Source organism: Heterocephalus glaber, unplaced genomic scaffold (genome assembly GCF_053883595.1).
Source record: "Heterocephalus glaber isolate CG9 unplaced genomic scaffold, H.glaber_assembly_v1.0 deba00000613, whole genome shotgun sequence".
Lineage (NCBI taxonomy): Eukaryota > Metazoa > Chordata > Mammalia > Rodentia > Bathyergidae > Heterocephalus > Heterocephalus glaber.
In genome coordinates, this window is record NW_028258152.1 from 1,430,627 (window position 1) to 1,546,931 (window position 116,305).

Consider the following 116,305-nt stretch of genomic DNA (forward strand, 5'->3'; position numbering starts at 1 on the left):
GAAGTTAGGTCACTGGGGATGCGTCCTTGAAGGAGACACTGGGACTGGGCCCCTTTCTCTCTCTCTCTCTTTTAGCTTTGGGGCTGCGAGGAGCTAAACAGTCTTCCTCTGCCATATGCTTCTGCTGCTATGATGCACTGGGCCACCACAGGCCCACAGCAATAGGGCCAAGTGACCATGGACTGACACCACTGAACCAGGAGCCAAAACTTTCCCTCTCTTAAAGTTGATTTTATCAGGTATTTTGTTGCAATGATGGAAAGTTGACTATACAGGGTTTTAAACCTTGAATTAGTAACATAGAGCCAAGGATGGGAGACTGTGTTTCAGGCAGCAACAATGACAGCAGCAGAGTCTGGTGTGGACTGAATCCTCATGGGCAGGCTCTGCAGCATGATCTGGATTGAATACCAGCCTCAAGGGTATTGTCAGATTTACTACTTCTCCAGTGCCTACGTGAACTACCCTGTGTCTTTCAGTACACTGTTTCTACTTGAATCAGTCAGACGTTGGCATCTCTTATATCTCAGAACTAGCAGAGTCCCTCATGTCTCAGAGTAGGGAAACGTTCCAGGTAAAGGAAGCTACCTCCCTAAAAGAAAATACCCTCCTGTAGTCCCAGAACTCTAGGGGGCTGTGAGACCCAGTCTGAAAATAAAAAATAAGGGATGTAGCTCAGTATGAAGGCCCTGAGTTCAATCCCCAGTACTTAAATTTTAAAAAGTAAAGTCAGGAGCTTCAGAGCTTCCTGTTATTCATAGACACCAGAGATCTCCTTAGAGTCAGCCCTTCCTATGAGGTTCCTCATTCACGGATTCAACCAAGCATGGACTGAAAATATTTGAAAAAAACCGCACATGCACTGAACATATGTAGACATTTTTTTCTTGTTGCTAGTCCCTAAACAATATAGTCTAACAATGATCTATGTAATATTTGCATTGTATCAGATAATGTATGCACTTAGAAATGATTTAAATCCACAAGAGGATGTATGTAGCTCATAGGCAAACCATATATGCCAGTTTATAGAAGGGATTTGAGCCCCTTGGGTTTGGGAGCAAACATCCAGGTACAGAGGGAAGACTGTATTTTTAAGAAGTGGCACAAGCCTTTTGACTTGGCACTTTTTGATCTAGAACTTTGTCTCCAGAAACACTCCCCCAGATTTGAGGCTGTTGGGCTTGAGCTACATGAGAGGCGGTGGCATCATTTTCTGAGGTGTGACAGGGGGGTACCTGTTAGGTGGAGGGGGAGAGAATCAAGGGTGAGAATTAGGGAATGGGAAGCTTGTGCTGCCCGTGAAATGTCCAGTGCAGGTGCCAAGCCAGTATTTGGGTGGCTTAGGGGTCTGGAGATCAGGGATTAGGACGTCATCAGCAAGTGGGTGGCGGATAAAGCCATGGGTGTAAACTCTTAAGGAAAAAAATTAGAAGTGTTTGTTGGGATAGGAGAAAAATCATATTTGTTGTACAGTGGACCTTTGACTTTCGAGCTCAATTTGTTCTCAAGGGCTGGTTGTAACTCAAGTTGGTCCATTGAAGGCTCAGGCTCTGTACACAGCCTTCAAAGCCTCTCTCCTGTGTACAGGCAGATCTCACTGTCCTCAGAGAGACACAGGCCCAGGATTTCTCAGTTAATCCCACACAGGAAAGGATGTTACAATGTTCCTTCTAGAACTCTTTAAGGTTACATCTGTATCTGAGACCATCTGGAAGCACAGGCAGCTGGCATTTGGGTTGTCACTCAAGACTTTGTTAAGTTAAAACTAAAATTTCGGTTGCAACCCAAGTTGTTCAGATGTCAGGCCAGTCATAACTTGAGGGTCCACTGTATTATGGATGGAAAGAAGAAGGATTTTTAAAAAGCAGTGTGCCGATGTGGGTTACCCCACAGGAGGAGGATAGGTTGGGAACATGGAGGTCATCGGCGGCCTTGACAGAATTCGTTTCAGGGGAGCCATGGAGCCATGGAGCCAGATGGGGTGGGGATGGGACGAAAACCAAGGCAGAGAATTAGACGATCAAAGACTTGGTGGAGAAGCAGAGGTAGCAGTGTGTTCTAGACCGCTTCTTGGAAACAGTGTGCAACAAAGCAGAACAGAGCGGGAGGAAGTGTCGAAGGGACAGGAATCACAGAAAGACTTTCCTTTAAATGGCGGAAGATTCCAGCACCTATCTGCACGTCGGAAACAGTGATCAGTAGGGAAGGGAATGGCGGTGCCGGGAAAGGAGACATTACTAGAAGAAGGAAATCCTTCACTCAGCAGGTACCTGTGCCTGCTCTGTGGCCAGTAGTGCTCGGGTGTGAACCTCAGAGCACCCAAAGGCCCTGACAGGTTGTGCTCCCATGAGCCCCCATTCTGAGTCAGGTGGGGGCCTCTTCTGTTCTCTTCTCTCCTTTCCTTCCTTCCTGTTCTCCTTCTCCCTCTCCGTATTCTTCTTCCTCTTCCTCCATCCCCATGTTTCTTTTCTTTTTGGTACCGGGGATCCAACTCGGGACCTTGCGTTTGCACGGCAGGCGCCGGAACCACTGAGCTAAATCCCCAGCCCTTCCGTGTTTCTTTCTGTCTCTCTGTCTCTGTCTCTCTGTCTCTCTGTCTTCCTTTTTTTTTTGTACGGGGGATCGAACTGAGGACCTTGTGCTTGCGCGGCAGGCGCCAGAACCACTGAGCTAAATCCCCAGCTCCTTCTCTTCCTTTTGATAAGGTCGCACTATGTAGCCCAGCCTGGCCTTAAACTCACAATCTCCCTGCCTCAGCCTCCTGAGAGCTGGGATTATAGTTGTGTGTCACCACATCTAGATCTAGAGGGCTGGCTTTTGATAGGGGCAGGATGCTTGTACTGCAGCAAGACAAGCGTAGATGTGGGGACATCTGTTGGTTTGGAGATGAGAACTGAAGTCCCCTCTGATCATGTCTACTTTCTCAGCCTGTGTGAGGCAGGTCATAAGCTAACTTTACAAAAGATGGCAAGAGAGACAGAGAGAAAAGTATGAGACCACTGCCAGAGGAACACAAACTCAATTGGAAATGGGTAGGGTAGCTAAGTAGTCTCCGGAGGAGGTTTGAGGCCATGAGTTTAAAGCAGAACAGTCAGCCCAACCACCTAACTTTTCCCTTCTCCCTGTCAGCTAGCTCAAGGGCAACCAGGGAGAAAGAAGGTTAATACTTTAATATAATATAATCAGCCAAGATGCGGATTAGCGATATGTCTTAGTTACTTTTCTCATTGCTGAGACAAATACCTGACACCCAAAGTTAAAGGGGAAAGGTTTACTTAGCTCAGTTTGTAGAGGTTTCTGTCCATAATCGGCTGTCTGCACAGCAGAGTGGCACAGGGCAGAGGGGCATCGCAGAGGAGAACAGTTCATGGCAGACAGAAGGTAGCAAAGCAACAGGGGGACCTTAACAGCGTCTCTCTGCACCTTTTTCTTATCCAGGCTACTTAGGGTGGGCAGCACTCACTCCCTTAATCCTAGTGTCCTTGAGCCTAGCATTGCACCATGAATCCATCCCAGCACCACACACTCTAGACCCAGCCACCTGTGAGAAAGCCCCACCCACGACTGCACGAGGCTTTGGGGGACATCGAGACACAGCCACGACACCAGATGAGTATGACTCAGAGTGGAGAGAGAGACAGGGGCCGAGGGGGCCTGCCGGGAGACGCTGCCTAACACAGCTCTACATCTCGTCAATGTCCTCATGACAGACAAGAGCAGAAGCTGTTGACTCAACAGGAAGGCACTCGAGGGGACTGGAGTTACTCAGCCCCAAGCCAAGCAACACCTGGAGGTACCAGGAGCTGGGAGCGGCAAGAAAGGACCCTGGCCCAGAGCTTGCAGAGGGGCTCTGGCCATCCACACCTTGAATTTGGACTTCTGGCCTATAGATCCATGAGAGAATAGACCTCTGTCATTTTAAGCCACCTATTTGAAGTGATTTACTATGGTAGCCCAAAGAAAGCAATACAAGGACTTAGAAGCTATGACACTGGCTGGCTCCTTCACATGGGTGACGGAGTCACTGAGATCTTGAGAAGAGTGAGCGAGATCCAGAGTTTGTCATGAGTAGGGGGAATGACCAGGAGTCAGGAAAGAATAACGAGGAAAGTTTGGACTGGCAGGAAGAAGCAACATGGTAGAGATTCAAGCATGCAGTGGGTTTTAAGGAGGAAAGAGGAGCTGGCAGGGGAGCTCAGTGGTAGCACACATGTTTAGCGTGTGGATCCCCAGCACCAAAATAACAGCAAAAGAACCAGGGGTGGCTGGGAAACGATGGTAAGGGAGGGTCCCAAGGCAAGCTGTGTGTGTCAACACAGACGTGACGGGAATACAGGGACTAGGGGCAGACAATGCTGGGGACATGGGAGATACTGCAGAGCTGGGCTGGCTGTGGACGGGCAGAGAGAGCAGGACAGGGAAGGCAGTGTGGGGCTAACGGCCAGGGCTTTGTCCTCTCCTGGGACTTGCTAGCCGGTCTGGGAGGCTGCACAGAGCCCTCCAGGCCAGAGAGGGCCCTGGCAAGCTGGGTCCAGCACACAGCTGGACAGCTTGCTGCCTCGGGGGTAGCTCGCCCTGACACCAGGCACACCTGAGTGCAGCTGGCTTCATTGCTCCTGGCAGAGATTTCCTCAGGGCAGAGCTAAGGCACTAGAGCTTGTCTGTCTAGATAAATGTCCAGATTCTATCTCGGGATTTATGGTAATGCACGCTGAACAATGAGGGTCTGTTACATAAATCACGGCACAGTTGCACTGCGGCATGTTACGCAGCCGTTACAAATGATTTGTGGTTGAAGAGTATGAGGAATTGCCCCCTCATGCTGCTACAGTAAGTGCCATGGCTGGGTTCTAAATGGTTGAAACTTATCTCTTGCAGTTTTGGAGACTGGAGGTCCAAGATCAAGGTGCCAGCAGATTCGATGTCTGGTGAGGTGCACAGGCAGCTGTGTTCCTGCTGCGTCCTCGAATGGCAGGAGAGGAGAAGACCACTTCCGGTGTCTTGAGCAAGGCCACCAACCCTAGTCGTGAGGACGTGATCCTTCTCATAGCATCTCCTTGGGGTTCGGTTTCGACACGGGTGCAGGGGCCACATAGACATTCCCATGAGGGCAGACAGCTGAGTGCCAGAAACAGACAGTCTCATCCTAATCAGCAAAACAGGCAAAAACTTCCGCTGTGTAGTACAGGAAGTTTCCATTTTCTTCCTGCTTTAGTTTTCTGAAAAGGACAATCAATGACGAGAACCTTCACTTTTTTTATCTGAAGGAAAAAAGAAGAAAGCTAGTCCTACCATGTTTCCCAAACGCCTTTCCTCCTCCTCTCTGGGAGGATGCGTAGGGAAATTTCCCTGAGTGCCCTTTCCTCCCTAGCCTGCACCTCCACAGCCTGCCCTTGGTCCTCTGCTATCCCTGGGACGCTGACTTGAAGGAGCCGGCGTTGGTCAGTGCAGCCTGGGCCTGTGGAGATGTGCTCCTCTGTCCACTTGAGTGGCCTGGCACGGGCCTGTCCCTGCCGTCCCCTCCTCCCCTGGCCGTGGCCTCAGAGGCCCCACCCAGCCCTGGCTCTGCCCTTGAATCCCCCAGGCCAGACTCCTCAGCTCCCTAGGTTGCCAGCTCTGCCTCTGGCCCTGCTGCTCCATCCAGCCCCATGGGACCCCAGCCACTCCAGCCCCCTGGGGGCTGGTTGGTTCTTTGGGGTGTGGAGGAGGGTGTGGCATCTATGTCTCCAGAGATTTGTGTTTGGTTCAAGCTGGGCCACCTGTTGACATTTTCTAAAAAATCCTAATTCAGTTTCAAGCTATTGACAAATATGATTTGCAAGCCACTCTGCCTTTTAAAAAGACTTGGCAGGCTGGTTGAGTGGGTCAGGACAGGGCCCAGATGTCAGGCTCCAGAAAGGACCATTGGACTGAGCAAGAGGCCACAGCTGAGAGACCTGTCCAACCCACGATTCAGCCCAAGCTTCTCCCACAGGCCTTGCTGTGATCCCCGCGTGGATGCCCCAGCACCCCCCGGCCAGGCTCACTCTCCTGCCTGTAAAACGAGTGTGGTGCCCTCCTGTCTCACAAGTGCTGCAGGGTGGCATCATCACTCTCAAATGTCACCAGATGGTAGTGGCTGGCAACGGAAACCCTTCTGGCACCTCTAGTTTCTGATAATCCAGGTCCCTCTCAGCGATCCCAGCTTCCCATCCTCAACTCATGAATCATCCACTTCATAATCTGCCCTAGAATTTTGCTAGAAACTTATATCGAACTCAGTAACCATGGCAGTAATCCTCTTCCCCCTTTCAAAAGCTGACATAAAGCACCATGCCTGATACAGAATTGATAGAGGAATTGTATCCAGATTACATACAGAACACTTATCAATCCATTTGAAAAGAAACCAATGGACAAACTGGAAAAGGACATGAATAAGCAATTTGTGGAAGAAGAAACCCAAAAAGCTGATAAAAATATGAAAGGATGCTCAATCTCATTTGTTATGAGGATTTGCAAATTAAAAATGTGGCAAAAAATCATCTCACACTGCCCAGATTAGAAAATATGAATGTGTGGCAGTTCCACGTGCTGAGGAGCTGTGGAGAAAGACAGCTGCACACATGCACTGGAGATAGAGTTGGGACCCTCCAAAGAGCAGCCGAGACAGCTCAGAGAAGCCGGAGACATGCAAACCCCCTCTCCGCAAGATGCACATCTGCAGGTGTGCAGGGGAGATACTGTTCACAGCAGCACTGTCAAGACGGAAGGTACAAACCACCTGAAGGCTAGGGAATAGATTAGAAATAACACCGTATTTATGCAATGGAATACTATGAGGGGCTGAGGCAGAAGGATCATTTGAGTCCAGGGGGTTCAAGTCCAGCCTGGGCAACATAGTAAGACCTTGTCGTTACCCCCTGCCCCCCTGCGCCGAAGAAAAAAAACCCATATGTATATGAAAGTTTTAGAGTTGAACTTCAAGTCTCTCTAACTCAGCAAGTGATATTAGGAAGATAGAAAAGAGAGAGGGTGGGGGAGGAGGTCACAAAAGGGACGGTAATGGGACCCCAAGCCCAGGACACAGCAGAAGGCAGCAGCCTGGGGCTGCAGCCTCAGAGCAGGATAAGCAGGGGCCCTCAGAAGTCCCCAGGCCTCTCTCCCACCGCAGGCCATTCCCATTCCCATCCCCCTAAGAAGCTACTTTTGACCTCAACTATTTTTTCCTTTTTGAACTGCAGATCTTGAAATGTGCCGTTCTGAAGGCAGCAATGTCAAACCCAGATATCCAAATATCTCCCGATCCCCCTGGGACAGTCCTGCTGGAGGCCATGCTGGAGTTCGTTATGTCCTTATTGGTGCTGGGGATGGAGCCCACCGGCCGGGCCCCCAGCACGCGGGACCCAGCACCCTGTGAAACCACCCCACGCTTTACCCAGTCATCAGGCCTGGCCGCCAACACTCTCCTCCCCTGCCCTGGATTAGAGTGGAGCCCACTCGTGAGCAGGTGGCATCTTTACTCGGCTCTCCTGTCCTGATGAGGACCCTGACTCCTTGCCGGGAGGAAGGTGACTTCTGTGGTCTGAGTGCTTTTTAAAGGAGCTGCAGCCCCAGTTGTGGGGTCTCTGCTCTCCTGCAGGTTCGGGTGCACAAATGAGCTGGTGGGCGGGTGAGGTGCAGTGGACTGCAGGGCAGAAGTACCCTCTGACCCCCACTTCCCGACCGACCACAGAGGGGACGCATGTGTGTTTCACGTGTTGGTCCTGAGAAAGTCAGCAGCACAGGCCACTACCAAAAATTAAGGAGAAAACGTGTTCTCTCGGTTTTTCTTTAAATCTACCAGAATATGAATGGGAGTACTTAAAGGAGACCTACATGGCAATGCCAGTTTAATGCCACCCATTCTCCTGATGGAATGAATTTGACAAACGCCAGTGTCTGCAAGCCTGCAAGGCCCAGACCCAGCTCCAGAAGCCACTGGCCAACAAAAAAGGACACTGAAGAGCTATGTGCTCCCCTCCGTCCTCCCTCCCTCCCCTACCCCTGGGCTGGAGATTGAACACACACACCAAGCAAGTGCTCTGCCACTGAGCTACGCTCCCAGCCCTCAAAGAACTTTTTAAAAAATTTTTTGGTTTTGTTTTTTGGTACCGGGATCAAACTTGGGACCTTGCGCTTGCAAGGCAGGCAGCGGAACCACTGAGCTAAATCCCCGGCCCTAAGAGAAGTCCAGCAGTTTTTTGGGTTTTTTTTTGGTACTGGGGATTGAACTCGGGTCCTTGCACTTGCACAGCAGGCAGCAAAACCACTGAGCTAAATCCCCGGCCCACTTTTTTTTAATTTTTAAGAGACAAGGTCTTCTATGTTACCCTGGGCTCAAGTGATCTTCCTGCCTCAGCCTCCCAAGTAGCTAGGACTATAGGCATGTGCCTCCACTCCGTGCATCTCCCAACTTACCCCTCTTGCAGGCAGGTTGGCATGGATGATGTGCTGTGGGAACAGTGGCATGTGTGACTTTGGGACAAAGCGAATGTTCCTTCTGCTAAGCGCTGCCCATCAGCCAGGTCCCGGGTGACTCTACTGGGCATGTTGCTGTGGGGCATGAATGAGAACAGAGAGTGCTTTGAAGGGCCACTGGGATTTGGGGGGTCACCTTGGAACCGTTTGATCTTGGGTGAATAATTTAACCTTGGTATAACCTAGCCTGCTCTAAATGATGCAGAAAACGCTTTATGAATGTACACACTTGTATATAACACACATATACTTCCCAAGTTTAAAAAACAACCTTGTACATCTTTTGAGCCCTGTCATGACTTTCTCACAATACTATGGATATTCGGTATGAATGGATCTGGTTCTCTTGGTGGAGAATGCCAACCAGGTAGCTCAGTGGTAGAGCCTTGCTTAGCATGTCTGAGGTCCTTGGTTTGAGCCCCAGCACTGCAAAAGAAAGAAAGAAAGAAAGAAAAGTATCAGTGCAGACTGATGTAAAAATGTGGGGTGGCAACAGGCTAACATGAAGGGAAAGCACAAGAAAGGACAGACAACTCGAGAGGCTGCCTGAATATTTGGGGAGCACCTGTTTGCATGTGTTTCAGCACTCTGCTGATTTGGCCGGCTTCACAGTGAGTCCTAGAGTCGGGAAGCGGGCTTTGTAGAGGAGCTCGGGGACTGAGTGGAGAAGCCTGCAGACCCTGGGTCTGACCTTTCTTCACCATCTTGTCTGTCAATGTTACCAGAGGTAGCGTCACCCCACACTTCCACAGTAACTCCTCTGTGCCTGACCCAGGCTTGGGCAGCTTCCTGTACACTGTACAGTACTAACCCATCCGATGCTCCCCGAGCCTTCTGGCTGCCCCCTGTAGTAAATGATACCCCAAATCCCTTACAGTGAAGATGTGAGTAAGTGAAGGATCTAGAGGCGGGGAGATTACCCCGAACTATCCAGGTGCCCTGAAATGCTGTCACAGGGGTCCTTGTGAGTGAGAAGCAGAGGAGAGGCAGCTGCACAGGGCAGGATTCTCCCCTGACACTTCTGGAGAGATGAGGCCCTCACAGCGCTTCTGTCTTAGTGTAGTGGTGCTGATTCCAGACTTCAGGGGTCCAGATTTGTGAGAGAACGCATTTTTGTTGTTTCAGGCCACTGGTTTGTGGTAATTTGTTATACGGGGTGTATGTCTATTACAGCAGCCACAGGAGTTGCTCTATCCCTAGTCCACAGACACGGAAACTGAGATGCAGAGTGATGTGACTACGAACGTCTCAGGATCAAAAAGGAGCTTGCTCCCTGTCCCGGCAGCGTGTGGCGAGGGGCAGGCCTTTGTCCTCTGCCAATACAGGCTCAGCTTCCTCTGCAAGGCTGCAAGACAGGGCAGTGGAAGAGGTCTATGGTGGAACTGCTCACAGCATGGCGGCCAGGGCCAGAGAGGGAAGTGGGGGCAGGGGAGGGAGAGGAACCCTTCCGGGTCACACCCCAGGGAGCTGCCTCTTCCCAGGCCCACTTCCTCTCAGCGGGTTGGCTGTAAACCTCGTAACCCTATCACACTTCGAAAGGCCAACCTAGGAGTAATGAGGCTTTTGGGGGACATCTAGCTAGAAACCAAAACCCTCTGCTTCTGCTCCCCCAAAAGACTCGTGCTCATCTCTTTATGCACAACACATTTAGGCCATCTCTAAGCGTTGTCGAAGTCCTGACAATTCCAGCACTGCTGAAAAGTGCAAGTCTCCCTGAGACTCAAGGCAAGCTCTTAGCCATGAGCCCCTGCAGAAAGTTAGACACTTCTGACCCACAGTCCACAGGCTAAGCATTCCCATTCCAGAAAAAGAGGAACAAGGAGGGAGAAACCAATGGGACCAAAGCCAGACTGAAACCCAGCAGGGAAAACCCTGAATTCTGTATCTCCCTGTCTAGTACCCGGGCAAGCTGTGGCCAGCTGTGAACTCCGAAGACTCGGGCAGCCCCACCTCTCTGGCACTGCTGATGGTCACTGCTCTCAGGGCCTCTCTGAGGCCTGCTCTGCTCCCTCCTTGCAGCTTTCCTCTGATGATCCATCTTCCTGGTTTCCCCAACTTTCTGGGGTCTCCACTGCACCTTCAGCTTCACACTCACAGCTTCTCAGGGGCACAATGCCTGGCCTCCCACACCTTCTCAAACCTGGGTGGAAGCCTCCCTCCCTCAGCAATGCTTGCATTCAGCATGCCTGCAAAACTAGCACTATGTGGCTGACTCCGAAGGGCGGACAGGGTCTTGCTCTTTCCTGCCATGCCCTTAAGCCATTTTTCGAAGTGTCTTGTTCTATAGTATTTGGTTTCATTTTAATGTTAATCTTTTTAGCAACCACAAACTCTTTTCTGCTCCATTCTTTAGGCTCCAACAAAAGTTTACTCTCTGACCAAACTCAAAACTTTTAAAACATTCAGCTGTGCTGTTTGCTCTTGATTTTCAGTATAAAGCTGGCCAAAAGCTTTCAACAGTACCTATGCCACAGCCTGAATGCTGGACTGCCTTGTAATTGCCTCTGCCAGATTAGTCTGCCTCCCTCAATCTCAAACTCCTATACCCTCAGTGCATGGGGAAAATGTAGGCCAATTTTCCACCAGAGCATAACACACATGGCCTGAGGGGCCAACTGCCAGTCCAGTCCTCGCTTCTAATTGAAACCTCCTAAGCCTGGTATTTACAGTCTGCATTTCTATCAGCATTCTGATCTTCTAAGCTCTGACTAGTATCTTGCATCTAATTTGGCTTACAGCATTCTAGGGTTGTTTCTCCAGCTGGTACCTCCAAACCTTTCCAAACTCTGCCTGTGAGTCACTTCCAAAGGCTTCTGAACCACATGGTCAGGTAGTGTCACAGCAACAACCCCACTCTTGGTACCAAAATCTGTCTTAGTCACTTTTCCCATTGGTAAGACACAATACCTGACACCAGCAACTCAAAGGAAGAAAGGCTTATTTTGGCTTACAGTTTGTAGAGGTTTCAGTCCACAGTCGACTGGCTCCAAAGCAGGGCAGGATGGCAGAGGTGAATAGTGGAAGAATATTGAGGAGAGCTGGTCACAGCTCTCATGGTGTCCAGGAAGCAAAGAGGGAAGGGCCAAGCTGGGGAGGGAGATAACACCTCCAGACCACCCCACCAGTGACAGACCACATCCCAGTGAGCTGCCTCTTCCAACCAGACCCCACTTCCTAACACCAAGTCAGCTAAAGCCCCCACAGTCCAATTGTTACTGGCTTTAGTCCCTGAAGCAATTCTTTCCAGTTCTTGGTGTCCTAAACGAAGAATTGGACAAGACACATGGAAGAGGTAGTGAGAATTTGCATTTATTGAAAATGGAAAAGAAATACACTCCATAGAAACAGAGCACCCAGAGAAAGGTTCAACGCAGCATGAGGTTAATGGCCAGGCTCTTTCATATTTCCTGCTTCTAGCTTTGCTTCTCCCCCATGAAAACAAAGCATTTTGGAGGTTGTCCTATCAGAAACTCACTTGTACCCCCTTTGGCACACCCACGAGCAAGTAGCTAGGCATGAAGGCTGAGAGGCCCCTGGGTGTCTGGAGCCTCGCTCCATTGGGCTTGCCTCACCCACCTTCAACCAGTGAGACAGTGAGGACCCCTCAGTACACCCACCAGTGAGTAGCTTAGCACACAGGCACCTGAAAACCCACCCATTCCACACACACACACACACACACACACACACACACACACACACACACCACCTCTGGCCTGGCTGTGCCGCTACTTGGTTCCACACTGCAGAGGCACAAGGGGGCATAAAGGCCATTCTCCTGAGCTGCAGAAGTGAACAACAGATAGAGGCTACTTGATGAAAACTGAAGCCCACTGGAAAAGTGAAGAGAATCTGCAATAAAGGCACACCAGACCACCATACCTGGTAAGTTGGAGGGATCATCACCTCCCATTTGAAGGAACATGGACTATCTTCAGGGGAAAGGCAGCTGGAACCTGCAGTAGAGCCTTGCAGAGTTCAACCCTGCAGGAGGACAGGGAGCTGAACTTGGGACTTGCGGTCAGAAATCTGCCTGAATTTCACAGGTCTGTGGCTGGCTTGCTGAGACTTATTGACTTATAACTGCACACTGCTTGGGCCGGGGATTTAGCTCAGTGGTTCTGCCTCCTGCCTCGCAAGCGTAAGGACCCGAGTTCGATCTCCGGTACCAAAAAAAAAAAAATAATAACTGCATACTGCTGCCCATGTTGTCTATTGTGACAGCAGAGACATACCCTGAAGGAGGCCCTTCATTTTTATCTTTTATTTGTTATTTTCAAAATTATTATTTTTTGCTCTTATTTTTAATTTTTTCCTACTCTTTTCAAATTTTTATTTTTCTCTTTTTTCTTTCTTTTCTATTTTCTCTCTCTCTCTCTCTCTCTCTCTCTCTCTCTCTCTCTCTCTCCCACACTGTTCTTCATCTCCCTTTGTGTTCCTTTTCTGGTCCTAATTCATAGTTCTTCTTTATTTTTCTTTCTCTCTACTGTGTCTTTTGGCCTCACTGCTAACCTTCTCCTATCCTTCTACCTACCTATCCCTCCCTCCCCAACTCCTCCTAACTCCCCATCCCAAAGGGCAAAGTTGGTACACTGAAGGGTTTATTCGCTATAAACATATGTTGGGTTGGTCCTCAATTTTGACTTAATTCACACAGTTACAGGTGATAGATTAATAACTAGCACAAACTGCCATTTTCTAAGATGTACTTGATGCTGTGGCGTTGCTGATTGTATCACTTGGGCTAAGGTGTTGTGATTGATCTAATCAGTTGTCCTTCCTGGTATAATGAAAATGAGATAGCCTCATAGCCATTAGAGACTCAAAACCTAAAGACCAGATATATCTGAAAGACACCTCTGAGAAGCAATCATTCCATAAGGGTTCCAACTACAAGCAACAAAGATGAATACAATAAGCATCTTGGGATTATCAATCCAGGAATTAAACCAAGGACAGTACCAAAAACAAAAATGAGAAGACATTTAAGCAAGGCACAAACTCAGACAAAAGGCAAAAGGCAAATTCTGGGGGAAACGAGGTGGAAAAGTCTGATAATCAACCACCTGGACACCCTGAACTGATAGCACAGAAAGTAACAAAACAGACGAATGAGGCTCTAGAAAAATTCAAAGCAGAAATAATCTCCCAGATAACTACAGAGATGGTGAGCAGAGTGAAAGACATGATTAGAGGCCCTAGAACAGAAACAGATTTTAAAAAAAAAGATGAGCTCAGAAACATGCTAGAAGCCGTGAATGCCCAGCATAAGAAAGAAATGGAAACCATGATCGCCCAGTATAAGAAAGAAATGGAATCCATGAAACAGATTCAAACAAATATCCAGGAGATTAAAAACTCCATTGAAAGTATGCACAGCAGATTAAGGGAATGTGAAGATAGAATATCAGATATAGTACACAGGATTGCAGTTAATGACCATGAAAAAAGAAATTTCTTAAAAATAGTAAGGGACCACGAGAAATCAATCCAGCAGCTGCTAGATGATGCAAAGAAGAATAACATAAGACCGATAAGAATCCACAAAAAACCAGGAGAAAGTACAATTGACATAAAAAAAACTGTTCACAGAGGTGATAGTAGAAAACGTCCCAGACAGAGGCAGAGAATTGGACATACAGATAAGGGAGGCATATAGAACTCCAACTAGCCATGATCAAAAAAAATCTACACCTAGACATATAATAATAGTCAATATCCCAGAAACCCAACAGAAGAACAAAATCCCATAAGCAGTTAGAGAAAAGAAGCAAATCACCTACAAAGGAAAGCCCGTCAGAATCACAGCAGACTTCTCAACACAAACTCTCAAGTCAACAAGAGCCTGGAGTGAAGTATTTCAAGCCCTAAAAGAAAATAACTTCCAACCTAGACTGTTGTATCCTGCAAAATTGTCTTTCAAAATTGATGGGGAAATTAGATATTTCCATGACAAAGAACACCTATGAAATTTCATGAACACCAAACCATCACTCCAAATAATTCTAAACAATATCCTAGAAAAAGACAATGAAGGTCACAACTCCAGGAGGCCCAACAGAGTGAACCCACAAGGCAAGGCAAGAAACGAAAGGGGAAGGGGGAAAAATAAAAAAAAAAAAAGACCCAACATCAGTAAAACATCATGACAAGGATGAGTCAATATCTCTCAATTATAACAATCAATGTTAATGGCCTCAATTCACCAATCAAAAGAAATAGACTGGCAGAATGGATTAAGAAGCAAAATCCAACAATATGGTATATTCAAGAAACACACCTAACTCAAAAAGAAAGTCATAGACTGAAAGTAAAAGGATAGAAAACAGTTCTCCACGCCACAGGAACCCAGAAAAAAGCAGGGATAGCAACCTTATATGCAGACAAAGTAGATTTCAAACTAAAACTAATTAAGAGAGACAAAGATGGTCACTACATCCTTGTGAAGGGAAAAATCCAAGAGGAAGAGATGACAATCCTAAATATATATGCACCAAATACGAATGCCCCCAACTATACAAAACAAATATTAATGGACATGAAAAACCAAATAAGCACTAATACAATTGTAGTTGGGGAACACAATACCCCACTATCACAGATAGATCATCTATACAAAAAAATTAACAATGAAATTCTAGAACTGAACCAAGCTATTGAACAAATGGACTTAATAGATGTTTAGAGAGTGTTCTACCCCCACAAAGTTATAATATACATTCTTTTTGGCTACACATGGGTCATTCTCCAAAATAGACCACATGCTGGCTCATAGGAGATATCTATGTAAATGTAAAAGAACAGAGGTTACCTCCTGTATATTATCAGACCATAGTGCAATAACATTGGAGATCAATAACATAAGAAACCACAAAACCCCCACAAACATATGGAAATTGAATAACACCCTTCTGATCAACCAATGGGTCACAGAGCAAATTAAAGAAGAAATTAGACAGTTTCTACTAGTAAATGATAATGCCAGTACAACATACAGGAATCTATGGGACACAATGAAAGCAGTTCTATGAGGGGAAATTCATAGCAGTGAACACCCATATTAGGCAAACAGAGAGAACTCAAATAAACAACCTAATCCAGAACCTCAAGTTCCTAGAAAAAGAAGAGTATAACAAACCCAAGGCTCATACAAGAGAGGAAATTATAAAGATCTGAGAAGAAATCAATGCAATGGAGACTAAGAGAATGATACAAAAATCAATGAATCAAAGAGTTGGTTTTTCAAAAGAATAAATAAAATCAATAAACCTTTAGCCAACCTTATCAAAAAAAAGGAAAGGCAAGGCTCAAATCTATGTGATTAAGAATGAAAAAGGTGAAGTCACAACAGACCCAGCAGAAATCCAGAGGATAATCAATACCTATTTAGAGAATCTGTACTCTAATAAAATGAAAAAAACAGAAGAAATGGACAGATTCCGAGATACATATGAACTGCCCAAGTTAAATGAAGAAGATACAGAAATTCTAAACACCCCAATTACAATGAGTGAAATTGAAAATGTAATAAAAAATTTACCAACAAAGAAAAGCCCAGGTCCTGATGGCTTCACTGCTGAATTCTACAAGACATTTCAAGAAAAACTATCACCATTACTCTTTAAACTCATCAAGGAAATTGAAATGGAAGCAATACTTACAAATTCATTCCTGGAAGCAAGTGTTACTTTGATTCCAAAACCAGGAAAAGACCCAACCCAAAAAGAGAACTACAGGCCAATCTCCCTAATGAACACAGGTGCAAAAATCCTCAACAAGATACTGGCAAATAGAATACAGAGGGTCATCAAGAAGATCACATACCCTGACCAAGTCTGATTTATCCCAGGGATGGAAGGATGGTTCAACATACATAAATCAATAAATGTAATACACTTTATCAACAGAGTCAAGGACAAAAACCATAGGATCATCTCAATAGATGCAGAAAAGGCATTTGACAAAATCCAACACCCATTCATGAAAAAAATGCTACAGAAAATTGGAATAGAAGGTCTTTATGTCAACTTGATTAAGGCTATCTATGAAAAACCAATAGCCAACATCATACTAAATGGTCAAAAACTGCAAACTTTCATGCTAAAATCAGAAAGAAGACAAGGATGCCCACTATCATCACTCCTGATTAATATTGTTCTCAAAACATTAGGCACACCAATTAGAAAAGAGAAAGAAATAACAGGAATAAAAATAGGAAAGGAAGAAGTTAAACTATCATTATTTGCTGATGATATGATACTTTCCATAGAAGACCCAAAAAACCTCACCAAAAGACTTCTAGACTTAATTGACAGATTCAGTAGAGTAGCTGGATACAAGGTCAACACTTAAAAAACAATAGCCTTCTTATACACAAATAACAGACTCACTGAGAGAGGAATTAGGGAAACAATTCCTTCTACAATAGGATCCAAAAAAATGAAATATCTAGGAATCAATCTAACAAAGGAAGCAAAAGACCTCTACACTGAAAACTACAGAACTCTGAAAAAAGAGATCGAAGAGGATATAAGAAAATGGAAAGACATACCTTGTTCCTGGGTAGGAAGAACCAATATAGTGAAAATGGCCATACTTCCAAAACTACCATATAGATAGATTTAATGCAATGCCAATTGAAATTCCAACAATATACTTCACAGAACTAGAGAAAACAATCCAAAAATTCATTTGGAACCAGAAGAGACCTAGAATAGCAAAAGCAATTTGAGGCAACAGAGACACGGCAGGGGTTATCACAATCCCCAACTTGAAACTATACTACAAAGCTACTGTGATAAAAACAGCATGGTACTGGCAAAGAAACAGACCTGAGGACCAGTAGAATAGATTAGAAGATGCAGAAACATCTCCAGACATACTCAGCCACCTCATCTTTGAAAAAGGAGCCAACCACCCTCATTAGAGGAAAAGATAGCCTATTTAACAAATGGTGTTGGAAAAACTGGATTTCAACCTGCCAAAGATTAAAACTAGACCCATATCTATTACTGTGCACTAAACTAAGATCGAAGTGGATTAAAGATCTAAATATTAAGACAGGAACCCTAATCTTGGTGGAAGATAAGTTAGGTAGAACTCTTGAAGACACTAACAAAGGAAAAGACTTTATGAACAAAACCTCAGTAGTACAGGAATCTGGGATCTCATCTTATTAAAAAGCTTCTGCACTGCAAAAGAAACCACCAACAGAGCTAAGAGACAATCTACAATCTGGGAAAAAAATTTTAGCAGCTGTACCTCAGACAAAGGACTACTATCTAGAATATATAAAGAATTGAAAAAAATCAGATCCCCCCCCAAATTCAAAGATTCAATTCAAAAATGGGCATCTGAAATGAACAGACATTTCTTAGACAAACAAGTAAAAGCAGCAAACAAACATGTGAAAAAATGTTTAACATCACTGGTCATTCAAGAGATGCAGATGAAAATAACACTGAGATTCCACCTCAGCCCAGAAAGAATGGCTGCTATCAAGAAATCAACAAATAACAAATACTGGCGGGGGTGTGGAGAGAAAGGAACCCTGCTCCACTGTTGGTGGGAGTGCAGACTGGTGCAACCACTGTGGAAATCAGTATGGAGATACCTCAAAGAACTAGTGCTAGAGGTCCCATTTGACCCAGCTATTCCCCTGCTAGGTATCTTCCCAAAAGAATTAAAAGAATCATACCTCAGCGATATATGTGCACCCATGTTTATAGTGGCACAGTTTGTAATAGCTAAGGCCCAATTACCCATCAACTGAAAACTGGATAAAGAAGATGTGGTTGTTTTTTTTTTAAAAAATGGAGTACTACTCAGCCATGAAGAATGAAAAACTAGAGACATTTATAGCTAAATGGATGCATATTGAGGCCATCCTCTTAAGTGAAATCAATAGGACACACTTGTGTAAATACTGAATAGTTTCTCTAGTGTGAGAAATTGACAGTGTAAACAAGGATTAAAACAAATAATTGTTAATTTGAAATAGGAAGAAAAGGTCCAAAGGGTGGTGGGAGGGGAAGGGGAAAGGAAAGAAGGGAAAGGAAAAATTATGAGAAAAGAAAAAAATGGAAACAAAGTCTTTGTAAATAGGGAAGGGTGGAGGGGGTGAAGGATGCACAGGTAATGGGGAAAAAATAAGAACCAAGATACATCATGTTCAGGTACAAACACCCAATGATAAATGTAAACATATTGTATACCTAAAATGCACCAATAAAAGAAGCAAAAAAAAAAGAGACTCACTTGGCCTGATGTCAGATTTAAGCTCCTGTTAAAGGTCTGTTTGGTCTCATACCAGACGTAAAGGAAGAACAGAAGATAGCCCTTTCTGATTAGTCCCGGAGTCCCACACACAGGGTCCGGGAGCTTGCTCAGTCATCCTGGATTCCGGGTTCTGTACCTGGGTTTTGGGCCTTCATGACGGACAGGCAATGCCCACTTGCTCAACCCGGTTTTGTCGAGCCGTAATCTTCTACTTCACAATCACCTTCCAAAAGCCCCACCTTTGAGCACAGGAGCCTTGGACTGGGACAGCCAGATATAAACCGTAAGTGTCTTGGATTAATTCCTTATCACAGAGGCCTCCAATATCAGCTTTCCCCAATTGCTTCTCAGCGAGCCCCTGGTGTATTGCACTGCCCAGGATAAAGGTCGTATTTTCTAACCTCCCTTGTAGCTCACTGGGCCATGAGACTAAGTTCTGGCTGATGGGTTGCAGGTAGAGATGTAGGCCGAGAATTTTAAGAGGCAGCTTTACAGGGTATGGCATGTTCTTCTCTGTGCCCTCTCTCCTGCTGGCTAAAATCCAGACATAATGGCTGGAGCCCAACCAGCCATCTGGAAACCATGAGTAGAAGCCCTCTGTGGAGGATGGTGAAACAGCCTCTGTCCCCAAGGACCCTATGAGGCATCCCCTGCCTCCCTCTGATCTTTGGGTGTTAGCCTAAACTCCTGCACCCCTCTGTCCTCAACTGTAATCACCCCCATTTGTATCTAAGTCATCACAGTGACTTTGCTTGATTGTTTGAGATTCTTTGCCTCCAAACCCATCCATGTGAGCCAGCCTTGTTCTCCCCACTTAGAGTTAGAGAAAGCAAAGAGAACATGTCCTTAGGGGAGAGTGTTCTGTTTTTTTTTTTGGTACCGGGGATTGAACTCGGCTCCTTGCGCTTAGCACAGCAGGTGGTGAAAGCACTGAGCCAAATCCCCAGCCCTTGTGAAGGTTATGTTAAGATAACTTCAAAGCCACAGTACTATGCCTCTGTTGCCAATTTATTAAGCTGCCTGAAAGGTCTCATTAAAGAGATGTATTCAGGTCACACACAGTGGCTGGTCTGCGCTGTTAGTCATATGTGTGTGCTTGTGCATGCACTTGTGTCATGATGTCTTCTATTCCCAACTGCACAGTGAGTCAGCTGCAGCCAGGGACCAGCTCTGAAACCAACCGCGTCTAACACTTTAGTCAAGCTGGGGACAGGAGCTGCCCTTACAAAAATGCCCACTGTGACTGTGCTCGCGAGACCCCAGCATGTTGGCCCCCAGGTGTTTAGAGGCAGCAGACCAAATTTCAAGCCTCATTTTATTTCTCTGCTTTGTTTTCCTTTTAGTTTATTCAAAGAGGTTTCTAATAATCTTTAGAATTTCTCCTTAAAGATAGCTTTCATGGCTTTTATTTTCCTTGTGTTGAGAATTGAATGCAAGTAAGCTTTGACTTGCAAATTCTTCCTCAGCAGCAGAACGCTTCAAGCAGAGAATCCTATGTCCCTGTCTTTCTCTGTAGGACTCTTTGAGGAAAATAACTACATTCTTTAAAAATGCAAAACTTGCCATTTCAAAGCACTAGTGTTGCAATTCCTTTTATTGTGATTATCCCATACAATTGTTGTTGGAATTGCTTTAAAATAACAATTCACTTGCACAGTTAGACAGACTTCAGCGAAGGTATGTTTTATTTATATGCTACCTTACAGTATTTCCTTCAGTGATTTGACATATTTTATATTTGCTGCAAAGAAACTCATTCCATTAAGCTATTCCATTGACAGGTTTTTAAACAAATGCACTATTAGAATGCTTGGTTATATGCATTAATCTTACTACTTGTAAGTGGAGTAGAAATCAAGTCTGTGTTTCCAAAATAAATCTTTGGAGTTTCGGTGGTCAGCAGGTGCTCACCCAGTGGCACTGTCTTTACACACGAGGGCAGCTCTCCTTCATGGATGGTGAGTTGCTCCCTAACAGCCCTCTTGAGATGCCCCACAGGAAATGGCCAGCAGCCACAGCCCTCATGGCAGACCATTTTCTATCCGTGGAGGCTACCAGCCCTGGGTAAAGATCCTTGGAGTGCGTTACACAGCCAGGCAATGATAAACCAGGGAGCTTGTTACCATGGTTTGTGGAACACGTTCATGGGAAAAATTTAACAAGAAATGGTCTAGTTAAAGACCCTCCATTTCCTGGGGTCCCTTCTGCCTTATGCAAGGCAGTATCTGTGCTGGCACCCGCACTGAGGACACAGGCTTAGGAGGTACCCTGGACCTGAGCCTGAGGTGAGCCGTCAGGACTTCGACAACGCTTAGAGATGGCCTAAATGTGTTGTGCATAAAGAGATGAGCACGAGTCTTTTGGGGGAGCAGAAGCAGAGGGTTTTGGTTTCTAGCTAGATGTCCCCCAAAAGCCTCATTACTCCTAGGTTGGCCTTTCGAAGTGTGATAGGGTTACGAGGTTTACAGCCAACCCGCTGAGAGGAAGTGGGCCTGGGAAGAGGCAGCTCCCTGGGGTGTGACCCGGAAGGGTTCCTCTCCCTCCCCTGCCCCCACTTCCCTCTCTGCCCCTGGCCGCCATGCTGTGAGCAGTTCCACCATAGACCTCTTCCACTGCCCTGTCTTGCAGCAGCCTGGGCTGGCTCCCCGGGTGGTACACGAGCTGCCTGTTACAAATACACTTTCTATTCCAGCATGTTCTCATGGCAGTTAGTATTAGAGAACAAGTCCTTGAAAGATGCTGTCATATTGCTCTAATATCAACCCAAAATTTGTGTACAGAGTAGACAGTACAGATCCTGTGTTCTGAAAACAATAGATACTCATCGAAAAAGAGGTTTTTTCCTCTACCTATGTAATTTAACAGAGCACAAACAGAAATAAAACCAGTTACTTCAGGCGGACTCTAAAGTTGTTCCTGATGTTCCTGAACACCACCTCTCCTTAACATCTGTAGTAGTTACCTTCCCATCACTGGGTCAAAATAGCTGACACTCAAAACTTAAATTAAATTTGGCTCATGGTTCAGGGGATTTAGGCTGGTTCCAAGAAGCTCTCATTCCATGGCACCCAGGGATCAGAGCGCAAGGGAGGAGGCGGGAGGGAGATATACTCTCCAAAGTTTACCCCCAGTGGCTCACTTCTTCCAATCAAGCCCCACTCCCTAACAGCACATTTAAGTGTAAACTCATGAGTACCGTGCCCCCATGATCCAAACACCTTTTAAAAGTTCCACCTTTGAACACATGAGGCTTTTGGGGACAGTCTACATTTAAACTACAACAGTATCTCTTTATACACCACGATGGCTCTCCTCATCTTTTATTGCCACCGGCTAGGGTCAGGTCGTTGTCATCAATTAGTTTACTGTAAGACATTGTCTACTCCTGTTTCTTAGCCACCATATTCCTGCCACCATGACTGGTCTACAAAATGGTGATGGCCAGGTCGCTTGCTTATGGAAATTCCTTGATGCTGTCTTGCTCCTTTCAGAATAAAGTTGAAGCCCTTTCTTAGCTTGCACATCTCCCCTGCTCTGGGACCTGCCTACTTCTCCAAGCCTCCTCTCCAGGCATCCTCCACACGTGTTGCCCAGATTCCCAGAATCAGCCCGTCTTATTACTTTTCTCGTTACTGAGACAAAACACCCAACACTCACATGTTAAAGGAGGAAAGGTTTATTTCAGCTCAGTTTTCAGAGATTTCAGTCCAAAGTTGGCTGGTTCCAAGGCAGGGTGATATGGCAGAAGGGTGTCATAGAGGAGAAACAGTCTATGGCAGGGCGGGCAGGAAGCAGCACGCAGTAGGCAGCAAGCTTTCCTTTCCCTTTTATCCCATCTAGGCTACAGCCTTCTAGGTGGTGCTACCCATACCAATACTTCCATTATACACTCCCAGATCTATGATAAACTAATTTCATTATAATTCACTCTTAATCCTAGTAGCATACACCCTAATCTAGCATCACACACCTATGATCCAGCCACTTCCCTAAAGCCCACCTATGTTAGCATGAGGCTTTGGGGGGGACTTCACTGAAGAACAAACTGCGGCTGGGGAATGGGGTAAGGAGAGGAATGTTCTAGAAAGGCACACTTGTCTATTTCCCTACCCTTTTCCATGAAAATTTCTAGTAACCACAATCATATCCGATATTGGGTGAAAGCCACCACAAGAATGGGAAGAAGAGTAGAGTAGGGAGGAAAATAAACATTTTTTTTTTGAGTCTCACTATGTATTTCAGGCTGGCCTTGAACTCACTATGTAGCCTAGGCTGGCCTCAAACTTGAGGCAATCCTCCTGCCTCAGCCTCCCAAGCAATAGGATTACAGGCCTGCACCACCATGCCAGGGGTCTTTTTTCAAAACAAATTTTGGCCTTACTGAATTATTTTTTAATTTTTCAGTATCAGTGATTTTTATGTATGTTTTAGATTTTACTTTTTTTTTTAGCTTCTTGAGGTAGAAGTCTAGTTTAGATCTTTGCTTCCATATCTTTTTGTTCTTTTCTTTTTTAAAAATTTTTTTATTTTTGTGAGAGTGAGATAGGAGAAATAAAACTCCCAACATGCTAACTGTCCTGCTAGCTGTCCCAACCTACTAGCTATGCCCCGAAATGGAAAAATGAATTCCAAAGGACAAAGAAGTTTAAGAGTAATGTCTTAGTTACTTTTCTCATTGGTAAGACAAAATACCCAACTCCCAAACTTAAAAGGGGAAAGACTTATTTAGCTATAGTTTGTAGAGGCTTCAGTCTATAATTGACTGGCTCCAAGGCAGGGTGGCACATGGCAGAGTGGCAACAGTTCATGGCAGACAAAGGTGGCAAGGCAACCTGGAAAATAACATTTTTAATAGAACCACTGGAAACACAAGTCTCACAAATGAGCTCATGGAGAATCTCTTCAAGTTGACGGAAGTACAGTTGAATATATAAATAATCTTAATTTTTTTTTTTGGTACTGGGGATCGAACTGAGGACCTTGTGCATTCAAGGCAGGCTCACTGCTACTGAGCTAATCCCCAGCCCTAGTCTCAATATTTTTATACTTCCTGTACATATGTGCAAACCATAGCTGTGGATGTTTCTCTCCACATTTTTCCCTGAGACCCATTCTCTGCCCTGCCCTGTGTCCTGTGAGACTGACATCTATGGGCACATGGCTGAAGCTCCTTATCTGCTGGGTGTATTTGGGTCAGACTCATGGAAGGCATCACTGGAAAATCTGAGAAGAGGAGGAGAAAATGGCAGTACTCATTCTCTGTTTCCCTCTTTGTCTCTCTGGCTTCTGATGAGGTTCACAGTCCCTATTATTAACAGAATGGCCAGTTACAAACAGGAGGAAGGTGTTCACACTTACTTGAAGAATATGGTCTTGGCTGGGCTTGGTGGCACACATCTGAAATCCCAGCACTCGGAGGCTGAGGCAGGATGATTACCAGGAGTTGAATGCCAGCCTTTCTCAAAGAGATGGGGGAGGGTGCTACACGGTTCATTAAGTGGTCTTTCTAAATATCATTGTTACAGAAATGGAGAAAGACAGAGAAATGCCTGGTGTTGTGGTTCCTGTAAGTAGATGGTGCAAATGGAACTTTCTCCACCCACAGCAGCTCTGTGTCGGGTTCCTTCCTCGTCCTTCACCTAACAAATCTGTATAGTTCCCATGTCACTCGAGGAGGCACAATGAACTGGAATCATGATGGCTTCCACGGGCCATCTCCATTCTTCTACCCAGTAGCCAAGGCCAAATGTTCCAGCCAAGGGCCAGAGGGCTGTCAATCCTTCTTTGACGCCGGTCAGGACTGCACTCAGAGCTTCTGGATCTGAAGGAAAAGGCCGTCCATTCCAGGAAAGTTACCAATACAGATCAATAGCTCTAGGCTGCAGAATGCCCCAGCGGCGAAGCTCTACACAGGGGTCAGATAGTGCCAAGCACTCCGCTCTGGTTGCCTAATTTAATCTTCTTTAAAAAAATCCTTGAGGGGGCCGGGGATTTAGCTCAGGGGTTTCGCCTCCTGCTGCACAAGCTCAAGGACCCGAGTTCGATCCCCGGTACAAAAAAAAAAAAAAAATCCTTGAGGTAGTGAGCATTAAGTCCCTCGTTTGATAGATAAGAAAACTGATTACTGAGAAGTTGCGAAATACGCCCAAGGTTACGTGAGCTCCTGATTGCCAAGGCAGGGTTCAGACCCACAGACGCCAGACTGTCCCACTGTGAGAAGTCAGACAGGCCTGTCTTCTTCAATCCCAAACCTCCTCCACTCAAAATCAAGGGGCCAGATGAAATCATTTCCAAATTCGCCGCGGAACGCTGAGTTACCTCTACTTACCAGCAGATGGCGCGCGGGCAGCTGTGCACTCAGGCGGCCCGGGCTCTGGGGCGCAGACCTGCCCCCCTCACCCCTGCCTGGCTGTGGCGTGGGAATGAAATGGGAACTTGTTCCCAGTAGCAATTGGTGCAAAGCCGCACAGCTTCCACGTGGCAGGGCCCAGAGTTTAACCGGTTGCTCTGACCGCTATGGGCACGCTATTTCCGCCAGGCGGCTGTCGTTGCTACTTGCTTGATGGGAGCCCCGCAGCTCCTTCCCTGCAGGCGGCTCAGTAGGCGCGCGCCATAGCGGGGCGGGGGAGCTCCCCAGGAAAAGGCAGAACACCCAGGCCCACCGTGGCTCCCCACGCACAGCCCGCATTTGTGCGCGGGAAAACAAAATAAACTGAACTGGCCTTGCCAAGATGGCTGCGACAGAAGCACAGCCAGGGGCGGCTCCGCAGCTCTCTGCAAGATTAAAAAAATAGACGTCATCTTCGGGGAGAGTGGGCAGCAGGTCGGGATGGTCGGTGCACCCTCGGGCCCTGAAGATTGGAGCCAAGAGAAGGCACCGTGCGTCTGCTCCTCCTTGGGGTGCATAAGGGACACTCCGGTGCCATCCATGGCCTCGCCTCCCGTGCTCTGAGACAAGACCGAGAGTGGACATGGAGCGCCGAGGCCTGTGGTCTCGGGAAGCAAAGGGAGGGTGCAGAGGACTCTCTGGGCTTGGTGCTCTGCCAAGCATTACCGGTGCACGCGGTAACTAACAAAACGCAGCGACCTCCAGACAGCAAACGCCTCCCAGGAAAGCAGGTGGGCTGCAAGGAGGTGAACAGAATTATCTCCTGAAGGTGCAAGGCTGCTGAATTCCAAAGTCACCCTTACTCTACTCCTACCACATTATGGGCTCATCCTCCTCTCCAGGGCCTGGAAATGTCTGGGAGGAGCTCTGGTCCTCGGGAGCAGAGTGACGGATAACTTCAGTCTTTGGGAAAAGTCCTAGCAATGTTTGCCAGAGAGAGGAAAATGGTGCAGTTCCCCATGCCCACTTACAACTGATTTCAGTCTCTGAAATATTTTTTTCTTAAACAATGAAAATTAAATGATTTATCTAGAAGGCCAGTGTGGTTTTAAAGATGGGTCTCCAAGAGCAAAAAGTTTATCCACAACCCTCTTTCCCCCAGCCAGGTCACCCAAACACTCTGGGAGGTAAAAATCAGCTTTGAATCCAGCGTCAACGTGCTTCTGGGAGCAATTAGCTCAGGTTTGCATACGTGTTGGGAGCTGACAGGACTTCCATGTTGCATCCCATTGTGTGAAGAAATCTACTTCTATGAGCTCTAGGTCGATGGCCGTGGCTCTCCACGTTTATGAGCTTGGAGTCTTGTCAGGCTGAAGAAATAAAGTCATACGTGTGTCTCCGTGGGTCCCACCATCTTCCCTGGGACTCACAGTTCTTCTCAGGAAACATCAGCCCTCACGAGCAAGAGAACAAAGCCAGCCAGTGTATGAGCTAGAGGGGAACCAGGGCCCCATCTGGTGGCCATTTACTACACTTGATCTTAGCCAAAAGGCCGAGAAGCGACGGTGGCCATTTACTATAAATCCCGTGTGGGCCACAAAGCATGCGCACAAAGGAGCCTGGCCCTTTGATGGGTAGGGAAAGCTTCCCGACTTCCATAGCATGGCAGGCTTCTTTTTTATTGTTGTCCCTATGTAAAGTACTCGACCCCAAGTTTGCTTTGTTTTTTCAGTGCTGGGAATGGAAGCCAGGGCTCCGTGCGCTCCGCTCAGCCCCATCCCATGTTTAAAGCCCGCATTCTAACCACAAAGCCCAGAGAGGGGGCTGCCCTCTGAGGCCTTTCACAGCATCATGAGGAAAATGAGTCCCTTGGGTGATCATGCCTCACTCTCTGGTTTGTGAGGGTTCTTGAAAGGCAAACATATCCAAGAAATCCTGATTTTTCCTCCCCTGTGGATGATCTGCAGTAAAATAGAAAGGGTCTAAAGAGCCTACTAGGTTTCGCTTCTCATTTACAACTCGCTTCGCTGACTGAGGGCCATTTTTCCAGACTTGCCCTTCCCCAAGTCCACCTCGGGCTTTGGGTTCTCTGACCACGAACTGGCCTTTGTCCTCTTTGGCAGATGGCAGTGACTAAAGGGACCTCGACTTGGCGCTGTTTGGATCAATATCTGCAGAGCAAGGCCGTCCCTGAGCAAACCTCCCAAGCAAGTGGGCGCAAACCTGCCAGGCCAGCTGCGGGGTCCTGCCCTGTGCCCACTTCACCCCCTAGCCCAGGAGAGGCCCATCTCGAGCAAAGCATGGCATTTGTCTCTCAATTTGGGGAAGTCCTGCTTGCTAAGATAAAGTGCTGCCACTTTGACAGGGCTCTGTGAAACCTGCATGAGCTGAAGGATAGAATTTCCAGCAGTGTTGCTTAGAGGGGGGACAAGTTGGGACAGGTGGCCAGGGGAGCTTCCCTGGCATCTCCATCTGGACAGTCCCTGCTTCGCACATGAGGAGGCCGGCCCCACGGAAAGGATCACCAGAGCCCTGAGCTCTGCACCCCACAGGCGAACACCCATCTTCCTCCCTGAGGCAGAGCCCCTGTGCCCGTGAGCCCCCGCCTCCTACCTCCTTCTCCCACTGTGGCTGGTAGACCTGTGTTCTGACTTGCCTGTTCTGAAATAAATAGCCGGGCACTTCTCAGAAACGGGTACTTCACGTTAATGAACAGGAAGAAGAGGAAACAGGAAGCATCTCAGAAGCGTTTACCTCCTGGGTCTGGAGTAACGAGTTAGGGGTGACCAGGCCGTTATGCGGGGAGGGAGTGGGGTGCTGCAGGGCAGCAAAAGGGTTGCTGAGCCCAGGTGGGCTTGTTTCTCCTTGTTGGGGACTGGAAGAGGAAGGAAGGAGGGTGACTCCTTATTGCTCATGCGTGGACACTATAGGTAGCACCATCAGGGCCACCAATGCACCCCATCTGAAAAGGTCAAAGGGTGGGCCAACTGCTTGGTTCACTGCTTCAAGAGGCCAAAGGAACCCGGCTCGAGTGAACGAGAGAGAAAGAAAATAATAATAGTCAGGGTTCCACAGTGTCACTGTGCTCTTTGTAACTAGAATATCCCCGAAAGACCAAGAGTGGCATCCTCATGGGCCTTTGCTGCTCGAGCCCCGTGCTAGGTTTGGGATCCCGAATGTCCCCAGAGGCCCATTGTGGAAGGCTTGGAACCCAGCAAGTGGCGTTACTGGGAAGTAGTGGAGCCTGTGGAAGGTGGAAGGTAGGGCCTACTGGGAGGAAGGCAGGACGTTGGGTGTGTCCTTGCAGGTGATGCCGGGACTCCAGCTCCTTCCTGTCTCTCAGTGCTTCCTGGTCACCAGGAAGCGAACAGCCCTCCTCCACCACGTGCTCCTGCCTGTGCCACCACAGACCCAAAAGTGGCAACGCCAAGTGACTATGAACTGAAACCTCTGAAACCATGAGCTTTTCCAGCTTAGAAGCTGATAAGTTCAGACATTTTGTCATAGTGACACAAACCTGACCAACACCATTCCCTCCTGGAATACAGAAGCCACAGCCACAGACTGCTCAAAATGGGGCTGAGGGGATCAGAAGAAGAAAACTCCTGCACCCTGAGCCACAGCATGACCTGGAGGTGGCTCCAGACCCCTCTCACTGTCAGTGGGTAATGGCCCTGAGATCTCAGGGGAAAGAAACCCCAGGTTTCTGATCTCCTGATTTCTCCTATTTCAAGAACACCCCATTAGCCATAGTTGTGGGAGGAAAAGATTTGACAGAAAAATTATTAAGTGTTAGTACCAAGGCACTACCTTGAGAGCCGAGATACAGCAATGAGAAGCCAGGAGAACCAGAGCATGATGGGTTAACTGTGTCACAAAAAATGTATGTTGGCTTCTCACTGGCTTAGCACCTTAGAGTGCAGCTTTGTTTGGATGCAGAATGATCACAGAGGTAATCAAGCTGGAATGATGCCATTAGGTAGGCCCTAATCAGGCAGACTGAAGTAAAGAGGGGAAGTGGACACGGAGACCGAGAAACCCAGGCGAACATGAAGACGAGCCTCTTTAAGCCAAGGCAAGAGGCCTGGAAGATCCAACCCCCAGAGGGAATGAGTCCTGTAGACTTGCATTTCCCTTTGGGACTTCCAGCCTCCAGAACTGGGAGACAGCAGCTCCTGCTGTTTAAGGTGCTCAGCCGGTGGCTATTTTGTTACGTGAACCCTAGCAGACTGGTACACAGGGGCTGTTGTGTCTTTGTGTAGGTGAGCTGGGTAGTTAGAAGTTTTCCCAGACACATTCTGGGATCCCCTCTGGCCTGACACTCTCTGACTTTCTGGCCTGGCCTATGGTCCCATCAGGATAAGGGGGACACTGGGCCCCTCAGAACCTTAAAAATTCGATGGGTGAGGACTCTGCTTTGCACAACACATCACAGATCACCACGTTCCAAGGACACTATTTTGGAGAGCAGCTGGGGCCAGAGACAGGCTGGGAATTTCCGCCAAGTTCTGATATGTGTAAAATAGGGTATAGCTAGAATTTGAATCACAATTTGAACATAAATCAGTAAATAGGTCAGAGAGCACTTCTGTCTTTCCCAGAAGCCTTGATCTTCCTCCAGCCCTGCCTGCCTTCAAGTTCAGGCCATGTTGCTCCTGTGTGTTATTACGGGATGGCAGTAATAAGGGGCCCATGCCTTTGAACCCACCTTCTTAACCACATTCTCTCTTCCCGCCTCTCTCCCACAGCCTCCACCATCAGTTTTGCTGGGTTTTGCATGGGAACGGACATGTGCCGGGTGTACCCCGAGTGTGTTTGGATTGCAGGTGTGGGCTTGTCGCTTGAGGAGGTGCAGGAGGGGTGTGTCAAGGGTAGAAGCCAGGGTTGGCTCGTGGGAGCAAGCTGGGAACGTCTCAGAGGGTCTGAGCATTCTTGAGGTGTCTTCTCCTCTCAGTACTCGTGTCTTTTCCTTTGCAAGACATGTAGGAAGCAGGCAGCCTCTGTGGAAGTCAGGCTGGAGACTCCACAGGTCCATTAAATTGCTTGCAGTGATATTTGGGCCCAGAGGTTGGCGGGACCCTTCCAGGAAAGGGCCTCACTACCTTGTCCCAAGCCTCCTTCTCCTCCAGGGTCCCCCCGTTGCGTGACTCTGCTCACTGCACAGCAAGGACCTCAGAAAAGAGACCCTGTGCACAGACAAGGCCACTCTGAGACTGGCCCGATGTGACTTTTGGTCTTGGTGTGTGAGCCAGGAAGGACCCCACCTGCCGGGGAAGGGCGGGGAAGGGGCAGGGGCCAGGGCAGGCTAGGCTCCCTCCGTGCTGAGTGACTAACCTGAGGGTGATGTAATGAGTACTCTGCAGACTCCCAGCTGCTGTAATTCCGTGTGAATAATTCTGATAGTGGCCTTTACTCAGCAAGGGCAGGATCCAGATAAGCAGATTGCTAGGGCCTTCTTGTCAGCTTGTGTTAGCAGCGCGTCGATTGCCGTCTGACATGATGTAACACAGCTCTGTGTCCCCATCGGGCCTGCTGGGCCGGGAGAAATGATGAAGCAAGAACCAGTCTGGACGGGAGAGGCAGCATGAGGGTCCCAAGGCGGCCCCTCCCCTCCTCCCTGTGGGGGCACCAGGCACCCGCCATTACTGCAGGCCAGGAGCGAGGTCAGGCAGACAAGGCCTCAGTCCCAGGGGCAGTGTCCACGCTTTCCTTTCTTGCGAGGAAAGAGGCTGTGTGCCGGGGAGAAAGGAGGTCATGACGAGACGGCACGCTTGGTTTATTTGCACATCGCAGAGCCCAAATTCTGACCCTGTCAAGCGCCCTGAGTCCATAGAGAACGAAGTTTTATGTTACCTTCCTGCTGTCTCTCTCCCTTCTCTGCTAGGAGCACTTCCAAGTGGTCTGCGGGGAGCCTTGGGGAGCCAGTCCTCCCTGTGGTCCCAGCCCCTGGGTTTGGGGGACCTCACTCACGCTTCTGGCTCCTCGCCCAGGCCCGGCTGACCCGAGTGCTGCCCACCCAGGCAGAGCCACTGTTTGGGGCCCGGGTCAGCCAGGGGCACTCCTGGGAGTTTTTCACAGTCTCTGGGAAAGAATGGCTTTATTTCTGCCGGAGTTGCTAAACTAGTAGGATCAATTTCGAATGGCCAGCGAGCACCTCCATCAACTTAAGAGGCTGACCAGGAATAAAGGGACAGGAAACAGGGGAAGCAGAGCTGAGGATGGAGAGAGGGACACACACGTGCACACACGCACAGAGCCAGGAAAGGAGAGCGGGGGGGGGGGGACAGAGACAGAGGGAGATGCTGACGGACTTCTAGCATCCACTCAAGTGTCTAGATTCTGCTCTGATTCCTTATTTTTCAGTCACATCTTCTCAAATGACAGTGGCGACCAACATAGGAGGCCTGCTAGCCACGGGGGCCGGCACACAGCACCCGCTGAGGTCTGTCCAACGCACTGCTGTGCTCCGCTTTTAGGGCCTGTCACCTGTCACCGAGGGACAGTGGCTCCGTATCTGTGCTGCCAGTGTCCTCACGAGGCCGCTCTTCATTTCTCTCTACCTCTCTTTCTCCCCCCCATACTCTATTTTCTTCCTCTTCTTCTCTCCTTCCTCTCTCTTAACTTCACCTTTCAAAAGATGTTTTACATCTTGTTTTCGTCAGAAAGCAAGCAAGTGCTCAGAAAATGATGGGGTGCAAGGACCAGGAGCAGAGGAAGGGGCTCCTACTGGCTGATTGTGGGGTAACTGGAGCATCAAACAAGGGGGAGTGAATTACAGGCCATTAAAAACAGAAATCTATTGGTCCATACCAGTAATAAATAGACACCTGAATGAACAAAGCAGCAAGCAAGCAAACAGAGAGAGAAGAAAGGGCTTTTACTGAGAGCGGGCTGTTGAGCACCAAAAACAAATGTGTAGGAAATCACTGTTGAAAATGAAAGTTTTTACTGGCCATGGTGGCTTGCACCTGTCAGCCCACCATTCTGGGAGGCTGACACAAGAGGCTCACGAGTTCCAGCCCGGCCAGGATAACTTAATAACTTAGTGACTTAACGATACCGTCTCCACATAAAAATAAAAAGGGCTCAGGATGTAAGTCAGTGTGAAGACTCTAGGTTGAACCCCCAGTACCAAAAGAAGTTTATTTTTCATGTTGAAAGATCATTTTAAAGTCATCACAGTTACGATTTGACAGCAATTACATGGAATCTGTCAATCATTTTATTGTATTTATTTTTAATCATCTTAGAAAGTATGGACATTTTAACAATATTATTTCTTCTAAAGCATGAACAGAGGATGTCTTTCCATTGTGTCTTGTTTAACTTCTTTCAGCAATGTTTTATAGTTTTTAGTCTACATGCATTTTATCTTCTTGGTTAAATCTATTTGTAAGTGTATTTTTAAAAATTCTATTATAAATATGTTTTTCTTTTTTCTTTCTTTTTTGTTTTTTCTTTTTTTTGGTGCCAGGGATCGAACTCAGGACCTTCCGCTTGCAAGGCAGGCGGAGGAACCACTGAGCTGAATCCCTAGCCCTAAATGCGTTTTTCTTAATTTTCTTTTGGGAATGTTCATTGTGTAGAAATGCAACTGATTTTTATGAGCTGATTTTGTCTCCAGCAACTTTACTTGATTCATTTCCTAGTCATACCAGTTTTTTGAGTGTGCATTGGGAATCTTTATGAATGTTTTATTTTTTAAAAAGGAACTTCATTCTTTATTTTATTTCATTTCAGTACTAAGGATTGAACCCAGAACCTTGTACATGTTGGACAAGCTACTCTACCACTGAGCTACACTCTCAGCCCTTTAAAAAAATTTTTTAAAAAAAATTTTGAGACAGGGTCTTGCCAAGTAGCCCAGACTGGCCTTGAGCTTGGAACTCTGCTGCCTCACTATCTTAGTAGCTGGGAATTACAGGTGTGTATCAAGAGGGAATTTTATTCTTTATGAATATTGGTGTTATAGGAGTAGAGAAGAATTGTGGAAACATTTCAGAATGAAGGAACACTGAATGCTCCACCTCACCCTAGCCCGAGTCCTACATGGGAGGGGAAAGTGTTATAAAGAAGAGTGTTTTGGAGACCTTTAGCTACACTGGAGGACAGATCGGAGAGTAGGTGAAAGGATGATGTCACTGTTTAATTTTAATGAAACAGAGCTCTGATGTGGTTATGCAAGGGAATAGCATCATTCCTAGGAAATCTACATTAAAGTAGGGGTAAGGGTTTTGGTATTTAGATGCTTCTCAATTTAGATGGGGTTACTTATAAACCCACCATATATTATAAACCCACCATAAATTGAAAATTAAGTCAAAATGCAACCACTACACCTAACCTACTGGTGCCCAACACCACGAGAGGGGATCGTAAGGTATGTCACTGGCCTAGGAAAGATCAAAATTCCAAATTTCTACTGACTGCATATACTGCTCTTGCACCATCAAAAGTCAAAAAATGGCAAGTTGAACCATCATAAAAGGGGGACTGTCTATACAAACTTAACCTCACATAGCTCAGAAAAGAGAGGAGAGCAAGAGAGAGACAACGAGAGAGACAGAGGGAGATGGAAAGAGGGAGACAATGAAACAAATAATAAAACAGGGCAAAAAGGAACCAGGCAAGGATCAAGGCACATGCCTGTAGTCCCAGCACTTCGGAGGCTGAGGCAGGAGTATTGCAAATTAAAGGCCAGCCTAGGCTGCTGCATAGTAAGACCTTATCTCAAAAAAAAAAAAAAAAAAAAAAGTGGTGTAAAATGTAGGTCTGGTAAAGTGTGTGGGTGGTGAGCTCTGCATTCTTCTTTTTCTCCTCTGCAGGTCGCTGATGGGTTCAGGGGCAGGGCTGCTTCACTGGCCTGGTGACAATGGCTCCCACCAGCCACACGCTCTGCTGGCTGACCCCGCCTGCCCCACCAGGCCCTGCTGGAACTATAAGGGCAGCACATGAGACTTCTTTCCACATGGATTGGTAGTTTCATCAAGAGGAATTTAATCCTTCCAAATCAGGAGGGTTACATTGGACAAGCCGTTAGAACTGTTAATTAAAATGTTGTGTCCCATTGCTATTATTCACTGTTTATAAGAAATCTCCCAGAGCCCAGTATGTGCCCCTGCGCCTTGTTAACCCAGGTGAAATCCAAGTCCTGGATGTCACCCCCATTCCTGCCTTGGCCTGAGGTTCCCTCCAAAGGTGGGGACAGAGGCTTAAGAAGAGAGGCATTGTAAAGAAGAGAGGCACTATAAAAACACACCCCAAATTAAGAGGAGATCGAATATTTTGGACTGAATATTTCTGAAGCTCTACCATGTGCAAGGTAACTTTAGCAGAGAAGAATGAGATACACTCATGGTCCTCCAGCTGCCTACCATCTAAAGTGAGGAGGAAAGAAAACAGACAGTGTTTTGATAATCTTATCTTAGTTCTCTGCCTGAGAAATACTGTCAGGTAGTGGACACTGATTCCCCACTGGCAGGACGACAAGGACTAAATGTTCAGAAAAGAAAGGATCCCTTTGGGCAGGGCAAACAAGACTCCACTGAAGGAAGAGGTAAGGCTGGGACTGAATCACGGGTAAGACTATAGTTTGGATGTGAAATGTCCCCCAAAGGCCTATGTGTTGAAGGCTTGGTCCCCAGCCTGAGGCACTACTTTGGGAAATGGTGGAACCTTTAGGAAGTGGGTGCCGCTGGAAGGAAGGTAGGTCACTGACAGTGTGCCCTTGAAGGGATGTGGGGACCTGCCCCTTCCTGTCTGCCATTGTGCTTCCCAGCCATCATGAGATGATGAGGTCTCTTCTGCCATGTGTTCCCACCATAAGGTGCTACCACATGCCCAAATGACTGTGGACTAAGCCCCCTGAAACCATGAAGCAAAATAAATTTCCTCTTTTATAAGTCATTCTTTTTGGAATTTTGCCATAGAATGGACAGCTGACTAACACAGATAGGATTTATGGATAGGGGAAGAGAGGTTTCCAAAAATAGAGAACCTCATCAACATGGGGGACTTACCCTCAGGCCTGTTTGAAGTACAGTCAGTGGACTAGTGTGTCCAGAGTTGAGGGTTTAGAAGAATTAGAAGTACATTTCTATGAGTACATTGGCAATGAGTAGTCCAGACCTCTGCATATCTGTAGCTTTGGGCTTTGTGAGTGACGGAAGATCAGACCCGCCCCCCTCCAACTGGTTCTGGGGATTGAACCCAGGGCCTCATGTACCCCAAGCCCATGTTCTACCACTAAGCTACACTCCCAACTCCTGTGGTCCATTATTGAGTACCTATTATCTTAAGGTACTTCTAATTCTTAGAACAAAAAACAAGGGCCGAGGATTTAGCTCAGTGGTTCTGTCACCTGCCTCGCAAGCTCAAGGATCTGAGTTCAATCTCTGGTACCAAAACAAAAAACAAAAAAACAAAAACGAATCCTATGAGGCAGATAAAATCACCTCCACAATGCTAAGAAGAACAACATTTCCCAGGAAGGGAAGTCACTTGCCTAGGGCCAGGCAGGTATAAAGGGGCAAAGCCGGGGGTCACAAGGAGACCTGTAGGGTGTCAGGCAGAGGACACTGAAGGACAGTGTTTCCCCTCCCTGTGCTCGTAGAAGAAGATGAGCCATATGTCTCAGCTGGGGAGTGGCCATAGACACGGAAAGCAAAAGAAAAATGTGAGGAAAACTTGAAGGGAAAACAGACAAGACCAGTGGGCAACTAAATTTGGGAGGTGACTGGAAAAGAAGAATGAAGTAAGGCTTCACTTTGGTCTTTAAGCAAGATGTTACTGTTACTACTGTGGAGAGACAATAAAATGATCTCCACGGTGTCCCTTCACGTTCAATAGCAGTCCAGTCCAGTGTGAAATGTTGTACATATACATGAATATGTGTATTATGGGAAGGAATTTGGTAAATGCCATAAAAACAATGCACACGGAGCCAGAGAAGATTAGGAGGAGAGAAAAACCTGAGTAGTAATAAAGGGAAGCGTTCACTAAAGAGAAAATACTGGATATGGACTTTAAAAAAAGGAACACAGGCCAGGGATTTAGCTCAGTGGTTCTGGTGCCTGCCTCGCAAGCACAAGGTCCCAAGTTCGATACCTGGTACCAAAAAAAAAAAAAAAAAGGGAACACAGTTCAGTGGCAGGAGGAAGGTGAGGAGGCCCGTCTAGTCCAGGCCTCTCTGCCTTGACACTACTGACATTTTGGCTGGGTCATTCTTGGCCTGGGGGGCTGTCCTGTGCATTCTAAAAGGTTCAGCTGCATCGCTGGCTTCTACCAGCTAGATAGTGCTCCCAGCTGTGACAGACAAAATGGCCCAGACATTGCTAAATTTTCCCTGGAGGGCAGCCCGGGTTGAGAAGCCCTGTTCCCATCTGACAGACGATGTGAAAAAGGGAGTGTGTTTGGAGAATAAAGAGGCATCTGTACCCGCCTGTCTGAAAACGTGTTTCTTGGAACACTGGCATCTTGTGAGATAGCTGATGGACCCTTAAGCAAGATTCATGGTCAAACAGCACTGAGAAATACCACATACTTTCCCTCTCAATGGAAGGTTCACAATGCATGTAAGAAGGGTAAAGGCTTTGAGAGATTATACAAAAGAGCTTTTTGACTTTGGTTCAGTTTTAATTATCACAGAATATTTTTTAAATTGAGAAACAGTACTCACTTCCTACAGGGCACGACTGTGTTGCACAACACAGCGTGGAAAAGGATGGTGTACATGACAGAGTCAGCGGGTGTGTGAAGGGTTTAACGCTGGAAAAGCACAGAGACGTTCCAGAAACAGGTTCAAAGGGCTTGAAACTAAGCTAACAAGTCTGAATTTAATTTAATCAATAATAGGGAGGTAACTATCAGGTGTATAATTAAAACTCTGCTTCAGTTATTCATTCAACATACATTAAGCAATGTTAGCCTAATGGCAACAAGCCAAATAGATTAGAAGATGCAGAAACCGGAATAGAACATGTTGTTATTGCAAAATGGATGACTTCAGAGGGTAGGGATACGTACATGAAAAAAATACTACAGAGATTAACAGAACATCAGGTCTGATTTATTGAAGGGCAGAACAAGAAAAGCAGTCAATGGTGACTATAAATTTTTAGGCTAAAGTTATTCTTGGTAACTTTATTTATTTATTTATTTTAAAAATTCTTTTATTGGTATGTTTTAGGTATACAACACATTTACATTTCTCACTGGGAACTTGCACCTTTACATGATGCATCTTGGTTCATATTTTTTCCCCATTCCTAGCCCTCCCTTCACCCCCTCCACCCTTTCCTATTTACAAAGACTTTTTTCCATTTTTCTATTACTTTCTCATATTAATTGAAAATCCATTGCCTGTGTTCTCGCTGTTATTAACCAGATGCAGAAAGAAAACATCAGGAAATTCTACAAAGGCAAGAAGTACAAGCCAGCCCATGAAGACGTGAGCCATGAGCTGCCGGCTCAACAAGCACAAGGAGAAGCTGAAGACCAAGAAGCAGCAGCGGAAGGAGCAGCTGTACCCTTTGTGCAAGTTCGCGGTCAAGGCCTAAGCTGTGAAGCAGCGACAATAAAACGTGCACTCTGACAAAAAAAAAAAATTCTTGGTAACTTTAACAGAGAGAGAACAGTCAGGAAAAGCAGGAGATTTGTGGAGAAATTAACCAGTTCGGACACGCTGAGGTGGAGATACTGGTAGGACATCCAAGGGGTAGCTGGAATGATGAGTCAAGAATAAAGTGGAACTGTAAATAAATTTGGGGGTGTTATGTTTCTTAAGATAATGTCATAAGCTGTGAATGTGAAATGCCAAGGGGGAAGAGTTGGAGGAAAGGAAAGAAGGCAGCTCAGAGCAGAGCCCTGGAGAGCATCCACACAGAGACAGTGGAAGAAGAAAGACGACGTGGGAAGGTGGAGGTAGCATCATTACCGAAGTAGAAGATCCAAGTTAAAGTAATGTCACAGAATCCACTGAGGGAGAGAAGGTCAAGGAGGAGGGGTCATGTGTTACCAGAGAGGCCGACAAAGATGAACTCTGGGAAAAAGCTGCTGGATTTAGGGTGCAGGTCAAAGGAGGCTTTTGATGGGCACAGAAACTGAACTGCAAGGAATGAATGGGTGGTGAGGAAGTCGAGACAATAAATACAGATTTTTAGAAAGATGACCATCACCGCTTCGAAGACAGTAGCAAGAGAAAGCAACAGGATTGAAGGAAGAATTGTTTGTTCATACGATTTTGGATGAAGAGATTTGAACACATTTACTGACAAAAGATAAGAAAACCAAATACTAAGAAAGTTAGGAAAGAGGAGTGAGGTTTAATAGGTCAAGACTTGGGAGAACTCAAGTTAGGAAAGATCAAGGATAGAGATTCTTTTTTCTTTTTTTTTGGTACCGGGGATTGAACTCAGAACCTTGTGCTTTCGAGGCAGCCACAGTGCCACTGAGCTAAATCCCCAGCCCAAGGATAGAGACTCTTTAATGAAAGAGAAAGGATATGTCTTCCTCTGAGTCAGGAGTAAAGGAGGAGAAGATAGAAAAGGAAATAAAGTCTCCAGGTAGAGGCTTCCGCAAATTCAGACCCTTATAAACTCAGAGATGTAGGTCACCAGCAAGGGATGCAGGAATGGAGGTAAAGATTTGAGAGTTAGGGAAATAGAAACTGTAAAGAATGCAGAAGAGGGTTGGGTATGACCTTCTTTGGGAGTATTTAGAATAAAAAAACGTGAATCTGAGGAGAAAGGGCAATTAGAATTACTCAGGAACTGTCAACCAGATACTGGGTAAGTAATGGCATCGTTGAAACAGTGTTCTACTGAGGTGAGAAGTAAGCAGAGCCCTAACAGACAAAAGCAGTTCAAAAGTTGCAGATGAATCCCCACCGGAAGGCATTAGAAAGGCAGACTATAAGGAACCCAGCATCTTCCCAATTTTCTCCCTCAAGACATTTGCCCATCATAAATAGCATCAACAGAAAGTCAGAACAGCTGAACAGGGCTTTCAGCAGTCTGCTGGGAATGGAGAGACAGAAGCTAGACCTTGAGGCTGTATCAGAAAAGAAAAGAAGAGAATTCAACCCAACAGCCTGGTCAGCTTTTCCTTTGAAGGCACTTGTGAATCTTAAACAACACAGGCTTTAAGGTGGAGAAACTAAGCAGAAGGAGCCTGGTAAGGGACTGAAAATATCATCAGAACCACTGTCTGCCTCACTGCATGTGGAAGAGGGGAACCAGAGGTCAGGGCCTGCTAAGGAAGAGTGGCTGAGGTGAACGAGGACGGCTGAGAGACCTTGTTAATAATAAAACCCAGCTTCAGACTGAGTTAAGGTGCTCTTAACTCCTGGTAAGGAAGCTAAAGAGGTCATCCCTGGAAAAAGATAATATCATATACAAAGCCTGACATTCAGCCAAACATTAAGAGTCATGTCAAGCGAACTCAGCAAAGCTGGCTGGGTGTGGTGGTGCAGGCCTGTAATCCCAGCACTCAGGAGGCTGAGGCAGGAGGATCACTGCACATGTGAGGCCAGCCTGGGCTCCATAGTGTGTTCAAGACCAGCGTAAACTACATGGCAAGAGATCCTGTCTCAAAAAAAAAAGGAAAAAAAGTCCATAAAAATGGATACAAAGGTGGTCTGAACATAAGTGTTACCAGACATGGACTACAGTCAATACGATCAATAAAATAGATCACAAAATGGAGAATTTTATGAGAACTGGAATCCTTCAGAAAATAACCAAGGCTACTGTAGCTTTCCACAAGAGCTCACTGTGTTTCCCAGGCGTAGCGTGCACTTTTATCTTTCCTCTCATCCTCTCTTTCTATTTATAAGGCTCAAGCTCGCTCTGTAGAGCCGGTTTCTTTCCCACTTGCCACTTCTACTTTTTTGAATAAACTTGGGCTCTGTTTTTTGCTCGTTTCACTCTATTCTTTGTTCGAGACAAGAAGAACCTGGAGTCCATCTCTAGAAGGAGAGTCAAGCAACCCTGAACCCGCTAATGTGTAGTTGGCAAGCCATGTTTTAGAAGGAAGCTACCTGATAACAGTCTCACCTTGTCACTAAATTGCCCAGGTTGGGCTTGCATTTGCCATCCTCCTGCCTCAGCCTCCCAGAGTGCTGGGGTTCGGGGTAGGAGCCACCAGGCCCCTCCCTTTGAGTTGTGATAAGATCAGCTCCCAAGGCTGCATCCTAGGGGCCTTATAAGAGGGTGAGAACCAGGAGCCGGCCAGTCAGAGGTGTTCACTGCACCACTGGTCCCTTGCCATGTGACACCCGTTGGAGCCTCTGAAGGTTCTTACAGGAGGAAAGACATTGAGTGGGGACCTTAGGCCTCCAAAACTATTTCAACACTAAACTTTGGCTCACAGTTTTAGAGTTTCCCGTTCATGATCAATTAGCCCTTTCACTTTGGGCCTCTCGTGAGGCGGCACAACATGGTGGAAATCAATGGTGGTGTAAAACTGCTTAGCCCTTGGCGAGAAGCAGATCCTGGGGTCCCACAATTCCCTTTAAGGACACAGCCGCAGTGACCTGAAGGCCTCCCACTAGGCCCCTGTCTTACGAGGTCTCCAGAGCACCATGGGCTGGGAAACAACCCCTGAACACAGGGGCCTCTTGGAAACACTTGTTCAAACAACAACAGTGCTTATGAAGATGGCTACAGGGACGCCAAGCTGTGTAGTTTTATTGGGTCATTATTATACATGCAGGCTGTTGACTGAAACATTGTTATGTAGTGCATGACTGTATTTGAAGATCATAGTTGAGAAGTATTCAAAACTGACAAATTCATCAATCTAAAACTTGAAACTCGCAAATTCCAACCAGGGTAAATTCAAAGACCACACCTAGGCCACTATAGTAAAGCTGCTAAAAGCAAAATACAAAGAAAAAAATTTTAAAGCAACATATTAACCTTAAAGAAGCTACGAAAAGATGCGAAAATATCCTTCAAATTTTAAGGGAAAACAAAAACATTTTTAGATACATGGAAAAATGAAAGAATATATTAAAAGAAGTATTGGAGGAAGTGTTTGAGACAGGAAATGATATCAGACGGAGACACAGTAATCTAGGAAAGACTGGAAATTAATGAAAAGGGTCAATGTATGGGTGAAATTAAATGAATTATCAAGAAAAAATGTTTCTTGTTCCACTAGATGCTCCCACCAGGACATTCTGCCTCACCACATGCCTAAAAGCTGTGGAGCCAAGCAACCATGTACTGAAACCTCTGAAATCATGAGCCAAACTAACCTTTCCTCCTTTGGGTTGATTTTCTCAGATATTTTGCCAATGGAAAGCCAACACATCCAATATCACATTATTAAGCAATATGCGGCCAATGAATCTGTGGGACAAATATGTAATCTCAGTGGATTCGTAACATGTTTTAACTGAATGATAATGAAAATATTACATAGCAAAACATGTGGAATTCAGTTACAACCATGTATAGAGGAAAATGTATAGCCTTAACATGAATAGATTAGAAAAGAGGACTGAAAGTTATGATCCATCTAACTCAAAAATTAGGAAAAATATCTCAAACCGAAAGAAAGCACAAGGAAAGAAATAATAAAGAGAAGAGTGGCAGAGGAAAATTGGCAGTGATGGGCTGCAAAATCTGGAATTCAAACACTGGAAAATAACTTGGTGAAGAAAAAGAGAGAAGTAGAGAACTGCGAACTGCTGAGAACTGGGAAGGAACTGATAAGAAAACTAGAGGTTCAGAGATGTTGGAGAGACAGTCCATGATGCAGAGACAAAAGCAAAACAACCTAGGCTCGCTCCCCAACTCGTGACTTGGAGAGAAGGGAACTGGGCCCCCCACAAACAAGGTAAGTGCCCAGAGCGGGGAGCCCCAGGGAGAAAAGGCAGAAAAGCCCTTGGCTGTTGTGAACTGCAAGAGCAGTGCCAGGGTTGGATGCAAGGGGACTCCTCCACACACAAGCAATAGCTGGGGAGGAACTGCAGGGCAAGTGCTCAGCATATCACCAGAGTGCTGAATCAGGCACCATTCTGGGAAGCGGTTGATTACTTAAATCTGAGAATCAGAACAACTGAAAAACAACTTCACTTCAGAGTTCCTGGCATTACCACCAGCCCCTCTCCCTGCCCAGGACTGGGTGAGAGGCAGCCACAGGAGATAGTTTGGACAGGGAGTGGGCTAGAAAGAGATCCCCTGAGAAGTTTAAACTCTCAGTGGGAATGACACAGTCCCTGCACCCCATGGTGAGAATCCAGGTGTGGCTGAGTTGTCATTAGAAACAGCTGGGTTTGAAAGAGCTGGCATTAAATATGTAAACCCTTGCCTTGCTGCCTACAGATCAGATCTGAGGTCTGATTGCCTTCCCCAGCTACCAGTGTGAGCATGGACATATCCAAGCAGGGACACTGGCACAGCCAGGGCTAACCAGGGGTGCCTCTGGAATAGTGGGTTCACCTCGCAACCTACAGCCCATAAGGTTAGACAAAGAAAACCACGTCATGCTGGATTCCAAAACTGCAGATCCTGGAAGGACACCACTCATTCAAAAATACAGAGATGTTTTCTTCTGTTTTTGGAAAGAAGCAGAGAAATTATGTAAGAATTGGAAGTTAAATAATATTCTTTTGAGTAATCAATGAATCAAAGAAGAAATTAGTCTCTTTAATCAAACAATAATATCAATACCACATACCAGAACACATGAGACACAAGGAAAGCAGTCCTAAGAAGGAAATTTATAGCTCTGAATTTATATTTATCATTTATATTCTATATTTATCAGAATAACAGAGAACATCTAAATAAATAACCTAATTATGCACCTAATTAGGAAAGTCTGAGAGAAAAAAAACAGTCCTATTCAAAGCAGGTGCAAGGAAAGACATTGTAAAGATCAAAGCAGAAATTAATGAACCTGAGAATAAAACAAAACAAAACAAACAAAAAACAAAGAATCAATGAATCAAAGAGCCGGTTCTTTGAAAGAATAAACAAAAGAGACAAACCCTTAGCCAATCTTACAAAGAAAAGGAAAAAAAGAAAAAAAAGACCCAAATCAATGCGGTTAGAAATGAAACAGGCAGGACCAGGGGGAGTTAGCTCAGTGGTGCTGCCGCCTGCCTCACAAGGGCAAGGTTCTGAGTTCAATCCCCAGTACCAAAAAAAAAAAAAAAAGAAATGAAAAAGGCAAAATCATAAAGGACTCTGCCTAAATCCAGATTATTAGTAACTACTTTGAAAACCTGCACTCTAATAAAATGAATTCAGAAGAAATGGATAGATTCCTATACACATATGAACTAGCAAAATTGAAGCAAGAAGATATAAAAATCTGAAATAATCCATCATCTGGCAATGAGATGAAGAAATAATGAAAAATAATAACTACCAACTAAGAAAAGCCCAGGTCCCAGTGGATTGACTGCAGAATTCTATAAGAATTTTAGATAAGAACTAATGCTAATATTCTTCAAACTCTTGAATGAAATAAAAAGAGGATTACTTCCAAAGTCATTCCTGGAAGCTAGCATTACCCTGATTCCAAAATAGAAAAAGACCCAATCAAAAAACTAGAACTACAGGTCAATCTCTTTAATGAACAGAGATGCAAAAATCCTCAATAAGATACTGGCAAATAGAATGCAACAAATTATTAGATAAATCATACAGGGGGCTTTGGGGGGGGAATGGGTTAAATTAAATTTATTTTAAAAAATTAAAAATAAATAAATAGGGCCGGGGATTTAGCTCAGTGGTTTTGCCGCCTGCTGTGCAAGCGCAAGGACCCGAGTTCGATCCCCAGTACCAATCAATCAATCAATCAATCATACATCATGACCGAGTAGGATTAATCCTAGGGATTCAGGGAAGGCTCTATATATGCAAATTAATAAATGTAGTATATCACATAAACAGAAGCAAGGACAAAAATCACACATTCATCTCAATGGATGCAGAAAAAGCCTTTGACAAAACCTAACATCCATTCATGATAGATCCCTGAAGAAAATAGGTATAGAAGAAAGAAAATTGGTATAGAAGGACTTTATCTCAATTTCATAAAAGCTATTTTGTAACAGACCAATGGTCAACATCATATTAAATGGGGAAAAGCTGAAATCTTTCCCTCTAAAATCGAGAACACTACTGTCCAATATAGGTCTCAAAACATTAGCCAGAGCAATCAGACAAGAGAAAGAAATAAAGGGGATATGGATAGGAGAGGAAAAAGTCAGAATATCATTATTTACAGATGACATGATCCTCTACTTACCAGACCCAAAAAATTCCAGCAAAGGACACCAAGAATTAATAACCAAATTCATGAGTGCAGCAGGATACAGTCAACATTCAAAAAATTAACAGTATTTCTGTACACCAATAATAATAAACTCATCAAGAGAGAAATTAGAGAAGCAATACCTTTCATAATAACATTAAGAAACATTAAATACTTAGAATTAACATAACTAAGGAAGTGAAAGACCTCTATAACAAAGACTACAGTAACCTGAAAAAGGAGGCCGAAGACAATATCAAGAAACAGAAAGATGTCCTCTGTTCCTAGACAGGCAGAGCCAATATAATCAAAATGGCCACACTTCCAAAACTGATACACAGATCTCACACAATCCCAATCAAAATACCAATAGCATACCTCACAGAACTAGAAAAAATAATTCCAAAATTCACATGGAACAGGAAGAGATCTAGAATAGCAAAAGCAACCCTGGGTAATAAGAGCAGGGCAGGAAGCATCACAATCCTGGACTTCAATTTATACTACAAAGCTATAGTGATAAAAACAGCATGGTTCTGGGGAAAAAAAGGCATGTAGATCAATATAACAGAATAGAGGATGCAGAAACAACTTCAGGCACATCCAGTCACTTGATCTTTGACTAATGGGACAAATCTTTCACTGGAGGAAGATAGACTCTTTGACAAATGGTGCTGCGAAAACAGGCGATGTGCATATGGAAGATTGAATCTAGACCCATATCTCTCAACGTGCATTGAACTAAAATCAAAATGGATCAGAGATCTAAATGTTAAAACAAAAACAATCTGCTGGAAGATAAAATAGGTAAAACTCTTGAAGGCAAGATATAAGCAAAGACTTCTGAACAGAACCCCAAGAAGTAAGAAGAATCAACAAATGGGATCATATCAAATTAAAATGCTTGTGCATAGCAAAGGAAACAACCAACAGAATGAAGAGACAACCTATAGAATGAAAAAATTTTTTTTGCCAGCTACTCCTTAGACAAAGGACTAATATCTAGAATATATAAAGAACTAAAAAAATTAGACCTCCCATAACAAAAGCCCCAATCAAAAAATGGGCAACTGAAAAAAAAAATGGGCAACTGAAATGAACAGACACTTCTCAAAAGAAGAAATACAAATGGCCAATAAATACATGAAAAAAAGTTCAATATCTCTGGTCACTAGAGAAATGCAAATTAAAACAACATTGAGATTACATCTTACTCCAGAAAGAATGGCTATCATCAGAAAATCAGGTAACAATAATGCTGGTGAGGCTGTGCAGAAAAAAAGGAGCCCTTCTACATTTTTGGTGGAAATGTAAACTAGTACAACCATTTAGAAATCAATATGGAGATTCCTCAAAAACTAAAATGGATAAAGAAAATGTAGTATTTATATACAATGGAGTATGACTCTGCTATAAAGAAGAATAAAGTTAGGGCCAGGGATTTCGCTCAGTGGTTCCAGCACCTGCCTTGCAAGTGCAAGGTCCTGAGTTTGATCCCTGGTACCAAAAAAAAAAAGGATTAAGTTGAGTCATTTGGAGGAAAATGGATACCCCTGGAGACCACAATATAAACTGAAATACGCCAGACACACAACCCTAAATATCACATGGTTCCTTTACATGAGGAATCCAAAATATAAGTAAAGAGAAAAACAAAAGACAGATAATAGGAAATAGCAAGATAAATCTTTTGCATATGGGAAAAGGGACCAAGAGGTAAAGGAAGTGAGAGGGGGGAAAGGAAAGGGGCAGAAAAAGAAGAAGTGAATCGAAATGTGTGGTGTACATGTGCCAACTCCCACAAGAAGTGTGATCATTGTGGACTAATACACATGCACCAATTTTTTAAAAAGCTATGTTGAATAAGAAAGCCAGAAAAAATTGCAAAACAGAGTATAAACATAGGAATCGAAAATGAACTAGAAAAACATCTGCAAAGGCAAGACTGATGAAGAGGAGAAGGAGGAGCAGAAGAAGGAAGAGAAGGAAGTAAAGGAGGAGGAGGAGGAGGAACTATATAAGAAATCAAAGTAAGGACCTCACTGCAGATTTTGTGATGTTATAGGCATTAAAACATAGTAAGGAGATACTACATTACAAACATCTTTTTGTCATTATAACTTTTAAGATATGGATGAAATAATTTCTAGAAAAACATGACTTAAAACCAATAAAAGAAATACAAAGTATGAATGGTCTGTTTTCTATTAAAACAGACTGAATTTGTTTAATAGACTTGGTCTGGCATGCATGAGGCCCTGGGTTGAGTCCCAGTGCTGGGAAAACAAACAAACAAACACCTGAATCTGTTATAAACCTTCTGGAAAGGAGTTTCTGACCTATGCAATTTCATGACCACCAGCTTTTCTAGACATAAAAAAAGAGGGCGTACTTCTTAACTTGTTTCATGAAGCAATATAATCTTGATGATAAAATCTGACAAGAAGGTAAAAGAAAATAATATTATAAGATAATTTCTCTTATGACTACAGTTACAAAAGTCCTTAACAAAACATTAGGATGTTAATTCAGTGATGTGTAAGACATGAATATTACAGTTAAATTAATTTCTTATCCCAGAAATTCAAGGTTTGCTGAATAAGAAAACATCAATAGGAACAAATCTCTGCATTAATAGAATAAAAGAAAAATATAATCATTTCTAGATATAGAAAAAGCATTTGATGAAATGTATTACAAATTGATGATAAATAGGAATTTCCTTAATCAAATTTTAAGACAACTTATAGTCAGCATAGTATTTAATCATCCAACATTGCCATCCTTCCTCCAATATTGAAAATGAGACAAGGATGCCCCCATTACCAATTTTATTCAACATTATACCACAGGTAGAGAATAAAATGTGTAAGTATTGAGAAAGAAGAAAACAAAACTGCCATATTTTTTTCAAGCATCAAATAGAATTGGCTGGGGTATAGGTCTGTGGTAGAGCACATACTTAGTATGTTTGAGGTCCTGGGTTCAATCTCAAATACTAAAAGAAGACGAAGAAAGAAGAAAGAAAGGAAGAAAGAAAGAAAGAAAGAAAGAAAGAAGAAATCAAATAGAACCTACAGATAAATAATTAATATATAAATTCAGCCAATTTGCTGGCTATAAGATCATAAATTAAAATCAATTATATTTTTAAATATTCACAACAAGTAATTAGAAAATTAAATCTAAAAGTTGATGCCATTTATAGTAACATTTTAAAATCAAATATTTTAGTAATAAATCTAACAAAACATGCAAGATCTCTATACAGAAACTATAAATATTATATAGAAGCATTAAAAATCAATAAATCTAAGAATATAACACAACTGTGGACTAGAACACATATTTTTAAAATTATTATCTATTGGTACATTTCTGACACACATAATGATCACATTCCTCACAGGGAATTTGTACCTGGACATGATATATCTTAATTCTTTTTTCCCATCCCCCTCCTCCTTCAACCCTTTTTACCCTCCCTATGTACAAAACTTTGTTTCCTTGTTTTACTTCCATTCTTCTTTTATCCTTTTTCCCTTCCTTCCCTTCCCTTGCCCTCTCCCTTGTTCCCTTCCTATTTGAACATTTTCTTCCTATTTCCCAATATCTATCCTCCATTTTGCTCCTTATTTACCCTTTGGGTTTCTCACACAAGAGAAACAATGCTATGTTTATACTGGAGAGGAGCACAGAATATTTTTTATTTATTTTTTATTTTTTTATGTTTTGGTACCAGAGATCGAACTCGGGTCCTTGCGTTTGCCAGGCAGGAGGTGGAACCACTGAGATAAATCCCCCGACCCACAGAATATTTTTAAAATATCAACTTCCTCCCAAACTGATATATAGTATTGTAACAATAATAATTTTCACTCAAATGGATGAGCCTGAGGACATTACACTAAGCAAAACCATGTAATCCTCAAAAATATCCTGGCAGGTTTGTTTAGTTTATTTTACTATGTTTACATGTGGAAATGGATGAGCTGAAGCTGAATTTAAATTATATATGGAAATACAAAGTGCCAAAAGTAGACGGAACAAGCTCTTTTTTTCAAGAGTAGGAAAAATGTATTGAAAGAAAGCTTCTGTCTAAGAAAGACAGAAGGGGGACTGGAAAGTGGGTTGCCCCAAGACAGAACCATCTTGAACAGAAAGGCTGAATAACTCGCACAGTTAATCACAAGTTATTATAATGCTGGGTGATAGGTCCGTGTGGTATTGGTCCAAGGAGAGATGACCAGATCTATGTACCAGAAGAGAGGACAGACACTAGACTAACACTTGATTGACAACCAAGAGGATACGGTAGTGTGAGAGACAGGATCATCTACCTACTGAGTTGTTTTGGGCCAGTGGATATATACAAGGAGAAAAAAATCTCATCTCATCTCCTCAAAATCATTTTTTAAAAATCCAGCTTCATTGTAGATCTAAAATGTGAAAAGTAAAACAATTACACTTTGAAATGACAACATGGGAAAATATACGCAAAGGCTTCTTAATCAGGACATGGAAAACATTTATAAATTACAATACATTAAAAATGAAGAATTTCTGGTTCATGAAAAGATACCATTTTAAAAGAGTGAAAAAGCCAAGCCACCGATTGAAGGAAGAGATATGTAATGTATATTTCCAACAAAGGACTCATTCGGAATGAAGAAAGAAATCCTTAGCTTACTGAGAAATGAAGCAGGAAAAAAAAATCCCTGAAAAATCCTTCACACATACATCGCCAGATAATATCCAAATGGCCATGACCTCATTATTCATAAGGAAAATAAAAATATTCAACCACAATTAAATACTGCTTTTTAAACAACCAGAAAGGCTAACAGTAAAACAATTGTTGGTGAGGGTGTGCAGCTAGACACCTCATACACAGCTGTGGAGTACACAAATTGGCACAGCTTCAGAAAATCTTTGACAATACAGTAATACCTTGGTTCACAAATGTTTCTGTTTTCAAACAGTTTGGTTCATGAACAGAAGTGTTTTGGCAAAATTTTGCTACCATTTATGAACTCCACATCTGGTGATGAACACGACTGTGGCCATTTTCCCTGCAGGAACATGAACTCAGCTGTCTTCCCCATTCTGACATGGGGTGGTGGCTTCCTCTAGTCAAGATCATGGTTACACAGTTGCTGTGAAGCTTTTGTGTGTGTGTGTGTGTGTGTGTGTGTGTGTGTGTGTGTGTGTTTGGTTTTTTTTGGTACCGGGCATCAAATGAGGGACCTTGCACTTACAAGGCAGGCGCTGGAAGCACTGAGCTAAATCCCTGGCCCTTTTGTGTGCTTTTTAATACATATAATACTGTACAATATTATTCAGTCCAGCACGGCTCCAAAGAAAGTGCAGAGTGAGCATGGTGATGAAAAGAAAGTGCAGAACCGTGATGAAGGTGACAAGAAAGTGCACAGCAAGAATGGTCAGAAGGTTTTGAAGAAAATAACCATTGAAGTGAAGAAGGAAACTGCAGAAAAGCATGAGTGTGGTATTCGTGTGACTGATCTGGCCTCGGAGTAAGATGGCTAAGTTGACAATCTCCACTATTTAGAAGAACAAGGATGCCATCAAAGGAGCTGATGTGGGGAAAGGAGTAACGATGTTAACCAAGCAGAGGACACAAGCGCTGGAAGAGGTAGAAAAACTTTTGTTAGAGTGGCTGAGTGAGAAACAGCTGGCAGGTGATAGTGTTAGTGAAACTATGATTTGTGAAAAAGCCAGAAAATTGCACAGTGATTGACTGTAAGAAGACCCTCTCCAAGTGCAACAAGCGATGAATTTAGAGCCAGTAGAGGCTGGTTTGATAAATTCCACAAGAAAAGTGGCCTCCACAGTGTGATAAACAAATGGTGAGCCTTCCGGTTCTGAGAAGGCTGCTGCAGAAGCCTACAAGAAAGAATTTGCAGAATTCATGAAGGCAGAAGGATACATCGCTCAACAAGTATTCAACTGAGAGGAAACAGGGCTCTTCTGGAAGAGGAGGTGGAACAGAAGCTATATCATTCAGGAGGAAAAGGCATCGTGGGAGCACAAGCCCATGAAGGACAGATTGAGCCTTGTGCTGAGTGCGAATGCAAGTGCTGATCTGAAGATTAAGCCACTCCTGGTGTCCCATTCCCAGATCCCCCGGCACTCAACAAGAATGCGAACAAGACCAGACAGCCTGTAGTGTGCAGGGCCACCATGAAAGTTTGGATTACAGGCAACTGTGCATGGAATGGCTGCACGAGGTGTTCGCACGCACTGTTAAGAAATATCTCCCTGACAACCAACTGCCTGAAAGGAGCCTTGTTCCGACAGACAGAGCCCGGCACACCTCCAGCCTTGGTGGACGATGAGCGCACTGGGTCAAGTTCCTCTCCCCAAGGCGACACCTCTTCTGCAGCCCCTGGACCAGCAAGTGATCTGTACCTTCAAGAAGCTGCCCACAAAGGCGCTCTTCACCAAGGGTTTTCTTGTCACTGAAGAAACGCCCTGGGCTCTGAAAGAGTTCTGGAAGAGACATTTCAGTGTCCTCCACTGCATCAGCCTCACTGACAAAGCCTGGGAAGAGGTCACCTACCAGACCCTAAACTCACCTGGAGAAAACTGCACGGAGTGTGTCACTGAGCGTGACTGTGAAGGCTCTGAGGCACAGGCAGTGGAGGAGGTTGTGTCATGAGCGGGAGTCTGGGCCTGGAGACCGATGGTGCAGACCGAGGAGCTTGTTGAGGACCAGAAGGAGGAGCTGATGATGGAAGAATTCGCTGAACTTGAGCGAGCAGCGGAAGGCGCTTGTTGAGGAGCATCCACTGAGGCGAGGAAGACAGGCACGGGTTAGCAATGATGTGATCAGACCCACGATGGAAAGTGGAACGAGGGCCAGGGTTTCTTTGAGAAGCACCATGTTGAAATGACTAATGAACGGAGTATTGACTCTGATGAATGATAACGTGGTCTCTCATTTCCAGAGGGTTACGCAGCATGGGAAAAAACAAGTGGCATTGGACAGCTTTTCATCAACATGGACCCTGCAGCTAAGAGACGAGGAAGAGAGGAACCCCCAGAGGAGATCTCCCCATGGCCTCACAGAGGGGACTCTCCCTCCAAATAACCTCCTCCCACCCACCTCCCTGTCCTGCACGCCAGAAGTCACCTCATGCAAGGTGAAGGTTCCCTTCTTCATACTGCACTGTACTGAACTTTGTTTCCTATTTTTGTGGTTTAAAAAATTCACATGGTTGAGGCCAGATTAACCTTATTCATAGTTAACCTTATGGGGAAACTTGATTTGGTTCACAAAACAATTCAGTTCATGATCAGAATTGTGGAACGAATTAAGTTTGTGAACTGAAGCACCACTTCTACTAAAGCTGAACTATATACATAACTGTGACTCACCAATTCCACTAAGTATTCAAAAGAAAGGTATACATGTATACTTAAAGGCACATTAAAGACATTCATAGATGTATTATTCACAATCAAAAGCTAACATACCCCAAATATCCCTCAACATTTATAATTTCTAAATAAATTAAAACAAATTTGCCTGCTTAAATATTATAAAGCACTGAAAATTAATGAAATATTGCTCATTAAGTGCAATGATCCAGTCACAAAACAACAAAGGAAACAAATACTGTATGATTACATTTTCATGAGATACCTAGAATAATCAAATTCAGAGCCAGAAAGTAGACGGTGGTTGCCAGGGACTGGGAAAGGGGGAAGAAGGAATTGTTTAAGGAGCAGCTAGTTTAAGTTTTGCAAAATGAAGCGTCCTGGAGATTCTGGAGATTGGTCACGTAACAGTGCGAATGTATCCAACACTATTGAAGTGTATAATTAAAAATGGAGGGCTGGAGATTTAGCTCAGTGGCACCGGGCCTGTCTCACAAGCACAAGGTCCTGAGTTCAATCCCTGGTACCAGAAAAAAAAAAAGGGTAAGGTGGTAAAGGTTATGCTATGTGTATTTTACCACACTTAAAAGTGAAAATAAATAAATAAAGGCAAGAGGGATGTTGGGACTGACATCGGTGTAGGAGCTTTGGCGAGGGGCTGGCAACTGGGAGGGGCAGGTATGGGCTTGGGGGGCTGCTGTATTTCCCAACCTGGAGTTGGAACATAAGTGCTCTCATTCCGGAATTGATCGAGCCATCTGCTTTGACGTCTATGCTCTTCTATCTGCTTCCACCAAATCAACAACAAAAATTACTTCAAAATAGGTCAAAGGAGAATGTGTAAGAATAGGAAGGGATTGTTTTGGCAATGAGTGGGAACTAAGAATGGGCTTATTGGCACAGATACAGAAAAATGAAATCATTGGAAGGGTAAGAAACAGATCCATGTAATCAATGAGAATTTAATACGTGATCAAAGAGGCAGTTAAAAATCAAAGGTGGAAAAGCTGAATCACTCGGAAATGATACTGACAGGACAGGTGCCTAACTGTGCCTTCCCTGGCTGCTAGGGGCGTGGCTCCCCTCTGGGCCCCCAGCAGGACAGAGGAGCAGGACATCAATGCACAGGGGCCTATTGTTTCTGGTTCTGGGGGAACTCTGGCCATGGCTGGTGCTTTGCATTTCTGTAGGCCATTCACCAGGAATCTCAGGGCTTAGAGACAGTAATCCTCATTGCAAATTCTACAGGCCCAGGGGAGGAAGGGAGGGCCTTGGTTGGTCTGGGTTGCAGAAGAGATGTAATTCTGTGCCAGGGATAGACACAGGGCTTGCATTAGTCAGGCTTTTGTGATTATGCAGTGAAGGGTGTGGGTGTGGGTGTGGGTGTGTGTGAGATGTATCTATATACACAGGATAGAATGTAGATATATGTGCTTATATACACACACATACTCCATGTTATGGAGACAAATCTGCTTTTCACCAAGTCCACCAATTTAAATGTCAGTATCATCCAAAAAATACAACCACAGAAACATCTAGATTAAGCTTTCACCAAACATGTGGGCACTGTGGCCCAGCCAGATGACATATAAAGTTAATCACACATACGTGGTGTTCTACCATGTGAAGTCTGCAATGTGCAGTCCTACCCACAGTCTCTCTGCCACCACATTCCCAAGCCCTACAGACGCAGCAGTTAGGCGATGCTTAGTTGAAAGAAGGTGACAAGCAAGAGAAGAAAGGACACGTTCAGGGTCTGAGCCCTACTGGACACTGCTTCCAGGAATCACACTGTTCCAATCTGGGGAGGGTTGAATATACCACTTATATGAGAACTTGAATAACTGGAAATTTTGACTTTCATTCAAGTGTTTCCTGCCAGCACAGACATCTCAAGGGACCCGATATTCTTTATAAGGGACAAAGTATGATAAAGTTATTAACTTTAAATGGTTACAGTTTTGGGATCTGGAGGTGCTAAGGGCAGTGGCCTCAAAGCCTCAAAACCAGGTACCAGGCTCCCTAGCGATGCCCCACTTCCCTGCCTTCACTCAGAGAGCCGCCCTGACCGGAAGCGGCCGGGTCACGGGGCTCCCCCATGCCGACTCCCCCGCCTTGCAGGGTACCTCTAGCTAATCTGGAAATCTGATGATAAGCCAAGGGGAACGGTTATGTAACTCTGAAAGTTTAAACTTGGGAAAGCACATGCACGCATGCCAACAAGGACTCCGTTCCAAGGAGAAAGCCACAGCACTGGATCCCACGTCCCTATTTTGTTGCCCCTTAAAGCAATGAGATGCATTAATCATCACATCTACCTGCCTTCCTGGCTGTCCAAATGCCCATGCCATCCAACCAATTAAGAAGTGCTTAAAAATAAACAGGTGCTTGCCGTCTCCTGGACCTTTCCGATGTCCACCTCTGGGTGCAAACAGAGGTGGGAACTCGCTCGTCCTTGCGCTCTGTCCTGCTGACCAGTGCTGTGGGCCCAGCTGAGGGAGCGGTGGCCGCCGCGTCTGCGAGGGTCACGGGCCCTGGTCCCTGGCAGAGCAGCAGGAACACCACCTTCCCAAGGCTGGATGGGGCCTGAAGGCAGCTGCAGCAGTGTTACTGACAGGCAGAGGCAGCCCCAGGGTCCCAGGGACAGGGCCCAGCCTCAGAGCAAGAGCAGGTGGGCCCGGAGAGGCAGGAAGGCGTCTGCCAGCGGGGAGGAAAGGAGGCTGTGCCTCAGGCTAATCCCTGTGAGAACCGCTCAGGAGCGAGCCAGGGCAGGAGTCCAGGAGCCAGGGCCGGTGCTGCCCCCAGGAGAGCTAATGCCCCTGCCTGCCCAGTGAGACAGGTCATGGGCGGGTCGGGAGATAGCCAGGAACTAGGGTGGGGTGAGCACTGCTGATGCCACGTCCAGCAGCCTGGGGTTCTGTTTATCAGACTTTGAGAGGAATATGCTGATTAGTGCATTTTGCTTTGACAGAATAAGAAAAATAAAGATGACATAGTAAGATTTCCCAAAGGCTAAATGTACAATTGTCCCCGTTTATCCTCTGGGGGACAGTCCACGATGCCCAGCAGATGCCTGAAACCTCGGACAGGACTGAACCATATCTATGCTGTTTTTCCCAATATGCCCATACCTGTGATAGGCTTAATTTATAAATTAAGCACAGTAAGAGATTAACAGCAAATATAATAGAACAATTATGACAATATACCGTAATAAAAGTTAAGTGAATGTGGTCTGTCTCTCATCTTCCTTTCTTTCAAAACGTCTTGTAGTACTTTAACCTTTTGACTTAAAGGAAGCACTTTACTTCTTCTCTTTGGCATACCCAAATTGCCAGCACAACCCTGTGCTTTGGGGCCACTATTAAGAAAATAAGTGTTAGGGCCTGGGATTTAGCTCAGTGCTGCCGCTGCCTGCCTCAAAAGTGCAAGGTCCTGAGTTCGATTCCCTGTACCAAAAAGAAAAGAAAAGAAGCATTGCTGGGAATTTAGCTCAGTGGTGCCATGCCTGCCTTGGAAGCTCAAGGTCCTGAGTTCAATCCCTGGTACAAAAAAAAAAAATGAACAAAAATAAGCATTGGTTGAACACAGGCATTGAGACACTGTCACAGTTGAGCTGGTAACTGAAAGGACTACTAAGGGGCTACAAGGTGGGTAGCATATACAACAAGGATACTCTGGACAGGGGGATTGCTCACCTCTGAGGTGGGACAGAGCAGGAGAGAATGAGAATTCATAGTGCTACTCACAGCAGTGCATAATTTAAAACTTGTCTACTTCAAGAATTTTCTACTCAGCATTTTTGGACCACAGGTAACTGAAAGCACAGAAAGTGAAACTGTGGATGAGATGGGGGCTACTGTATTCAGTCCAAAGATTGCTCCTATTCTAAATCAGGTTAGCCTAATGTTTTGATTTGCTCTTTTGAGAGTAAGTTATCTTTGTCACCATTGTTGCTGTTTTTAATGTCCTTATAAGCCAACTTATCCATTTTTTCCCCTTCAATTTTATGGGCTCATGAACACCCAAACTTCAAAGAAGAAAAGCATCCCAGGGGAGTTGGGGATTTAACTCAGTGGTAGAGTGCTTGCCCAGTATGCTCAGGACCCTATGTTTGATTCATAACACACACAAAAGGCATCCCAAGGAATGTTTCTTCTATGGTTAATTTACCTATATCTTATTTCACACCGTAACTCCTAATATTCATTTCATTCAATCATTCAACAGATTCTTAAGTATCTACTATGTGTTGATTAAAGATTTTATAAAGGTGTAATGTTTACTTATAAGGGATAAAAGATTTTGAATATTTCAGAAATGAATGACATAAAAACTTTGAAAAGGTTTCATATGTCATATGCAGTATCATAAAAAATACAGTGAATGTTTAACAAATTTTTAAAAATTTATTACAGTCAAAGATATTTCCATTAATCTCCCTCAAAATATTCACTCTTACTTCAAGTATAATTATCCTATCATTCTTGCCATTTTCTGAAGCAGTTCTGGAAGTCTTCTTTCATGAGTATCTTTAGTTGTGCTGTCCTGGCTGCCTCAATGTCCTGAATAAACTCAAGATGTTTATCTTTCATGAACATTTTGATTTGGGGGAAGAGCAAGAAGTGGTATGGTGCCAGATCTGGTGAATAAGGTGGATGAGGACACACTGTAATATTTTTATGAGTCTGCCTTCCTGTTGGATGGCCCTCAGCAGCATTTGCCATATTTTTGATCACCTCCTAAAGCCATTTGTGAAAGAACATGTATTTCAATCACATTTGTATTCATCTTTAACATATCTAGTCTGTGATAAGCTTAACCATGGCTTAGCCACTGGCATTATTTCATCAAGAAGCTTTCTCCTTGTTTATGATACACAAGCTGTTTTTTTTTTCCTCTTAGCAACATTAACAGGTCATGAATCCAAATCACCCTGGAAGTAGTGCTCTTGCCCTTTTAGTTACCATCTGGATTTGTCATTGGATTTCAGGGCTCATTTGCCATTGCAACAACCCAGCCCTCCTGACTCATACAGTGACTTCCTAGTGTTAGTCAGCATTCAGTCACTATAGCAAATACCTGAGATAATCGCCTTAGAGAGGAGGTTTATTTTGGGTCACAGTTTGGGAGCTCTCAGTCCGTGATCAGTTGGCCCTGTTGCTCTGGGCCTCCAGTGGTGCAATATGTACTAGCCAGAGTGAATGCCCTGCAAAATCGCTCATCTCAAGGCCAAGGAGCAAACAGAGAGAAATAGAAAGGGGCCAAGTTCCATCATCCCTTTCAAGGCCATGCCCCCAGTGACCTGCAGACCTCCCACTGGCCCCACCTCAAGGCCCCACCACCTCCCAATTGCACCAAGCAAGACCAAGCCTTTAACGTGTGGGCGTTTAAAATCCAAACTTTAGTGCTAGTTCGAACCAGTTTCCCTCTGAGTGCTGAGCAGGGCTGACCTGACCTGAAACCCACATGAAGTAGGTTACTGTTTCTGAAGTATAATCTGACATTTTCTCAAGTCCAAGGAATCTTTCTCTTTGTTATTTAAGTTTCTACCTAAAGTGATTTGAGATTTTGGGGTTTTGCTTTTTTATTAGTTTTCCCTTTTAGGCCTCTTTTAAAAGTGTTAACACTTCCTGAGACATTAGTGTCTTCTTTGTGGACTTTATGATATCTCTGTGGAGAATATTTACTCACCCTGCTGTTGCTGGCTCCGGGTCTTGCTCAGTGCTAAGTACAGGTCATGTGGCAGGGGTTGGGGGCCCAGGCTGTCACCTTAGACATCTCTGGAGCTGAGCCCTGGGTGTGTGACCTCAGGCCTCTCTACGCACTCCTGTCCTCAACGTGATAATAGCAGCCCCTTTCTCACAGGGCTACGGTGACAAATGGGTGATATAATCTGCACTATAAGCCACTTAGCACTGGACCAACCACATGTCATCATTCACTAGTCAGCCTTCTGTGACTGTAACAAAATACCTGAAATAAATTAATTTAAAGGAGGGCAGATTTATTTTGGCTCTTGGTTTCAAAAGTTTCTGTGCACAGATGGTCACCTTGTTGCTTTGGGCCTGTAGTGGACAGCACATCGTGGTGAGAGCACATAGTGAAGACAGCTGCTTGCCTCAGGGTGTCTGAGAAGCAAAGGACAGAAAGAGGAAAGGGTTGGGGGCCCAGTATCTCCTTCATGGCCCGATGGTTTAACTTCCTTTCACAAGGCCCTATTTGTTCCTCCATCTCTCAGTGTGTCACAGACCAGGAACCACGGATTCAACAAAGGGGCTGACGTAGACATCCTAGATCCAAATTACAGCTGGTATATTGTTATTATGATGTCCATTAGCTTGCTAGGGCTGCCATAATAAAGTACCACCAGCTGTGTAGTTTAAACAGCACGCATTTATGTTCTTACAATTCTGGATGCTTACAAATTGGAGATACAGTTGTTGGCAAGACTGAGGGAAGATCTGTTCTGATCTCTTTCCTTTCAGGTGGCTTGCTGGCCGTATTGGTGCTCCTTGGCTTGCAGCTGCCTTTGTCATCACATGGGGTTCCCCCTGAGTGTGTTCACATGATCTCAGTCTTACAAGGACAAGAGTTACACTGGTCTAAGGCCCTGTTACCCACTCCACTGTGACCTCACTGGAACTCATTCCATCTCCAATGATCCTGTTTCCAAGTGAGGTCACATTCTAAGATACTGGGCTTAAAACTTAAAATCTTCTTTAGGGGACACAGTTCAACTGAAATATGGAACATGGGATTTTGTCTGTTCTCGTTACTAGCAGTATTCTTTTTGTACCTTCCCACTACCAACAGTGCACCAGGCAGACCGCCACCAAATGCTGACCAAGTGGGAGCTCCATGAAGTAGTGCCCTCACTAACCTTTCTTGGATGCTCCTGTCTGCCTGATTCACTCTTCACCAGGGCATCACTTCCTTCCATGATCACATCCACCACAGAAAGCTCCTCTATCCTCATCACTTTCCATCATCTCTCTGGGTGAGGCGACAGGCACAAATACAAGCTGCATTAGTCTGTTTTGTGCTGCTATAACAAAGTATTCCAGGTTGGGTACTTTATAAAGACAAAAGGTTTATTTTGCTGATGATTTTAGTGGCTGAAAGGTCCAGACAACATGGCACCAGAGTCCCAGCAAGGGACCCATGGATATATCACAACATGAGTTCAAAAGTGAAAGGGGAACCAGCCTCATAGAAGAGGCCAAGCTACCTTTGAGAGAAATAATTCACTCCTGTGAGACCCAGCCCCCTCTGAGAGACCACATTAATCTGTTCATAACGATGGAGCCCCCATGCCCTAATTCCCTTCTTTGAGGCCCCACCTCTTGGCAGTCCCGCCACTTCAGTCCCTTCCCACTGGGGACCAAGCCACATCCAACCAGAAGCAAGCTGCAGCTAACCTCACATTCTCATAGTGTGCCTGTAAAACAACAAGCCTGGCTCTGCAAACCTGGGAAAGTATGTTACTGTCATGTAGCCATTCTGCACATCTGCTCAGCTGCTGCACACACATCTGCTGTCCCTGCAACCTGCAGGTGACCTGCCAGTGGCCTGTCCTTCAGACAGGAATAACTCGCTTTTGCAATCCTGGGCCTGGCACAGGGTAGTGTGCCAATCTTCCTTTTATTTTCCTTTGTAAATAGAATCCTATTCTGAATGCATGAGGGGAGGTTACTAATGAAAGAAGCCTATGGTGTATCCTAATGTCAACAGGATAAGTGATCTCTCCCTGTGGTGTTTTGGTAAGCAAAGATTTTTCTGTGTGGCATAGGGTTTGCTTAAAGTGGGAGTGCACCTAGGCATGGCTTTGCCGCCTGGAGACTGGGGTGTGACTGTCAGAAAGGGCTGAAGTGATGACAGGCATATCCAGGCCACTGACTGCTGACTTCTGTCGGGGCCTGTCCTTCGGGATCTTTCAGTACCCGGCTTTAGGCTCTTCCCTCCCAGAGGGCAGCACAGTGGGCCCATGGAACTGAGATTCCTTTGCAGGAGTCCAGAAGTTTGTGGACTCTCAGGCTCCGCATCTGGAACCCCATCTTTCATCTCAGACTGCCTGTGCCTCAGTCTTCCCCAGGAGAAGCCAGAGTTTAATTTCTAAGCCCTGAAATCCTTATGATTTTATCTATGATCCCGGCTTGGAGTGAAGGCAGAATAGGAAGGGAGGTTATTGTCTCCGTTTTAGAGTTGCCAAATTTAGCAAATAAAAACACAGGGCTGTGCTGGCAGTGCAACTCGGTGGTAGAGCTCTTGCCTAGCATGCCTGAGGCCCTGGATTTGATCCACAGCAGTGCAAATAAAAACAAAAACAAAAGCAAACAAAAACCACCCTAAACACACAAGAAAAACCCTCAACCAAACAGAAACAGGGGATCCACTTAAATTAGTCTCTTGGTAACAATGATACATAACTTTAAAGAACCATCTTAACCATTTTAAATGTATAGCTCAGTAGGATTATCTATATTCATATAACAACAAATAATCTTTACTATAAGTAATCATTAGGTACTGCAAATGTGCTAATAAAAGTTAAAATTTTAAAAAAGATTAGAAATGGCTGGGGCCATTTGTGTTTTGGGGTAAAACTTGAAAAAATAATATAAGTACATTCCAGTCAATATTTGAAACATAATAAAAAGCAATTCTTCATTTATGTGAAGTTCAAATTTAACTAGATGTCCTGTTGATTATGTGGTGACCCTACTCCAATAGCCTCAGCTTATTTCATTTGTTTATTGTCTGTCCCTATTACCAGGACTGTTTCCTTCAGAGGGAAAGAATTTGGCACATTGAATCTCCTGGTCCTCACCTCCTAGGAGAATTCGGCCACCTGTGACGCATATTCTAGAAGCACAGGAGGGATTCTGAGCAGGCCAGACCCTGCACACAATCATAAAGCAGGGACAGGGCATCTTTGGCCGCCCATCTCCCTGCACAGCCCCTCTGGGTCATTAACTCACCCTCACTCATTTACCACTAAGTATAAAGTGTGAGCTGCTGATAAGCTTACTGTGCAACCTCCTCTTGGCCATAACTACATTTCACCCCAATGGACTAAAATGATAAGTGAGGGGGTGTTGACTAGATAGTGTGGCAGCTGACGCTTGTGTAAGGTGCATCTGCCAGCACCTTGGGCAGAGACCCCATACATAATGCCCAGGACTTTCCACCTCACAAGTTTCTTGCTGATCTAAGAGGAAGACAGTATTGTCAAGAAACTCCCTGTTGAATGGTAAATCCCAATCCCAGTCGATGTTCTATTTTTACAGTACTTGGACTCCCAGAGTGGAGATACTCAGAAAACAAAAACAAAAAACTATGTGAGAAACATTTAGAGAGCAAAGAGCTCCTATCTAACTTTTTGCAAAACTCCTTGTCATTGCACCAGGAGTCCTGGTCAGCTTTAGAAGTTTCTGCCCAGCTTGTGGGAATCTACACATTCAGCAGCTCATCAAAGTGTGCGTGGACAGTATGTCAGACACAGTTAAATTCCACACCATGACTCATGTATGCACAACCAAATCCTACTTGTAGGGACTTTTCTGGCCACCAAATACAGCAATGCCAAAATAAACCATCTAAATATCTCAATAGGTTTCTAATGTTGGTTCACAGTCAAAACATGCTGAGCTCTACCTTATGCTGGACCACGTGATGGAAGCTGGAGTGTAGGACAACTAAGACATGTCCCCTCACGGGAGGCTTTTGGGTAACTGGGAAAGATTGACATGGGGAACTCAGGAACAGAGGGTAACTGTAACCTAACTGCATGTGGTGGGACTTGGGGAGGGTGTGCAGGGTACCAAGGAGGCTCAACTCCTGGCAAGGTCTGAAAGAGCCAGTGGCAATTAAACAAAGGCATCCCTTCTTTGGCAGAGAGGGCTCCACAAAAGGCCAGAGCCATGAAGGCTAAACATTGGGCAGTAGGGATTCTGGCTCAGTTCTATCTAACCAACTATGCTGGACCCACCATTTGTATTGAGTAACTTTCAAAGTCCAGCAGGAAGAATAGACAGAGAGGGGGAAATCTCTCTCTCAAGCTTTCTCTTTATTCATTTCAGCCCAGTAGTTAATTAATTTGGGGAGATGCTCAGAGGGATTCTAGCACTTCCATCCAAACTTCAATTAGTGCAAAGCTTCACCGAGGTTGCTCTCTGGAGCATTCAGATTCATTCTTTCTCATCCTGACACTGACAGGCTGTCTCTGAGGCAGCCGCCCAGGAGGGCTGCGCAGTTGTTTGTGGTCTCTGCTTACACAGCTGAGCTGTAACTAAGGATTCTGACCACCAACTGGGCTTTCAAAGCTTCTTCTGCTCAAGGCCCTCATCACAAAGGCTGTTGTTGGCTCAAGAGACCTCGTCCGTCCCACGTCTGCTCGATAGACACTTCCCCCAACTGCTGTGGCCACATCCATTCTGTTCACCCCACCCAATTCACCTCAGTGAGTGTCACAGCCCGAGTGAAATATCTGAAACGGAGTCAGTTATAATATTCTTGGGGGAGGTTGACACTGTCTGTGTTCAGTGCATGTTCCTTATGCTGGAAGCCACCAAGGATGGATGGCAGGGAGGAGATATGAACCCAGGGCTCTCAGTCCAAACAAGAGAAAATTAGGGACAACTGCTACATCTGAGACTATCTTAGTTACTTTTCTTGTTGTGGACACAAAATACCCAACACCCAAAGTTAAAGGGGGTTAGGTTTATTTGGCTTAGAGTTGGTAGAGGTTTCAGTCCATAGTCAGCTAGCTCCAAGCCAGGGTGGCATGGCAGAGGGGAGTCACTGAGGAACAGTTCATGGCGAGCAGAAGGTAGCAAAGCAACAAGAGATGACCACAGTTCTTTCCATCCCTTACATCTTATCCAAGAGGGCCGGGGATTTAGCTCAGTGGTTTCGCTGCCTGCTGCGCAAGCGCAAGGACCTGAGTTCAATCCCTGGGACAAAAAAAAAAAAACCAACAAAAAACCCCCAAAAGAATCCATCTTATCCAAGATACTTAGGGTGGGTAGCACTCACACTCATAATCCTAGTGCCCTTGAACCTAGCATTGCACCATGAATCAATTCCAGCATCACATGCTCTAGTTCCAGCTACTGAAAAACCCCCACCCATGACTGCATGAGGCCTGGGGGGACACAGCCATGACAGGGGCCTTCTGGATGAGGGGACCCTGCTGTCATTATATTGCCCCAAGACACACCAGATACATTCAGCATGTGGAGCTTTGAAGGATACAAGTAGATATGTCCAAGATTAAGGACAATGACCTAGCAGCTTGGCATGGGCAGAGGGCATCTTTGGATGGAGCAGACGTGTGGTGCAGTCACAGTATCCGCAGCTTCAGAGGCTGCAGCATGATGGTTTTTGCACCTGCCTTCCTTTCAGTATAACCCCACCCTCTCCTGCCCTCCACTTGCGTCTCTCGTCTCTTCTCTTTATCTCTCTTTCTTTACTTTCCCCTATTACTCCACCACAACTCTCCCTCTTCCTGCTAATCCCATTCTTGATGGGTCTCACTGGACTGTGGCACTTGCTTGTCTTCGATGTGACCGAATTTGCCTTTCTTTATCACACCCATCCCATTCTTACCTAGAAGAGAAGATCCAGAAGCAGCATCATAGCTGTCAGCCTACTAAGGACAAATTCAAAGCAAGAGGCTTAAGGAGATTCTATAAAAGAAAGTGCTCCAAAAGCTGCTCTGAGATAGAGAACAAACACAAAGAAAATTATGAAGTTTCCAAAGAGTTAAAATAGAGTACTTTTAAAGACAACTGTAAAGCTAGGGATGCAGCTCAGTGGTAGAGTACATGCCTAGAATCTCTGTGACCCTGTGTTTGATCCCCAGCACTACAATAATGATAAAGAGAAATAATAAAACAAAGAAAATTTGGGTAAGAGTGGACTTCAGTGGTAACAGTATAGAAAATATGAAAATTTATCTTGAAAAAATGGAAAATATATTTCCAGTAGAATTCTATACCAGCTAAAGTATCTTTCAAGTTTGAAAAAAATAGACATTTTTTTCAGACATTTGAAGATTTAGAAAGCATACTAGTTATAGGTGATTACTTAAAGAAGTACTAACTGATGTACCTTAGCAACAAATTAAAGCCAAAAGAATGAGGTACAGAGTAATGATGAGAAAATAAATTACGAATAAATTTGTTTGAAAATCTTTTTTTTTTTCCAGCTGAGTTAGTCTTTTTATTCTTTTGGTGGTCTCTTCCAGGGTTAACTACTTACACTGTAGGTGATGAAATACATAAGGCTCTACTTCAAATGCTGGCACTGCTATGAGCATGGTCTTTTCCCCTTCCCTACAACTCAGAATTAAAACTTTGATTCTTGTCTTATATTCCAGTCCCAGTAGTTTCCACTGCAGAAGTTATCTGAAGACAGTCTTACACTTTCTAGCAATGCTCTGTGAAGCCTCTATCTTCTCCACGAACATTATGATGGATTTAGTTTTTACATGTATTAAACTAAGAGGCCTTCTTTCAAATGAGTTTAAGTGCACTTTATTTTTAGACAACCTACATGTCATGTTTTGGTTTTTTCCCTAAAATACAATGCCTCCACTCCAAATAAATCACGGTCCAAACAAACAAAGCGTTCAAGATGACATCAGTCCCGTCCATCTAAAATCCCAGTGCTGTGTGGATGACAAGCAGCAGCCAGTTATGACAAGTGATAGATCCAAGGTAACCGCCAAATCCAGTGACCTTTTTCCATTTCTAAACCATCCTTAAAGAAAATCATAAATGGGGTCACACCATCCTCACGGTAGTCCAGGAGAGCAACCATGCCATCTGGATTCATGTTTGCACCAATAAAGAATTGATAGTTTTTGAAATTAGCGAGGATGTGCTTGATTTGATCTGCAGCCCCTGTCATAAAAGGCTTTACTCTTTCTGGTCTTTGTTCTTTGAGTTTGCCTTTGATTGATTTCATATCATCTTTGATGTACTTCTTGTAGGTCTCTTTTGTGAAGCTGGTTTCCTGCAGCTGAGGGTTCATGACCATATCAACCCCAGTGACTACTGTGCTTCCGGTACCTTCGCCCTCCGGGCCTTCAGCGGAGGTGTTTCCACCAATGAGCGAGTCATCGGTGTTATCTTCTGTTCTACTGAGCACCTTGCCCTTCACCTCCAGGCACAGCCCGCCTGCGATCTCCCGGATCTTGTGAATGTCGGAGAACATCTCGTCGTGGCTGATGAGGTCCGGATAGATAATCATGATAGTGGCTGCAGGGAGACTGCGGCCAGGCAAGCTTAGCAGGAGCCCGGAGCTCAGAGCGAGCGAGTGCGGTGCAACCGGAGGGGCGCACGGGGTGGGGGTGGAGGAGCGGGCGGAAAAGCTTGAAAATCTAAATCAGAAAAATAAAAAAAATAAAAGCTCCCTTTGGAGAGATTTTGGAAGAAAAAAGAAAAAATAAAGAAAACTCAATCAAAAAGCAGAGAGGAAAGAGAAAAAAAAAGATAAATAAAAAACACTACATACAATGGAACATACAATTCTAAATGATTTATGATATCAGTAATGCGTACTTTCCTAGTAAAATTATGGACACTTTAAAAAGCAGGAAAAAAAAATCCTTGTTCACTAGAGTTACATTCAAAACAAATTAACAGAAAAGTTAAAAATAATGACAAGGACTCCAGGAATGGTGGCGAATCCCTATAATCCCAGCACTCTGGGAAGACCAAGGCAAGAGGATCACAACTTCGAGCCCAGCCTGGGCAACTTAGGGACTCAGTGAGACCCTGTCGAAGTTGGTGGTCAATCAGTGCACGAAAAGATCCTCAGCTGTGTTAGTTACCTGCTCAATCCAAACAGAAGCAGTGTGAGGGTACAATATACACTCACCAGAACAGCTACAATGGGAAAGATAAATGAAGGCTTGGGGAAATGTAGACAAATAGAACCCTCTGCACCACTGGAGAGGCTACGACTGAACCCCTGCTAACTGTTTAACCGCATCTCCTAAAGTTAGTTATACAGATACCCCTCAAGCAGCAGTCATCCTCCCAGGCATATTCCTAACAGAAGAGCATACATGCCTTCAGCAAAACATACACATGACAGTACTGACAGTAACACTTGTCATAATATCCACAAACTCAGACATCAAAAAAAACAACAAACTATTCATCAGTAGAGCAGACAAAAATCATAGTAAATTCATACAATGGAATACTATATAAAAAGAAGCTGTAGCTACATAATGGAGTGCAGATAACACAAATATGACGTTGAATGAAAGACAGACACAAAAGAACATTTCATGCTTTTATTTATATAAAGTCCAAAGTCCACCAAAGCCAGTCAGTGTATCAGAGGTCAGGAAAGTGACTACCTTGGGAGGGACAGCGGCTGGGAGGTCAGGAAGGGGCTCATAATAATTTGGGTGCTGAGTATTTGGTGTTTATTTGGGGAAATTTCACCAAGCTGTACACTTGATGTCACTTTTTTTCATCTCGAATCAGAGTGTCAGTGTGTTGTCCAGGCTGGCCTTGAACTCTGATCCTCCTGCCTCAACTTCCTAAGTGACTGAAATTACAAGCATGTGCCACCAGGCTTGGCAAGCTATGTCCTTAAGACGTATGTACTTCTCTGTGGCTATGATACTCCCATAAGATGTTCAGTTTAAAAAATAAAGTTTATATTAATTTAACTTACTATTATAATTTGAAAAAGTGAGTCCAGAGTACCCAACCCAAAAATGTGAGGAAAACATATTACAGAGGTTGGTGAGGACATTATCTCTGAAAACATTGTATTCGTCATTTTTCAATTTCTGGGACAAAAATGGCTGACACATACAACTTAAAGGAGGAGAGGTTAATTCTGGCTCCTACTTTCAGTCCATGCGCCAAGGCATGGTAGATGGGTGTGGGGGAGGAAAGCTGCTCACATCATGGCGGCCAGGAAACAGAGCGAGAAGGTAGACCGGTGAGAGGGAGAGACAGACCCTGCCAAGGTGTGGCCCGCCTCATCCAAGGAGGCCCTACCTCCTAGCAGCACATTCAGCTATGAACTCATTAATGGATTAATCCGCTAATGAGTATAGGGTTCCCATAATCCAATCACCTTCTAAAAGCCCCACCTCTAAGCACAAGATTTACAAGGGCTTTTCTTTTCTTTTCTTTTGAGACAGGATTTTGCTAAGCAGTTCAGGCTGGCCTTGAACTCACTATGTAGCCCAGGCTACCCTCAATTTTGCAGAAATCCTCCTGTCTCAGCCTCCCAAGTGCTGGGATTACAAGCATGTGCCATGGCTGGCCTCAAGGATATTTTAGATCTAAACGATAACATTTTCTTTTTCTGGAGAAAAAAATTTAATAGATATGAAAATGATTTGTACTCAAGAAATAGAGGCTACTTTTAGAATCATTCTTGGAAATATTTCTAGATTTGAACAGAAAGGATATTCTCACTAAGTTCTGGAAAATAAATATGCAATTAAGTATGTGCTTATTGTAGAAAGCCTAGAAAATACATAAAATAAAACTAAAAAGAGAAAATGAAGATTGTTGCCATCTCACAACCTAGATGTTTCCACTAAATATTTTAGTGCAGGGCTGGGGATTTAGCTCAGTGGTTTCGCCGCCTACCTCGCAAGCACAAGGACCCGAGTTAGATCCCCAGTAACAAAAAAAAAAATTTTTAGTGCATATACTTACTTTAATTTTGTATATTTTATTTTATTATTTTATTTTTATTTTTTGGTACCGGGGATCGAACTTGGGACCTTGTGCTTGCGAGGCAGGCTCTGAAACCACTGAGCTAAATCCCCGGCCCCAAACAGGAATTTTCTTTTGGTATCAGGGATTGAACTCAGGTCCTTCCGCTTTCGAGGCAAGCGCCGGAACCACTGAGCTAAATCCCTGGCCCCAATTATGTATATTTTACCATGGCTGAAGGGATTTTTGTGTATTGTTACCTTCTTCTTCCTCTTTTAAATTACTGATGGCTGCTACAGATTGAAATGACCCAGAGAGAACAAGGAAGTGAAGTATCATTTTCCATCTTTTAATGAAGATGAAATACTTTGGGGATTAACCCCTTAGTGCGTTCTGAGCTACGTTTATTGCCATAAACCATCATCATAGGTATTTCTGGTCATAATTTACATTTAGGGAATTGTGACAAGATCATGGAAAACAATATCCAGTCTCTTCCCTCAAGCACCCTATCAGGTAGTTGGAAGAATATAGCGAGTTTTTAGACTTTTGCATCCAACCATCTCTACCTCCCCCGCTCATAATGACACCTTGCTCAGCCTTTTGGTGAGTTCTCATTCCATGTAGTTTGATCACTCTTGTCTCCTCCTACCTGTCTCTCTGGGGAAACGCGGGGAGAGCCTTGTATAATTTACACTTGGCCCAGCAGATGTTTTCTTCTTGAACAAGTACCACGAGGAAAGACACGCAGTTGGTGGTTATCCATTCCTTTGTAGCAAACCAGATTGTGGACTCACGGAGGGACCACTGGCCTCTGCCCATTTCTACACCTAATCTTCCAGCCTCCCATTGATTCTCTAAGGCCCTCTACATCCTTCAAATAAGGTGTCTTTATACCGAAGGTGTATTTGTATTGAAGCTAGCTAGTGAACAAACATCCAGTCTAAAGCACTGCTGTAGGTAAGTGACAAAATGGAAATCAGTACTGGGGGACAGGAAAGTGGCACAAACAGTCCACTCAGGAAAGTTAGAGTGGAGAGGGGGATGAGGGAGCCCAGAGAATCTGCAGAGGCTTTTGGTGCCAGACCACAGCCACCATGGGACCTCTGGACTGCCCGGAAGTCTGTAATCAGCAGACTGGAAATGAAATTTGATTTTCAGTAGCATTAATACTCTACCCCTCTCCTATAACAAAAGAAAGAACTATGCTAAAGAAAAACATAATTTTACTGATTTTTTACTATACTGAAAATGATAAAATATTGCTGAGAAAAACTAAATAATATCTGAAAATGGAGAAATATACCAAGTATGAATATTGTCAATATGTTATTCCCCAAATAATCTATGGATTCAATGCAATCCCCATCTATGAGAGTAGGGTGTGTGTGTGTGTGTGTGTGTGTGTGTGTGTGTGTGTGTGTGTGTGTGAAAGAGAGAGAGAGAGAGAGAGATTGGCAAGCTGATTCTAAAATTTATATGGCAATGGAAAAGACTTAAGAGTAACCAAGATAACCTTGAAGAACACCGAAAGATTTACACTAGCAGATACCAGGATTTATTATAGAGCTTCACTGAGACAGCATGGTTTTGGCACAAGACTATTCAGACAGAACCTTAGAACAAAATTGAGAGCTGAGAAACAAATCTACACATACTCAAGTAATCCCCCCCCCTCGCTATGGGGAATCAAACTCAGAACCTTGCGCTTGCTTGCCAGACAGGCCTGGCATCGCTGAGCTACATCCCTGGTCCCACAATTAATTCATTTAACACAGAGGCACACTCCTGCAGTTCAACAAGATTTGCCCTTTCAGCAAATAGTCCTGTATTATTTTTATATCTGTGTGGGGAAAACTACCTTTGACATCCACTTAATAGTACGTGAAAAAAAATTCTAAATGGATTATAGGTCTTCATGTGAATATTATTGTGGTAAAACAATAAAGCTTCTCAGAAAAAAACAGGAGAATAATTTCATGACCATAGAGGTAATCAAAGATTTCTTAAGAAGGTCATAATATGCACTAGAATGAAGAATAAAGCTGATCAATGAGCTTACATTAAAATTAAGAACCTCTTCTTCACCGAAAGAGAGGGAAGGGGCAAATCACAGACTGAGAAATATTTATAATACATACATCTAGCAAAGCATTAGTGACCACAAACAACAAAGACATAGACGATATTTTCAATCAGCAAAAAATTTAAAGAGGCACTTTCCTGAGGATATCCAAATGGCCAATAGCACATACAAGTCACATAACATCAGTATGCTCTCGGGAGATATAAATTAAAATCATGACAAGATACTGCTATGTGGCCACTAGAGTGACTACAAGAGTAACAAGGCAGAGTGTTGGAAAGGGTGTTTCAGCAAACAGTCCACTCCTACTGCGCTGCGGGGAGTATAAATTAGTCCAAACAATTTGGAGAACTGTTTGGCAATACGTATCACAGCTCAATGTCTACCCTGGGACTTAACAGTCCTACTGCTGGTATACAGCCAAGAGAAATGAGCTTGGACCACAAAAGACCTGTACAAGAATGGCCATAACAGCTTAATTTAAAGTAGCCAATAATTGCTTTGGATGTGGTGATGCATACCAGTAATCTCAGCACTCAAAAAGCTGAGGCAGGAAGATTATGAGTTCAAGGCCGGCCTGGATTATATAGCAAGTTCAAGTCTAGCCCGAACTACACAGAGAGATGCTGTCTCATAAAGAAAGAAAGAAATAGATCTAAATGTTGGAAATAACCCAAATTTCCATCAGTAGTGGAATGAATTTTTAAAAATGGGATATCCATAGAATAGGAAAACACAGTCCAAAAAAAATAATTACTGCTACACACAACATGAAGAGCCCCACAGACACTGAGGTAAATGAAAGAAGTCAAACATTACACAGCACACATTTCACGATCCCATTGTGCAAACTGCAACAACAGACAAAACTGACCTGTTGCTAGGAGTCACTCTGGAGTGAGAGTTGGTACTAACAGAAAGAGGGATACGGGGTTTCTGGGTTGTCAGAAATATCTTATGTCTTGATTTGGGAGGTCCGATATATTCACATCTGTGTGTGTGATGTGTGCAAATCTTCACTGAGTTACACACTTGAGCTCTGTGCTTCTCATTATGCATAAATTATATATACACATATGCAAAGCACTTCAATTAAGAAAGGAAAAATGTGATAGGAATCTGTTCCATTCCTCTTGATATATAGAAGAAAGTTAATTCTATACTAGGTATAGATAAATGGGGAGAAAAATGGAAATTTTTCTGGGGCAAAGGAAGAGGGTTAAACAACTACAAAGGATTTATTTTTAACTTTATTAATGTTACTTATCTCTGGCAGACTGCCACACAACCACAGTTGCAGAATTTGTAAGCTGCCCCATGGTGGGTAGAAATAGTGATGTTTCCATAGTGAAGCCCCAGCTCAGTGACGGTAAAGTTGGTTTCTAGGAAAGTGGCCCCCGTAGGAAGAAACGAGCAGGGAAACAAAGGAAAGGGTCGGATTCCAAAAGTTTTTGAACTGGGGGTGGGGCTCACACGGTGGGTAAGGAGGAAGTCTTCTAGGCTTTCTTCATCCTTTCTAGAATACAAGATCCCCTCCCTCACTGCTGGAGCAAAGATTGTAGCCAGAGGTATCAACAGACAGTCTTTGGGGGTCCTGTAGAGAAGTCCCCTATCTTGTAATGACAGATGCATTAGAGCTATGGAAATAAGGAAAAAAAATAAGAATATACAAGCAAAGGTATTGAATTCTTTGAGTTAGTTGGAGAAACTGAGTGCTCTTTGCAATAAACATGTCAGCAAAGACACCAAAGTATGATCATGAAGTGTGCACCAGTGTGAAGAGAGGTCCCATGAGGAGGAAGATGAGGATTCGTACTACAGCCAAGATGGGGCACTCCTCTGGCCACCACTGGCGGAAATCCTCAAAATATCATAGTGGACTGAGATTGGGAGTTATCATCGCCATAACCATATCACTGTCATCATTATGGTCATCCTCAGTAGCTAACTGTACTCAGTGTTCAACATACATTTCTCATTTAATTGTAATAGCCCTACACATAGGAAGTAGTGCCATTTTAGTCCCTATTTTTACATATCAAGGTCTACACAGCTAGTAGCACCAGAACAGCTAGTTCCTAGTGATAGGTGCTAATTGGTCACTCAACCCACGTGCAGGAGTTGGTCCACTTCGTTGGAGGCATGGATGTGAGGGCTGCTGCCCTTGGGATCCTGAGACCAAGGCAGGAAGTAACAGGCGCTGGGGGTAAGGGCAAGTTCTTGGGCTGTACTTGAGACTCCTACATCTGCAAGTTAGTGGCAGAGCTGGACTAGAACTCTCCATTGCTGAGTCCTAGGCTTTAGTAAAAGAATGGAAACAAGTGGAAGCATGATATTGTACAGATGGATTTCAAGTTGATTGGTCCTTCAAGGGGAGGCCCTTGTGGGAAGAGGTATCAAGGGTGGAAAAGGGACTCTACTAGGACAGGAACTCACCAGCAGATGCCACCTCAAAGTTAGCTGATTACATTTAAAACATTAGTCAGACCTGATGAGATGTTTTTGCACTTCTGATAAAAAGAAGAGATGACTCCAATTCTAATAATGCATTCCAGAAGAAAATGAGTGGACTGGTATGTGAGAGAGTTCCTGGGAGGGGCAGGGAGGACAAGACAGCTTCCTCATAGGAAATGGACCAGTTGTGCATTCTTGGCCTTCCCAAATTGTAGCCCTTACCCTGGGGACCATAGATCCCTTCCTCTGTGGCTGTCTGAAGTGGTCCCTAAACTACATGGCCAGTATGGACCTCAGCCTAGGAAAGTGATGTGAGGGAAAACAAAAATGGATTCATGGCAGTCACCAAGTCAACCAACACTTTTCCTGAATAGCTCCCAGTTTCCTACTATCAATCATTCAGCTCCTGGATGAATCCAAAGCAGAACTACCTTTGTTTTCCATGTTAGGATTGGAAAGCCAAGTTCCACCACAGATATAGTTTAATTTTTTAAAAAAATCTGACTTTTTAAAGAGCAATTTTAGGTTTGCAGAAAAATTGAGCATAAGATGAAAAGATACCCTGCCCCACAAATATATAACTTCTCCCATGATCAACATCTCCCTCCAGAATCATACATTTATTGCAATTTATGGACCTACACTGACACACCAGTATCAATCAAGTCTCATATTCTGCTGCCTGCCTCACAAGTGCAAGGACCCGAGTTTGATCCCCGGTACCAAAAAAAAAAAAATCAAGTCATAGTTTACATTAGGGTTCACTTGTGGCATTGAACATTATATGGGTTTGGTGGCATGAATCTAGCATTACAGTATCATACAGAAGTTTCACTGCCCTAAGCATCCTCTGCCTATTCATCCCTACCTCCTCCCTTGCCCCTAGCAACTGCTGACTCTACTGTATCCATAGTTTTGCCTTTTCCAGAATGTCATATGGTTGGAATTACACAGTTGATAGCCTTTTCAGACTGGCTTCTTTCACTTGATAACAAGCATTTAAGGTTCCTCCATATCTCTGCATGGTAAGATAGCTCATTTCTTTTCAGCAGTGAATACTATTCCATTGTCTGGATATACCACAGTTTATCCATTCACCTAGCAAAGGACATCTTAATTGTTCCTAAGTTTTGACAGTTATGGCTAAAGCTGCTATAAATGTCCATGTGCAGATTTCTGGGTGGAAATAATTTTTTTCAAAAATAATTTTCAACTCCTTTGAGTAAATACTATGGAGTGTGATTGGTGGATTGTATGTGATAAAGAGTATGTTTAGTCTTGTGAGAAACTGCCACACTGTCTTCCAAAGTCGCTGACCCATTTTGCATTCCCACCAGCAATGAAAGAAAGTTTCTGTTGCTCTATGTCCTTGTCAGTAACCTGGAGTTTGGCTATTTTAATAGGCCTGTATCTCACTGTTTTAATTTTTATTTCCTTGATGATATAAGAATCACCTTTTCATATGTTTACTTGCCATCTGGGTGTCTTATTTGGAGAGGTGTTGGTTCAGGTCTTTGGCTTGATTTTAATTGGATTATTTGTTTTCTTATTGTTGAGTTTTAAGAGCTCTTTGTGTGTTTTGGACACCAGTCTTATCAGATATGTCTTTTGCAAATGCTTTCTTGTAGTCAGTGGTTTGTATTTTCAGTCTCTTGAAGTTTGTCAACCTGTGTGTACTACAGCAAAATGTGTCTCTAACCTTGTGCTAAGGGGAAAGTCAGGAGAAGGTGTGATTGCTCACTGATATGATTTATTTCTAAAAATGACATGCAACTGGTTGACTAAGGTACTTCATGGGCTATAAAACTACTACAATCCAAAGTCCCTGCCTCTGGGGTTAGCAAGAGCCCTACAGGGATGCAAATAGACTCTGAAAAGTGTCCACTCCTGCTTCTCCCCTCCTCCTCTCCCCAGTCAGCCTACACACAGCGCCCCCCACCCCGCCCCCGCCACAGACCCAGAAATAAAGCTTAAAAGAGAAGTTGAACAGAAAGTGGATTTGAGAAAAGGTGTACTCTATTGTTTGGACGTTAAAGTAAAAACAAATAAGTTTTAAAAGAGAATCACTGTCACTTTAACTGGTCATTTCATGGCTTTGGGATCATAAACATATAGCATTTCTGGTCCAAGTGACCATCAGATGACCCAGAACCTTGAAAATCCTCCTGGAATGTGTGGGCCCCTAAAACTATATTTGCAGACTTCTAGGGACCTGTGGTCTACAATTTAAAAGCTACTGTCCTGGATCATATTTGAAAAATCCCATTAGGATTAGAGATTACAGTAGAACTGAATAGGATTTCAGGTGCTATTACATCTAGCGAGAAGACAAGGTGACTAGAGTCCCAGGGGCCCCAGCATGGTGTCTCTGTATCCCCCATGACCCGACTCCATTTGGGTTCTTGGTGGGGTCAAGTGTCCCGCAGTGACAATTCCATTTCATGGGCCCAGTCTTTATCTCTTCCTCTCCCGTTTTGTTTTCTAGAATGAAAACACTCCCATCTGATTTCACACAGGAAGTAAAGTAAAAACAACCTAAGGCCATTTTGCTAGGTGGGCCTGATCCGGACCTAGTTCATCTCTCCCTCAAGCTTGAGAGTCTTACTTGTGGTAACGAAAGCCACTGTATTGCTTGCCTAGCTTGCACACAGCCCTAGGTTCCATCCTCAGCAACACACACACACACACACACACACACACACACACACACACACAGAGCTATTTTATCTCCTCCCCCATATTGCATTTTTCAACAATTTTATTCTTCTCTAGGGGAAAAAAACCAACCAAAGTAGAAAGAGCAATGTGTATGCAGGATTTCCATGTCTAGGTTACCAGCGCTGACTACCCGGAGCTCCTGCAGACAGAGACCAGACAGGGCCCCCAGCCCGCCCCCCACAGGGCCAAAAGCAGACACAGGGAGGAATTCACCCCTGCACCAGACGGTGCCAGCACTGCCAGAATGCACCGCAAAGGCCCTGGGGAGAGGGGCCCACTGCCCAGGGCCACGACTTCACAAAAGCCCAGCCAGACCCTGGCAGCCCGGGTCCCTTGCTCATCAGGGCACCACCGTCACTGCTGCCTGGCTCTGGGTCCATGCACGCACACATTCCCGTGTGCACACACGTGTCCTCACACACAGACTTTCTAAGTCAGACTTTGTAAGGCAAGACCCAAACTCTCTCAAAATCTTTTTTCCAGTGTCCTAAATCCTGGAGGTCCCTGAGTGAACTGAGGTGTTTGAGACACCAGGGAGCTATAGGCTTTGAGCCTCGGTCTGGGGCAGGGGTGAGGTCAATGGTAGAGTGTTTGCTTAGCGTGCATAAGGCCCTGGCATCCACCCACCCCTAGCACCAAAAAAAAAAAACAAGACTTGATGGGCTCCGTTTAAAAGGTACTGTAGGCACTCACTCAGTATCCTAAATGCAAAGCCAGGCATGGTACGCACACCTGTAATCCCCGCATTCAAGAGGCCGAGGCAGGAGAATTACTGCGAGTTCAAGGCCAATCTGAGCTACATAGTGAGTTCAAGGCCAGCCTGGACCACACAACAAGACTGTGTCTTGAACAAAACAAAACAAATATCCTTAATGTAAAACAGCAAGTTAACCTCCGTGAACTTCCTGCTTCCCCCACACAAACACAGGAACACACCCAGACAGGGAGTGCAGGGTGCCCCATCTGACCCAGATGCCCAGGCCATGGTCTCAGGGCCAGGAGATGAGACCAGGACAGGAGCTGCTCTTCTCGGTCGGGAGGGAGTGGAGCCAAGCAAGTCCCTCACATTCCAGGGTCAGCTTAGGAAGGAGCACCCCAAAACCTCTCAGGGGTGGGGCTGGCTGGCTCAAGCCCAAAGGAGAGCAGACGGGGCGGGGGGGGGGAGTCTGAGAAGAAACCAGTAGCGTTGGAAAACCTCTCAGTTACTTTGAAAGCTTTGCAGGGAATGCTGGCCGCGGGTGATGTTTCCAACAGTATATTAAGCCCTGGTGTAGCAATAGAAAGAAAAATGCTATCCATCTAGAAATGAAGAAAGGAATAGAGAACCTGGGCTCAAAGCCGCCCTACTTCCGTATGCCCCAAATTATATTCAAAAATTGAATGTAAATGAGGGGATCAAATGAATCACATGTTAATACACGGCCTTAGGCCCTATGGTTTGCTTTGTTTTGTTCTACTTAGGTGCTAGGGATTGAACACAGGGCTCGCATCTGCCAAACACGCTCTACCACTGAGCTGCGACCTCTGCCCTAGAGTTTGGGGTTTTGCTTGTTGTTTTGTTTTTGCAGTACCAGGGATTGAACCCAGAGGCTCGTGCATGCCGGCAACTGTTCTGCCACTGAGCTGTATCCTCAGCCCTTTTTATTTTATGCTTTGGGGCCAGGGTCTCAGGAAGTTGCACTGGTTGGGTCTGAACTTGTGAGCCTCCTGGGTAGGCCCAGCTAGTTTTGGTTTTTAAAATAGATTCTCAGTCAATAGTGTCTTTGGAGAGATTATAAATCAAAGAGCAGAGGTAGTAGAATACGTGCTCACATGATAGTATTTTCAGTATTTCTTTCTCATCAGAGGACCAATACATGAGGACTGAGGCTGTAGCTCAGTGGCAGAGCACTTGCTTAGCATAAGCAGAGGCCCCAGGTTCCATCCTCAGCTTTGCAAAAACAACCACAAAAACGAATACCTGAGAAAATGGATTTCAAGAAGAATCAGAATCACAGCCCCAGCTCCTCAGTGTTCTGGTCTCTGCCTCTCGCTGGCCAGGCTCGCTGTGCCCTGCAGAATTGTGCCAGGGCCTTCAAGTCTCGGGAGGCCAGTTGGCTGGTCCCAGGGTCACGTGTGAAGGGGTCTAGTGGACTTTGAGAGCTGCCCATCTGTCCCCAGGCCCGAGTCACAGTCCTCACGGGCCTGCCTCTCCACATAGCACCATGGGCCCAGACCATGACGCCAAAGACTTTACTGTAAAAGGGGCTTTGGTCTGAAATTCAAGGTGGGCACCTCATGAGTTCCCAGGTCTCTTCCTCCTCCACGTTTTCAATCATGCTAACTTGATGGTCTCCAAGCCCAAACAAGAGTTTCCCTCCGGCAGTGTGGTGAGGTGACTGGAGCATGGACAGGGCATTGCCCTTTATATAAGAACTTTGCTGTGTGAACCTGAGGAAGCCTCTAACCTCTCTGAGCCTTGCTTCCTCACTGGTAGGAAAGGCTGCTCTCTGGGAGCTACTGTGCATTCAGAGTAGCACCATGTCTGGCAGATGCTCAGTGGGCCTCAGTGAATGGTAGATACCAAAGCAGCGTCCCTGAAACCCAGGAGCTTTGCGCTTAGGGAGTGTCTCGGCTTTGTCCTGACTTTAGGATCATCCGGAAAGCTTTGAAATCCCAGTCGCACAGCCTCATCCCTGCTCCGTGACATCGGAGACACTGGGGTGGGACCTGGGCTCTCCAGGCGCCAAGGAGAAAGCCCCGCACGTGAGGCTGCGGGTGGAACAGGCCTGTTCCCCGCTGTGGCAGGACAGGCAGATGACCCTCTGACCTGCACGAGTCTGACTCCAGGGGCATCACATGTCAGGGGACACCACGTGCAGTCCGGAACGAAGCTGCTCCCAGCAGAGCATTTCAGACCCGTCCAGGGGCTAAGCAGGTCATGGGTCTCTTCCTGACCCCCTCTACAGACACGGCAATGGCTGCCTGCCTGCCCCATCCACCGGCCCTGAGAAGCTCAGGCCTGCTCTGCTCTGCCTGTGAAGGCCACAGCTGCCTGCTCCCACGGTGGGCAAGCAGGCCTGTCCTTCACCTGGGGAAGCCACCCCGGACCCTGGTTTCTATTTAAAGGCCACCATGCTGCATCCTCTAATTACCTCGGAAAGATCCTGGGCAGGTCCCTGTTCTATTCACCTTTCTGCTTAGGAAACCGGGAGTCCAATAGGCAGAATATCACTGGTCCCCAAGGTCAATTATACAGACGGCACAGATTAAAAAAAAAAAAAAAAAAGGACAACTGGACGCAGCTCCAGAGGGACCCAAGGTCGGATTTTCTAGGGCCACAGACACCCTGTTTTCTCCTGTTTATCAGATGCCGGGAATTTTGCTGTAGCCCCTGAATCCCCAGGGAACTTCTGGATGTAGAATTTGGAAGACTTTCTCAAGTGTGGGTGTGAGGGTTAAGAAGAGCAGAAAAAGAGAACAGGGCCTAAGGGTAAACTGTTTTTTTCTACTTAGACATTTACTTAATGATTTATATATATATATATATATATTTCTCAGTATGGGGAATTGAACTCAGAATCTTTGCACTGAGCTGCATCTTTGGGCCTGTTTTTAGTTTTTATTTTGAGACAGTGTCCTACTAAGTCGCCAAGTTGCAAAGGCTGGGTTTGAACTTCTGATCCTCCTGCCTCAGCCTCCCGGATGCTGGGATTACAGGTGTGCACCACTATGCACAGTTTTGCCTACATATTACTTTAAAACAAATGAAAACATTTTTTAATTTATGAAAGATGACGACTTCAGGTGGAATTACAAATTGGTATGATTATAAGGGAAAACAATGTGACTGCCCTTGCGACCCAGAAAACAGTCCTAATTTTCTGTGAATCTTTAGGTGCAGATGTTTGCCAAACACCTGGATGAGAGAGTTCATGGAGTCGCTGCTCATTACAGCCAAGCCAGATACACCCCACACACACACTGGCTGGACACTGCTAAAATATAGCACAGCACGCCGAGGACTGACAGCAGCAGGGAAACTGTACTGATGTTGCAGGTATCTGCAAAACAAACCTTATGAGCATGACACTGAGAAACAGTATCAGGAGCAAAAGGCTGACAAACAGAACTGCACCATTTCTACGAAGAACCTGAAAGGGGGGAGGAAAAAACCCTCCATGCGGCCCATAATGGTGGTTATTACCCGTGGGAGGAGGGCGAAGTACAGAACCAGCTGGGGCGGGAGCACAGAGTGCACAACCTGGAATATCGTGTTTCTTAAACTGCATGTAAAATGTTTATTTTAATGTTTTTTAAACCATTCAAATTCATTACATGTCCTTTCCTTTTTTTTCTTTCAGTACTGAGGGTCGAACCCAGGTTCGAACCCAGTGTTGTTCACACTGAGCAACATCCTGGCCCTTTTATTTTTTATTTTCAGACAGGGTCTCATGCAGTCACCCAGACCCTCCTGCCTCAGTCTCCCAGAATGCTGGGATCACAGACCTGTCTCAGTATGCCGCCTGGCTATGATCTTTGTAAATACTGTTATGTTTTATAATAGTATAAAAAAACCTAAGAAGGAAGGATGGGGTAAGTAGTACAGAAAATAAGGAGGGATTAGAAGGAGGAGGAATTAATATGAGAAAGGAAGTAATGAGGGGAAGAAGCCATGCTGCTGAGGAGACAAGGGGTGGCCTTCGGCCTGAGCTGCTGTACTCTTTCGAGTCGTCATCACAGCCTGCGGGACACACTGTTGGGAGTTGGTGCTCACTGGGGTCTGACCACAGTGCTGCTCTCCCCGGGCTGTGTGCTCCCTGGATGATGAAGCATCCTCGTGGGTCTGGGCAGCCGTGGGTACGCTGCAGCTGACCAAGGTTTGCCTCTAAATCAGTCATTTTCATTGCTCCTTAGGTTCGATTTCCCTTTACCTTCCTTCCCCTCAACCCTTACGTTAGGGGGAAGTTGAGTCACACATCTATCTCTCTTGTGCCCTGTCATTCCCCTGGAACTTCTCCTCTGCCATGGCTGCCATGCTTTCCAGTATTTATGCATTTGAGTGTCTGTTCCTTCAAAAGACTACCAACTCTTGGGAGGGACTGATACAGTGTCTATACTATGAGATTGTTAAAAGGTTAAATGATGTGATAAATAAGAAAGACTATAAAACAATGCTTGGCAGATACTCTAGTTGCTGTGATTTATATGCGTCCTGCTAACAGCCGCCAGCCATAGCAATGTGAAATCCCCTATTTGCATGTCCTCAGAGATCCCCAACACGAATCAAATCGCATGATAACAAAATCAAGGAATATGTAATTGCTGTTCTGAGGCAGGCCACCAGCTGGGGCTTGGAAATGGTCTATTACACAGAGTTTCTCTTGTAGATGTTGTTATACCTGGATGTATTCTAACTGGATTTAACTAAGAACTCACCTAAAGCACGCATACACTCCCAAAACCCACGAGAAGGAAAAGAAAATGTGTAGGACAGCAGTCTCGTGTCCGTGTTTTCCTGCTGATAGAGCTACAGGCGATGCAGCAATTTCCAAAATGCCTCAAGGCATTGAAGGCTTCTGCCCTGGTATGATACTGTGAAGAGAACTTCTGATTTTTAAAACTCTCCTTCCAAATTATTTCTGACTCGGCACCAAATCCTGCTGCATGTACTGGAAGTAAAATCCCAAGGGAAGAGGAGTCACTTTAAAACATGAATTTGGGACTGGGGATGTGCTTCAGTGGTAGAGACTGCCTAGCGCGCCTCAGGCCCCAGGTTCGATTCCAGCACTGCAAACAAACAAAAATGACTTTGACTCCAAAATTCTTTGGCTTGACAGATTTAATCAAAAATAATTTAGGAAATCCAGAAAACAAAAGAAAACCAAATATATGCAAACTGAATTTCCCCTGAAGGGAAAGCCCAGGGTATTTTCCACAGAAGCCTTCAGTGGCCAAGAGTGACGAGCGCTTTTCTGACTGCTTAACAGAGTGCTGAGGTCTGGCTGCGGTAGCCACACTGACTCACTACCTCAGCAAGTAACTGAGCACCCATGCTGTGCAAGGGTGCTGGCTGTTGGGAGGCCCAGCCCCGACCCACCTGGACCCCGTTCTCAGAGGGAGAAGCCCACGGCACTCAGGCTATGGGTGGGAAAACACTGAGAGCCAGGTCACACCTACTGTCTATGGTTGGAAGGGAAAACCTACCGGGGCCTCCACAGGAGTTTTGCATAAATCCTTACTCAGATTTGTGCAGAGGATTTCAGAATAAGATGCAAATCTTTCCCTCTCAAAGAACAGAATAAAGCGAAACCCCCGCACCTAATCGTCTCTAACTGAGATGTCGTCCCAGATCTGAGTGAGTGGCCACTGACTGCATCAAAGCCAAGGGTTCAAAGATGCCCTGGTTTTCCCTTTGACAGAGTCTCCTCTTGTTCTTATCCTGGCTCAGTTACTGGCTGTAGTAATAACTTGTGGCAGTGGACTCTCCCGGGTTACTATTCACTGTGAATGGGAAAGAACTCTTTGTCTCAGTGGTTTAGACTCACCAGGAACAATTACCCTGGTAAGAGAAAAGTGAAGTATATGTGGGTTCATGGGAGCTACAAGGGGCCATTCACTGCTCTGCTGGGGACACGGATGGGGAGAAGAGTTAGGGCTTCTGGCTCCTGGTCCCCATCCTACTTCCCTGGACAAGCTACTCCAACCACTCAACATCTTTGTTTATAGAAAGAGAAGCAAACTTCTTTTCAAAGCGCTGAACTGCCACCTCCTAGGCCTGTACGCTGGCGGAATAGTTCCTTTCTTTTCTGTTGCATACCCAACAGCATCCAATACACAAATGGTCATGGGCCACCTGGGGCTCAGGTGGCAGTGAGGCCAGGCCCTGTATTTTACCCTCGATATGTGGTATCTCCTCCTCAGGAAGCCTTTCTTCTGTCTAAGGTCATTTTATTTGCCCAGTCCCTGGGTAGTCTTCTGAATAAAGGGATAGGGCAGTCTTCTAAATATCCTTCATCAGGCCAGTCCACATACTGCACTGTATCAGGTCTTACATTGAGCAATGGTTCTCAAAAAATGATCCACAAGCCACTGGGAGTCCCAGACTCCTCCGGGGGCTCCACAAGGCCAAAGTCAATAGATAAACAGATGCTAATGTAACAACATCAAAGTTCATTGGTATAGTTTCACATTACATCTTACAACTGATCTCTTTTTTAAAAAAACTATCACTTCCACATTGCAAGCAATATTTAAAACCTATCATTTTTCTAGTTTCTGTGTGTAATCAAAAATAATGTCTACAAGCATTTGATAAGGTTAATGCAATATACTTCTACTTTCCAAACTCCACACCTGAATGAGAGCTGAATGGTCTTTATATACATCAACAAACACAACATACTGCAAAAGATAGCATTAGATATGTTATTCTCAAAAGAATTACATATTTCAAATATCTTTTTTTCCTTTTAATATACTAAATATCAATAGATACAACAAACATAAGTAAGCTCTCTCTTGTCTTCAATCACTTTTATTTATTTATTTATTTATTTATTTTTGGTACCAGGGATCAAACTCTGGTCCTTGCACTGGCGCAGCAGGCGGCGAAACCACTGAGCTAAATCCCCGGCCCTTCAATCACTTTTAAATGAAATTTTTATTATGAAATTATAGATCCATATGCAGTTGTAAGAAATAATACAATGAGCTGACAACTCTTGCTCAGTTTCCTGAATCTGGCCTGTGGGTGTAGCTTAGTGGGTAAATCCTTCTGGCCTAGCATGTGTGAGGTTCAGGGTTTAGTACCAAGCCAAAGATGAGAGAAAAGATGGACAGTCAAGAACAGCTCCACCACTACAAGGATCCCTCATGTTGCCCTTCGATGGCCACAGCTGTTCTCCTTTCCTCAACCCCTTTGGTTCTCCATTTCTATAATTTTATCACCTAAAAAGTGTTGTATAAATAGAATCACACAGTACATGACCTTATGGAATTGGCTTTCTTCACTGAGCACAGTCATCTGTGAGATTCATCCCAGTTTTTGCAGATCCTAATAGTTTATTCTTGTTAAAACTGCCGTGTAGTGTTCCATGGTATGGCTAGACCAGTTTGCTTGGTCATTCTCTCACTGAGGAACATGTGAATTGTTTCTGGGTTTTGCTTATTACATCTCCCCAACAACAATTAATTTTCTCTCAGTTCTAGAGGCCAGAGGTCTGAGATCAAGGTACCAGTTCTACTAAAGGCTCTCTTCCTGGCTTGTAGACTATCACCTCCTCTCTGTGTCCTCATGTGACATGGAGAGAAAGAGAGCGAGCTCTCTTGTATCTCTTCTTTTAGGGATATTAATCCCACTGCAAGGCTTCCATGCTCACATGAACTAATTGGTTCCCAAAGGTCTTCATCTCTAGACACTATCACCTTAGGATGGGGAAAAACCAGAAGAGAAAAAGTGGTGACTGGTCCCAAACAAGTCCAAAATTTAGCAAGGCACGTTCTATGTGCTCTTAAGGCTCAAGAATAACCCTCAGGCTTGGTGTCCCACCTTCCAGGCAGTGGCTCTGGAGTGTGGCCCCAGCCCTCTGTTCTTCAGGGCATGAACCCACCCCCACCCCCTATATCCCCCGCCACCAGGCAGGTGTCTCATGATTGTTGGGCACTTATGTTACCCTGAAGGCTCTATGTGGAGTCTGTGTGGCCCACTGAAACCAAGGTGGTGGTCCTGGGGGCCTCTGAATTCCCTTCAGGATCATTTTTCCTTCTTCTTGGAAACTAACATATGTTCACAGACAAATAGCTCAGTGGTCCTGTCCTGTCAAATCCAAAACATCTGACAGCCTTCCTTCATTTCTTGCCTGTCTCCAACCCCTTCTCTTCAAAATGGCTGCTTGCTGGCTTCTACAATGCCATTTGACTCTTCCTCACATGATTGTCCAGCCCTACCCTCAGGGTTTTCTTTAGAACAAACTCTCTCATTCTTTCAATACGGATAGGTTGAGAGTTTCCAGATCTTCAAGTTCTGATTCCTTTTTGTTTAACAATCTCTCCTTCAATTCACCTCCCCTTTTGCATTTTATTATAATCAGTCAGGATGAACCAAGCTGCACCTTTGATATTCTCCTTAGAACTCTGTCAGGTAAATATTCAATTTTATCCCTCATAAGTTTTACTCTCCACAAAACAGTAGAACATGCTTCAGACAAGTTCTTTGTCATCTTATAACAAGGTCGTCTTTCTCCACTGTCCAATAATATGCTCCTCATTTCCACCTGAGACCTCATCAGAATGGCCTTTACTGCCCACATTTCTACCATGCATCTTACAACTCTCCCAGGGCCTATGCATTATCCAGCTCCAAAGTTGCTTCCACATTTGTCACGGCAAATACTAAAAGTTGTCTTAGCCCAGGCTGCCATCACACAATTACCATAGACTGGTGTCTTAAACAACAGAAATTGTTTTTTTCACAGTTCTGGAGGCATTAAGTTCAAGATCAAGGTGCCAGCAGAGTGAGTTCCAGGGAAGGTTTTCTTCCTGGCTTTTAGATGGCCACTTTCTCACTGTATCCTCACATGGCAAGGAGAGAGAGAAGCTCTGTGTCTCTTTCTAAAACAGCATTAATTCTGTCCTGTGGATTCCATTCTCATGACCTCATCTAAAGCCAACTGATTCCAGATACCACCACACTAGGGCTCAGGGCTTGAGCATATGTACTTGGAGGGGGCCAGCTCAGCACACGCGTGACTGCCTGGGTAGCAGAACACACCTCCTTTCTTTCCCCCAGAGCAGGGTAGCTGTAGAACAGGGCAGGTGCTGGTGGGGCAGTCAGCGAGTGACCAGTAGTACGACACAGCTCAGCTTGGTGGGAGGAGGCTGTGGGTTCCCCCAGTGGCCAGCCCAGACTGAGATGGCACACATGCTCTTGTACAAGCCTTTGTCTGAACCTCAGTCTTCACTTCTCTGGGTTCAATATCCTGGAATCCATTCGATGGGTCATATGGTAGATGTTTGTTTTTAAAGAAGCTGCCAGCTGTTCTCAGAGTGGCTGGACTGTTTTACATTCCCACCATTAATGTATGTGATCCAGTTTCTCCACACCACATCTCCACCAGCGTTTGTTGCCAAGAGTTTTTATTCAGCTATTCTGGTATGTTTGTGGTGATGGCTCATTGTGGCTTTGGTTTGCATTTCCCTGGTGGCTAATGATATGAAACATCATCTGATCTTTGGTGAAATGTCTCTTCTAGTTTTTTACCCAAGGTTTAATTGGACTGCTTGCTCTTCTACTGTTGAGTTTTGAGAGTTCTATAGTATATTCTGAGTAATAATACTTTGTCGGATGTGTGGCTCACAAATATTTTCTCTCACTCTATAACTTGTCTTTTCATCCTCATAATAACATTTTTTTCAGAGCAAAAATTTTTAATTTGAAACAAAATTTTTTAATTTGGATTAAATCAATTGATCAATTTTTCCTTTTATGGAATGAAGCCGAATAGCTTGTTGTTGTTTGTTTGTATGTTTGTTTTGGAATCAAATGCGCAAGAATTTTTCCCTTTGGCTGAGGATTTAGCTCAATGGTTCCAATGCCTGTCCCACAAGCGCAAGGACCCGAGTTCGATCCCTGGTACCAAAAAAAAAAAAAGAATTTTTCCCTTAGGATTTTTTTCTAAAAGTTTTATGACTTTGTTTTACGTTTATGTCCATGCCCCATTTTGAGTTAACTTTTATATAAGGTGTGAAACTTAGGTCAAGGTTCATCTTCCATTGAATTTCTTTTGCATCTTTGTCAAAAAATCAATTTGACATGTTGCTGTGCGTCAGTTTCTGTGTCCTGTGTTTTGTTCCATTGATCTATGCTTCTTCCTCCACCAATAATATGCAATTTTGATTACTGCATCTATATAGCAAGTCTTCAGTTGGAAAAATGATTTCTTACTATTTTATTCTTTTATATTTTTTAACCTAGCCTAGTTCTTTTGTATTTCAAGAAAATTTAGAATAATATTGTCTACATATACAAAAATATCTTGTTGGAATTTTGATAAGAGTTATGTTAAATCTGTAAATACATTCAAGAAGACTTTACATTTTTAGTATTTTGAATCTTCCAATCCATGAACACAGTATTTCTCTCCACTTATTTAGCTCTTCTTTGATTTATCAGCATAACGTACATTTTAACATACAAGTCTAATATATCTTTTGATGATAGTTTTAAACCTAAGATTTTGGGGGGTTTTTTTGTATGTGTGTGAGATACTTAGCTAGCCTGTTATTGTATTTTTATTCTGGTGTTCATGTGGTTATTAGTAGTATTTAGAAATACAGGTTGAGTATCTTTATTTGAAATCCTTGGGACCTGAAGTGTTTTGTATTTCAGATTTTATTGGATTCAGGAATATTTGCATATACGTAATGAGATATTTGGGGGAGATGATTCCAGTTTAAATATAAAACTCATTTATGTTTCATATATACCTAATGCATACAGCCTAAAGGTAATTTTATACAATATTTTTAATAACTGTGCATGAAACAAAATTTCATAGTGTAGAATTTCCCCCCTTGTGACATATCAGTGCTCAAAAAGTTTTGGACTTTGGATTTTGATTTTTTTTTATTTTGAGATTAGAGACTCAATCCATAATATTAACTTTTAAATGTTGATCTTGTATTCTGCAGCCTTGCAGGATTAATTCTAGGAGGTTTTTGGCAAATTCCTTGGAAAATTCTATGAACACAATCATGACATCTGCAAATAGGGACAGTTTTCTGTCTTCCTTCCCAATCTGTATGCTGCTAAATTCTTTGCTTTGCTTTGCTACTTTGCCTAGAAATTCCAGCACAGTGTTGACTAAAGTGTGCTGAGGGGTTAAGTTTCTGCCTTGTTCCTGCTCTTAGGAGGACAGCATTCAGTTGTACATGCTCTGTATCAAGTTGAGGAAGTTCTCTTCTACTCTCATTTCTGAGAGTTTTTATTACGATAGGTGTTAATTTTGTCACTTTTTCTGGACTGATTGTGATGTGATTTTTCTCCTTTAGCTTATTATGATAGATTACACTGATTTTCAAATATGAACCAGCCCTGCATCCCTGAAATAAACCCTAGATGGTCATGGTGAATAATTCCTTTTATGTACTGCTTAATTCCATTTGATAGTATCAAATAATGATTTGAAAAGAATTTTTGCATTTATATTAATAAGGGATATTGGTCTGTAGTTTTTTTATACTCTATCTAGTTTTGGCATCAGTGTAATGCTAATTTTTGTAAAATGATTTGAGAAGTGTTCTCTGTCTCCTGATTCTGGAACAGACTGTGTAGAATTGATATTAAGTCTTTTAAAAATGAATGGTGGAGGGCCGGGGATTTAGCTCAGTGGTTTCACTGCCTGCTGCGCAAGCACAAGGACCCAAGTTCGATCCCCTGTACCAAAAAAAAAAAAAAAAAAAAAAAAGAAGAATGGTGGAAATCGCCAGATGATTATCTGGACTTGGAGAGTGAGTTAATTATAAATTCGAGTTCCTAAAAGTTATAGGTTGTTCAAAGCATTTCATAGTAAGCATGTTATATTTGTGTTTTGAGGAAGTGGTCTATTTCATCAAAGGTGCAAAATCTGTTTGCATACAGTTGAAACCCTTAGCGTTTGTGTGTGTGTGCTGATCAAACCCAAGTGCTCTACAACTGAGCTGCATCCCCAGACCTTTCTTCTTTCCTTTTTATTATTTGTAAAGTTGAGTTATTTTTCTTCAATATCTTTTTTTATTTTTATTTTTTGGTACTGGGGATCAAACTCAGGACTTTGCGCTTGCCAGGCAGGCGCTATGCCACTGAGCTAAATCCCTGGCCCTCAATATCATTTTGATGTCTGGAGGACCAGGAGTGATATCTGTGCTTCATTCTTGCTATCGGTAATTTATACCTTTTCTGTCTGTCTTGCTAGAGCTTTGTCACTTCTACGATCTTTTCAAACAACCACCTGTTTCATTATTTTCTATTACCTGACTTTCTTTATTGAACGTAGACATTTTTCTGTTTTCAGTTTCATCATTTTTTTGCTGTTACCTTGATATCTTCTTCCTGACACTTGTTCTGGGCTTATTTTCACCCTTTTCTAAGTGCTTAAAGAGAGACTTTTAATTATTGCTTTAAAATGTTTCTCTTCTGTAATACACACATGTAGCATTATAAATTTCCTTCTCAGCACTACTCTGTGTCCTACAAACTTTGACATGCTGTATTTTCATTTATTTCCATATTTTTAAAAATGGCCTTTAGGAATTTCTCTTCAGCCCATGGACTATGTAGAAGTGTGCTGTTTGGTTTCTAAGTGCTACTGATTTCTACTTTGATTCCTTGAGCTCAGAGAAGACACTCTGAGGACCGGGGATTTAGCTCGGTGGTTCTGCTGCCTGCCTCAAAAGCGCAAGGTCCCGAGTTCAATTCCTGGTACCAAAAAAAAAAAAAAAAAAAAAGACACTCTGTATGATATAAAGTCATTGAAAGTTTGCTGAGGCTTTTAAAAAAAGACCAGGATGTGATCTGTCTTAGAGTGTGTTCCACAAGGTTTTGAAGCAGGTGCATTCTGCTGTGGCCTGAGAAGGGTTCTCCTCAGTGCTGGTGTGTGCTGCAGCTGTTGGGCTCTTCCGCATTCCTGCTGGTCACCTATCAAGTGTCCTATCCAGTGTTGAAGGCATGTTGACGTTTACAACTACAATTGTAGATTTGCCCCTTTCTCTTCTCAGGTCTATCAGTTTTCCTTCACATGTTTTGTACCTCAGGTGTCTGTGTCACACACACATTTAGGATTGCCATATTTTCTTGGTGGATTGACCCCTAAACAAAAAGGTGGACAAATCCAGGCTTGCACTAAGTGCAATTTATTGGTGGCTTATGGAGAAAAACCTGTCTTAGGCGACAGCAAACCAGGTGGATCCCTGTACCCTAAGGTAGAAGGAAGGGGTTTACATGCTGAGATATACAAAATGGGCTGCAGCAAGCCACTGTGTACTTGGGCTTGCCTAAGAACTGTTAATGTATCCAGCAGCAGTCTACAAGCAGTCCGGGTGTCATGCCAGCGCAAAATACTTGGCCTACTTTCTGTCTTAACCATGATGTGGTCCCGTAAGGTTCAGGGTCGCCCGGTGATCAAAACAGCTGTAACTGGAGCAAACTGGCTCTCTACAGATTGAGGCTAGACATTTTTACACCGCACGGTAAGACTGGATTTTATTCAAACCACCTCTCTTAGCTGGATTTCTCCGCTATGAGTCTGCTAGGGAACAAGGGAGCCTCACCCCGTTACTGGTAGGGGAAAGGAGAAGCCCAGATTTCCCCGAGCTCCAATGTTAGCCCTGGAGGGGACCCTTGTCACAGCAAGCAGGGGTGGGAGTTTCAGCTCCTGTGGGTCCCACCGACATGGTGGTGAGAGTGTGTGCTTCTTGGTGGGCAGCAGTGAAAGCCACGCTGCTCCAGAGTTTTCTCAGAGACCACACACCAGGGAGGAGGGGAGGGGGGAGGAGGGGGGAGGGGGGGAGGAGGAGGAGTTCCTGCCTCCACACCTTGGCTGGGTGGGTGTCCAGGGGTCCCACGTGGCCCCAGGGACACCATGTGTGTGACTCATTCTAGGCTGGCAGGGAGGGCGTTTCTGGCTCCCCACTTGGGCATCTCTGATAGCCAGGGTGCTGGGTGCCTGTTACAGCCTCAGGAGGGGAGGAGTCTGCGCTCTGCCTTGGCTCCCATGGTTTGGGCTGGGCCACCGTTTGGGGCTGCGGTGGTGGGATTACTGTTGGAAAGACCTCTGTCTTCAGTGTTTCAGTGTCCTGGACCTCGGTTACAGAGGAGGCTCTGCTGGAGCTTTTCTCCTCTGAGGATTGATATTTCGGGGCTGTCCATTTCGTCAGCTCCAAGACTGGGACACATGAGGCAAAACGTGAGCCCAGGAACTTAGCACCAACTCATTCCTTGCGTCCCAATGCGCCTCGCCAGTCTACATCTTCTCTCCACCTTTCAGAGCGTTCTTTTGTCTTATACATAATGACCACGGATAACGGTAACTGTACTGGGTGAGCAAAGGTGTCTAATCTATCCTGAGGTGCAGGAAACCCCTCAGTAAGTAGTTAAAGAGTAAAGATTCCTGAGTTTAGCCAAGTGCAGTGGCACATGCCTGAAATCCCAGCACTCTGGGAGGGAAGGCAGGAGGACTGCAAGTTCAAGTGCACCCTGGGCACCTTAGCAATTTACCAAAACCTAATCTCAAAATAAAAAACAAAAAAGGGCTAGGAGTGTAGCTCAGTGAGAAAGTCCTGGGTTCAGTCCCCAGGAGCACACACACACACTCCTGAGTTTGAGAATCTGTGCCCTAGAAGATACAAAATCTATTTAAGTCAGGAATCCTTGCTCTTACTTAGGTTTATAATTGTGCTATGAATATGGCATGTTAGATTTTTTTTAACATTTAACATTTTCCTGTTTATGATAAATTATATTTTTAATAAAAAGCTTTCTGCAATTATCAGCGGTCTCCTGGCATTACTCTAGAGGGCTGCTTTTCTGTTCACCACCCCAGCATCCCACACAGCACACAGCACAGTGAGGACAGGGACGGCAACAGCGGCCACTTGCACAGCCTGTGGCCCTCTACAAAGCGCTGTCCCACGTACCACGGCACCGGATCTTCCCGAGAGCCACGCAGGGCCTGCAGAACTGGTGTTATCATGACCACGGCCGACAGCCGGTTTGCGCACAAGGGCTCTGGTTGCTAAAATAACAAGACACTTCTGTCAAAGCTGCTATGCAGACTCCCAAGTCTCCCTGGCACGCTGTCCCACACCTCCTCCTGATACTGCAGCTAAAAGGTGAATGCTAGGCCCAAATGAGTCTTTGCTGGCATCGGACTGGCTGACCAGATGCTCCAACCGTTACCTTCTAACCTTGTGCTCGCAGGACACTGAGATTTCAGCAACAAGTGACTGGGTCGGGGGAACCAAAGCCCCTGTCCTTCCCTGAGTCGCACACCCGCTCACCTGTCTTACTCTCCGCATCAGCACCTGCCACTCCTCAGAGGGACCACAGTGCCCACCCACCCTGCCTTCTGGAAGCTTCAGCCCAGGCCGCTTCCCCTCTGCACAGTCCTGACAGGACAGCGACCAGGGTCCCGGGAGCAGGGCCTCTATACTCAATCACATGAGTACACACAGGTCTATATTTTTCCAGAAAGAAGGGCTTGACCTCCCAGATCACCTGGCAATGTGATGCACACGATGTGTTCTCCCAAACCCACAGCAGTTCGTGACTGGAGGGTGGGTTACCTGATCAGGGAACACGGAGAGGAAGCTGCCATCACTCGAGATGCTGTCCTCTCTCCAGCTCAATTTCCACCCACAGGAAGTTACACATACGACACATGCCCAGGAGGCAAGATCTGAACGACTCCAAAGCTATTGCTCTGGTGCCCTTGATCGGCTAAGGAACAGTTTTCCTGTGACAGTTACAGGACAGGTGTGTGTTCATTCCCCACACAATTTCTTAGGGTCTACATGTTCAAAAAAATACATTAACAAAGAACAATCTAAACACTGCTGGGTTAGTGGGAAGGGGGTGTCTGACTGCGGATGCAGTCGGGTTGGCAGCTTGCTGGGAAGGCAAACAGGCCAAGGGCCCCGCCCTGAAGGCCCTGACTGGTGCTACCCATGTCCCGCCACGGCCCCTCCTGGACCACACATTGTATTCAGAAAACACCTCAGGAAATCCATTCGGTCTATGGCAACAAACTAGACAAGGGGCCAATAAGATGCTTCCTAACTCTGAGGCCTGACAGTCTGAGGTAACATCGACCATGGGGGAAGCTGGGAAGATCTGAGGGCTGTGAGCCTCCTACTCCTCTGCCCAGTCTGTTCTTTTTTTGTTTTTGTCTATTTGGGTACTGGGGATGGAACTCGGGACCTTACACTTGTAAGGCAGGTGGTGGAACCACTGAGCGAAATCCCGAGCCCCTGCCCAGCCTGTTCTTTAAGGGGTTTTCAGGGAAAAACAAATTTACCCCATGCTTGGGACTCAGAAACGACCTGGGAGGGGCCAGGGATGCACTTAGGCCTGTGATTCACTTCTCTCTCGAGAAAGACACCATGAAAAGCTGAGGGGAAAGTGAGAGGATTCAAACTGCAAGGAAGCAGACAGGGGAGAGGAGACATGAGGAAAGGAAGCGGCCCGGCCTCCAGCCCCCAGGCCACACCAGCCGTCAGTGTACAGTGTACAGGCGCCAGGCCCGCTGAGGCCCAGGGAAGGACGCAGACCCCACGTGTGGGGTCAGGGTGGTTTGGGTGCTCCAAGCCCCCGGCGCCTGCGAATTCGCTTTTCTGGGACTTCCTGGCAACTAAACAACCTGAGGCATGAAGCTGGCTGAGTGGAGAGCATGCAGGTGGCTGAAGAACAGGAGTACATGCAGGAGGGCTGGGGCAGCGAGGGTGGCTCACTGGGGCGGGGGGGGGGCAACTCAGGGATCGGAGGGCGCCGGGCCCCAGGATCCACCTCCCCCTAACTGCAGCTGCAGTCCAGGCCTTCTCTCTACCTCCCTCTCATGCACACGGCGCTACACTCTGAGCCCCCTTCTCCGGGCAGGTTAGACAGGCAGCTAAGCTTAGAAACTGTCAGAGGGCCATAGTCCCAGCACTCTGGCAGGCTGAGGCAGGAGGAGCACAGATCCAAGCACACACCCCATGAAACCCACCTGAATCCCTCTGCCCAGCTGACCTGTTGTCTTTGATGCTCTGTAGCGCCAGGTGCAGCCAGTGAGCCTGCTGACTTGGAAGCCAGTCCTCCCTCCACAAGGGCCCAGGCCTCCCCATTTCCTGCTCGGGCTTCTCACTTTCACCCTTTTCCTGTGAGAGAGAAGTTTGTTTTTCATAACTGTCATTGTGGGTGGCTCAAGTGTCTCAGGAAAAATAAACAAAACGAAATCTCTCACATTTTTTCCTACTGTAAACATTTTGTCCCCCAAAGGTGGATGAGCTTAGAGTATACTTTTCCCCAAAGATAATTATATCTTTAAGAAAACGGCCACACTGTACCTGAATTCTCGATGCCCGGGGAGTGGTCTGCTTTCCGGGGACCACACTCACTGCACATTGCCCAGTGTGCCCCCAGTCCGGTGTCCAGAGCCACCTGTGCCCCTCCCTCCAGGGGCCGACATGGAAGCTGCTCCGGGCACGTGCGAGGGCCCCAGTGTGGGTGGCTCAGGTGGAACACAATGCCCTCTTTCATGGCAGGCAGGTGTGTCATTGCGACACGAGTGAGAAGAGGTTGTTCTGCGGATGGCAGGAAATATGTTTCCAGAGGAAGGAGCCCATGGAGGGTGAGAGCCAGCTGGGGCACTCCAGCACCTTGGAGCCCCTTGGGAAACACTGCAAGACCTCCTCTGAGGAGCAGGGGCAGCTGCCCCGACCCCCACAGTGTACCAGTCACCAAGGGCCACCTTTTGAAGCCCCCAGACCTCCCCACAGCCCTGCTCCTGAGGAGTCACAGCAGGGCCTTTCCCACCTCCTTCATAAATCCTCTCCACTCACCACCCACATAGGAGTGAACTGCTCCTCTTAAGGAGTCAGGGCCAGGCATGGTGGTGCACGCCTGTAATGCCAGGACTCCAGAGGCTGAGGCAGGAGGATCACAAGTTCTAGCCCAGCCTGGGGAATTTAGCAACTTAGTGAGACCCTGTCTCAAAATTTTACAAAAAGGGCTGAGGGTATAGCTCAGTGCAAAGGAACTGGATTCAATTCCCAGTACTAGAAGAAAAAAAATAATAAGCCTGTAATCCTATCAATGGAGAAGCAGAGGTAGGAGGACCACAGTTCCAGGTAGGTACTATCAAAATATACGGTGAATGTTTAAATTTTAAAATGTATGAGTACATGATGCATTGCTATCCGTTCTATCAATATCTAGCAATATCACTGGTATCAAAATATGCCAATGCACTTATCCCATTGTTCCTGTCATTTTCTGAAGCAGTTCTAGAAGTCCTCTTTTGTGAGTGGCTTTATGAAGTGTGATAAAAAATACGGTGAATGCTGCTGAGTGCCATCCAATGGAAATGCAGGCTGGTAAAGACAATGTAGTGGGTCTTCATCCCCCTCGTTCACTGGATTTACCGCGGGCACCATGTGACTTCCACTCTTCCTCATCGTCAAAATGACCATGAACAAGGTAAATGCTTTGAATCCATTCAGGACCTCAAGGTAGACCCGCAATTAAAGACATGCACGAAAGAGGACTTCAGAACTTCTTCAAAGAAAGAAGGAAGAATGCTGAGTGCATTTGAAATGAGGAGGAACATTTTGGGAGAGATTAACGGCGATGTGTCTTTTTTATTCATTTAAACGTTCACCATGTTCTTTGATCACACTTCACACACAGCGAGACCCTGTCCCCTGCCCCAACTGAGCACGCTGCTACACTTTGGCATTTGCCACATCTGCCATATTATTTCTACGTCATGTGGCCATTTCTCCGTCGACTTGTCTCTCCTTACTGACTTACTTCTCTGGGGGTTGGCTTCACGGACCCTCCTCTCGGCCGCGTCAGCACCTCGCACATGCGCACTCGGGGAGGGGCGAGGGGACCGGAAGAAGGCCCTCGGAGCTCTGCGCGTGCGCACCGCAGGTCTTTCTGCTCGGTACTTTCGAGTCTGAATGTAGACAAAGAAGTCGGGTTTGGGCTGCTCAGCTTTGTGCTCCTACAAATGTTGGAAATAACCTGGAGATGGCCTCTGTTTCCAGGGCCTCCTGCCCATGTGTACCATGCTGCCCACAGAGCCAGGGACTCCCAGCAGCCCTTCAGCAGATAGGGTCTTGCCCTGCTGAGGCCCTCAGAGCACCGAATAGGGGTGACGGGGCTGCCCCAAATCTAGATTGTGTGGAATCCGAAACTCATTCCACGTAGGGGACCCTTTAAGGGGAAGAATACAAAACTGTAAACACAGGGATGCGAGCCCTTGGAAGGAGGGCACGCAAGGGGTTTGAACACTAGGCTTCCTGAGCATCACAGGAAATGAACCTTGGTGTGTCCTAACGGAAGCAGCAGGGAGCATGAACGAGTCTCTGGGAGCTGCCAGTGACATTTCTTCTCTCAGGGTTTGGAGGCCGGAAGTCTGAAATCAAGGTGTAGCAGGGCCAGGCCGCCATGGAGACCAGTGGAGAATCCTTTTCTCTTCCGTGCTCCTGTTGGCTGCCTCTTGGTCTTGGGGCTTTCTCGCTGTAATTCGTGACTCTGGTCTGCCTTTGCCTCTGCCCTGGTCGTCACATGCTGTTCTTCTGTCCGTGTCCTCAAATGCCATCTTATAAGGACAGCAGTCTCTGTGGGTCTGGGGCTCCCCTTCTTCGATTGTTAATAGTTAAGTTGTTCTTAACTAACGGTATCTGCAGCTACCCTGCTCTCAGTAAGGTCACATTCTGAGCTGCTGGTGAAGGACTTTGACAGGCCTTTGGGGCCATTGCAAGTGGTGGAAGGGGAGGGGCAGAGCAGCAATGGGAGAAGTAGAGGGAGCCATTGTGGGCCCTTGGGGTTGGGAGATTCCTGGGGGTTCTCTCCTGGGCTGCCTGGGTGGGAACACCTCCCACCTCTCCTCCAGAGCACTCAGAGAAAACGGAAGCTCCCCGAGCCCCTGCCAGCCCGGCCCTGCTGCTCCACTGATGCTGTAGGTATCAGTGCCACAGACTCGCAGTATCACCTCTCTCAGTCCGAGGAACCTTGGCAGTCCCACCTAGAACCATGAAGCCGTCCCTGAAGTAGGGGCTTGTGAATGTGGGTAGACGTGGGCTGCAGAGACCACAGAATGTGGCACCTAGACATGCTTGTCCCTGACACCCTGTGGCTGGACACAGGGAGGAATAATTTGCCCGAGGAAGAGCATGGTGGTGCACCTTAAGCTGTGGAACCCTCCAGGTTGCCTACTGGATGCAGCCATGGCTACAGCTGCAGGTCATCAGGGCTAGACTGCATCACTGTTGATGGCTTTCTTTCCTCTAAGAGATTTGCCTCTTAAGCATGTTTTGCTTAATCTCCAGAATGCATTTGCATTCCCTGAGCACACAGGGTAGGAGCAGCCCAAAGCGTCCTGGGTGGCAGGGAGAAGCCAGGCAGGGATTAGAAACAGACAGATCATCACAAAATGGGCAACCTACATTCAAGAAGGCTGGGCCTGCCTGGCAGGGTCGGCTGTGGGCTGGCTGGGTTGCCTCTGTGTTGTAATTAGCTGAGTCCCAGAGACGCAGAACCAGTCTCATTGAATCCTGCTCCGGTGGAATACGCCCAGCACAAAAATGCTCGCAAGCAGGGTTTGTCCACACCACTCCAGCAGGCCCTGAAGAAGCAGTGGGGCTGGCGGATGTCACGCTGGGTGGAAGTCACCCATGGAGCCATGTGGGGCACTGGCTATTTCTTGCTGGCCCTGTGACACTGCAGAGGAGCATCCTCCTAGTCACACTGTCCAGGGCAGGAAGGGGTTCTGGCTCTAGGAGCGTCGTGGTTATTTGGATTCTGGATTAAGAAGCAACATCGAAATGGAGACTTGATAGCACTTGTGTCTGAGGGCTGTGTGGCCAACCAGTTGTGTTAGGAGCGTGTCTGAGCCTGTGAGGCAGGCGAGGTAGGCTCTGTGCTGCCCGACCCACCCACACTGACCCACGGGCAGGAGGAGGGTGCTGCGTAAGACCCTCTGTGACTTTGGCCTTGGTGTCCCCCTCGGGCTCAGGGGCTCCTCACTGAAAGATTCCAAATGTCCTCCCCTGCCTCTTGAGTTGCACACACCTAAGTCTTGCGTTTCTGTGAGTAGGAGTTCCTCTGCCCTTCAGCTGAGCTGCTGTCTGTCAGAGAGCAAGGCCGTCCTACAGAGCCCACACCCACAGGAACCTCCTGAAGTCCCCAGCAAGGACCTGCTGCCTTATCCCATTGTTCTTGTCACTTTCTGAAGCGATTCTGGAAATCCTGTCTTTGAGTGTCTTCACAAGGTGTGACTGAAACATGTCTGGTGAATGCAGCTGCAGAGCGCCATCCCACAGAAAGGCAGCTCATAAAAACCTGACTCTGGGTCCTCGTCAACATTATTCACTGGATCTGGCCCTGTGCAACTTCTGGCTCCTCCCAAAGTCAAGATGACCATGAAATGGCATGTCTTGAATTGATTCTGGACATGGAGGTGGCCTCAACAGTGCAACTGAAGACACTCACGAAAGAGGACTTCCAGAAGTGCTTCAGAAAGTGACAAGAGCCACAGGATAAGTATGTTCGAAGCCAGCGTAAGTATTTTGAGGGAGATTCATGGCAATGTGTCTTTTACTGAAATCACTTTTAAAACTTTAACATTCACTGTATGTTTCAATCACGCCTTACAGTGCCCAGCACAGAGAAGGCCTGAAATAGAAGTTTTTAGTTTAATGCACATTGAATAAATAAATGACCTATTAAAATGAGAGATGTAGAGGGGCATGTCAGTGCACACGTATAATCTCAGCACTCAGGAGGCTGAGGCAGGAGGATTGCTACAAATTCAAGTCCAGCCTGGCCGACACAGTGAGTTCAAGGCCAGCCTGGTCTAAATAACAAGATTCTGTCTCAACACTTGCCCTGCAAATAAATAAAATGAGAGGCCACACTGCCCAGGAAGTGGGGCTCAGGCTGCGAACAGCCATCGTCCTGAAGGGCCCGGGGTTATTTCCACAGGACACAGCATGATCCTGCCTCGGAAGTCACAGCACAAGCTGTCAGGGAGAGGCCTGCAGCCCAGGGTAAGGCAAGTGTGTGAATGCACACTCCGCTCTGCCAGTGGGGCCCTTTTGGGTGTGTTTCACGCTCAGGAGAAGGATTAGAGAAAGTCAACATCTCCTCCCTCCCGGTACCCTGGACTCCCAGCCAACCGCACGGACAGGCTTTCCACCCAGGCATCTTGGTTTCCCGGAAAAAACTTTCCAGCAGCACCGCTGCCCGTGGGGGCCCATCTCCACTCCCGAACACAGGCGTATGTGCCACCCACGGGCCCACTGCCTGCCAAGACGGCTTCCAGCTGCCGCAGACGGCAAGGCAGGCGCAGCCCTGTGGTCTTGGAGCTCGTCTCCCCCAGCAAGGGAGAGCGACAGAGCTCGCACTCTGCAGGCCCCGAGAACACACTTCTGTGGACAGCGCCCGTGGGGCAGCATCTTCCACGGCCCGACGATCTAAGTCCGCACTCAGGGAGCTGCTGCTCCCGGCCTCACCCCTTTCTGACCTTAGCTCTTTGTATTCATGAAATCTAGACACATGCTGTTCTCTTCCTTGAACAACAGGGACTGAGTTTGTTTTTTTAAGTATTCCGGTAGGTTTAATAGTGGCCACCCAAGGACATCAAATCCCTATCCATAGAAATTGTAAATGTTTCCTTACTGGGCGAAAAGGTCCTTGCCCATGTGGCTGAGTGAAGGGTTTAGAAGTACAGTTACCTGGTCCATCCAACAGGCCCTCCAGGCCAACACAAGTGTCCTTGTAAGAGAAAAGCACAGGGACTTTTTGAGAGACACCCAGAAGAGGGTGTAACATGAGCAAAGAGACAGAGATGGGAGTGATGTGGCCACAAGCCAAGGAACACCTGGACCACCAGACTCAGGGAGGCGCCAAGAACAATGGCTCTGCCAACAGCCCCGTTCAGACTTCCACTTCCACCATGGCAGAGAGTAAGAGCCAGTTGTTGAAGCCTCTGAGCTGGAGGTGCATTGATACAGCTGCCCCAGCAAGTCAATATAATGGTGGGCTGGCAAGGGGAAGATACCAGGCAGGGCCACTTCCTGAACTCTGTCTAATAAAAACAATCCAGGGGACTGAACCCAGGGCCTCAGACATGCCAGGGAAGCACTGTACCACTAAGCTACAGCCTCAGCCCTGGAATGTTTTTAAAACTAACAATGGATAGTCGAGTGGGACAAAGCTCTGTGGTGCATGTGACTGGCTGATAAGGACCATGGAGGGTCACTATTCAACAGGACTAACCGAGCTATTCTAGGGCCAGCCGGAGCCTCCGGAAGCCACAGTGGCCCCAGACTGAGCACTCCCCAAGGCTGGGCACAGATTCAGCCCATCCTGGTCTCAGCAGGTGTCTCTGTGGCCAGCTTTGATTCTGGCCCAGTCTGCGCACACGGCAAAATGTCCAAGGTGAGGGGAACATGTTCTGATAGGTGATGGTAGATAAGCATGATGAAATATCACTGGACTATTGTCAAAAAATGATCAGGAAAGCAGTGTCGAAACACGGAAAAAATGTCTCACAGCAGAAACGCCTAGGTGACCTTGTGGAGAAAGATCTCATGAATTGTGGCAGAGCAACACAATGGAATGTTATAGTCATCATTTAAAAAGGCCGGTTAGGAAAGGTATGCCAAGAGCTGGAAAAAATATTGGGTATTGCCATAAGTTAAAATAGCTGATTACAGACTGTATGTGAGCGGACTGTAAAAGGTCTCTTATTTCTCAAATCTTGTACAGTGAAGATTTATGTTTATCATTTGTAATTGGGCATAGTGGTGTATACATCTAATCCCAGCACTCTGGGAGGCTGAGGCAGGAAGATTGAAAGTTCCAGCCCAGCCTGGGCAACTTAGTGAGATTTTGTCTCAAAATAAAAAAATAACAGGGCCGGGGATTTTGCTCAGTGGTTCCGGCGCCTGCCTCAAAAGCGCAAGGTCCCGAGTTCGATCCCTGGTACCAAAATAAATAAATAAATAAATAAATAAAAACAAAAAATAACAAAAGGACTGAGGATGTAGCTCACTGGGGAGGCCCTGGGCACAGTACCCAGCACCACACACACACACACACACACACACACACACACGCAATAGGAATGCATATGAATAGAAACTGATGTGCAAAATTGTTTGAGTTTGGTGAGACACGTGATCGAAACTTAAATTTTTCATTAAGATTATTGTAGGGTTTTTTTGGTAAATGAACAAAGTTTTGAAAATATATTACGTTTCAAAATTAAGAGGACCAGCAGAGAAATAAGTGTTTCCTGAGTGCCCTCTAGCACTGTCCTGATGGTAATGGGCGAAGCAGCTGGCTGTGACACCAGCCCTGTCCCCTCCATCCCCTCGGGGCGTCTGCAGGGACGGCTGCCCGGATCCCTCTCCTTCCTGTTACCTCCTCCGACTGAGAGCAGGCTGTTGGGCTCCTTCAGGCGGGGCTGGCCCGGTGAGCAGTGGTAGAGGCGACCTGTGAGTTCTGGGCCTGGCTACTGTTTTTGCCCCATTGAAGCCAAATGCCGTGAAAACGAGGGGGAGGGGAGGGAGAGGGTATCAACTCAGCCAGCACCCAGCTGTTCCGTCCACCCAGCGGAGGCGCCAGAGTCGGACCACCCGGCGGAGGCCCAGGCCCAGGCTGTGGAACAGATAAGCCGTCTTCTAGTTGCGAATCGTGCTTGCTGTTGTTTGAAGCCACTCAGTTTGGGACGTATTTGTAGCACAGCAATAGGTGATGAAGCAACCCTCCTGCTGGACGGAAGGACTCTCCGGCCAGGGCTGTCTGCTCTGGCCTCGCAACCCCTGCCTCGCACAGGGCCAGCACTGTCTACCCGCGGCCATGCGGACTGGGTGGCAGGCGGAGTGAGGCGGCACAGCGCGGGGACAGCGAAAGGCTGCGGAGCGCGTTATCCTCCCTCCGCAAGCACTGGCTCACCGAGGTCACCCGCGGCCATGAGAGGTTCAGATCCGGCAGCCGAGCCGGGCACGCAGCCGTTTTTTTGTGTTAAATAACACGACGAAGATTAAGCAGGAGTCTGAACGCTGGCTCCTGGCAGGCCCCTTCCTGAGTAAGCAGAGAGCCAGGACCGGGTAATTAGCAGGCCCCGGCCTGTGGCTGGGCTGTTCGGGCCGTGGGAGTCTGAGCCTGGCTTCAGCAGCAAATCTGCACACGGCGGGGCAGGCTGGGCTCCCCAGAGCGCCCCAGCCCCGTGCCTCTGGCGTCCAGTCTCCCAGGGGCGGATGCGACTTCCGGAAGCGGAGAAACCCTCCCTGCCCTGGCTTCTGTCTTAACTAGGCAGTGCCAAAACAATTTTGACGAATTTTGACGAATCGAGCTAGGCAGGCCCAGGCCCCATCTTCCCTGCCTCCATCTGCCTGACCTGTAGGCAAAGAAGGTTTTGCACATTTTTCAATGGTTGAAAAAAATACTATTTTTGACAGGTGAAAATTATATGGAATTTCAATTTTAGTGCCCAGAAATAAAATGTCATTGCAACACATCCACTTCCATTTGTTTAATTATTTGTATACAATGACAGAGTGACAAAAACCATGTGGTCTGAAAACCAAAAATATTTACCTCGTGGCTTTTTACAGAAAATGATAGATAATACTTCACGTATTGACATGATCTTAGCCTATTTTCTCTGTAATTAAAAACAACTCAAACTACGATGGAATCGGCAGGCCCCTGTGTAGACAGACGATAACCTTATAGGACATAGTGACTGCGTTCGCTGTGGGGAATTGGCGCCTGCACATAACACATTTCAATCCTTTTTCCTCTACTCCTCTACCTCGGTTTTAAAAGATTTGTCTGGGCTGGGGATTTAGCTCAGTGGTTCCGCAGCCTGCCTCGCAAGCACAAGGACCCAAGTTCGATCCCCAGTACCAAAAAAAAAAAAAAAATTGCCAGCATCAGATTCATTTATTTATGTCTTTATCAAGTTGATTATCATAAATACGGATTTAACATTCAGACTAACAAGGCAAAAAACATATAAAACACATAAGACAACTACACTAAATCAAGGCTCACTTCTAGATATATTTTCCATGCTGGATTACATTAACTTTTTTCTCTCTGTTTCTCTTCCTATTATTTTGCACTTTATTTACATACTGGGTTTCTCTTCTATAAGAGGACCCATGCGATATTGAAGCTCCTGTGCCTGACTTTCTTCACTTGACATGTTGGTCTCGAGGAGGATGCACCCAGTTTTGGAAAACACACTTCCAACCCTTCGGTGTAGTGTGTCCTTTTGTTTTTAATTATTTTTTTTGGTAGTGTGTTTTCTGAACCAGTCCTAATCATAAGGAATCATAAGGAATCTTTCATTAGCCCTCAGTCCCCCAGTGAGCAATTAAAATGAAAACAAACAAAAGTCTAAACTGAGTTATAGGAAGAAACCAAGGGTGAGGCTAATTATGAGCTTCTGACCCACTGGATCTTTTAAAAGAATTTAAATTATTTTCAGCGCTGGTGTTGGACTCGGGGCTGCAGCCCTGCCCGAGGCTGCGGATTTTGTGCGCCCTGCAGGGCAGGCCAAGGGCCTGATGGGAAGGAGCTGGCCCAGCTGGGTTTTGGCAGCAGGGCGGCTTCTGCTGAAGCCCAGGTCCTCTCAGCTTCTAGCACGCGCTGCCCCCGCCCAGGACTGCCGGGGCGCCAGAGAGTGGGTCCGGAACGCCTGCTCCTGCTCGGCCCGGGTGGCCAGGGGAGCCGGAGTGCACTGCATGGGGCCTCTCCTTCCACAAGGCGGACCTGGCGGCCAGGCCCCTCAGCTGCCGCTACAGCGCCTCGCTTTCCATTGGCTGCATGCGAATGGCCCCTCTCCTCCGGATTTCCCAGCAGCTCAAGTGCTCTGGGGAGCCGAGGTGAACTGTTCCCGCTGCTGTTGTCACCCTTCTGGTGCAAGGGGCTCTCAGGAGCCAGGAGCCTGGGTTCGAGTCAGCTGATGACAGTTTGGCTGGGTGATGGACCCGTCTGCCGGGCAGGTGAACGCTTACCCCGCACCACCTGGGTCTGTTCTGAGGCCTAAGTGAGATGGGGGCAAAGGGAGAAGGCACTGTGCCCCGAGCCACACTCCCAGCCCTCGATGCTCAGTGGGCTCTTCTGGAAGAGAAGGAAGGGCAGGGCCCGCCTTTCTCCCCTCCTTCCAAAACATGGAGCTGAGCCTAACGCGAACGTCCCACAGAGCTCAATGCGAAGCAAACGGCTCCCAGGAGCCACAGCTGCCCTTTCTAATTTGTTAGCCAACTTTTCTGAGAAAATTTCTGCAATGGACCCTGCCCCATGCTAGATCTGGGTGGATGGACAACCCTTGGTGTACAGATGTGGAAACTGAGGCAGGGAGGATTTCAAGAATTGGGTGGCAGCACTGCCACATCAAGCTCCGCCTGCTCTTCTCTTTATAACGCATGGGTCTGGTGCACCTGTAAGAAAGACGGTCACGGGTTTCCCGCTGCCCGGGGCCCTCCAGGGGGCTTGGGTGGGGGGCGGATCACCTGAGGGGGGGTGCGGGTTGCTGGGAGGGAATGGGGTGGAGCAGTCGGTGCTTCCGGGGGCGGGGTCTTGGTCCAGAACAATTAGTGTCCCTCACGCCTTAGCCCTCACTCTACTCCTCCAGCCCCTCAGCCACCCCTGACCTGCGGTGGGCCTCGGGAAGTGACACCCCCCCTCCACCCCCACTCCGCTCCTGGTTTCTTCTCAGCCTCCAGCGCCGTCCCCCAAGCGCCGGCCTGGCCGCTTCCAGGAGGTCGCAGCAGGCTCCCGCCCGACAGCCCCGAGGTGCGGAGCAGCTGAGCGGTTTGGGTGCCAAGAGCCACAACCCAGTCCCAGACTGCTTTCTCTGCGCCTTGTGCCCGCTGGGTAGCAAACCGCTCCCACTGAATCCCCTCCCTCAGCCCAAGCTGTTTTTTGTTTTTGTTTGTTTGTAGTGCTGGACAAGAACTCAGGGCCTTTGCTCTTTGCCTCGGGCCTTTTTGAAACAGGCTCTTGCTAAGTCACTAAACTGCCCAGACTGGGTTCAAACTTGCAATCCTCCTGCCTCAGCCTCCCAGAAGGCTGGGGTTACAGGCGTGCAGCAACACGCCTGGCGTCCAGGCTGTTTTGAAACAGCATCTCCTCTAACAGATAGGTCTGAGGAACCTAGGATAGTGTTTCCCAGAGTTTGTTCCTATAAATATTTTCCCTCTCTGATGCCTAATGGGAAATAAGGGTCCTAAAGTCAAATCAAATTGTCATGCACTGATTTAATTGATAGTGAAAGCTCTGAAAAGGCCAGAAGCCCAGAAAACATCTAGAGCAGGTGTATTTGTTTGCTAGGAATACCAAAGAACTGTTGGTTTAACAACAGAAATTTAGGGCTTGGGGTGGAGTCCAAGGCCCTAGGTTTGATCTCCAGCCCCTCTAAAAAAGCCTGGTGTGGTAGCATCTGTCTGTAGGCTCAGTTTTTGAGAGGTCGAGGCAGGAGGGTCTCTTAATCCTAGGAGTTGGCAACACAGCGACAACCACAGTTTAAAAAACACCAAAACACTAAAAAGCCAGAAATACATTGTTTCCCTGTTCTGGAGGCTGGAAGTCTGAGAGCAGGTGACTGTGGGGTTGATTTCTTTTCCTTTCTGAAGCTTTGCTGGCAGCCCCTGGCCTTTCTTGACTTACAAAGTCTCATTCTGATCGCTGCTCCTTCTCCGCATGGCTCTTCCCGTTAGGTCGCTGTCCAAACGTCTGCTTTTTATAAGGACACCAGGAGCATCGGATTAGGGATCACTGCTCCCAAATGAGCTCGTCTTAACCAACTTCTCTGTGGCAACTTTATTTCCAAATAAGGTTGAGCTCTGAGGCTCTGGGATGAGGACTTTTGAACAAATGGAATGCAAGCCTCAGGCCCAGGATTTCCCACTCTTCCTTTAGACTTTCTGGGGTTCAGAAGGGTTGGATGACGCTTGATATGTCCTCATGGCAGCCAGAACTCACTTCCCCAGTGTGTCACCAGTGGGCCTGACACCTGTGAGGTGCGCTGTAGCAATGGGGCTGCAGCCACCAGCAGGGGCAGCCAGAGGGTCAGCTCCCAGGAGAGGGGGGCCCCAAGCGTCCAAGACAGGGCAGCCTGCGTCTCTGACCTTGCTCCTTTTTCTTCCTGGTGCCAAACGGTAGCAGAAGGTGCCCTGCATCTCGTGACACCTTCCAGAGTGAGCTGCAGGAGGGTCGTGGGGACGTGGAACTGGCCAAGGGAGCCGACTGACCTGGTCACCACCAGGCTTCTCTCCTCTCCCCGAGCACGCTGGTACGAGCAAGGCTGCCTCGGGGAAGAAAAGCCTGGCTAGAGCTCTCTCTTCTGACTATCCCAAGGAGCAGGGGGAATAGAAGGCTCTGATTAAAACTGTTTGCCCAGCTGGCCCTCAACAAATCACCAAATCTGACGGGAGCATCTTATTAACCAGAGCCTGGCTCCAGCGCTGCAGTAGGAGGCTATCCTGAGAGATTATTGGCACAAAGAGTCACATCAAAGGGGACCTGAGAGGGGTGAAATTTAGATGAGCCTGGAGAATCGGCAAGGCCAGAGAAGAAGAGGGGAACCGGCCGGAGTGTGAGCCCGTGGGGCAGCCCTGGCGCTGAAGCCACGGCTCCTCAGCGTCATGGCAGGGCTGGGGACTTTGGGGCAGCACCGGAGCCAGCCAAGTCTGGAAGGGACAGAAATGGAGCAAAAGTCACAAAATGGAGAAGCTGCTGAAATTAAGATTATCAGGGAAGCATACAAGAATGCTTTTTTATTTGTTGATAAAGGTTTGAATACAGATGAATTAGGTCAGAAGGAAGAAGCAAAGAACTACTATAAGTAAGGAATAGAACACCTGCTCAGGGGAATCAGCATTATATCCACAGAGCCTCAACACACAAGCCCTGCATGGGAATCTGCTACAGATGCAACAGAAAATGAAAGAAACACTATCGAATGTATGCACCAGGTTAGAAATTCTAGAGAAAAGTCTTGCCACTTCCCTATGGAATGATCTTCGGGAGATACCCAAGTTACATCCAGAATTTCCACTAAAGACACATGTGAAAAGTCACCAGGGCCTCAGCCCTCTACTTCACCTCTGCAGCATGCTGAACTAAATGGAAACGCTGCAACTACAAGTTCAGGGCCTGTTGCTGCACCTTCTTCCCTGGCCTTACCATCTCCATGCTGCCCAGCAGAAGCTCCTCCTGCTTACACTCCTCAGGCTGTTGAGGGTCACTACACTGTGTCTTCTGGAAGAGATTCCGGGGAAATGTCATCAGTTGAAGAAGATTTCTATAGGACTCATTCTCAGCCACCTCCTCTCGAGACCTTAGGGATGGATGCAGATGAATTGATTTCGATACCAAATGGAGTACAGATTTATTTTTTTGGAAATCCTGCCGGGGAGGTGAGTGCACCTTCATATCCTGGGTACCTTCGAATTGTGAGGTTCTTGGATGATTCCCTTGATACAGTTCTAAACTGTCCTCCTGGGTTTCTTCAGGTTTGTGACTGGTTGTATCCTCTGGTTCCTGATAGATCTCCGGTTCTCAAATGTTCTGAGGGAGCCTACATGTTTTCTGATACAATCTTACAAGCAGCAGGATGCTTTGTGGGCTTGGTCTTTCCTCTGAGCTACCAGAAGATGACAAGAGAACTCTGAGGATTTGTTAAGACAAATGTCTGACCTTCGACTCCAGGCCAACTGGAACAGAGCAGAAGGAGAAAATGAATTTCAAATCCCTGAAAGACCAAGATACTCCTCTGACCAAGTGAAAGCAGCCTCTGGTAGTGATGTGAGTCAGTTAGACCCTTCATTAGGCCAAGGCAACAAGGACGTGCATCATAAAGGAAAATATAAGAGAAAGACTAAAGATACTTCAAATGAAGACATTAATCTGAGTCACATGGTACCCTGTGAACCAGTTTCAGAAGAAAAAGCTAAAGAATTACCTGAGTGGAGTGAGAAAGTGGCTCAAAACATTTTGTCAGGTGCTTCCTGGGTGAGTTGGGGCTTAGTCAAAAGTGCTGAATTTACTGGTAAAGCAATCCAAAAAGGTGCTTCTAACCTCTGACAATGGATTCAGCCAGAGGAAAAACCAGTGGAAGTTAGTCTGGCTGTCAGCAAGGGACTTTATATAGCCAAGCAGGCTACAGGAGGAGCAGCTGAAGTCAGCCAGTTCCTGGTTGATGGAGTTTGCACTGTAGCGAATTGTGTTGCAAAACAATTAGCTCCCACATTAAGAAGCATGGAAGCAAACTCGTTCCAGAATCTCTTAAAGGAGACAAAGATGGAAAGTCTACCCTGGATGGTGCTATGGTTATTGCAGCAAGTAGTGTTCAAGGATTTTCACCTGTCTGGCAGGGATTGGAATGTGCAGCTAAATGCCTTGTTGACAATGTTTCAGCGGAAACCATACAGACTGTCAGATACAAACATGGGCATAATGCAGGAGAAGCTACACACCATGCAGCGGATTCTGCCATCAGTGTTGGCGTAACTGCCTAGAATATTGACAACACTGGTATCAAAACAATGGTGAAGAAAACTGCAAAGCAAACAGGAGAAAAACTCCTTGAGGACTATCAAATAACTGATAATTCTCAGAAGGAAGGTGAAGAAGGAATGTCAAATGCAAAAACGAGAAGACAGAAGGATGAGAAGAAAGAAGCAAAGAAGAAAGATAAATGATGAAAGTGCCGGGAATTACCTATACCAAAGCCTTACCAAATGGAGGAAATAAGCAAATACGGAATTCTCCACAGATTAACTACTATTTTTTGAATGTATTCATTCCTATCAAATGACCGCCATAAGTGTTCTGGCATGTATTCCATTTACAAGGAAAACAATCAGCATTCTTGCATCTAGCCTTTAGAAATAATGAAGTTATATTCTCAGTAAGTTTATTTTTGCCCTAAATGTGGCTAAAATATTTTTGCAGTTAAAATAAAGCTTATAATACATGAGCTATAAATCTCACTAAACCTAATGTTAATATTTTTCTATCTGCTGTCTTTCAGAAAGAAAAGTAGGAAATTATATATTTACATAAAATCTGGTATTTAGTAACCTTAGCTCTATTTATACTGGGAAAGAATGACCTCTAAAATACTGTATTTTCTTTTTGCACTGTGGATCTCTTTAGGTGCTTGTCTGAATTTTCAATGTGTGAGCTAAATAAAAACAATCTAAAAGAATTCTTAGATTCCATTTTCAAACAGGGAAGAGATTGATCATGAAAAATGAAAATGAGACTCTTTAAAACTATTTGGTAGCTTGCCTGTCAGGAAATGAGGTCTTTTTCATTTAAAATGAATAAAAATACATCTTTAAGTCTTTTAGATTGTGACTGGTTTTGATGTATTTACAAAACTAGTATATTTTGCAGTATTTTATTTATATATTAATTGGTATGCTTTAGGTATACAATACATTTATATTTATCATTGGGTGCTTGTACCTGTACATGATGTATCTTAGTTCTTATTTTTTCCCCATTACCTGTGCGCCTTCACCCCCTCCACCCTTCCCTATTTACATAGACTTCATTTCTATTTTTTTTCTTTTCTCATAATTTTTCCTTTCCCTTCTTTCCTCTCCCCTTCCCCTCCCGCCACCTCTCCACCCTTGGACCTTTTCCTATTTCAAATTATCAGTTTATATTTTGCAGTATTAAGTAATTGAATTTACTGATGTAAATGTATTTTTATTTTTTGATTCATTCATTGAAATTTGTATTTCAAAGCTAATAAGTGACAAGGAAAGGTTCTATTTGTGATCAAGGTAGAGAGATGAAAACCTTAGCTTAACCCATGGTTGGTAAGCAGGAGCAGTTTCTACTTTGGTGGAAGCCAGGACACTCTGATCTTTAAGCTGAAAATATGTGAGTAAAGGCCTAATGACTCTTTATGCTTACTGATTTTTAAAAGATTAATACTAGTATTTGTAGCTATCATCTATATAATCATTTCTGAACTTCTAGTGGCTAGTTTATCAGACTTTATTTGAAACTAGCTAAAGAATGCACTTTGTGAATAAAGAAATTCTCTGAAAAAAAAAAAAGAAGAGGGGAACCTTGGGCCTCTAAGACAGGTCCAAGAAAGACCGTGGATGCTTGAAATTTAAGAGATATGCACGCGCATCTCAGCATTTATGTAGTATTTTCTTGAAACTTGGAAAAAGCAGATGGAGGACAAAAAAGAGCAGGTGCCTTTGAACATATGGTAAACAAAGAATTCAGCAGCCCAGCATATAATACAGGGTGACGATACGATAAATAAATAGGTTAGAAGAATTCAGATAATTGATAGATGACAGGTGACTGAATCATGAAATATATATTATTTAGCCAAGTGAAAGACAGCATGGTTCAAAACGTTCAGTGGGAAGTGGCCCAGATTCAAACTTTTAAGAGGATGAAATTGCAAATTGGAGTGTTCAGTATGATCCTGGGGTTTTTTTGGGGGGGGGGGGTTGGGGGTTGTTTTTTGTGGTACCAGGGCTCAAACTCAGGACCTTGCACTTTCGAGGCAGGTGGGGTGCTACTGAGCTGAATCCCCGGCCCTGAAATTGCAAATTAATAGAAAAATTAGGTGCTTGTCTCCTCCTCCCTCTGGCTCACTTTCCTCCGCACGTTGCACGCGTTTCCACGCTCAGCACCAGGAGGGAGGGACGGGAGAGACAGCCTGGGACCTCGGAGTCTGGGGTCCAGCGGGAAGGAGTGGAGCCGCCAAGCCCCTGTGTGAGGAGCGCACCTTCCCTGGGGTGTTCGGGGCTTCCTGAGTCGTCGGACGGGACGCAGTGGCGGAAGAGGAGAAAGGGAAAGAAAGAAAAGGGGCTGGGCCTGGGCGGGCTCGGTGGGAGAGCGCTTGCCTCGCGCGCACACGGGACCTTGAGTCTGATGCCCAGCGCCGGGAGGAGAGGGAGAAGGGAGAAAGGGTGGATAAGAAGTAGAAGAGGAAGGAAGGGGAGGGAGAGAGAAGCGAGGAAGGCGCACGAGAAAGCCCGGCTTGTGAGGGTCAGGAGCCGGGCACCAGCAGGGCTCCAGCCCACAGGCTCCGATGGCTGTGGGCAGATCTCGTCCAGGAGGGCCGGGGCAGGGCGCGCAGGGCCCGCTGTGACCCAGGGCTGCTGTGTCCCTGTGTGCAGCCCCCAGAGGAAGCTGTATGGGGTCCCCTAATCCTCTGCTTCCCGGTGGGAGTGGAGGAAATTCTACTCTTTTCCTTCCTTTCCTGCGGAGACAGGGACTGCCAGCCCTCCAAGGGGGAGATTTGAATGAAAAAAGGGGGAAGCTGGAGAAGAGGCGTCCCCCGGAGCAGACGTCCGCTCTCCCCCTCCTCCCTGCGCCCCAGGGGCCCCCAGACCTTCTAGGGGTTGCTCGCCCTGCGGGGCGCTCGCTGGGTTTTCTGGTTGCTTCTTTGATGTGCTGCGACCAAACCCAGGGCCTTAGACCTGCGTTTAAATGCCCTCCGGGATGCGTTCGGCCAGAACCACCAGGCGCCCCAGGACGAAAGCCACTAGTGAGGCCAGCTTTCCCGCGTGCCTGTGAATGACCCCGTGAAGCGCCCAAGGTCCCCATCCCAGGAACCCACTCACCTGTCCTCGTGGCTGGTCCAGTCCAGGTTTCCCTGCGGCTCCCGGAGGCACCCGTGGGTCCTCTCCTACCACACGGGATTCACCCTGGAGGACTTTGCCCCGAGCCCCACATGGCAGAGGGCTTCCCCTGCTCCCGGCCACCCAGGCCGCTCTGTGCCTCTGGCCTGGGTGCCAGAGGAAGGGAAGGGGCTGTTTTCACTGGGGCACTTCCATACCGCACCCAAGGCAGGACCTCCCCGGGTCCTCCATGGGAGGAGATGGGAAGAGGGGCCACAAGCAAGGGGTGGACCTGGGGTTAAACCCAGGTCTGAGCCGGGCGTGGTGCTTCGTGCCTGTAAACTCAGCACTCTGGGAGGCTGAGGCAGGAAGATCACAAGTTTGAGGCTGGCCTTGGCAACTCATCAAGATGCCGACTCAAAATAAAAAAATTTAAAAAGGACAAGGTGTTAGACAGGTAGATGTTAGCAGGCCTTCGGGGCCAAGAGGGGTCCAAAATAGCATGCTCTGCCGGTTACAGTTAAATGAAGAAACAAAGACTTCAACGTACGATACATTTATGACCATTTATTAGGTCTCAGACCCCAAACACAGGGCCTTGATTTCTAGAACAAGGCATACAGCATTCCTTGTTGCCATAGCCTACAGACCAATGATACCACAAACAGGAACTTCTTTAAGCAGGACCCTTCGGCCTTGGGCTAAGAGCTGATTTAGATTAGAATTTCTCTTTCATAAGCTTCTTTCACAAGTTTCTTACATGTCTAAGGCCCCTGTGGGAACGCTGACCATCTGAAAAGAACTAGGAAGATATTTGGCAATTCCACAGCAACCTCTAAGAAAACTAGTCAATAAGCATCATAATCCCACAGTTCCCTGAACCCGGGAAGTAACTCCTGCAAGCACAAGAAGAGACCCGAACGCACTCTCAGTGCAGATGCCTATCTGGTACTGCTCCCTTCTCCACTGAGGTGTAACTCTCCCTAGATCTGCGTCATAGTAAACTCCAGCTCTGCTCTTGCATGCCTACTAACCCTGTGTCTTGACTGAATGCAGGAAACTAAGGGCTGAGGAAATTGAAGCCGTCCAGACCTGGTTTTCTGTTGACACTGGGAATGTAGGTCAGCGACTAGGCCCTGGGTTCAATCGCCAGTACTGCAAAAAACCAAAAACTCAGGTCTGGCAAAGCCCAGAGCCTATTAGTGAGGCCCAAGACCCTGCTTGGCCAGTCAATAAGGACTCTTCCACCTCGGAGGCCCCGGGTGGAACCCAGGGCCTTGCACATGCTAGGTAAGCCCTCTACCACTAAGCTACATTCCCCCTGCAAATGGATTTTTAAAAGCTCTCCAGATGGTTCCAGAACCTTACCCACCTCTGCCAGTCCACTAAGGTCCATGGGAGGGCCTGGACCGTTAGCTAGAGGATGGAAAGAGCTATGGCAAATGTATCTTATTTTGGGTTATTTGAGCTGTGGTAACAGAACATACACTGGGAAATTCATACAAAGCAGATTTATTTCTTACAGTTCTGGCAGCGAGCAAGCCCAGGATCAAGGTGATTCTGGTGACATCCTTCTTGCTGCTTCTTCATTCCATGGCTGGAGGCAGAAGGGCAGGACTGCATGAGACTGAGTGGCCAGGAAGGGAGCTGAACACATCCCTTCACCGGGACCCACTCCCAGGATAAATGACCCATTCCTGTGGTAACTCCATTAACCCATTTTGGAGTGAGGAGCCCCAGTGACCTAAATACTTCTTATAGGTCCTACCTCTGGTGGTTGTGTTTAAGATTAAGTTTCCTTCCAACATACGAACTTTGTGGGGGCACATTGAAACTCTCAGGATTGTTCTCCAGCTCCCTTGGGCTCACCATTACTCATTTCATACCTCTCCTCCTTGGGACCAGCAAGGCCAGGAAGTTGGCAGATTTCAAAGGCAGCTGTTGGTAACATTCTCAGAAATGGGATTCTGGGCACCTTGGTCTTTTCTCTGGGTGCTGCTTAAAGGGATGGCCCTTGAAAATAAACCAAGCCCTGAGGCCCATAAGAATCCAGGGTAAGGCTGTGGGTGTTGCTCAGTGGTAGAGCCTGTGCTTAGTTTGCATGAGGCCCTGGGTTCGATCCACAGCACTGGTAAAAAAAAAAAAAAAAAAGTGTTAATGCCATGGTTTTCTCTTTCTTCTTGTGAATATATCAGTCTTGTGAATGACTTGGAAATGTTTAGGGCCGCTTGGAACACATTTGCTACCAGTAATAGCCTAGGTCATTGTCAAATGGTTCAGAACCTCAGTCCAGAATTTTGCAAGAATCTTTCTTAGCTACAAAATCAACACATCTCTAGTCCTTTCTGTGAGTCCAGGGAGTGCTTTCTTTACCTTTGCTTAAATTCTTTTAGTTGTCTTTTCTATAATACCAAAGAGAGGGGCTGGAGATTTAGCTCAATGGCACCGTGCCTGCCTCACAAGCACAAGGTCCTGAGTTTGATCCCCAGTTCCAAAAAAACAAAAAAAAACAAAACCAGACAAACGAACAAAAAGAGAGAGACCCCTGGCCTGTAACTTGCACCAACTGGACACTGCCTGGGCCTTCCTGCCATGTGTTCTTTACATCCGTCTTCACAGTGATTGGATTTGCTGTTCCACTCTCCAGGCTGTCATACTACCTATCACCCTGTCACATGGTTGGGTGCTCAATCCCGGTGAGGTTTATTGTTGACCTAACATCACTTTACCTAATTTTCATCAAAACCCCTAAATGGGCAGCTCCCTCGAGATGCCTCTGTGGCTTGCCCTCCTGACTTCCTGAGAAGTCTCAGGCTCCTGTAGCTGGAGTCCTTTGGTTATGGGAGCAGTGATCTATGAGTTTGTCTGATTGGCTTATTTCTTGCACTAGTCTATTACTCACACTTCCTCCACCTGCTGGATTATCGATGAACATGAATCAGATAGGAGACCAGGCTTCCGGGGAAGCCCCCCTTTCCCCTAAAGTGAGAGCAGGGCAGCCACCACCTTCCCGAGGGTGTGACCCTCCTGTCAGGCATTGACTGTGCCTCATAATCTTGTTGGATTCTGCAAACAGACCACTGGGCTGGGCCAGGTGTGAACAGTGCCAGGTGACCCTGTGAATGATGAAGAAGCTCTGTGAGTCACTGCACATTCAGGTAGGGAAGGCAGAGGCTCTCTCTGCTCATTTTTCCTGCCAGCTAACCTGGCCCTCTCTGCAAAGCAGGATTTTCTTGGTGGTGGCTGGACTCAGGTCCCTTTAGGGCCGGTCCGGACAGCATTCAGCAAACAGGATCTGCTGGCCCTGTTTGCAGCGGGGCCATGCCAGGGGATTAGCCTGGTGGAGTTTTGAGGTGACAACTGACCTGGAGCCTCTACAGCAGGCAGCTTTCCTAGCTCTTGCCATCCTCTGCTCCAGAATGTCCTCCAGCACCTTCCTGCCCGGGTCCCTGCCCTGGCTCATGGCCCAGTGGTCTGAGTTCTACACAGCCGCCTTCCTGGCTGGAGTCCAGCAGAGCCCAGAGGACATGAAGTCCTTGCAATGCGAACAGTGTTGGTTTTGAGGCTGGGCTCTGCTTCCTGCCATTCTAGGTTCTCTAGGGCTCCTGCCATGGTTCTGAGGATTTTAATAAAGATGCCTCTTCCCATCTTTCGCCTTGGGAAAGGGAGAGGGACTGGGGAGAGACAGCCACGGAGCTCAGTGTTTTACCTCCTGTGTGCTCTCTCTATGCATAGAAGGGTGCATGCGGTGACCTGGCCTGGTAGCATCATTGTACGGCAGAGGACAGTGAAGTCCAGGCAGGGAAGGGTCTTGCTCTGCGTTGCACAGGTAGTTCTTGGCTGGGCCAGAGCTGGCCCCAAACTCTGCTGGTGGAAGACCTCATCAGTGCACCTGCTATATTTTCTGTATGACAGTGACCAGTGTCTCAAAATACGGAGTGACATGATTACTCTGTCTTTCCTCTGCCCACACATCCCCTAGAATGCTGGGACTTTGGGCAGAGTCTTTGAGACTCTGTTTCTCTCATCCCCTCTGCATCCTTTGGCCTGAACAGCATCCGGCAAACAGTAGGGTCTCGATAAATGTTTGCTGTTGATTGACCGATGGGCTCTGTCCATTGCTCTTCATATGACTTATCTGCCAAAATGGAGAAACACTAAGGTACAGAAAACAGCTGATCCTTACCGGACTCCACTCAGAGGCCCGGGGCTGGGCCCAAAGTAAAAGGAGGAGAACAGAGCTGTGAATCACTCTTCGCTCCTGCCTTTGGCACACAGAGAGATTACCTCACCACCTCCGGGCAGGAAGGGTGGCTGCATTACTCACCTGCTGAGAGCGCAGGCCGCTGCGGGTTCCCCCGAAGGTTCACGAGGCCGTGCTGAGAAACCAGAAGCCACCGTGTGGCCGACCACGTGTGACCCGCACGGATGTGCAGAGAAAGGGCCCCAAGACACACGCATCTCAGGGAACAGCGTTAACAGCGGCTGCCCGTAAGAGGAGGGTTGGTTTTGGGGTGTGGTATTCAGGAGAGGGGGCTCTTATTTTTGTATGGTGTAAATTTTTATAGCATGCATGCTTGAACCAAAAACTACTACAGGGGCCGGGGATTTAGCTCAGTGGTTCCGCTGCCTGCCTCGCAAGCGCGAGGACCCGAGTTCAATCCCTGGTACCAAAGAAAAAACAAACCTAATATAAATAAGTAATAATTTAAAAATAATTTACTTTTTAATAATAAATTATAAATATATCATTATGTGATGAGGTATACGTTATAATGAATAATTTTTAAATTTTAAAACTAATTCTAAAAATAAATTCTCCCAAAGAATCTGAAGTAGTGGTGCTATTGTTGCCTCCTGTCTCACACCTTCTGTGTTCTTTCTTTCTTCCAAACGTACCAGGGCTATAGGTAGACCCAAGAATTTAAAAGCCTGACTTAAGCCGTAGCCAAATGGCCGAATTCAGACGCAGAAGAGGGTGCAGGCTGTGGGTGTTTACAGACCCCTGAGGAGGTGGTCAAAGGTTCCACTGGCCGGAGGGCCCCGTAGCTTCCCGGCTTCCATGGACACGGATTGTCCCTCCCGGCCTGGAACACTACTCCTCCACAGCCTGCTTTCCTCAGCCCCCGTTTAGCATCTAAACAACACAGTCCTCACCTGGCAGCAAACAGTGCTTGGGTGACCCAGGAAAGGCTGCTTTCCACTTCAGGTGGCCTCTGACTTCCCTGGGGCACCTTGGCTGAGACGCTGGGGTTTCCCTGCCGCCAGTCAGGGGAAGGGAGCAGAGGAGGCCAGGAGGGAGTTCGCTCAGCAGCGCCCCGGGACAAGCTCCTTCCTGAAGAAATCGACTCCGTCTATCATATTCTTATCTAAAAATACGAGTCCCGGGGTGACATTGACATCTCCTAAGCTAAGATCCACAGCTCTGTGTTCCTCCAAGCAGGCTGGCCTGGCCGGAAAGTTTCCTCGACCCCCACAGGCACTTGGCAGGGTGGGACCTCTTTCAGGAAGGCCCTGGGGAGGCGAGGGCACTGAGGAGGAAGAGAGCGTCACCAGCTCTGAAGAGGTGGGAGAGGCCCAGGCTGGCTCCGGTTCCCAGGGAGGGAGCACACTTCCACCAGGAAACTGCCACAGCCCTGGGTCTTCCTGGTCCGGCTGGGTGTGGGGGCATCGCTGCTTCTGGCTGCTGCTGGGGAGGGCAGGACTGGGGACAGGGACCACAGGAGATCCTCCAGGGCTGGCAACCAATCTCAGATCAGGAGACAAAGGAGAGACTCAAAGGAAATACATGGGGTGGGGCAGCAAGAGGAGAAAGATAAAGACTGAGGTAATAGGAACCCCCAAACGGTAACCCCAAACACATCCCTGACAGCTGCCCCTGAGATGCTAGTTTGCTGAATGGGTGAAGAAGGGATTTTTCTGTGGCACAGTGCACATGGAAGAAGCAGAAAAATCATTGTTTCTCCCTGGAGTCACAAGGCTTCCTCAGCATGGCACTGTCAAGATTATCCTACTGAAGCCCGGCATGGCACACACCTGTAAATCCAGCCCTCTGGGAGGCTGAGGCAGGGAGATTGCAAATTTGAGCCCAGGCTGGGCCACTTAGTAAGACCTTGTTACAAAATAAGAAAGGATTGAAGATGCAGCCAGAGTGAAGGCCCTGGGTTCAGTCGCCAGTACTGCAGGAAAAAAACCAGTCTCATGTCAGTTTTA

General features: G+C 45.9%; 1 protein-coding gene, 2 long non-coding RNA genes and 1 pseudogene across 5 annotated transcripts; 1 reads left to right on the forward strand and 3 right to left on the reverse strand.

Moving 5' to 3' along the window:
- Positions 1-289: 289 nt before the first annotated feature.
- On the reverse strand, positions 290-94,337 carry LOC106008091 (uncharacterized). 3 transcript variants are annotated; one of them, XR_015449069.1, is made up of 4 exons: positions 94,269-94,337; positions 92,487-92,614; positions 30,443-30,637; positions 290-5,222 (listed from the first exon to the last, which is right to left on the reverse strand). It is a non-coding gene; the product is annotated as an uncharacterized LOC106008091 (long non-coding RNA). The 3 variants fall into 3 exon arrangements; XR_002390725.2 differs by lacking the exon at positions 290-5,222 and adding an exon at positions 25,353-26,478; XR_002390724.2 differs by lacking the exons at positions 290-5,222; positions 92,487-92,614; positions 94,269-94,337 and adding exons at positions 25,353-26,478; positions 50,977-51,244.
- LOC147829452 (translationally-controlled tumor protein-like) lies at positions 64,469-65,056 on the reverse strand. The gene has a single exon (XM_087205734.1). The coding sequence runs from the start codon at positions 65,039-65,041 to the stop codon at positions 64,484-64,486; it is 558 nt and encodes a 185-aa protein (XP_087061860.1). The 5' UTR covers positions 65,042-65,056; the 3' UTR covers positions 64,469-64,483.
- Positions 94,338-102,417: 8,080 nt separating the features above from the next.
- Positions 102,418-107,299, forward strand: LOC101721605 (spartin pseudogene; annotated as a pseudogene).
- Positions 107,300-110,835: 3,536 nt separating this feature from the next.
- Positions 110,836-114,769, reverse strand: LOC110346590 (uncharacterized). The gene is made up of 3 exons (XR_002390719.2): positions 114,420-114,769; positions 111,979-112,220; positions 110,836-111,689 (listed from the first exon to the last, which is right to left on the reverse strand). It is a non-coding gene; the product is annotated as an uncharacterized LOC110346590 (long non-coding RNA).
- Between the last annotated feature and the right edge of the window lie 1,536 nt (positions 114,770-116,305).

Excerpts from the sequence above, each read along its gene's own strand:
- LOC147829452 (XM_087205734.1), bottom strand. The coding sequence starts at position 65,041 with ATGATTATCTATCCGGACCTCATCAGCCACGACGAGATGTTCTCCGAC.